This window comes from Lonchura striata, chromosome 1 (assembly GCF_046129695.1).
Source record: "Lonchura striata isolate bLonStr1 chromosome 1, bLonStr1.mat, whole genome shotgun sequence".
NCBI classification, from domain to species: Eukaryota; Metazoa; Chordata; class Aves; order Passeriformes; family Estrildidae; genus Lonchura; species Lonchura striata.
Window position 1 is genome coordinate 92,030,565 of NC_134603.1, and position 144,179 is coordinate 92,174,743.

The following is a 144,179-nucleotide window of genomic DNA, read 5'->3' on the forward strand; positions in this document are numbered from 1 at the left end:
CAAAGGGATATGATGTGACTAGATTTGGTGTGGACTGGTTAACTTGGTGTTGTAGGGTTAACTGTTTTCTTTTTGGATGCTGTGAATTCTCTTGTGAACAGTAGGCATTGCAGATCATAGCTTACCAATATAGGGTGCTCTTGAAAAAATATAGGTATTTTTATTCTTTTCATTATTTGTAGAACTTTGTGTTACATTCAGATTGCATTTTCAGCTTACTGAGTAAATGTATTACTGCAAAGGTTTTGATAATGGCATATTAAGAAACTCACTGATCATAAATGCTGTAGTCAAACATGATAATTTATGCACAGAATAATTATACATGACAAACAGAAACAAGGGCCAATTAGGATGATTACTGTTGTAGTGTCAAATCAAATGAAGTTTTTATCATTCTTGCTTTCTCTAAAATAAATCACAACATAAACCTGTTGGTCAGCATTTTAAAAAAATGAACTGAGCAACTGAATATTTTAATGATGCTGAAGGTTACTGACAAAGTCAGTGCTGGTTATCTGAGATTTAGAAGCCCATTGATTCCCTTTAGAAGGATCTCTATAAATATGGAATAAAATTGACATTGATTTCCTTTTTTTTGGGTGGGAACCCTTGTATTGTAAGATAAGAGATATATCCAAGTGGATTTGATTAAACTTGCAAGACCCAGTGAGTTGTGCAGTTCTTATGTGTATGTTTTTTGGCTTTCTTTCAAAATATATGAACTAGGAGCTCTGTGGCAGCATTGTTAAAGGCTGTTTACTTAAAAGAAGATGAAACATTGCTAGGTGAAACATGGTGATCTTGTTCTTATATATGAGGCATTCACAGGTAACATGGATTCTCCCAGAGTCAACACTTGTTACCTGAATTATTTTGTTTTGAAAGCTAAGGACCATTTATGGCTCCCTTGTCTGAACTTTTGGAGAGGTCCTGAAATACTTCCATGGTTCTTCAAAGACCCTTTTCACCTCACAATTTATTTTCAATTATCTTTCCTAATAAGAATAGGAAGGATAGGCCTTCCTATCCTTATTAGGAAGGATGGCCCAACTCTGAACTGGCTTGGAAAATTCCCCACCTTTTCTTCGTTGTCTGTCAGTTAACCCTTTTTACCCCAAATCATGGCTCAAGGTACCAGAGGCCCTGTTCTCTCCCAACCTCCTCCAAAACGTTATGCCAGTAGGAAGCCTAAAGCTTAGGGTCACCTGGAAGGGGGCTGGAAAGAGCTGTCTGAGTTATCCAGTGAGGCCTTGGTAATCACAGCTCATGACTAATCCAGAGAAAAATGTCTTCTCTGAGTGCCTGTATGTTTGGAGCTCTGAGATGCTGTGCCAAAGCCCTCTTGAAAGTTAAAAAGGCTGGTGAGGTGAACTCTGATGTAGGTGTCCTACATCCTTGCAATAGCAGGATATTTTCTAAGGTAGATTACCATGGTGGTTACAAAAATAACAAAGGGACAGGGACAAAAATAACTCCCCCAGTCATTGCTAAATGGATCTAAGGAAATTTCTTGCCTGATTCTAAAATTGAGGAACTAAGGTTAGTCCTGTGCGAGAAGAACATACCAGGCAGATTTTTAATTGCATTAGGATCACTAGTCAACCATGTCTCTACCCATGAAATCTCTTTTCTTTCTCCTTAAAAATCAAGCTAGGCATGAAATAGAGTAGGAGAATAAAAACTGCCTTTGCCCTCTCATCTGCTTATAGCTGACAACTGATAATTTTACTCTAGAGTGCTCCAGTTCCCTTAATAAAAAAAAAATAATAATAAAGTGTTCTGGAGCTTCAGGCAGATATTGTAGTGGTGAAGTAGACACATTAAGTGGTATTTTGCATGCATCAGAGTGTATTCAGCATCTTCCTTTCTGCCCTTTGGAGAAGACCCTTTCCTGAGTGGCACACATTCATTGTATTTTACTTAGCTGAGGACTTACTGGGAATTACTTTACTTCCTAGCCCTGCTGGGTGTGTTTTTGTGAAGTTAAAAATATGACAATAATAAGTCTGATGCAAATTATATCTCCATTACAGCTATTGTGCCAGAGTAGGTAGCACAAAGGGTTTCTAGCTGAGTGCTACCCCACTGAGCTGTGTTGTTGCAGCTTTCTTTGTCCGTGGCGCCTGGGATGCCGGTGTCCTCAGCTGACTCCAGCTGAAATAGGCAAAACAGCTCTTGGCAAATCCTCATGTCCCGCTGCAGGGCTCTGCCCACAGCCAGAAGGGGATGCTCAAAAATGACCTAGCCCACCCTGAGACAGACCTCTGTTGGCATCCCAGGAAATCAGGGTGTGTGACCCCTATCACACCCTGTGAAATTACTCCCGTTTTTTGTGTTTCATGAAAAAGGCAGTTTTCCTTTTGCTAAACTTGGTGATCTGATAAAAGAAAATAATAGTGCAAAATATATTTGTCCTCTTACAGCAAGAAGGGAATACTAAACTGTTATAGAATGTCTCTTTAGCTAGGAGTTCAATGATAATGACTGCAGAGAAGCAATTTTAGTGCTTCCCAATGATTACAGGTTTATAGTTTCATAATTATTTAATGCTTGCTAGATATATCTATTTAAGCACGCTTATTCTGATGCAAGATCTCTTGCTAAGCTAATTTGGAGTGACTCCCTGCCAAATCAATATCAATCTTCTGGCAAATATTAATAAATATTTGTTTGATACCTATTTACAAGTAGGAAAATAATTTTGCTGCCAAGGAATTGTAAATGTGTGAAAAAACACTCTGACAGCTTACTTCACTCACTGTCTGCAAGCCGGCGTCTGCATGCCAAAGTTGGAAGACTAAGATGAAGAACATAATTAAGGAAACATATGAAGGCTAGCACAGGGTTGGAGATTAATTAGCTGCGCGTCAATAATCTCATCAATATCCGATTAACAAATGACACATTGCCCAATGAAACATATTGATTCATTCACACTCCACACTGTTAATAAATTGAAGCTGCTTTGCTAAATGAGAAAGCTGACAAAATAATAGCTTCCTAATACTTCTCCAGTATTGTGATAAAAATGTAAAATTAGCCCAAAGTATACTTAATTTAGCAGCACTGTCACTACACTTATGAAGCTTGTTAGCACAGTAGTGGGGAAGTTGTTTTATCACTGAATTGTTAGAATGGATGCATTAGTATGTGGATGTATGCAAAAGTAAAGATGGAAATATATGTTTGTTTGGAATGGAATTCTTAGATAATGTGTTTTGGCAGAGGTGACATAAACCTTCTATATAAACTTGGGACTGGAGTTTTAATGGGCATTTTTTGTTAAATACATAGAATTAGTTTCTAAGCCTAGTGTTCAGAAACTGGCATTTTTTCTTTCACTCATTTAAGTAGAAGTGGTATCAGTGTTTTGCTTTGTGAAGACCTGATTAATTTTTTTTTTTTTATGAGGAAAGTTTTGAAATCTTGAAGAAAGCAGATGTAAAAGTTAAGGCACTCTCTTTTCCCTCCTATGCATTGGGACACTCAATGTGCTCCTACAAAAGAAGCTCTGTATAAAAATATGAAAAATGTCTGCAGATAAAATGTGCTACTTGTCTCATTAAACCATCAAAACTATTCAAAACTACAGAAAAAATCAGGAACAGAAAACACTGACAGTATGTTTTTGCTATGGGACCAATACTTCCTCACTGGTTTTATAAGGTATTTGAAAGAATACTCTAACAGGACTACTGCAGTAGCAGCTACTTGTTACACTTGAAAAAAGCATTTGTTAGAGGGATGGAAGAACCGCTACAGATACCAGGGCCTGGACATGGTTTAGTTCTGCACAGCAATAGGAAAAAAAATCCCTTCTCTTGGTTTTGTGGAAGGGGATATTGTCCATGAACTACTTGGTAAGATCAGTGGGGCTTTGTTTTTACTGGTGGATGCCCCTTCCCACTGGCAGTGGGAACCACTGGGTATGTGGAAGCAGTGTCTGGTTGGTGTCAAGGGCACCCAAAGCATCTAGGGGCAGCAAAAGGCAAAAAGCAAAAGATAGCTTTAGACTTTCAAGTTATCTGGACCACTTTCTAGGAAATTTGGAAAGTTTGAAGTCCAGGGCTCAACCATTTGCTTTACTTTTAAGAATTGCAGTGCTTGTGTTACGACTTTTTTGAGTCATTGTTATGCATTCAAAAAAACCTTAACTGTTAGACCTCACAAAAATTTTATTACTGTGATTAGTGATCAAAAAGGCTCATTTTAGTACTGTCTTGTTGTTGAGGATTGTTCCCCCACAGTGTGAAGTGTTATTTTCAACACAATTTTCAACAAACTGGCTGATGTTTGGTCTGTCCGTAGCTTATCTAACTGTCATTAACTTTTTAGGGCTCCATGATATGCTGAACAGCTTGGAACAACTAATGATTTTATTACCAATCTTAATATTTAGAGTTCCCTGTGGAGTCGTGTATGGTTCTTGATGAAACCATTATTTACAGGATTAAAATCTCAGAAAATTCTGTTCCTTTTACTGCACTGAGATTAACAATGAGATTAACAGATTATCCTTGCAGTCCAATTTGGGATAAAAAAAGGGCTTTATGTGAGATGTAACACTTAATTCATTTAAAGAAACCAGAATTATGTCTAAAATGTCAACAGCCAGAAATGCAGTGTACCAACACCTACTCTAGATCAATTACGGGTAGCCTGCTACTGCAATCTGTTATTATTTAATTTGATTCTGGGTTGTGTTAGGAACAGTCCTTGTAATGAGTAATTATTTGAACATAGAAGTACATGGGTCCTCCTGCCAAATCAGTGGCATTGGTCCTAGCGTTTATAATTGTAAGTCATGAAGGATTCCCTTGTAACCAGTCTTAGGTGAGAGTGTTAGGTGGTTCTATTAGGAGCTTTATCTGAAATGCATACATGAACCAGAGTTTACTAACAGGCAAAAAAAAAAAGAAAAAAGAATATCTTACTGGGTCTCTGGCTATGTTTACAGCCTGCAGCAGTCACTGGGTAAGAATTTCATATCATGAAAATTGTTTCATATTACGAGATTTTTGACACCAGTTGGTCTGATACCAGATAAACTTATATCATGTTTCTCATACACCCACTCTTTTAAAACTTAATCTAAAAATACCCTATTTTCATAGGTATGTTCCATTTTCCGAAGCACTCACATATTAAAAATTAGTGAGCTGAGGTTTGTCTTGACACCTTCAGGCTGAAGGAGCATTTGGAGAAGTCTCCGGTGTTGTGTAACTTCTTGGCATGTGATTTGTTAATCTATGTGACTCTCTTACCTCACTTAAGAGAAGGCAGTGGTGACCATCTGCAGCTTCCACTGAAGGCAATATAAAATTTCAGATCCTTCTGCTGTGATCTGTGGATGCTTTGCATGCTTTGCCCTCATATAAATCACATTAATATCTCTCTCCATCATGCAGATGAGGAGTACCCAGGAACAGTAACTTCTCTGAGGGACGCATATCCACCAGATATCAGGAATGGACTCTGGAGCAGTTCAGTCAATAGCGTAGCTCCTGACAATAGTGGCAATATTTCAAAAGCAGTTAATAAGGGCTAGGATACACATCTGCCTGCAGGGAATGATCCTCAGAAACCAGGAGGAGGAAAACCTAATTGGAAGTGTCACAAAAGGAGGGAAAAAATTAAAAATAAAAAATCCATTGCTATTAGACCTACAGGATGTTAAGACCTGAAGGAAAACTAAGTGAAGCTTGTGAACTTTAGCTGGTGATTGGAGCTTTCTGTCATTTACCTGATAGTCTCTCAATGAAGCTTTGTCTTGTTACCAAAATGGGGATCTAATGGATGTTTTCTTGTGCAATTCCTCTTTCTTTTTTTTTTTTTTAACCTGCTCTAGCTGCAGTGCATTTGAATATCTTTATAGTATTTCTTAAACACAACCATGGTTCTAGAAATAATATTAAATTTCATGATGTAGGTAGCCAACTTGGAGAAGCGTGCTCTCTCCCCTCGTTTGATCTGAACTTGTACAGACCATCCAACTCCTCCTACTCATTTCATCTTCACTTTGAAAATGACTAAAGTGAACATTCAAGAAAATCAAATAAGCCCCACAATCGGCACTGCTCCTTGGTTTCTCATCATGCAAAAGTGCTTACAGCATCTGACATCTCCAAAATTTTTCCTCAAATGTGCTTTTCTAATCTTAGGGACTGCCTGAGCATGAGTGTATTCAAAAGGTTTTTCTGGGCTTCTTTTCCAGGAAGAATTCTGTCCATTTTTAAGCCTGTGTAAACTTGTGCTATCCACAATATCTCGTGGCATGACTACTTGACACATGCAGGAAGTGTTCCTCTTTATTTCAGATCTACTACCTGATTATTTTGTTGGGTGACCAGTAGTTCTTCCATTGCAACAAATAGTGAGCAATGCTGATTTTTCCAAACCTCCTGCTGTTTTATAGATCTGTCAGATGCCCCCTCAGATGTGTTTTACAGTCAAAGAATTCCAGACTAATTGTTTCTTAGACAGAAACTATTCAATATCTTTGATCTTCTTGCTTTCCTTCTTCTATACTTTTTCTAGTTTTATTGTACCTGCATCTGTGTTCATGCTTGCTATTCTGGCTGTGCATCAAAGGTTGATTTGACATAGCAGAATGAGATAATGGCTGTTGTCTCTGTAGTAATTGGCAATAAGTTATCAGACTGCCCAACCACAGCCTCTGCTGTACAGTCTGTGGCGCAGTATTTCACCTGTGCCACATTCAGACTTCAGTTCTGTAAGTCATCTAGACAAAGAATTGTTAGCATTTCTGCTACATTTGTAACTGTAGTTTGGTGTTTCCTACCATCTTACTCTTTCACCTGAGTCTATTGTTTTTTCTTGGCATTGGAATATCCTGGTGTATTCTGTTTTGTGCTTTGAAACCTTAGCTCATTAGTTCAGACCGTAAGTTTGGCCGTAATTGGTAATGTGGACAAAAGACTAATAAAAAAAGAAGTCCTAAGCTGCTGTTTCCGCTTCATGCCTTGGTCTCACTGATCGCAGCTGTCCAGTGCTCATCCTCTCAGCCTGCCTTTCATCTTAAACACCTGTTAGTTCTCAAACCAGTGAGGAGGACTAGATGCCTTGTATGGCACGTTTCAACCTGAATTATAGATGGGAGGACGATGTGTGATGGTTGCTGTGCCCTAAGAGAGTTTTCTCTAGGGATAGGTTTTTTATTACATCTCTAAAACTCCCTGTGCTATATGACCAGGTATGGGGATACCCTTTTCCTTCCATCAGGGAGTAGCAAGAAGGTGGTGATGTGTTGTGTGGGGTTCAGAGATGAGGAAGAAAGGCTGAATATGCTGTGATGGTACCAGCAAATCCTGTGACTTGTTTGATGAGAGGGTGGAGTTCCTTTTCTTTTGACTTTTTGGCAGATAGAGACCTGGCTGAAGTAATCATAGAGTGATAGAATGGGTGGGATTTGAAGGGACCTTAAAGGTCATCTAGTTTCAGCCCCCTGCAATGGGCAGGGACATCTTCCACTAGACCAGGTTATTGAATGCCTCATATAACCTGGCCTTGAACACTTGTCTCTGTTCTCCATCCTCAATATAGGGCCTGCAAACTTTCCATATGCCCTTGTACTCTGCTTCTTTTATGTCACTTCGGAAAATTAATGTCTTTTCCAGAGTATTTTGCATAAAACTTCCTGATACAGGCACTAATACATGTGGTTTGTCTGGGCAAACCTGTTAGATACATACACAGTATCACTTGAATTGACCTAAAGCTCATAGGGTAAGCAGCAGAAATGCAGTGTTTCCTTCATGTAAACTCTGGATTTTGTGCTATACAGCCTTTCATTGGTTGGTGGTAACTCACTGAAATGGTAATTCTTAGAATTAGACACTCAAAACAAAAGGCTCATTTTAAAATAACCAAATCCAGCAATCACAAAGAATGTAGCTTTTGAAAAAACATCTTGTTTCCTTGAATCACATTTTCCTGCTAGTCCTCAGCCCTTTATTGATGACAGATAGAAAAGGCTGTTGCTTGTGTTAGTTGTAAACTTCCCTTTGTCAGAGCCCTTTCCACCATCTGTCATTGCATAACTGTATGTTCCCAGGTTTGTAGCTCTAATGTGTTTTTGCTGTTTTGTGTACAGTACGTTACAAGTTATAAAAGCTTGAGTAAATAATTCATGTAAAAACCTTTGTAAATATTGTCAAACTGCGGAATAAATGATTTACTAAGAGGTCTCTTGGCTCAGCCTAGCAGCTTTATTACTGTAACTTGTTTTGTAAACAGCCTCCTCCCCTCCCCCCCCCCCCCCCCCGTATTTTTTCCATCAAGTGTCTTTGTGTAAATTCAATTGCTAAGCACTACTTAGATGCATTTCAATCACCATAAATAATGCAATGTCAGTGCTTTAACCACCTGGAGACTCCATTCAGAAGTCAACCAAAGGTGCAGTTTGTGTGAGACCCTTAAGGGTATGTATTTTCAGTGCGTGTAGAACAGCATACTTCCCACTGTTTTCATAGCTGATTGCATTTGCTGGAGATGGCTCCATCTCAGCTGGAAGGTGGTTTCCTGATAGACCTCAGTTTTCCAGAGAGCTGGAACCTGTGCTTCATTTCATATCCTGTGAATAATCTGCAAATTGTGTTGTGCGAAATAGATCAGAACCTAGGGTTATGAGAGGTAGTCCTGAAAAAACATCAGAGTTTTTTCTAGCTTTTTAATAAAGTGTTGTCTGAATGGTCAGAGGGAATGAAATCAGAAACATTTGTTGTAAATGAATAATATGACTTTGCTTTGATGTATTCATGAGCCCCTTGTTAGCCTTCTGAAAACACAACTGAAAATGAAATGTTTCTTCAATAATACTGGAATGGGAAAATGTGTTACATCTGAGTCCTTATGGGCAGGCATAATTGTGTGGCTACATGTGCTTGTTCTGAATTTGTCCTGTGAAATACAACCACACTTGACAGATGTCAAATCCTTGGTGAACAACTGCAGGGATCATGATACTGGGAGCTGTGGACAATCCACGTCATCGTATTGACTCAGAATATGATCTTAGGCTTGAGCCACTACATGTCTGAATATCCATATTGGCTACGTGCTGTTTTTCCTGCTGACTCCTGGATGGAGTGTGCAGTCATGTTTTCCTGACAGGAAGAGACAGGCATTGCTGGAGAGAGCACACCACAGTGGACTGGTGTCACTGCAGGTAGGACAAACACAGGCTCTCATGGGTGCCCTGGCTCTGCAGACTCAAACTGAGGAGAGCACAGCTGTTGGATGAGATGGACACGGCCAACTTGCCTTCTGCTCAAGGGAGACATGAGCTGCAATTGTCCTGCCCAGGCACAAGGTTTGCAAGCATAAGGATGATGGGCAGCTGTGGGGGCAGTTTTAAAGTGATCCAAGGAACTGGTGGAGTCTCCAGGAAAGCAGAGCAAAGAGATTTTGATGGCTGCCTTGGTGAGCTTCTTCCCTTGTCATGCCAACTCATCTCATCATCACTCATGCCACTTCACTTGGCTCTCAAGTTCCATGAAAGCGGACTATTCACTAAAAAGCCTGGAGATCACTTGTTTGTGTCTCTTGGCCATTTTTCTGGGCAGTAGTGCAATCCAGCATAACCCCCCCCACAATAATTGTTCAAGCAGATAGATTCAACAACATGTCTTCAAACTTTCCTCTTATGGAAATGATGCTTTCAAAGTTAACTGCTTTGAAGTGACTTTGTGCCAGACTGGTCTGAACAGCTTTTGATGGTCACTTGCAAACCTTTCTGACTCTGAGAATGGTGGAAATAATTCATTAGCTTCATCTTATTATGTCTGATATCAAAGCTATCCAGAAATGGTGGAGGACTGGTTTGTGATTGTAGAGATGGAATTTTTAACCTGTTTTAGATAAGGAGTTGCTCAACTTCTAATGACTTATCTGGGTTCAGGCTCCAAGAAACAGAGCAACTAAGCTTTCAATGTCTTGAGAACTAAGGTTGGACTTCAGGAAAGAAATCTCTTGGAGAATGTGGCAATAGATTTTTGTATATTTCTGTATGTCTGATGTAATGTGGAAACAAGGCTTTTTAACCCTCATACAAAGAGAACTGTAGTGTCCCAGTGCTAAATGTAACCAGGTACATGAGAAAGAAGCAGCTGATTATGGCAACCTTCAATGATGCTAAGCTGATGGAAGAAGAAATAATGGTGTATCTTCTACAAGTTATTGCTGGTAGTTTTCATAAAAGTTAAGTAAATGAAGTCTGAGTCTCAATTAAACAACATCTTGTCTGTCTTGTGTGTGCAGGACAATACATTGTTTGCTGTGAATAGACCACCCGAGGGCTGGTCATGTGTTTTGGTAAAAATCATAGCTTTGTCAAACAGAGCAAAAGGCATAATTATAGCCTTTTTATATTAAAAAACCCACCCCATTGTAATTATTGTGCATTTCCAATTAGAAATGTGTTAAACTGTTGCTGTTAGAAACTTTAAAAGCATGAAAACAGCAAAAGACCAGAGACAAGACCAGGGACGAAAAAATCCTAAAAGTCACCCAGTCTGATATAGCCACAGAATACAAAAAATGCACTCAAAGGTGTAAATAGTTGTGGTGTGAAATACATGATGTTTAACCATGTGCATTATTGGTGTTATGAGATCTAAACTCTGAAGTCTAGATAGCATGGTGTTTTAATAACTGTGAAATATAAAATGGATGCAGATTGAGAAGGAGGGTCTTTTTGAAAGATCACTTTGTAGCCTCAATAAGCCCAAATATTAAATCCCTTGAGATTTCTTTTTACAGTGTACAATAGTGCACAGGTATCAATTTTTGTTTTCATACACAAAATTATTGTATCAAAGGTTTTGTTTGGGATGCTCTGTTTAAAACTTCTGTTTGCCTTTCATTGGTTAGTTACTTTAAAGCCTGGTCCTCTTCTGGTGGTGCTTTTCCTTTTAAACTTTTATGTGTGTTACAGGTTAGCCCTTGGAGACTGATCTCTTTTCTGCAATGCACTGTGATACTCTCAGTGGAACCTCCTCCTCTTACTGTGGAGTGGCTCTGCGTGCTCTCACCTGGACACTGCTGCACCCTGTGGTCACCTTCTACTGCTAAACATCTCTGACGACTAGAGAAGGAATTTTTTAAGTTATACTTTGGTTTCCTGGATCTTCCCAGTACTCCCTTGGCTGATGGACCTGCCCAAATGACCTTTGCTTCGCTCTGTTGCATCGCTGGGGATCTCTGTAAGTCCCTAATGGAAAGGGACTTACAGGCACCTGTGGAACTCTGCTGACATCAGGAAATACAAGCCTGATTGTTCCAGTGACCTAGGCACCCTGAGATTTGTTTAGGATGCTTTTTATATCTCCTTGCTGTGAAATAGAAATTAGTCCTGTATGAGCTGGGAGAAACAGATCTTTCTGTGCTTCTGCTTCATTTGTGGTTGTTTGAAGACAAATCTATTGGCTGCTGTGGCACAACTATAACTGGTATTCCCGTGGGGAGGAAAATACAGAGAAAACTCCATTACTTTGGATGAAAAGATAATTTTTGTGCCTACTAATTATGGAACTGAGTCATTGCATCATTTGGATGGAGTTCTCACTTCTTACAGGCTATATATGCAACTAAGTCTTGTAATACTGTCTTGTTTTGGACTTTCATTGTATATCTTCTCAAACTGCCTTGCTTTGTATTATTGTAGCATCAAAGCTCTCAGGCAGGGTCCAGCAACCAAGCATGAGAAGGGCAGCATGCAGAGCAACAAGTATGTTCTAATTCCAAGCATATACAATCCAAGTGCTAGAAAAAAGGTGATAAATAAGAACAAGAAAACACAGAGAAAAAAAAAATCCAAACAATGCATGTGGTACACCAGTAACCCACTCTGGGGACTAGATCTTTAGCATACATTATAGCAATGCAAGTTTTAGTCATATATTGTTGTATTTATTGATTTTAAAAATTATTATTGCTTTTCTGGATTGTTCCTAACATGCTTGGCCATTGCAGTCTTCATCTTTAGGATGATGGACTATCTCTTTTTTTGTCTGATCAGTGAAAAAGAACATGAAAGCTTAGGGAAATATGGGACTAATCACTGTCTGTATTTAATTTTCCAAAAATTTATCTGGATCAAATAGGACTCTTAATTTTTGACCTGATGACATTATCAGAGAAGAATTTTAAGTTAGCTGACTGCAGCAGAGTTTCTTGCATGGTTAAAATCCTCTGGGTAAGGCCTGTTTCCACAAACACTTTGATGTCTGTGCCTGCATTGGGGAGCAGGGTTGCAATGACATGGAGAAGTGACAGATACCTTCAGCTGTAAACTTACATAAAGTCAGTTGAATATAAAGATAATCTAGAGCATCTACAGTGAGTGCATCTATCAGCTGGTGCTGGAGGTGGACTGTGGCAGAAAGCCAAAGCTGTTTGCCTGGCACATATTCCCCCATCTGGGCAGTCAGAAGGGAAGAGCTCGTGGGGACTGAAAATCCTTTGCTTTGCCTGTAGGGTGCTACAGGACAGCATGTTAGAATGGGGTTGTGCTTTAACAACTAGGTTGTTGAACACCATAAAATACAACAAGGGCTGTATATAATAGCTGGTGTTCTGCAACCCCAGTGACTCACTGTGTCTCTCCTAAGGAGAGAAAGTCACTGGAGCCACCTTCTGTGGCTGCCTGAAAGGCACATCTTTGCAGGTTCCACCTGGTGCTTCTCACTTAGCACTTGATAAAAATCTTGCTCCTCTACCCACTAACCATGTGCCAAGAAACATCCTTCTGTCACTGCTGGTTCCTTGTGCCAAGATGGATGGACATTGCAGGAGGTTTTCATCGTGCTGCTTATCAGCTACTTCTACTTCATGACGCAAGTATCTTCACACTATCAAACGCTCTGGCAGAAATTACCTTTGATTAGTTCATTGTGTGGAGGTTATCCAGATATGCTCTTTGATAGCAGTGCTATCACATTTATTTCCCAAGTAGCAGAAATTATTATTGAAGAGAAAATTAAAAAACTATTTTAGACCCAGTTACCCACTCTCTTAGGCATAGGATGGTGGCTTAACACTGTTTTCTTTACCAGGTTGTTTGTCTGAGTGAGTTTTGGAGAAGAGCATCGTGTCCCATGGAGGAGCTGGAGAGGTTTCTATTGCTGACGGATTTGCTCTGGCACCTGATGTGTGTGCCAGCAGCCATCTCATCGGGGGGACATGGACGTCACTGTCACCATAGAGACAGCAAGGAGGATTTGGTTTCAAGAGGTGAAGAGAAGCTGGGAAGTAGGAAGGTAAGATGGGTCTGTGTCTCAACTCATGAAGGATTTTAAAGCGATGCTGTATTTAAAAGGATGCCACAGTAGAGGAGCACTCTACTGAATATTTATACACATGAGTGGAAATGTGCATCTAAGTATTGCTTCCTATGCATATATTTACATGTACTCTTTTGAGTAGACTTGGGTGCAAAAGAAGCCAGTGCAGGTTTTTGAGAGTCTTCTAGTGTTCAGTTTGTGCTCCTCTGATTAATTCTTCTTTTGCAGGTGATGTAAAAAAAACAACTTGAATTATGTTTAAGCTTTATTTTAAGAAGTCATAAAATATCCACTGCCTCAAGATTTTCTGTTTTGCATAGGAGTTGAGTGAGCTGTGGTGTGTTCTGAATTAATGTTGTTCACTTCTACCCCTTCTTGTGGTCTTCAGTTATGCTCTAGTAATGGTATGGATGTAAAGAAGTGGTGAGTGTTGACAGACAAGGTAGGGATCAACCATGAGTCATTGTTTAACCACATGGGACTTTTAAAGCCTGAGTCTATACTGGCCTGGGACAGCTTGCAGATCTCTCTCTGCCCACTCTTATATCAGCAGATAAAATCACCCCTCCTCAGGGCTTACCCCATCCCTTGAAGATACAACCTCAGTGGTGCATGGACTTGTTTAAAGCTTCAGTTTGCATGCTTATAACCCCAGCGGGGTGCTGACCCCAAAAGGATCTTTCTTATACCTTGGAAGCAAAAGGTAATTCACAGGTATGGCTCTGAGGGGAGTGGTGGCAAAGAGAAAGAAGTGCAGCCAGCAGGATGACAGATGAACTCTTGAGTAACGCCATAAAAGCATTACTACAAAAAGGGTGGTAGAAGGCTTATAGGGACTGATAAAAGACCTTGTGTGAAATGCCACGCAGTTCTGGATGCCACTGGAGAGGATGGGGCTGGGTGCCCATCTGATCTTAGGCCAGAGATGCTCAACAGAACCCTTGGGCTTCTCTTGTTGTTGCCCAGCCTGCCACGGCTCAAGCAGGAAATAGCCAGAGTACAGCAGGTTTTTTAACCATGACACACTTGTCTTGACAGCTGGAGGAAGTCTGGCGTGGGAGCCAAATCTCCTGGCTTTGTGTCAGCTCTGGGGTATCTTTCCTGTTTTGGGAATTCCCCGCTGGGGAGGTACTACTGCTGTTTGGAGCAGAGCTCAGATCTCAGCCCCTGGGGCTGTCCACTCTGGGAGACGTTTTTGGCAAGGATACATATTTTTTGCTATTTCTGAGTCTCTTTGACTTTATAAATAGCTATGTGACAAGTGAAATTTTGGTATTCACCCTATGGCTGAATTTTCTGCAGGGATGTTTGCATCTGTGCGTAATACCATTCATATTTATTATTCCTGCTGCTGTCGTCACTCACACATTTTCTGCAAACAGAACAAAGGGCTCCCTTTGCAGTCAGCTCATGGTCCAACTGCTGCAAAAAGACAGTGGAGGGCACAGAGAACGCCTGGGGGGCACAAGGAATCCTTGAGATAACATTGCTTGGGCTTCTCTTGTCAGACCTCAACAAACCATTATAATACGTGTAGGCTTCATGCTAATGAGAGGCAGTCAGGGTGTATGTGAAGAACTGAACTGTCTATTTACATGCAGCTGGGGTTTGCATTTTTGGGGGTACCATTGTTGGGACATGTAGAGAGCTGGCTGACTTCTGTAACAAACTGCATTTTTAACTGATTTTATCTGATGGCTGCTGCGGGATCTTGTCTATCCAGATTTTAGTCATTCACCCTGACTTCTGTTTTAGGAACCTTCTGACAAAATTGATCTTTGGTATCGAAATAAAAATCTGTGCTGGTGAACTTTTGGGTTTGACTCACTTTCTGGGATCAGCCTGTGTCTCAGCTATGGTTCACTCTCATCATTAATCATTTGATCATGCTTTTTTGAGAGAACAGAAACTGTGATTTGTGTTAGATTCAGAGTTCATCCAGTTCTCTTTCCAGTCTCCCATGGTGGTGGTGGTCTCCAGCTGTTTCAGCGAAAAGAAAAAGAAATCCTGCGTTAGGCAGGAAGGAGATAAGCTCTCTAAGCTGTAATAGAAACTTTGCTTTCTTCAACAGACAAACCATTCTCTGAGAACTTGAATACCAATTAAGATTTACTAGAAAGCCAGATGTTAAGAGGGGAGTTAGATACCAATATTATCGATTTGATCTGAAAGGTTTTACTGATGCAGAAGCCACTTCTGAGTAACAACAAAAGCAGGAGGAGAGAACATAAAGATGGGCTTGACCTCCAGCCTAGAGCCCTGAACTTGGCACATTTAATCAGCTACTCTTCAACTAGAGGGGCTAATTAGGCACTCCTCTGGTTGCTCACCCCCTGCAATCTGCTCTTGCCACAGCGTGTGTATGTTTTATCTGCTGGGGGAGAATTGGGAACAATATCTATTCTAACAAGTACCACCTTTTTTCCCCCTCTCTTGTTAGGGGTGGTGGTAATAGAGTTCCTCTGTTATACATAATACCTCTCCTATAATGCTTCTCACTTGACTGCATATAGGAAGTGGTCAAGACCTGCATCTGGAAATTATGCAGTAACAATATACTTTTTTCTTCTTGCCTATAGCAGGAATACTTATGTAGACCAGATTTTTGCTATGGTCTTGCGAGGTGGTACAAGAAGTAAAGCCACAGCAAATATCTTGCTTGTGGTGTTATTGTGTGATATTGTCATGTCTTCATAAGATTTTGAGGTTTTCTTTGGCTCAGGCTGTTAAGATTGGCTGTTGTTGTGTTTTTGCTTTGAGAATAAGGGAGTACATCTTTGTCATCATGCCACTGGGTTTGCTGGCATGTAGCTATTTTACCAATTTGTGTTGAAAAGGTAGGAAAAGGAAAATGTGAAACTGATGCTGGGCATGATTTCAGAATATAGAGATGTTTACTCACTGTCAGCATCTGTGGTGATCATGGCAATCATTGCCCAAAATTAGATATTGCTTTTTCTCTACACACTTCCATACACTGGATTAGATGCTTGGATTTTTCAATTGCCTCTGAGCTCAATGCTTCAAGTGTCACTTAAGATACTTACAAGCCTGTTTATTTTCACCTATGCTCATTCTGTAGAAGGTTGAAAGAAGCAAAATAACTGTTCTGAGTGCTCGGTGTTATTGTGGGGGTATACAATCCTTTTCCATGAATCAGTGGGCTGTGTGGAGGGTTTCCAAGTGTGTCTAAATCCTGCTGTGCTGTTGGCCTTTGTCTCAGGTTGGGTCCCAGCCAGCAAGGAATAATTTTCAGGCAATCCAGCCAGGATTTTCCATGTGATAAAGGGAATGATGAAGAACTCTAAGCTCTGAACAGATGACTCAGTGCCTCTGGTGCTGAGTTAGACCTATCACTGTTCCTATTGCAGAGGCACGCAGTCCACACCCAATTTCATCCTCTGCCCACACACAGATGTGTCATCTATCTGTGCATGATTGAAGTGCTCATATCAGACATGTTTACCTGGAAAAATTGTGGGAATTGTCCTAAAAGGTTATCATATGTTTCCAGTTCCTTTCCCCTCTTGTCATTCTGTCCTCTCTTTGGATCTGTTCCACCTTTGGGGGGGTCCACTTGTGCAAGTAGGTCTGTATGGGAGAAATGATCCTGTATTTGCAGGGCCATTTTTGAGTCATGTCAGTCTAAGAAAATGTAATGGGAAGGACTCAGTGAAATAAAACAATGTATGGAATAGAAACATATCACTTTCCTTATTTTGAGTATAAATGTCTCTTAATGCTAAGTATTCAATGAAAAGATTAGTTGGATTAATGGAATTGATAAGACATATGCTCTTTGTTTTCGTGAATAGCAGAAGTTTAAAATGTGGCTGTCTCTGGCTTCCATATTCAAGTCATGTGAAGTTCTATGAAATTTAGAGCAATGAAATTCATTCACCTTCACCACACTGTGTAAGAGAGGCTGTGATATCATTCAGCTGTTAGGAAAAAGTGACTTTCTAGGCTAAAGGAATGTGAATAGGTGTGTCTTATGGTTTTATATTAAAATTACAAATGTATAAGACATGCAGCCTTCCACAGCCTTGATCAGAATTTCAGTGTATGCTTGCGTGTATCTCTGAGATCAGGAATGCTAAGGTTCTCTGGGTTTTGTGAAAGATGGCATCAAGCCATCCTTCAGAGCACAGGACATCCTTAGGCAAAATACAACGAGGATTTGTCTCAAAGCAAAGGTGGAAGCTGAGGCCTGGTTCATGAGAAGGTGGTTTCCAAGCCACCCTCACTAGAAGGAAAAGAGAAGATAGGATCTTCCATTTGGGAAGAGTTTTTCCAGGTACTGCTGACAGAACAATTGCTTTCTAATATTAAACAACCTAGAACTGGAGGAAAGGAAGATTTCTTCTGTGGAGCTGGGAAAAAAATAGAATAGAAAGAGAGAGAGAATAAGTTTCCCTAATCTCCTTTACCTCTCAGAGACTACAGAATCAATGTCTTCTGAGGAAGGGATACATGAAGGCTTTGAAGAAGACCAAGGTTTAGAGCATTTATCATTCATTTTTTCTTGGTTCACTTTCCTTTTTCTGCCAGTCCCAAGGATTCCCAAGGTAAATTGAAACCAGAAGATTTCAGAGTCCTACTTCTGAACCCAGTCATGGCTGAGTCACATCCTGCCTTACCTGACATTGCACAAATGACCCAGAGAAAACGGCATGATGTGACTCCTCTGTGGTAACTTAAATGAGAAGGATGGTTGTTGGCATGCATTTCTCAACCTGTGGTACAGCAAAATACTTTTTTTGAGAACTGTCAGCAAAGGCCATTGCAGAACAAAGGAGGTACAGGCATTAATCTGAGATAATGATGGACAAGAGGTAGCAGGAGGATCTGAGAAGATGTGAGTCTCTTAACATGTGACAATTTTTACTGGAAAGCAAGGAGCACAGGTTTGACTAGTTCCCAAACAAGTATAAAATTTTTGGCTAGTATTTAAGAAACAACTTACAGTATTAATGGCAGCAATACAAAGGAAAGAGAAAGATCTTTATCAGTAATTTTCACTTTGGCTTTAGTTAACTTTTATATAGCAAAATGTTAAAATACAACTGTGTAAACATATATCACACTGTGTTGTTAGTCTCTGAGTTGAAATATTATCACATAGGAATGGAAACAAATAGGAGCAAAGCATTTAATTCCACCACATCTGCAAGTGACAAGAGGTGTTAGGGGTTGGTGTTGGGGCCATCTTTGTTGGTGATTGGACAGTGGGATTGAGGACAGCCTCAGCAAATTTACCAGTGACACCAAACTGTGTGGTGCAGGTGCACCATCGTGGTGGAGGGGATGCCATCCAGAGAGACCTTGACTTGAGAACTTGAGATGGCATTGTCCGAACCCCATGAAGCTCAAGGCTGAGTATGAGGTTCTGCACCTGTGGGACAATGAGTGGGGACAATCCCAAGCACAAATAGACTTGGGTTGAGAATGGACTGAGAGCAGTTCTGAGGAGAAGGACTTGGGGGCGTTGGTAAGAAACTCAGCATGACCTGACAATATGTTTTTGGAGTCCAGAAGACCAAGTGTCCTGGGCTGCATCAAAAGTAGCATGACGAGGTCAAGGGAGTTGATTCTGCCCCTGTACTCTGATCTCAAGACACCCAGCCTGGTTACTGTGTCCAGTTCTGGACCCCCCAATATAAGAAGGGACCTGTTGGAATGAGTCCAGACAAGGGCCATAACAATGATTAGAGGGCTGGAGAGCCTCTGCTATGGAGAACCTCTCCTATGAAGTCAGGCTGAGAGAGTTGTTCAGCTTGGAAAAAGAGAAAGCTCTAGGTAAGCCTTAGAGCAGCCTTCCAGTTTCTGAAGCAGGCCCATAAGAGAGCTGGAAGGTGTTTTTTTACAAAGGGTTGTAGTGATAGGACAAGAGGTAATGGCTTTAAACTGGAAGAGGGTGGGTTTAGGTTCGATATTAGAAAGAAATTCTTTACTGACATTGAGGTGAGGCACTAGAAAAGGTTGCCCAGAGAAGTTGTGGATGCCCCACCCCTGGAAATGTTCAAGGCCAGGTTGAGTGAGGCTTTAAGCAACCTGATCTACTGAAAGTTGTCCCTGCCCATGCTAGGGGGGGTTGGAACTGGGTGATTTTTAAGGTCCCTTCTGACCCAAAGCAGTCTATGATTCTTCGAAATGCAAACAAGAAGTTGAACTCAGCACAGTGTTATGGTTTTGAATGTGGGACTGTCACTACCAGCAGCCTCCAATGCTCAGGATTTGAAGCACGCTTGCTTTTTGAGTGTAAGAATTGCTGGGAGAACTCAATTTAAAAAAAATGAAAAGTTTTCCACATAAGTCAGAGACTTATCCTCTATGAGTATAGGATGATGTAGCTCTACTAAAAAATTGTGAGTAACAGTCTGTGGAGGCTGAAGTCCTGGCGCAAAATCCCTGTTAACATTCACTGTTTTTCCTCCTGTCACCTAAAACTGTTTCATGTAAGAACAGGCAAATTTACTGCTGATACAAAGCCCTATCTGATTTGGGCTTATGAAAATATGGCCTCCTTCTTCTATATCCATGATCATGCAATGTTTCACACCCACACATGGTTTCTCAATTTCCTTCACTGCCCCTTTCAAGTATCCTTATGTTATATGAAGCAGCTGCTTGTATTTAGTAACTTTCTGCACCTGTGGTGCTTTTGGTCTAGGACACTGAAGTAGAATTTCCTTACTTGGCCATGTTGAGATGCAAACTGTGCCCCTGGGCATGGTGCTGGAAAGTATTCAGTATATCCAGTAGCACGCTTTGCAGATCGTGTGAAAGAAGCTGCTCTCAAGGCATCTCGTCAGCATCAAGGATGAACATTCATGGTCCAACCTGAAGAAAATTCTTTGACACCCTGATATGAAACCAGCTTGTTCCTGTTGCCTGTGTGCCAAAGGAAGCTGTTTCCTAGTAGATGAATAGGGTATGAAGTGTAAATTTCCCATTGAGACCAATGTAATTGCCTTGCATGTTTCAGGAGAAGGGAGATTGTGTGTTCCTGGTCAGCTTGCATCCAGATGGCAGCTTACAGGTGGAGATTTTTTCTAAGGATGCCAGACAGGCTTGTTCTTCATTGTAGCTGAAGCAAGGGTTTTTACCTTGCTGCAACTCTTAAGGTTACTTTCCTTCTCACCCCAAAATTAATTTCTAAAAATGTAATTTCCGCATCACAGGAAACCAATGACCCCAGTAGCTGTGCTCAGGTGCAGCCATGGCTGAGTTTGTGGAAAAACTGGGATCCTGTGCCAAACCAGCTATGCTGGGTCAGAGCTTTCCTTTTCTTTCCTGCAACTTTCCTGCACTGTCAAAGTATGTTTTCCTCCAGGGAATGGCTTTGCTGCCATCATGTATTCTCAGTGGCTGTTTCGGAATCTAGTTTCTGATTCAGGCATGGCAGAATCTGGGGTTTGAAACAGGTCCCCCAGCCTGCATAGCTTTCCCAACTTATGTGTCTATGCTATCCATAGCAGTTAAGCTTGGAGACATGTCCAAGATTACACAGTGAACCTGAATCTAAGCCAAGAACTGAATCTTAAGTTTTTCAGTTCAAGTAGAATATCTTGGTTGCTGACACGTGCCTCCTTCCTGTGATTTTTCTGCTTGGGAGAGGGAGGGCAGAGAAAACAAAAAGTTAATGCTTTTAACATATTAAATATCTGCATATGCTTTGTTGTGGGATCTATGGGATAGTGAATCCAGATTCATCTTTTTGTTAAGGTGAACCCATCTTTGAACTTGTTATTAAAGACTGCAAAGTGGTTATAACACTTGTAAGAAGACAAAACAACTCTTTTGAAAAATATAATGTCTATTCTTTTTGCTAATGGGATGACCAGGAAGACTCCTGGTTCTGGTCTGTCCTGTTGCTTTTCAATATTATTGTTGTCATAAATGTTTGATGGAAAAAAGGATTCAATACAGTAAAGTGTCATTATTTGCTTCATAAAACCACTACCTTAAATAATTTATTTGCATGCAAAAGGAAATACTTTCCTTCCATGTAAAAGTGCAGACTTCAGAATCGCTTGCCAAATGCCATAGATAAGTCTACTTTATTGGCATGAAACAGCATTTTTAGGGCAGAATAAAGTGCTAAGAAGCTTATAGTGTGCTATTGAGTGCTAGTGCTAATATGATATTTATTGTTCTATCAGATAAATTGTCATAGTTTAGTACAAGGGAAAGAAAGAAGCCCTCAAGGTTAGAGACAAGCTTGAATGTCCAGTTTTCTTTATGTGCTGATTTTGGTTTGAGGGAAGTTAATTTTCTTCACAGTGGCTGTATGGGGCTGTTTTCAGTTTGTTCTGAACACAGAGTTGATAATATAAATATTTTTCTTATTGCTGAGCAGAGCTTGCACAGAGTCAAGGCCTTTTCTGCTTCTTGTACTGCCACACTCACTATTTGAGGAGACTGGAGATTAATGGGAAGCTTGGAGGAGACACAGCCAGGACAGGTGATCCCAAGTGACCAAAGGGGTATTCCAGACCATATGGCATCATGTTCAGCATGTAAAGCTGGGGAGAAGAAGGAGGAGGGGGGGGATGTTTGGAGTGATGGTGTTTGTCTTCCCAAGTAGCCATTACATGTGAGGGGCCGTTCTTTCCTGGAGGGGGCTGAACACCTGCCTGCCCATGGGAAGAAGTGAATTAATCCCTGGTTTTGCTTTGCTGGCGTGAGATACTTTTTCTTTCCCTATTAAGTTGTCTTTATATCAAACCATGTGTTTTCTACCTTTTATCCTTCCAGTTCTCTCCCTGATCCTACTGGTGGCAGAGCGAGTCAGCAACTGTGTGGGTCTTTACTGCTGGCTGGGATTAAACTACAACACCTTATTATTCCTATAAAGTGACACTGAGAATCTATCCATCTGATGCAATTAAGTGGCTGAAGGAATTGGATGTAGCCAGGCACTTAGAGGATGGGCTCCACATTAAATTCACCCTATAGTCCTGCACTCATGCTATTGCAGAGGATCTTTGGGATCTCACAAGGGTTCTGCTGGATTTTGCTTGAGGAGTGACTTGCCCACGCACATCTCACTGCAGCATAAACTCCTGTGATCACCTTTGTTTTGTTTTCTTTGGTCTTAATTTACTGTAACTCAATAACCAGTTGCAGGGATGCATGTGAGAGATCCAGCAGCTTCACTCATTCAACAAATGAAGCTGTTTTCTAGTCCAGCTGTCCACTGCTTTGAAAGCATCTACAAAATCTCTCAAAAGACAAGATTTTACATTCTTAATTAAGACATTAAAAAGGTGGTGGAAATAAGGGGAGAAATAGGAAACAAAAAAGAAAAGGGATTTTTTAGGCATTTTTTATGAATATTAAGGAAGAACTTGCTTTTTCACGGTAAAGATTACTTTCACCAAAGTGTAAAGTGTAAGCAGTATCTAAAGGCTTAAACTTAATCTATGGGAATATTGATAACTTCAAACTGAAACGTCATCCATTTATGATTCATAAGTCAAAAATGGAGAAGTAATCTGCCCATTTTCAGACAAAGAGCCACATACAGTTGCCATAGTTGCAATACAGTGTCCACTTGCAACATGAAAAATCTTAACTAGGAAGACCACATTAGTGAGCCAGGGCCTGAAAAGGGGCATTTTGAGCACTATATCCTACATTTTACTACTACTGCCTTTCTATGCTTTCTGTAGGGTACAGAGGAAGAATATGGGTTTGGTTCAGATGGAACAAAATGGAAGATCTGCTGAGGGTTTGTTCCAAGTCCTGGTGTGAGGAGGCAGGGTGGCACTGTGCAGAGTCACCTGCTTATTTGTAGATCTGGGCTTTGTTAGCCCTTTCAATGAACTCTTGAAGTCTGAGGGAGAGATTGATTTTACAAGAGTTTAACATGACCTTATGCAAATTCTCATTTAATTTTGATGTCAACAGTCTGGGAGATGAATTGATTTAAAGGGAAAGAAGTAAACCAGTGATGTTAGTTTTAATATTTTCAGCTCTCATGGGAAAAACCCACAAGAAAATATCTGGATTAAACATGCTGTATAAAAAATTCTTGTCAGTTGCTGTCCCACCTGTGAGTATTAGTACTTCACAAAAGTCACTTCTGCTGTTTCTACCAGCTTCTATGGATTTCTGGAGGTTTCTAGATGTCCCTACATTTTGGATGGGACTTGTGTAGTATATTGACAGCATGCTCTCAGGTTTTCCAGACCCAGTGGTAGTTTCTACATTGATTCCAGTGGGCTCCATGCTTTGTTTGTCAGCACCATGTAGGCTGCAGTGGGACAGTCTGCAGTGACAAAATCAGGCTGATTTCAGAAGATGCTATTCATTAATAGCTGGAAGTTATTACTGCTCCACTGAGCAATCTGTGGCCCCTGTTTTGGATAGGTAGTAAACCAGCCCAGCACAAGTCTCACTTAAAGAAAAAGCAGTAGCAAATGACAACTGGTAAGGATTTTTCATCTGTCAATTTTAATTTTTTGGATCCTGTTAAGTAGTCAATAAATGAATAGGAATGAATTAACATGACAAGAAACTGTATATAAGCTCATGTTATAGCAGCACCTTTTTTAACTCTGCATTATCTGCTGTTAAAATTTGCATGAGAAAACCCTCAGTTTCTTAGGGTATGAAAAAAACATGTTGAAATTTCCAGTGAAAAAGAGTTTACTATTTGGGCTATCTCATGTGTGACTGATCAGCAGTAAGTATCTGAAACTGTTTTCATCTTCACCAAATAAGGAATAGTTCTCTCAAATCAGTAAAATTATACCAATGTGAAATCACTGAAAATATATTAGAATGAGTTCCTTTAGTCCTTAACTTGGTATTTAAGGAAGGGAGGGAGAAGGAAGGATGAGGGGTCAGAAAAAAATGAAATGTAATCATGCCTTTTCAGTTCTGTAGAAATTTTCACACATCCTCTTACTGCAAATGCTCTCAGTTGGGAGTGAGCTTTTCTGCTGCATTCAATAAAGTAATTCATGCAAAGAGAAAGTGTGTGCATAAATGCTTTTCAGGATTGAGACCTATAAATTACAGACTTCTTCCTCATTTAATGTCTTCCACTCAATATGTAAGATGCTTTTAAATTCTACTAATTGTCCAAACCAAATCCTAACTAGGCAATCAATGAACCTATAGACTGTAGTGTCTTAAATGAGAAAATGACATGCTTTGTAGTATTGTTCTTCAAACCCTTTTCTGAAGTAGTGAAAAATGCAGTATTAAAGTTTGTTTTCAGATTGGGTGTGACCCAAGATAGCAAAAACCAAGAAATCCAAACCTCACTTATTCTCCTAACGTGGTAAGTAATGCTCAGAAATCAGCCTTTTCTGGCTCAACTTACCCACTTGTCAAGTGAAACTGTCTCTTCCAAGACAGGTTATTAAAATATTAGTATGCCAATAAAACAAAAAAATCTTCAGTGATCTTTAAGTCTTTTGATTATCCTGGGTGGAAAGGCAAATTCATTGCTTTTTTGACTTCAGACTGCATCAATCAAAAACTGGAGAAGTAGGTGTGGGGTGAGAAGGAAGTAGGGCTGCCCTGCTCTTCTCCAAGGCAGTGGACAGGTGAGAAGACACACACACAATGTGTGGGCATCCTCCCTGGATGCGTGCTGGATTGCTGCACATGTGTTTCTAAATCCTCAAATCATTGCTGGATGCTACCTCATGGAAGATTTTTTGGTTTTGTTTTTAAGTTCTTATTTTTGTTTGTTTATTTGTTTTGCCTTTTTATTTTGTTTTAATTAGCTATAGCTATTGCAACATGCTATAAGATTCTATTCTAGGTCTCACAATATCCATCTGTGTAGTTTTCACTTTGTTCTGCTGATGGAGGAAACAAATATTTTCAGAATCTTAGTTTATGGGGCTGGTAGTAAACTTTGATGTTATAGGGGTCTAGTTAAGGGTAATCTTTTTCCTTGATGGAGTTTGCTGTGCCCTGGCTGTAGTGCAGGACCAGTGAAAAAAAAAAAAAAAAAAAAAGTTTTGGGGACAGATATTTTTAACCTGGCTTAGATCTACAGTAAGTACAGCCCCATGAGACTTCAGGGAGCTGCTTTCCAAGCACAGGAGGGAATGGCTGGAGAGAAGAAGGGGGCAGACAGGAGGAATTTATTAAGCTGCTGCATCACCAAGGAGAACATGTCACGGGATTGCTGCTAACTCTATATGCTGCTACTCTACCAGAGGAAGTCATGCAGAGGGCACATCAGTTTTACAGCTTCTCCATTGGTTAGAAAACAGCTTTGGGCCTATTGGATGTGCCATGTATCCCAAAATGCAGGAATTCAGAAGCAGTCATATTTGACTATTCTTTGCTTGTTCAAGGTCCTGAGGTAACTGTTTTTCACATGTAATAAATGAAAAATCACTAGCATTTACTTCAAAAGGAGATTTGATCCAAGAATTCAAATCTTAGAGTCAGAATTTCAATTGCTGATTTCCTGGCTGGGACAAAGAAACTTCACACCTAGCTGTACTGGCTGAAGATACCAAGTTTAAGGCATGCCAGCCACAATTTTCCTGCTATTATTGATGAAAAACTAATGAAAACCATTACAGACTTTGATCTTTGTGTGTCTAGGTCTTATCAGCTAACTGAGTCTTAAAAACCAAGCTGCAACTCTGCTTATTAGTCAAAATACGTCTTTATACACTGCCATTTCTAATTAGTGGCATGCAAATTAGAAATGCATACCTAATTCCTAATTCCTTATCTAATTTATGCCATTGCCTCAGTTTCCCTTCAGTCATACTTGGTGGTTATGTCTCATTACCAAGTGCCTGACAGAGGAGTGCACTTGCTGGATGGAGTATATTGATATATGTGTATAGTCAGTGTCAGCTGGCATATAGGCTGATATAAGGGGGGCTAAAGGGAATGTATGAACAAGCAGCCTATGTTGTTTCATGTTGACACATATATGACACTAATCCGGAAACTCCTGCCAGAGGCAAGTGAAATATGCTTTGAACAACTAGAGGTATTCCTTCTGGGACTGCTCATACAGTATGATTTCTGTCTCTTTGACTGAAAGAAAACTCTCCTGATCTATTAGCAACAGTATTGATATGTGAAGTGATGTATGTAACAAGTGCAACTTTTACAAGAAGTATTTTCCAGTGAGTCCTTGCTTATACTCTTGCTTAATTCAGAAAGAAAACCCTTCAACATTACACTTTCATATATATATTTGAAATTTTGATCTTTGAACTAACAAACAGCAAAACTGAATTTTCCTTGTGCAGATTGTGCTATTTACAGAGAAATTTTCTTGGAAAACAATGATCCAATCACTGAAGGATGATTCCCCAAACTGCAGGGTGCATAAAAATAACTTCTCATTTGTTTGCTTCTCTTTGTAGTAGTAGTGGTAACCAGAAAATAAAAAGTAGACATTCATGAGAAAGTACTAAACTCTATGGCAAATACAAAATATAGTCAGAAAATGATCTGCTTGTTCCCTGAAAGTAACTTAGGGAGGAAATTCTGAAACACTTAAAAAAAAAATGTGCCTCTTGCCACAAATCTTGACTGATAATAAGTACTTTATACTTAGATTTTTTAATTTACCATTACATATGATATCTGCATGCTGTTTCTGCACAAGCAAAATCATTCACTGGTTTTGTCTCTAAAGGAAATATTATTTTTTTTAGTGTTTCATGTGCAGCTCAGTACTTTGAACTAATTCTTCTGCAATGTGAAGGTCACATAATAGAATTACAAGTCACAAAACTTTTCTGTAATGAAAAGAAAATAATCTTTTTTGTTCTTTTTGCTGGTTAAGAGCTGGGATGTGGGTGGGAAGGCAAAATTAAGGACCGTAGCAGTGCTGAGGTTCCTGACACCATGATATTGCATTCAGAGTGCTGTGCAAAAATTCACTGTTGCTGGTAGAATAACAAAGGTAACAATGAGTGCCTGTTTTACAAGTGGGAAATTGGAGGAAAAAGAATTTTTGGCTTGGCTACAACCATGAGGAGCATGATTTTACTGTGCATTGTCCCTTAATCCTGCTGTCTGCCTGCTGCGTTCTTAATCTGAGCATATTCCAAGTCTTGCAGTGGGTAAAAAAAAAGAAAAGAAAAAAGAAAAGAAAAATAATAATAAAAAAACTGGCAAAAAAGATTGGGAACTTTTCATCCCATTCCGGAATTCCGGAAAGCCTTTTGTCCAGGCTGTGGCTGGTTTTGTCCCTCCCTCAACAGCGAGGGAGGGAAGATCAGGTGAAGATCAAATTTCATTACTCTTAAACATGAGCCCAGGGACTTCACTGGGAAATGGTCATCCATAAGCCAGGCTCTGAAGCAGTGTGGTCCATGTTCATGTGTGGTGCTTTCCATTTGGTGGGAAATGGCAATATTGGAATGGTGGCACAAAACCTAAAATTTTGGTATTTCCAGCTTCCACAGGAGTTGCTGGTTTGGGCTGAGATAAAATTTTGTCACAGTAGCTTGTGTGGGGCTGTGTTTTGGGTTTATTATAGCAATGTTGATGACACAGGGATGTTTTACCTATTGGTGAACAGTGCTTACAGAGTGTCAACATCTTTTCTGTTTCTCACACCACCGCATCAGTGAGTGGGCTGGGGCTGTGCATGAGGTTGGGAGGGGAAGAAGTTGGGACAGCTGACTCCATTTGACAAAAGGGTTATTCCATAACATATGATGTCATGTCCAGCAATAAAATGGAGTGCGAGGGGAGTGGGTGAAAGGTGTTTGGGGACTGGCTGGACATCAGTCAATTGGTGGTGAGCAATTGTTTCCTTTTGCATCACTGTTTACTTGTGGTTCCCTCCCTACTTCCTTTTCTTTTTTTCCCCTCATTTAAAAAAATAAACTCTGGCAGCTCAGAAGGGCAACCATATCCTGGGTTGCATCAAAAGCAGCATGGCCAGCAGAGCATGGGAGGTGATTCTACCACTCTGTTCTGCTCTGGTGAGACCCCACCTGGAGTGCTGTATCCAGCTCAGGAGCCCTGAGCACAGGAGGAAGGACATGGACCTTTCAGGGCAAATCCAGAGCAGGATCACCAGGATGATCAGAGGGATGGAGCACCTTTCTTATGAGGGAAGGCTAAGGAACTGGGATTGTTCAGCTTAGAAAAGAGAAGGCTTCAGGGTATTTGAATCATGACCTTTCAGTACCTGAATGGAATCTACAAGAATGATGGAGGAAGACTTTTTACAAGAGCACATAGTGATAGGACAAAAGGGAATGGCTTCAAATTAAAATAGATAAAGTTTAGATTAGATATTAGGGAGCAATTCTTTACTGGAGGGTGATGAGTTGCCCAAATAAGATGTGGATATCTCATCCCTGGCAGCATTCAAGGCCAGGCTGGATGGGGCTTTGAGCAATTTGGTCTAGTGGAAGTTGTCCCTGCCCGCGGTGGGAGGATTGGAGCTGGATGGCTTTTAAGGTCCCTTCCAACACAAATCAGTCTATGGGTCTAAACTGTCTGCATCTAAATCCATGAGGTTTTGTACTTTTATCCTTCTGATTCTCACCCCTATTCCACTGAGAGTGAGTGAGCAGCTGAGTGGTGCTTAGCTGCCTACTGAGGTTTATCATTAGAAAAATCATGTATCTATCCATCTTTTCAGGCACACAGAAAAAGGCTAGGAACATCACAACCTATCAAGTGAATGAATTGAATGTGAGCCTGATTTTGAGTGTGTTAATAATCTTTATAAAGACATATTGCACTAAGCTCCTTTCTTTATAAATTAAAAAAAAAAAAAATTAAAAAGAAAAAATATACCATGTATCTGAAATTACTTTGGAAGACCTGCTCCAAAAATTTATGATTAAAGGAGGATAAGTGCAGTGCTTTTGGCTTCAAAGGTCAGTCCTGCTGAATTTAAGTGACTGATGGATTCTCTTCACTGGAGGTGCAATTTTCCCCTGAAGAAATATTTCTTAAAGACCAAGGCTGGCTACCTGGTATTTATGAGAGAGTCCAAAGGGAATTACAAGCGGGGTTGTTAGGGTTATCATTTACTCAGTGGTTTCTGCCGATATTGTAGCACAGGGATCCCACAGCACTGCTTCTTAGCATGTGATAGATGGTGCCCCAGGTGCAGGTGAGGGAGGAGCGAGGGCAGCCCCCACCAGGACAAACTGTTGCTTTGCTGCTCCTGCTGTGAACCCGCTGCTTCTCCTCCAACACCTCAGCTGCGCCTGGCATTGCTCTCCTCGCTCAGTGATAATGTGCCTGGGCATTGGGGTGCACCCTGGGGAGATGCTGGGTGCACAGCTACCCACAGGAGGATTCTTTCCTTCCAAGTGGCAGCACGGTGAAAACCATACGTTTTGTGGCTGCGTTTGTAAGGCCCTTGTTGTACACTGGTCCAAGTGATTTCTAGTGGTTGATACAGCATAAAATATCAACTGTTATGAGAAATACATACCTGAGCATGCTCCAGTGGAAAAGTGTGTTGTTTTGATCTCTCCCAGACCTGTAGCTGGTGATAGGAGCCTGTTAATTGGGTTGTGGTGCTAAAAGAGTGTTTTTGTGCATCTCTCTAATTCCTCCATTTTTGTATTAAAAAATACATTACTTTCACTACAGAAAATTATTAATGTATCTTGAAAATTTAATCTAGCATCCTTAGTTTTTCCTCTTGTGGAAAAAAAAGCATAATTGGGTGAAAAATTAGAAAACAAGATGGACTCTCCAGTTTAAGAACTTTTAAGTAATTGTTTTGTGTTGCCATTTTACTACAAATGGACTTAAAAATAACTAAAGTCCATCTCTAATTAAAGCAAAATACATCAGCTGGGTATGAAATAAAACACCTGGTGGGATCTGAGATACTTTTTATGTTGTGTTTTGATTGCTGAGAAGATAATGTACTCTGCTCTTGCTGTATTCTTTCAGGACTGCAAGTTAGTTTAATGCTAATGATTCAGCTGTTACCCACCTGAAGAAAATAGGCTGGTGAGGTTAACTAAGGCTACAGTCAGGCATCAGTTGATGCAGTGTTGAATATGTTGCATATTTGGTACTATAAAGAAAAAAGGAAAAGCAATGTCTAACACCTTCATAAAAAAAAAACCAAAAACAACCAAACAATTAAGGGTCCCCCACCAAAGCAAACAAACAAAAAATTTTCCTGGAAAACCCAAATAATAGGAAGTTCTCAAACTCAAAGAAAATTAGTGTTTAGACCCTAATGTTATTAATGTATCTTCTCAACTCATTGTTTATCTATCTTTGCCTTTGCTGTCCTTATTTCACCAATCATGTTTTTAAAGATGAAACTCCAAGTCTTCCCATTAATTAATTTAATTTGGATTCCTGGACTGTTGTGGTTTTGCAAGTCCTTATTGATGCATCTTTGGCTCTTCTACAATGCACAGATGTTGACCATGGATGAAAATATTGAATTCACAGTTTATGTCTTGATCAGTTCTCTTCTACTCTCAGCTTCTCTCCATTCTATTCTGAAGAGAAAAGGAGCCCTTTCAAGCTTTTGTTGCTTTTGATTCATACAGGTGGTTCTTTTTTGCTGTCCCCCTTTGAGTCGTAACAAGCCATATGCTTGAAACAATTTACCTGTTGCATTCAGAGGATATACAGTTCCAATGGCTGGAACAGAAATGTACATGCTACCTCGTCCTGAAAACCCACACCAGATTTTGGATTTGGAACTGGGGTGGTTTTCTGAGACATACAATGACCAGATACATGACTTAAGCCTATCTGCAGGATCTTACTGGGGCTTTATTTTTAATATTGCATAGTGCCCTGGAGCAGTGAGCTTTGCAACGACTGTGGGCTATGGTGCAGGGGCTGGCTCTAGGAGGAGCAGGAGCTGCTGGATTCACAGCCCCCAGCATCACTTGGATGGCCTTGGCACCCCAAGAAGGACATTGAAATCAAGGAGTGATGGCAAAGGTCATCAGGCTCTCAGCATCAGCAAAGCCTGGGCAGAAGCTCAGCCCTTCATTCATTAGTGAGAAACTGGAGTGACAATGCAGCCTTTTTCCATGGAACATTTGTGGCCCCATCCACTGTCCATTGTATTGATTTGAATGAAACCTACACACATACTCAGAATTAGGCACTTTGCCTGGTGCCCTCAGGAGAGAGAGTTTCCTCAAGTGGGGCCAAACATGTACTTTGTACAGGGCATCTTCTGACCCAGAAGGTCACCTAAGGCTTCTGAGGGACTCTGAGGGGATATTTTTAATTGTTCAAAGTCTTGTTCTGTTTTCAGGCTCAGCAAATGACCTGAAAGTGTGTTTGTATAAATGCACAAGGGAAAATCTGGCCAAAGAAGAAGCATGTTACTCTTTGTGGGTCAGGTCCTGCAACTGTGGAGTCAGACTGAGTTTTGCTATTGATTTCAGTGGGCACAGGGGCAACCTGTCTGGCCATTTTGAATGAATAAATTTTATTCCCACATAGAGACAAAAGTAGCTGGTATTAAATTGAGGTCTTTTTGCTGCTGTGATATATATAAATTGTGAAGTTATTGTATGTTTGTTTAATTATAACCTCAAAGTAGAAGAAAATTTTCATCCTTTCAATGGAAATCTCAGCATAGGAAAAGAGGCACAAGTGAGATCCATGTAAATGCCAGATTACAGAAGTGTCCCTGTGTTTGGCAGCTTTGGTACTGTAGTCTCCAGGTAGAGGTGTATTCTACAGCAAACTCTGTGTCATGTTTCTAGTTACTCTCTGGTGGTAGAAATTATCTACTTCTGGCCTGCTTCCACATAAAATTAGGTTTTTGTTGGCATTGCTTCATCTGATCTTAAATTATGGTTTTTTGTTTATGTTTGTTAGCAGGTTTTTTTTAAAATAATCGGATGCAAATTTGTTTTCAAAAACAAATGGAAGAGCAGCACTACATCACCCATTTGCTCTTTGACAAGATCAGAGAGGGGATGGCACCAGGACCACCTCTCCCCGCCCTCCCCCTCCCCCCCCCATCCCAGCAGGTTTATGGGCTGGTACTCTGCAAGTTTAGGTGTTAAACCTAGAGGTATTAAGAACTGCAGAAAATTCAGATATACTGTCTTTACTTTGTTGCAGGAGGAAGCATTTTTTGCTGCAGGTCTAAGAAAGAGCAGGCTGGCATGGAGAAAGAGGTACGTGAAGAAAAAGCTGTGGTTTCCAAAGAGAAAAGTTAAAGGGACTATTCTTAGCATTGCTATTTCATAATATTATTTGTAGTGTGATGGGAGGGAAGTCAGCAGACGCATAGGCTCCTTTATAGCATTGACAAGTCAAGGAGATGATTAACGAGAGTACCAGACAATGTAATGGTAGGAGAAGGCCCACAGAAGTTAAACAAAAGTGCCTTCAGAATTTAGAGAATTCCCATGATCCATAGTAGGACCTCATTGTGCTTGTCTACTGTTTCTATTTTTGATTAGATTTATAAACACAGCACCACATATTTTCATGTGGCTCATAGCCCCAGGGCAGAGTGAGATTGACTGCGCTGAAACTGTGAGGCTTGTGAATTTCGGGCAAGGGATGGAGTGAAATAAGTAGTGTAATTGTTTTTGTGGAGTGACCGTGGGACCTCTTCTGTTCTGAATTACACATGGTTCAACCCTTTGACCCAACCAACCTCGGCAATGCCTGGTAGATCTCCTAAAGCTGTGCTGAAAGGTCCTATCAGTGACATGTGACAGGAACATTATCTGTCATGTGAGATGTGTGCCAACAACCATATTAAACTACATTAATTACTAGTGAGACCATGTTTGTGACAATCTCAACTTCATTTAACCCATCATCATGTTAGTTATTGTTTAAGCAGGAAGTACAAATGGGGACAATTTGTGAAATCAAAATGCAGCACCAATGTTTTGTTTAATAAATTGTATGTTTTATTTCCCTTCTAGTTTTTTTTTTCTCTTCCTGGCATTTTTGTTCTTGTCATCAGCTCTCTAGTTTGAGTTTTTTGAGGGCTTTTCTATTTTAAGAGCAAGCAATAAAAAGACTACTTCTTAGTAACTGGGCTAATACACCAGTGAGATTGTTGTTTCTTTCAGTGCAATAGTAAATGAAAGTTGACTGAAAGCACCAATTTGTTTTCTAGCAAGAAGCAAGGGTGCTAAGTTAGTTTGTGTAGGGCTGAAAGATCACACGTGGGTAACTTGCTTGATGTGCACCCTCACTGATTTATTCTCCAGTTAATGAGGCTCTGTATGGCCACGCTTGCACACCTCTGAGCATATGCATGAATGGAGTGTACACTTCTTTTTAATTGTATAAAAGCAATTTTCTCATAGGTCTGACTGTCTAGGTAGCAAAGCTTTCTGTGGGTCCTCAAAAGGCAGTCTGGCATGTAGAAATTCTGAAGGATTCTTAGCACATGTTTGCTTTCTGAAGCATTTCTGTGTTTTATAGGGGAAGAAGCAAAAGCTCTCCCACGTGCTGCTGTGTGGGCAGCGTGCAGGTTCACTCATGCCTAGCTGTGCCTGGTGTTCTATTAGACTAGACATACAGGGTCACATTTTCCACCTACACACCGAGCTGCTCTTTTACGACAAAACTTTTCCTTTGGCCTCATTGTCTAGCTAGAATAAATAAAGACTGGGATGATTTATTTATTTAGTTTTATTTATTTTTGATTGCTGCACAGTCAGCTAAAAACATCTTTGACCCTTCTAAGTGTCATTTGCTTTAGCAATGAAGAGTTTGTTCTCTGCAAAATCTAACATGGAGTGCTTAAAGCAGACAGGTGCAAATGCCAAGCTGTTTCTCTTTGGCTGCCATCCCTTAAATAGACAAAGTAATAGGCTCAGAGAAAGGAAAAGGTTCCAGCTCCAGCTGCATAAAGGAAAGCCTTAACAGGGACTTAGCAGCTGGTTGCAAGAATTAAATGCTGTAAATACCAAGTAATGCATTTGTGTGCATGTGAATGAATTCACAGAGGAATAAGTGCTTAGTGAAGCTCCATCCCTTTTTATGCAAGAGGATCATTCTTTGAAAACTGCTCTTCTTTTCGTTGAAAGGCTAATGCTCTCACTGAAGTGAATGAGAACAGAAGCCAACATACCTGTTCCTGTTTACCATAGTTACACTCCTCAGAGCATTTCAGGCATTATTAGGTTCTTGGAGCCCTACCAGATTGACAATATTTCCAGCTATTTCTCTTTTGGCTGTATTCAAACAAGGCCCCAAAGGAAAAAAACAAAAACCAAAAAAACCCCCAACAACCAACAAAAAGACAACCAACCTACAAACAAAACCATGGATGAATCTGCTGAGCTAGTTTGCTGATGTTAGAAACAGTTGTTCATATTAGGAACACCTAATTTAATTTCATGAAAGAGACATAACATGCCAGTATGTGTATGAATCTAAGGTATGCATTTCCTAAAAGGGACTAAAACTCTGTCATTCCAAAGTTGCTCTTCTTTTTGACTTCCAGCTTGCATGGGGACTGCTGTCTGGAAGCAGTAACTTTAACTTTAACTCTAAGGCTGCTGATGAGGTCTGTCTGTGTGATCTTCGTAAGCAGATAAGGGTAGGGAGACAGCTCAGAGCAGAGCTTGTTTACAGCAGGACAGAAGAAAACAGCTAGACATAAATTAGGGCTGACGGTTTCATGAAGCACAATTGGTTGATCACAGATTCAATATGACTGCCCTGAACTGAGCGATGATCCGTACAGTATGCAAAATTCACTTTCTTGCTGGTCTGTGCCCACCAGCCTTCCAGCAGCTTTCCCAGAGCCCCTCAGCCACGGCTTTGAGTGGAACCAGAGCTGAACGCAGCATTGTTGTACCCAATTCCTTTTGACAACAATCACATTCTTTTAAAAACTTCATAGGTTTTAGTTGTCACTGGTTATAAATGAGGGTTTTTGCCGTCGCCATTGCTGCTGCTGCTGCTGTTGTTGTGGTGCTCGCCGCTCTCCCAGAGATGCGAGTGCTGCAGGTTCTGGTACTCTTGCTTTTCCTTTGTTTCCGCCGGTATCAGAAAGCAGGCGGTGTGTTTTAATGACGGCGGTGTGCAAAAAAGCTTTTAAAGGTTTAGGTCCCTTTTTGAGTGACATGGCAATTAGTCTGCACTGTGCTCAAACACTTCTAACTCTCCTTGTCTTTGCAGTAGTGCAGCACACTCAAGGCAAAAAGACATTAAAAAAATTAAAAGGCAGGACTTCTTGTTTTTCAGCAACAGTCATGGAGATTTGAGGTAGGACAAATTGCTACCAGCAGCAAGATCACCCTTTAAACTCAACTTTACAGGCAAGGGACATCCCCTTTTTGTGTGCTGGTTGTGGATGGACAGATCTGATGCATTTGGTTTGCGGATGCAAGTTGTAACCCTGTCACCGCATGTGTAAACCAGCACAGCCTTTGCATCACTTGAGGCTCTGGCTTCAGGTTGTGCAACTTTTTTTTTTTTTTTTTAATGCTTTTTTATGTTTATTTTGGGATAATGCTCTGTAATCAGAGTGGAGGCTTTCTGTAAGGATGTGTGTTCATGTGCATTTGTCTCGGTATGCTCACACAACTGGACTTTGCCTGCAAACAATCCAAATGGTCACTGAAAGCATTTATTTAATTTTCTGTTGGAAACCTAAGTTTTTCAGGTATGTACAAATTGATTAAAGAACATTTGCTTTAGACATAAATTTGCATAAATACATACATTAAGTAGTAGTGACTAATGATAAAATGAATGTAAAATGCAACTGGATAATTTCCTGCCTATTCTCTGATGAGAAGGCAAAGTACTGTAAGGGTAGGAGGATTGGGAAAGGAAACCTAAAATAAAAAGCAGAGGAAATAGTGTTATTTACACAACTTAAAATTGCTCATGTGTAAAAGAGAGAAGGATGAGGAAATTGGCTGGAAATAGGTATGAAAGGAAAATGTCTTCTAATTTCCTCTCAAGCACAAAGTGACAAGAACATGTGTTGATTACACAAAGGCCACCCCTGAAATACTCTGTTATTCAGCTATGTTGAGAAGTAACACTGGATGAATTAAACTCTGCTGCTGGAAATCACATACTGCTTTCATTCTAAAAAATATGAAAAACATATATTCAAGACCTGATCACATTAAGGGACAAGGGCATCATCTCTTTTCAGTACGTAAGGATCACAAGCCTGTTCCATTAATTACCTGAAAGTTCTTGTTGGCATTTGACTGAAGTACCAAATAATTTACTCATTTATTCACTGAAAAATACAAAATTTAGTGTTAACTGTATTAAATAATTAAAAAAAAAAAAAAAAACAACCAAAACCCAGAACCCCTGAAAGATCCAACACCTCAACAACCTCCCCAAAACAAGACAAAAAACTCCCCAAAATTCCAAACAATAAAAACCCTAAAACACACAAATACATTCCAGAATCCACTGCAGTACACATCTTTATTATATATAGGGAAAGAGGAATGCCTTTTTTTCTTCTTTGTGCTGTGAAAGGAGCTTGTGCATTTTCCAGACCATAACAGTTGAAAGCTGACTATGGACAATATAGTGAGCACTTAGTTTTGCTAGGGAAAGCTGACATGCAGAAGGAATACACAGAATCTAATGCAGATCATCTTAATTCCGTCAGTTACAGATGTGTACTGATTTATACCACTTGAAAATTTGCCCCAGAATTTTTGTCTAGATATTGCTTTTTTTTAGCTGCTAACAGGAAGTTGAAGGTTTTGTGTGGTGATTATACACAGCATAGTAAGAATAATTGTCACACAGCAGTGTTACAAATACTCTGGGATCTTTAAAAGTGGCTCAATTAAAATTTTATGACATGCAGGAATGTAGCAATTCTTTAATATTGCAAAGCACACATAATTTTGAAGATAGTAACTGAGCAATTGTGTATTTTTGAAAAATCAGAAGCAGTATGGTGAATTTCTGAACCTATTGAACTCCTATCAAAATTATCATTAACTTCAGTTGTACTGCATGTGGCTTGCAGGAATTTTTTCTCTTATTTATTTATTGTAGCTTTCAGAATGTGTCTGGACATTTTTACATATTTGCTTTTTAGTAGGGTATTAGTCTTAATTTACAGGATGTCCAATGTTTCTAGAAAACCATACAGACATATGCATATATACATGTATAAATATGAAGATATTAATATCTATAGTAACCTGTCAGTGGTATGGTTCAGTTATTTTTGACAGGTTTATTGATTGTGTCTGCTGCAAGTGCTGTTTTGTTACTGGAAATTGACACCCACAATCAAACGGGAAAGATGGATGCTTTAAAAACTGCAATTTTTCAATGATTCTTGTAATTAATCCTTTAATATTGACAGTTTCCAGGAGCTGTGTTGCCAGGAGTGGTCTTTATCACTGGACAATTAAGGAACTGGCTTGAAAAAATAATGCTGTTTTTGGAAGCTGCCATGTGATGTTCTAAAATAAATGGGTCTGAACTGTTGTCTTACTTTGGTTTTGCATTTGATTAATATTCCCAGGTATGGTTTTTTTTAGGTAATCTTTGCTTGTTTTGATTGTCAATGTCTGAAATAGGGTCTGTAGCCACATACCAGACCACGTGTGGCTCTTGCCCAATGTGACTTTAGGTATTACACAGAGACAGTGTTCAGCACTTGGACCTTCCTTAGTTCAGTGTGACCACATAATTTTTGAGCCTTGCTTGCCCATGGGAATGACTGTGAAACTTGTCAGAGTTAAGGTTCTGTGAGATCTCCTGCTGTATGGTTTCACCATAACCCTTGTTGGTATCTCTCTAATATTAAATGAACTTTTCGCTGTTGTAATGAGTCCTGCTTCCCCTCTCCCCTGGACTGTGAATTCTCTTTTGTGACGCTTCATTTAAAATTGTTTTGGTTCTCTTTTTATTCTGTTGAGTTGTATGAAAGGGTAGAGCTCATTCATTTTTAGGTCCTCTGTGATGAACAGATACACTGGTTATGTAAGCGGACTTAGAAAATAGGAGGACGGGGGAATATCAGGGAAGTCTGTCTATAAATATGCTATATAACCAAACTTTTCTAAATGAAGCACTGCTGTTCTGCAAGTGAAATAGTGCAGTTGCTGTTGAATGCATACTGGGAGACAAGTCTTATAATGTTCTTCATTTGTTAGAGGTTTCTTTGCATTAATTAAAATTGGGGGAAAACAAAGTATTTTAATGTGACCTTCATTTGGCATTTGTTTCAACTTTTCTTCTATTTTATTTAATTCTTCCACTTCTGTTGTTCAATTAGTGTTTGACCCCTTTAGCAGAGATTTAAATTAAATGACATTTCAATGCCATCTCATATTTAAAATACTGTGTTAGTTGTGGATCATAAAGGATGATCTTCGTTCTTTAGCTAATTTATTCATTTAACAATTTCCCTCCAGAAGTTCCAGCAGAAGGCTCTGAAGCAAACTAAGCAGAAGAAATCCAAGTCGGCTGAATTTCTGATGGGTGAGCCTTGCTTGATGAGTTATTGCTCATAATTTGTGTAAGGATTAATTAACTAATTACAGACAAATGGCTGTGGGCGAAATTTTGCTCTTGCTTGTCAGGGTGCAATTTGTAATTATTTTAATCATTTATTCTTTCTTTTTTTTTTTTTTTTTTTTTTAGAGTTAATTTTAACCTAATTCTGTTTTGGCGACATTTGAGGACGATACACTTGAGTCTTTCAGCAAAGGAATTACTAGAAGGAATTTTCTGCTTGTCATTGAAATACACTTTGCTATAATGTGCTCTTCTGACCTCCTTGTTTTCTATAGTAAAAGAAGAGAGAGCAGCAACAGAAGGCATTGAAAATCCAGCTTTTAACATCAGCAGCACAGATCTTTCAGCATATCAGACTTCAGAAGAGAAAGTTATTAGACATGACAAGCCAGATAGCACCCTTGCAGCTCACCAACAAAAACTCAGGCTGCAAGCCCATGCTGAACCAAGAGGTGAGACATCAAACCTGATTAGCCTCAAACGCAGCAACAGTGGTTGTGTTCCCCGTCCAACCTGCACGCTCCGTGGCCTGCGCTGGGCGTTGCCATCCTGGCATGTCCGAGCAGGCGCCCTGCAAACCCTGGGTAGGAAATCCAACACGCTCCCAAAACACATGGGCTGTCTAAATATTTAGAGACCTGGGCTTTGTCTCCACGCTCAAGTGACTCCCTGTGATGGGGTGCAGGTTTTGTGGGCTGTCTGCCAGCGGGAGGGAGTGTCGGGAGTTGGTGCTCATGGCAGCGCTTCCTCCTGATTTGGATTGAGCTGGGGTTTGGAGGCACTGCAGCCAGTCTGAGCACACAGATGCTGCTCCCTTGCTGGCTCCCTTGCATTGAATAGTTTTAAACAGCTTACAGATCCATGATTGATTGTTGTCCTTAGGTCTCCCATATGCCCTCAGTCAATCGACATCTTGCCTCTGCTTCATCTTTCATTGTTTTTTTTCAGCCAGTGTTGCTCAGATGCTTGGAGCCGAGTCCTGTTCACTTGGCTTGTTCAGGGGAGCAATCCTGGATTTTCAGCTCAGGTTATATGCAGCACCTAAAAGAACTGCTGCCTTGGGAAGCAATTTCTGTTTATTATTTTGTTTTATCCAAACTATAAGGAGCTTCACTTATGTCAGTTTTCCTTTTGCAGAGGTTTGATATATTTTAATCTATTATTTAATTACTCAATTTTGAATTATTATTAATCCTGGATGTTAGGGAAAATGGTTATCTTAGTAATTCAGTGAGGAAGCAGGTACCAAAGTAACTGGTGTGGCTTGGAAGAGTCCTGATCAGCCACCATCTCCCATCAAACTCAGAAGTGGAGGTGCTGCTTGCTAAGTACCCTTGCCCACTGTGAACCCCGGTATTTGAATGGGTAAGTGCAGACCGATGAGCAGACCTTCAGGCAGTAATTTTTTAAACATTGGACCTTGTTGTGTTAAGATTTTATCCTTGCGGGACTGGAGGGCTCACGGCTCCTAATGGCTTCTTGCAAAATTAGGTTTGGCTTTCCATTTAGCCTTCATGTGACTCTCTGCAGTGCCACATGGAGCAGGAATTCTTCGTCTTTCCTTTGCAGACTGTCAGAACAGTGATTAAGCAGACAAAGGGATTGATTGTTTTTTAATGAAATAGTCTATCTGGCAAAAAATGAAGTCGGGCTCACTGGAGACTATCCATGCTTTCAGTCGCCTCTTCAGAAATTCATGAATAGTTCCCTCAAGAAAACAACACTATGTTTTAAAAGCTTGAAATGCGTTTTTAAACATTTTGATTTTTCATCTTAAGTAGCATTTTGTTAAAAAAAAATCCTAGCTGAATGTAGTCTTTGTGAAAGGAATAGAAATTGTTCCATTTTGCCTGGAATGCAATGCCTTGAGACAATGCTAAGTGTTTCTGTAATGGGAGAGGAAAGCTTGCCGAGAGTTGGAAAATTTTGTTTCCCAACACTGTGTCTCCCTTCTCGACCTTCTGTTCATCCAGTTAGCCAAAAGATCAGTTATTCACATAGCTCTGCCTCTAAGTCAAGGAGCTATTAAAAAGTAATCATCCATTTATACCATCGTAAGAAAGTCTAGATTGGAAAATATCTCTAGAGATCATCTGGTCTAACCTTGCATTGAATTATTCTTAGTCTAACTTGTGTCAGCACTTGTTTGGCAATCACATGGACCAGTTAAAATTTATCAAAAGCTGCTAATAAGCCAACATCTTCAAACATGAAATCTGGGAAAAAAAATCCTCAAGTACCTCATGAGCTAAATTTCCTATTTCCAAGTGTAACAATTCTTTGTTAAAGAGGAAAAGAGAAAAGCCAGCTGCATAGGTAAACACATTATCACATTAGTGTAGTAATGTATAAATAGTAATATTTCACAGTCCTCAGTGAAGACTAGGTCTACAGGTACTTTATGTCTGCATGCATCAGTCTTTTGAGATCTGGGTCCTCCAGAACTCAAGGGATCAGTTCTTTGAGCCTACCTTCCTTTGATCCAAGTTCATAGATGCTTTGCATAGCTGGTGCCATTTAATTTTATAGCAAAACCAGGCATGGTGCTGAACACTATTGCCATCTTCTATCACAGGGGAAACATTTCCACAGCATTCTCTCCTGCCCCTCTGCTCTCAGGAACCACTATGCAGTTCACAAGAGATAGCACAGTATTCTCCCTTTTTTCCGCCTGGGATGCACGACTTGCACTCCATGCTGGAAGCTATTTCTCTAGGGGAGTGTGCCCATACACCAAGCACAACAGCATAGCCCATGCAAAAAAAACCCCAAAACTGTTTCAGGCTCTGCACCACCCCCTTTCCATTTTCTCCTCTTCTTCTCCAGAAGCTAATAAAATATTCTCCTTTTTTGGAGTTACCTCCCTTCACAGCTGCTGGCTGCTCTTCCAGCTCTCAGCCTCCAGGCTTAAGTTCAGTTGCTTACTCAATTGGGAATGGCATTTGTCAATTCTAATGCTTGGTGCTAAACTGTGCAACTTAAAATCAGTTATAACCTTGAGCAAAATTATTTAATTGCAGGATTTAGCAGATTACAGGTTGAGAACACTATATAAACATCAGGCTGGGTTTTCAGGCTAAGCAGTTGGAGGCAAGGCAGAGAGATGGCATTGCCTTTCTATTATCTTTCCACCTATCGCCCATGTTGTTAATGGCAGCAAATAATAGCCACAGGGGTTGCTATAATTTCCTCCACCTGGCAACAGTGTCACAGGCTGTTCCTCTGTCAGCAATTGCCAGAGGGAAGTGTTCTCTAGAAAAACCTCCACCTACTTTGAGATGTCTTCTTGCGCACCTCCATACTACATTTACTGGGAAGCAGTGTGAGTAGTCAGCTGCATGTTCAAGACAGCCTTAAAACTTGTTTCTGGAATTGGCAATTTGTCTGCACAGGGGGTCCTTTACAGAACACCCCTTACCTGGATATTAAATAGCAAGTGGAAAGGCCCAATTCACTCTAAATTGTCTGCACCTGCCCCCAAAGAACTTAATTCACATATATGTTTGTGCTTTTTTCATTTTTTTTCCTCCTATAATAGAATATATTTTAGAAAGAGGAGTTTGCAAATTCATTCTTATTTGCAGGAAGTTTATTAATATTTTTGGTATTTTTGTTCAGAGAGTTTTTCACTTTTCAAATGAGATTGGTGGGGGCTGTTCTTGTGACTCAAAGTGCAAGGCTCCTGAATCCTTTGCTTGTGGGGAAACTGGGGCAGAGTGTGAGACCTTCTCTGCTGTCAGCATGCAGACTTTTGACAGAAATAAAAGCTCTGATCCTAAGTCCGTTCCTGTTTTCATTAGGTCATTCTGTATCTTTCACTCTTCTATTTTCTATGATGGACAAAATCCCAGATTTTATCATCACTGGTAGCCTGTTGTTTAAGACTAGGGCAGTGAGTAACTTTTTCTGCTCTTTGCTCTTCATCATCAGTGAAGTCCTGGTACTATTGTTAAATGTTATAATCACCCAGGGGGACTACTTGGCTATTTACTCAGATTAATCTCCTGATTTTTCAGTCAACTGATTGGTTTCTATCCTATTTTCTCTTCTGGATTCTATGCTGACTTTTTGCTGATTGCTGCTGTCACCTTAATTTATTTCATATATTGCTTATGAAATTAAGTTAATCTAGCAGCAGCCTTGTAGTTGACAAACTGTATTTTTTTTATTTCTTAAAACACTCAGTTTCCTCATGGCTAAATCCAACCAACCCTTCTGCCTTTCTCCCCCGCATCAAACATTGAATTGCAGAGATTTTCATGATGGCCACCCCATTGGAAGGTCTAATAGATAAATTACCCTGGGAAAAATATTAGGGGTTACATCACCCAAATCTTCAAGAACCTGTGTCCACCAGCTCCTCAGTTGTCAGACACTTGATCTCAAGGTGAGTCAGTATCAGTTTTTCTCTTTTCTCTAGAGGGATTTACAACTAAAATACTTTGAAGAGTGTCCTGAAATTCAGGCTGGCTTGGTAAAATTCCTAAAATTCAGGCTGCCAAGCAAAGAGCTTCCAGCAAAATGTCATGACAGAAACACCAAACTTCCAGGAATAATTCTATCTTTGTCTGACAGCAGAAGACAAGGGCAATTGCTCAACTTCAGATGGATGATGTACTTAGGATTTTATTGTAGACCTGCAAAGCAGATGTTATTGTGTTTTAGCATTCAGTACATTTTTTCCTCAGCTGCTATCAGAAAAAGTCCAAGTGCCTTATACCAGTCTGCGCTTTTTAGTGCTCATCACAGCGATACACAGATTTGGTCTAGCTAATGCTGAGAAAGAGCCCTGTGGGATGGCACTGCTCACATCGCCACAAGACAGGTAAAATTTCCAGCCCAACCATACAGAGAGAATTTATGTCAGATCAAATTAGAATGGGATCTTTCTGCGGTGTCAGCCACACATGCAAACTGCAGAATCCAGGGATGGGGCTTTTTGGGCATACTCCTACTGCAGGGCCTACCTTGTAGCTGGTGGCTGCATGGGCACCTTTGGAGACTGTGATATTCTGTGGCTTTTGCAAGGAAGATAAAGGAAAGGCTAATTGTGTTCTCCTGTATGCTGTGCACTGGTAAACGGCTTGAGGCAGTCTGACCCTAAATATTGATGATTCAGGTTAACATTGTCTCCAGATGACAAGAAGTATTCATTTTTTTCCCTATTTATCCCCAATACACAAATATTTTTGCAAAACTAGATTATCTCCTAAAATAAAGAAGCTCTAATTAATTCTACCATTTTATCTGCAACAGGCACTGTTAACATCTCATATCATGCTCCAATAAATTTGCCCACAGAGATTAACAACATCTGAGGGGAGAAAGAAAAGGAAAAATGGAGGGAAAGAAAGCCTTTTTAATTGAAGACCAGGAAGTATTATTCTAATTAGCCCAGGTACAGAATGGCATTAGCATGGCTATACTGCTTCTGGAAGCAAATTAGTGTCTGCGTGGATCTCTGCTGCATCCTCTCCAAGCTGCAGAGCTAGGCTGGGTGTACCTAACACAGCGCTGCAGATGTCCTACAGGGAAAATCCCACTGTAAAGTAGAGCATCTCTGCTCCTTATCAAAAGCTAAAATAGAGAGAAGTCTTTGCTAAGAAACAGTTGCTGACAAAAGATGTTCAAATGTGTAAGGACAATGTAAGGCCTTCCTTTAAGAATGTAACCAGGCCAGAACCTTGATGTAGGAATACACAGGTGAAAAATCTTTGTGAAGGAGCCATGTGGGATACCAGATTGCTAAAAGTATCAGCAACTGCATTGAGTTCAGCCTGTTTATAGAGGGCTAGGGGCTGACACTTTTTGAATGAGTCTAATTTTATTCCAAAGAAGTGGCAGGAACCCATTGGAGAAACAGCAAACAGGCATCTGCTGTAAATTCAAGTTTGTGCTGCATATGAAAGAAATGGGAGCTTGCAACACTCCTGATTTGTGCTGGACAAAGTGATTTGCATAAAGGATGGGACCAGAAATATGAATCAAAACTGTACACTTTTTTTTTTCCTTAAACAATGGCAAAGTTTATATCTAATAATTCAAGTTCTATGTATGTGGTTCCATGCTTTCTGATTCCAACAGGGACTTTGAAATGGAAATGCCAAACTTGGTATGCAGGGCATGATGGATCACCATGTATGCATAGGAATAAAAGGGTTGTCATTGGAAGTAATTTTGCGTTGAATTACACAATGTGTAATCCAATTGAAATCAGCAGAACGGCACAAGGTGTAATGTAGTGTGCAAAACGTGATCCATTGCATGCAATTTTAACGGGGATACCGCACTACTCATCTAAGTAATGTGCTAAAATTGAATTTGTGAAAGGTAGGGGGAGAAGAATTGTGAAGAATGGATGCATTTTATAATTGGGAAAATACTTTTTCAGAATGTGACAGAATATATATATATTTAAGGCTAATTTATTGCACTTGGAAATTGTTTGCTTCATAATAATGCTGTCAGAGCCTCAAAATTTGACATGTTACCCCACTGGCATAGAGTGGGACCAGCCAAGCCTGTCAGCCTGGGAGAACTTGGTATCCATTTTCCCCATTGATGTGTGTCACATTATCTAATACCGCTCCTAAAAGAACTCCATCATCATCATCAGTAAATCTTTTTCTCATGCCCTCAACCAACAGCGTTTCCCAGGAAAAGTAGCAGGTCTCAAACTGGCATCCCTTGGCACAGTGCCCTCTGTTGCCTGCAGGAAAAGAAAAAGGGGAAAAAGAACTAATTCCCATGCTGTGCCTTTGCTCACACAGCAGAGAAGGGGGGTAAGTCTTGCAGGACTGGAGTTGGGAGTAAAAAATTGTGGGTGCTGTGAGGGAGATGCGGTGCTTTTCAGGGTCTGGGGCAGGCACAGCACGATCTGCACTGCTCAGGCTCAGGAACAGCCTCCTTGCCAGTGTTCTGTCAAAGCTGACGAGTGAGTTTATTCAAGACTTGCAATATGAACATAGACACAGTTATCTGATTTCCTCATTACCTACTGTGTCTGCTGAGGATAAGAAGAATGACATATGATACCTTTGAAATATTTTTTAAAAAATTAGGATGTTGCCTGATTTAACGAGCTGTATTTTCAGGATAAAATCTACTGTCCAGCCACTGGCCAAATGCTCTTCAGTATGAAGGTGCCATTAACATGTAATTTTTCATTGAATACTATTAATGAAATTTAGAAGCTCTGTGTAAAAATACCTACCACTCTTCCATATATTTGATACTCTGGAATAAAGTTGCACCACCAGGAATCTTATTTTAGATCTACAAAGAAAATATTTGTCTATACATATAATATAGAAAATAATGTTAGATGTGTATATCTCAAATAGACATGAGCTGAGGTAAATGTGATCAGTATAATAATAGTAATAATAATCAAGAATGCAAACTAAAAATATAGCTTCTGACTAACATTAATTTTTTTTCCTTGAAAAAATGAGAATGGAAAATAAACACTGTTTTATGGACTACATATTAATTCACTATGTTCTACAAGACTGTGGTTTTATTCTTAGCATCTTCATAACATTTGGATATGAGTAATTATAGCAATAGAAAATTTTGGAGTAAAATCCTCTATTTTTTCTTGTGAAATTTTCCTACATTATTTTCCAGTTTTAAGTCACTGCCTATATGAAGTGAGAACTTATAAATTTACTGGCAGTCCATTCAGTTTTTCACTGTGCAGGAACTCCTACTATTTAAGCAGTTTTCACTGATGATTTTTCTTTGGTTCTGCATTCGCTGAGATTCTTTTTAAGGTGAAAGTCTTCTTTTTTTTCTCTTGTTCTTTAATTCTTTATTCTTTTGAATGATTTTTTTTAGAGTTCTTAATAGATTTTTTCAAAGTACGAAGTAGAATAAAAGACTCAAATAAGCAACTTGTAGGTATCAAACTTTGTCAGTATAGGTACTGAATCATGAAAATGGGTGGGAGTGCTAGTCACAGAAACCATCAAGACCTGAGGCAGGGTGAGTGAAGTAGCTGGAAATGCTGGAAGTCACCCTTTCCCTTCCTTCTAATCTCAAGTCTTAGTTCTTCCTGGCCAAGTTGAGGAGGTTACTTTTTTTTCGGAGGATATTCCAGTCTGACACCAGGATACTGCTTTGGCTCTCATAAAGAAGTGGGGAAATATGTTATCACAGAGCCTTCAGTCTGGGCTGCCCAAAGGGTCTTGTCTGCTAAGTAAAATGAAAAGTATCCCCAGGGAAATAAGTTGAGTTCTGTTGAATGGAGAATGTGAGTATTTGCTATGATGTTCCTTAATAGGAATTGCAGCTGAAATCAATGCTTTAAGTCAGGTGTGGGGAAGGAGGACTACTCTTTTCCATTCCCAGCTGCATCACTATGTTTCAAAAGCACTTTGGGTCAAAATGCTGTCTCAGGCTGGAATTTAATCTTTGAAAAATGCTTCTGTCTTATTCTATCTGATGCAAAAGGCTTCTAAGGGTTGCCTTAGTAATGCCCAGTAATGTTCTCCCAAGTCATTGGTAGACATGTGTTGACCATGCTGCTGTCTGGAAAGGGACTTGTTACTTATCATGGCAAGTTTGTGCAGACCATAATCTGCATACTGTCTTCTAAAAAGGATGGCTTATGCCAAATTTTTTTTCTCCTATCCTGAAAATCAAGCTTCACACTGAAAAAAAGCATCAGTAATTTTTTATTCAAGCTTTTAGTAGTCAGTCATCTGGCTATTGATAATTCCTTAATTTTTACTTTGATCGGGAGTCATTTAACAAATCCAACAGAGTTTTGTCTATTCTTTCATTAAACTAAAAACCTAGATCAGTTATACAACATAAATGGAATAATGGCCTGTTATCGCAATTCCGTGCTATAACTTTCATGTGTAATTGATATGGACTACCTGATCTCTCCGTGGAGTAGAGGACAACATAGAAATTCAGCTTAGTCATGCCTTTCCTGTGTGGTATTCTCAGGACATACATGGCATAATTGACTACAGATGTCTTAGTTTAAAAGCCATCTTTTAAGTTTCATCCAGTCCTAGTAATTCGTGTACAGTCCCATGGGCTGTATCCAAGGATTATGCTAATTTTATTAGCAACTCCTCTTGCTTTAATTAAACTGTATAAATTCCCATCTGGTCACTGTTGTGCCAACACCCTTCTTTCCATTTTTATTTTAATGTATAGATAATTTGTGGGTTTGCATTTCAATTCTGATTTCCTGAATTATCCATAATGTTTTTCACATGAAATAACACGATTTTGAGGGGTGAACTGGACTTCAAATTGAACTAATGGGTTTGAGGGGATCTCTGGATCAAAGCAAAGACCCAAGTTTCTAAAGTTGGCCAGGTCTTTTTGGGAGCAGTTTGTCAAAGTAATTTGCCCTGTTGAAAGCACGCACCTATATGGTGCTGTTCAAAATACCTACAAGCAAGCTCTGTATTAACATTTACTGTGTTTATACCACAAAGCAGAGCAATGTGAATTCCTTAGTAGACTGTTAATTTACATGTTATACACTTTCAAATATTTCCAAAAGCAAATGTGAAATGATTAGTAATCTGTTCACATGCTCACAAAATGTTATTAGCAAAATGCCTTGGGCAGTGTGTTATGTTGACTAAAATTGATAATTTTGTATTTTAAAACTAAAGCAACTCCCACTGCCCCTAAATAATTTTAGGACCTGCCCAGAGCCCAGACCTCCTAGTCACACCACTTCTCAAGGTGTGTGTTGAGCTGAGGGGGTAAAAACCAAGGAACCCACAAATAGCAACATCCCCTACCCAGAGCAGTGACCTAAGGTTTGAGTGATTCAGCTCCTGTGAAAATCTCAATTAAAGTTTCCTGTGGAATCCTGCAATTTAAAATGGCTTGTTATCATTAATATCACTGTGAGGAAGTGATTCTGTTGTTTACCACTTGTTCTGCTTATGTAAGTTTTAAAGTGTGCATGTTGCTCTGAAGAAATCAAACCTGGTGGTTCTTTTTCCTTCTGCATAACTGTCTGTCACCAGCTGTGTGTGGTTCTGACAGAGCCAAAGCCCTGGACAAAATATCTCATGCTCCTCAAAGTGTTTAGGTTTTTCTGTTTTTTTTTTTTTTTTTTGAAGAGGACCAGAGAGCAAGCTATTTAATGGTATTTGTTAATATATCTTTTTTTGAATAATGGTTTCCATGCCTTGCAGATTCAAATATAACATGACACTTCCTCCTAAATGCCAATTATTCTGTCCAGAAGAGTTGCCCAAAGTCTGCTCCTCAAAGTTACACACCAGACCCACACGGGATATTAAAATTCAATAAAAGCTGTTGTGATAATACGATTGTGCTAAAAGTCTATGCCATAGCTGAATATTATTTGTATGGGTGCAGAATACGTTCCAGCAATTTACATTTACAGCTATGAAGTAATTGAATAAAGAAATGCATCATCATTTTCTTTTTTAGCACGTAGGTGAATTATTTTACCAACATGTGAAAGGGTGTTCATATAACATCATGGTGCTTTCTGCTAGAGAAAAACAATTACAGTGAATAAGGTAGAATGGCTCTGTTATTGCAGTACATAAGACTTTGATTACATACTGCCAAGATTCATACCAGCCTAGTAGTTGTTGACAGATAAAGTAACAAAAATGAAACTCATTTATTTTTTCTTTATTGAGACCTCAAGGTAAAGCAAATTTTCACTTCTTGTACTTACTACATTGAAGGAACAGAGACTGACAGTCAAAATGTGCCAGTCCAGAAATATAAATTAAACCTAGTTTCATATCAAAGTTTCATTTAGTCTCTGAAAAGGAGCTGCTTCTTGGATTATTTTTGATCCTAAAACAAATACACTGTAGACCACTGTAGTGTATCTTGGATGAATTAACCCCCTCATACATTTAGCTTTAATGTATTTTCCAGGATATGCATCTATGTCTATTCAAGCAATTAAAATATTTGTTATGGACTTAATTATTTTGCTTTTTTCCCTGTTTAATAACAATTTACAGTATTTGCAAACCCAGTGAACATGTGGATGGTTTTCACAGAGAGTAGCACTTTTGCTAAAGAAAATGCATATTTTGAGAAAAGGCCTTCCCTCTCTGCTTGTGTAAGGAAAATTCTTCTGGCTTTCCCCATCAGTTCTTCTAGGCAGCTAGATACTGTGCTATTTTATGATAATTTTAAGAGAATTTTTTTGGTAAATTTGTTTATTTTCTAAAGACCAGATAAAAGTAGCTTTTAAAATAGCCAAGTACTGAAATGAGTGGGTTTATCCCATCAAAATCTTGGATTAGTTACCTGGTCCAACTGAACTTAATTGCTGTTCAGATTAATGAGGCAGTTTCCTGGTATCTCCTCCGTAATTAAACACTTCTCTGGTTCAATAAGGTATTAAAGATGCACCAGACATTGAAACCTCAGTGGTGAAATTTAAAACTGTTGAAATTGGAGAGGTCAGCTGTGAAATACAAATTCCTTTGCAGTATGGAAAATTCACTTGTACGGTATGTTTAAAAAGAATAATTTGACTTATATTGGGGATGCTGTATTTGTAAAAATTTTTCTTATCTTTCTGCCATCTAAATGTGAGAATTTTTTTCATTAGTTCCTGAGAAAAAGTAACATAAAGTGCACTTGTTTCCCGAATTACCTTTTCTGACCTTTCACAAGATGATAATTGCAGTACCAGTAGGCTTAGAGGACTTGTTAAAAAAATTAAGCTTGTAAAGTAGCAAAAAATGCCCCTTTGCTTGCTGGTGTCGATTTCAAAATTAACATTTTAGTTCATGTGCTTCTAATAATCGTTGACCCTTACTTCATGTGCTTTCCACAGGAAATGAATACAGCAGAAATTACTTTGACCCGTTGATGGGTGAGGAAATAAACCCAAGGCAGTGTGGGATGGAGGTCAGTGAGGAAGGTGAGGCAGAATTAAGTATGTAATTTTGGTGTCAGAATATTCTTTTCCATTCATGAAAATGAGGTGTCAGAGATCACATATGCAGTTCTATTTAAATATTGAGGTTTACAATTTAAATTCTAAGCCTTAACTGCTCTGAACACGATAGGCAGTATACACAGACTTTGATGAAGGACAGTGAGTTAATGGGCAGGTAAGAATGAGGCTGTTCTGTATTAACTTTGCTCTTGTAGCAAAATGAAGCTCGCTCTGAGAGCGTTGTCTACACCATATGCTTTTTAATTAATGAAGTTAGTCCAGAACTGAGCGCTAAGCTCTAACTTTTTCACAATCCTGCTCCCAAAGTCTTCCTCGGAGAGCACTTTTATTACGGAGTTGAATGTGTGTTTGCCTAACAGAAGGAAACTCTAGAGTGAGTAAAAGTGCACGAGGAGGCTTTTTTGCTTTTCTTTTTTGCCAGTTTAGGCGAGATATTTAGTTTTGCTTCTCTGTGGGCGATAGCAACCAGTGGGAGGGTGTGTCTGCAGAGCTGGAAGAGCAGAAGGTTTGCATAGGTATGAGAAGAGATTAACCAGGAGGTATTGTCTAGCAGAGGAAATTCTCCTCTGCTGTCACAGCTCTTAGATAAAAAGGGTGGGAACGGGCCTGCCTGAATTTGCATGGACTTAAGTAAGAGCATCATCGTGGTAATGAAGTGCTTAGCTCTGCACCGAGTGCGTTGGCCCGGCTCCTGTTGTTAAGCACTAACAAGACGATAGCACGCAAGAGCCAGCTCTCCTGTGTTACCTTGCTAGCCCTTTGCTTTTCTAGAGCCTGTGCTTATTTGTACTGCAGAGACTCTCTAGGTGCACAGCTGAAGTCAGATCAAAAAAAAGTTATCTATTGTAATGTGTATAAAAGTCGTTCACTTCTGAAAGTCATGAGAAACTCTGAGTACATTTAGAGGTTTTAAACTTTGGAGACAAAAACTTGTGTGATTGAAAAAAGCAGGCTCTATTGCATATAACTAACTTGAATTTCTGTGGTCTGGTGAAAAAAAAAAATCAAGGTTGATCAAGGTTGGATTATATCTAATCCAAATAGTTTCCCCATTCATTGTGTAGGATAGCAGTGTAATACCTTGGAAGTCAATTTCTGGCTCAGGGTTTTTAAAGGAAAGATTTTTTTCCTGTTGGTCCTGCCTTGGTTCATCTTATGAAAAGGCTTTATGACTCATAATCTGCTTCATAACCAGAGAATGAAAAGCAGATTAGATTTATGTATCTGTGCATGTATGCCTGAAATCATGTACGGACAGAGCGGTGACATAAGGGATATACGGAAATACAGTTCTCACTGGGAGGAGATCTTCTGTTGACTGTGTTGAAGAGGTTGAGTGATAAACTTAGCCATAAATGGTGATTTTTTACTGTATGGTGGGGGTTTATTTATTTTAGAATTTGGAACAGACTCTTAGTCCATTAACTTGCAGGGTTTGGAGTAGAGAGATGGTTTTAGTCAATTGCATATCATGCTAAGCCTGAGGTCCATGTGTGAAGAGCTGTCTTTTGGTGGTCCTCCTTTTTCTTCCTGGCAAAAATATTGCTCAAAGGTTGGGATAACTCTTGCTTATTAAAAGTCAAATAGCAATAGTATCAGCCTCAGCTTGGCTCCGTGGACCCCTGTAGAGCAGTTCTAATGCTGTATTTACCAGTATCTCTGCCAAGAGCAAAACATTTACCTTGCAGATATTGGTAAGGTGCCTGGACATAGTCCTGGGTACCTTGGCTCTGCTTGAGCAGGGGGAACTGGGCTAGATGGACTCCAGAGGTGCCTTCCTGCCTTAAGCACTCTGATCTGTCAGTATTTACAGACCAGGCTCACTGTCTGGCTTCTTTTTCCTTGCAGAAGTTTTAAATTAGTGGAAGTACCTTTGTATGTAGTGGATGGATTTAAAAAAGATGGTCAGAAATAAAACTTGGTCCTACATGGTCATCCCCTGATTGGAAACCATACTGGTTTGCATCTTCTTTTCAGCTAGCAGCTTGTCATGAGCAAGAGTCAAAACCAGAAAAACATGAAGAAATCAGGGCACACTTTGAAGTTACACTCTTTTTATAATTTTAGGAAGCCAGGCTCAATGACCAAAGAGAGTATCTAGTGAAAAGAAAATCTTAGCCACTAACTATTCTTTAATGGGTTATTATGTGAAAATGAAGATATTGGCAATTATCTTTTCTATATTTGATAAATTAGATTTGTTCTGGAAATTTGTATGAGTTCATTATGCCCTGAGAACAAACAATGTCCCACTGTGGATTTGCTTGCCACCTTGCCAAGGGAACATTTCAATGTTGCAGGCTAAAAGAAATGTAAAAGATTCTATACTTTCAGAAGAGCTTTGCAGAAGCCACTACTCTCTTTAAAAGATGAGTGTAACCGAAAAACTTGCCTCTGAAATTTCATGGGAAAACAAATTTATTTTTTGAGATTCTATTGAGCACTTAAAGAGGACCACCCAAGCTTGCATGTAGCTGTACTTCAATCCACCTGCCTTGTATGCATTTCTTTGGTCTTCTATCTGCCTGTCTTCACTGACAGCTTAGAGAACTCAGGGTCTGGGAGATCTGGAGAGAAAATGGTCCCAGTTGCTCATTTCTCCCCTGAATGTAGAACCTTAAAGTAAATTTTTTTTTTTAGGTCTCATGGAAAAGGGTAAGTGTGCATGTCCTTTGCTGCTTTTTAAAATGTGCAGATATTACTGAAAATTTGAATGAGTAACCAGCCACAAATTCAAAATTCGTAGAGTGTTGTAATGACTACTCATATTAGATAATTTGTTAGTATTATGGACAGCAAGGTAAAATTTCTAATGAAGATCCAAAATCATGTTAGAATAAATTGGGAATTTTGATTTTCATTAAGAGTCAAATAGAATTCATCTGGCAATTTGAATATAAACAGTCATTTCAGCTACTCTATTAGCAGAATTTATAAGCCAGTTTCAGTTCAGATCAACATACAATATTGCTCACCATTTAAAATTATATGACTATATTTTTTTATTTGAATTGTCTTGCTTCAAACAAGTGGCTGTAATTTTATTCTGAGCTATGTAACTAGCACTGTAAAAACTATCTTCAAGTGTCAAAGGACTTCCTAACTTTTGTATTTTTATATCTTTGCTTTTCATTTAAAATAGTATTTCCTGAAATACTACTGGAAGAAACTATAGCTGTTTCACTGTTGTTTTTTTTTAAGATCCTGTGAAATTTGATGAGAAAATCCTTTACTCTAAACTGATGAAGCTTCTAGATGAAGAAAACAAGATGCTGGACTTCCAAGGTACGTAACAAAGTCAATTGCGTAAAGAAAAATAAAACTCTTTTGAGTCTGCATGTGGGAAGGAGAGAGGGTAATCCATCCCCTTGAACTCGGAAGTCAAAGAGATGATGATTTTAATGCAATTCTGTAAGGTCTTTTTCTCCAAATGTTTTTGTTTTGTGTCATGTTTATGTGGTTTTAACTGTAACTTAAGTGGCGTGCTTTCTCTAGATTGCTTCACTGTATGCTGAATTCCACACTTACGAAGGGAGGCTGGAAATGTTGCTTATGTGCTCAAATCTAGCAATGGAAATCCTTATTTAAGCTGATAAATGTGTAGGCAATTTTTCTGATGCACAGGTCATGTTACACTGTTTCAGGTTATCTATACAAGAATTTACACTAACAGATGAGTAAGAAAATGTTTTCCGTGGCTTTGTTAGAAAATACAAATTGATGTTCCATCTACAATAAAAACAATGAGAAGAGATTTCTTCACCTCAAGCAAATGACCTTACTTTGGTTTCACTTATTAAAACCTAGCTGATTCATGAGATCTTTACCGTCACAGCCTTTTTACAAGGCCCATGACTGCTGCTCTCCTCTGGTTCATTCCAGAACTGATGTTTGTACAAGTCCAGCTCAGAGCTGTCCTTGTATGTTTTGCCTAACCACCCCCTCCTTTTTCAGCAGATCTTTTGTGCAAAATTATTTTGTGTCATTTGTATCTGTATGAGGAGGCTTCCTCTTGTATTTCAGCAATACATGGACCTACTCTGTCAGACAGAGCAGGCGGTTGCCTACGGCACTGGAGCTCCAGGAGCTGCAACTTGTTTTATGGTTATTTAGTTTATAAGCAACTTTGTTCTAGAAGAGGGAAATGTTTTCATCTGCCTAGAGTTGCAAAATCTCTTGAAGTGGCACTGGTCATATCGGTAACATCTTTGAAACCCATTTTATCTCATTTTGAATGCAAGGGGGAAAAAGTGCAATCATCACAACTAAATTCATGCAGATAGTTTAATCAAAACCCTTTAACTTATTAGCAAGATCTCAATTGTTCTATGTTAATGTAAATTCTGTGTCATGCAAATGCATCAGCATGCGTGTCTCACACTCCATGTGCACATCAGAGTCCCCTGTGCAGGCGTGAAGGCAGCAAATGGGGTACACACTGCAGGCCACTGATGTTGTGTGTCTCAAGCTGTGCCTCAGTGCTTTTATTTCTTAAAAGTGCCATGATGGGTATCAGAGCTAGTCCTGTGGGTGAAGCTGCACACTGTTCTAGCTGAATTTATTACTTTTCTTTGCTTGGGTGAAGCAAATCCAGAAAATAGACATGTAGGTTTTGCAGTTTCCACCTCTGTGCATATATCAGGGTGTATTTATTTCTGCCTGTGTTTTTTACTCCCACTATTTGAACTAGTTGGTCACTTCCAGCCCTTCTTTTTTTAACAGGGAGCAAGTCTCACATGTAGGACTTCCCTACCAGTTTTATGGAAGTGGGCAGTTGAACAGAGCAGACAAGCATTATTAATGTCTCCACCGAGGGAAAAGCTAATATGGGAGCTTGACCCTTATTAGAAACAGAAAAACCATAGAAAACTAGGATTCATTTGGTTCCACTCTTATAGAACTGCTTCGTTATTTCATTTGGCCACTGAGCTGAAAAATCACGTAGTCATACAGTCCTAATTAATAGATGATCCCCAAAGGAAAGGAAAGAACATGGCTCAGAATTTATATAATTGTATATTTAAAGCATTTTTGGCTGAGTAACCTGTTGGTCACTCTTGTGGTATGTGTTATTTTCATATTATAAGGCAACTTAAAAAGCTTTGTTTTTAAAGATATAGACTACATATTTTTACCTTGCATTTTTGTCAATATACAGTTGTGATCCATTAACATTTTAAATTATGATACATGAATGCTATATAAAGTAATTTCTATTATATTGTTCTTTGACAAGAACCAAAAAATTGAATTTTAGGTGTCTGCATGAGGCTTCAGCACTGAACTCTTTTAGATACAATTTTTGCATGGTTTTCTAGACCAGGTAGCCAAAATTATTTTTCCATATGGAGTTTGTTGCAGCTTTATGCATCAAACTCATCCTGAGGTGTAGTCTGCTGCTGAATATATCCTTTGAATTATCATCTCAGTATATAAGTTGATGTTGTCTAATGGACAAATACAGAAGTAAACAAAGTCACAAGTGGTCATGCTAATACTGGAGAGATTGTTTTAAATACAATAGCAATTGTAAATACAGCCTGTGCTGAAGTGATTTTAGCTACAAGGAAAGCATGACTCGCAGGGTTAGGTACATCCAAAGCAAGGAAAACTTTTGATGCCCATGCTAACAACTTGAAGCAAGTTCTTAATTAGTTTATCAATCCATTAATGAATTTTCAGACATTTTATCCTCTGTGTATGGCAGAGCCACAGTATCCTACTGTGTAAAGTAGTAGAATTTTTAATACTGGCTACTTTTGTACAGGGGGTATTTTGTTCCTTTGCTTTTGGTCAACTATTACTTGAGGGCATGATCCTCCAGCCTGTGGAGGATCACAGGTTCAAACAAGGACCAACCTGATGCTGGACAAGTTTGAGAAGTTTCTTTGCAAAGACACTGTGGAAGGAGCAGATCAGCTGAATTAATCCTGTTCTCTCTTTGTTTCCAATGCAGGCAAATGAACAACTGTGCTTAAGTGAGCATATGTACCTTTTAATAAATTTTTTTTCAAAACTAAACTGTAATTTATCACTCTATTTTTCAGAGTTGCTTGCCTTGAAAAGGCTTTTGAAAATGCTCTCTTCTTCTTCTCTTTTTTGACAAAACGTATGATAATGAGTCCAGCGTCTTCCACCAAAATTGAGTTCACTTGATAGGATTCCTCACAAAAAATAAAAAAACACAAAAAAGAAGAAGTATATTTTGTCGAATTGCTTCATGTCTATAATTCTGAACCAAATGGTTTTATTCCCTTTTTGACAATTGCTGTACCCTTTGACAGGAATCTACTTCCCAGGATGTAAACTTTCCATGCTCCTGTGAAAGCAGTAAAGCAGCTGATTTATACCAGCTGAGCATATGGCCCGTTGTGTACAGCACAGTGTCAAGGGGAACAAGAGATGCTCAATCTTCTGCTTTTGGCAATGTTTCTTTTTCCCATGCTTCCTGGGTTTTCTCTCTCCTAGCCAAACCCTTAATGTTACAGTAAATTTAAATGTAAATATTGTTTTGTTTTTGCAGTTAATAGTTGTAGGTCAAATCACTTTTCATTAGGTTTGTAAAGTGCTACATGAAGAGCTGTGTACCCTAAGGTAATGGTTTGAGTTGTTTATATCTACTGTACATTTCCCCCAACATGATTTTGAATTGTATCCTGTTGTAATTAAATGGAAAACCCACCCTACTTCCTGTGTGTTGGTGGCATCGAGGTGATTTAAGTACTCGGGAGGCTTAACAATTAAAGTCATTAAACAATGAGCAGTGAGCAAAACTGGAAATGTTAATAGCCTGAGTTTTATCTTTCCTTTTCTGGTCTTCATTAGAGAATGAAAGACTTCAAAGGAGACTGAGGGGAAAAACCTCTGTTTTAACTGCTTTCATGTTGTAGGATGGACAAAGAGAAGCAAATAACTAGATATGGCAATTTCTTTAAGAGATAGGCACAGAGAACTATAAAAGCTTACACACAGAAATATGAAGCAAGACAGATAGATGTGGGCAATCTGATATCTGTTATTTTTTAGTGACCCTAATGTGCAAAATGTGCATGAGCAAAAATTGTTGTCATTATTTATGATCCAAACTAGTATTAGTACTGTATCAGATACCAATGAGAGGATTTAAAATTTTTTAATATAGCATGATCAATTAAACTGAAAAAAAACAAGGTTTCTCTTTAAGGCTGACTATATGATTGGGATTTATTTTTATTTATGTGGTGCATGTACCCTTTAGTTCTGCATATGTCACTACAGAGAAATGAGGGGAATGGTGTGGGTGAGAGCAGAACTGGACCCACTTAGTTAGGCAGGAGCTGCATGCATACACTATGGAAAGGAATCTAATCATTTGGGGTGAGTTGAAAAGAAGATGAAATACTTGATGTAGCTTCCTAAAACTCCCATTCAATTGCAGTTATTGCTCCTCTTCCTCAAGAAGTAATGCCAATATTGTTCCAAATCCCAATCCCTCTAAGATTAACAGGTGAGCAAAGTGCCAGTGGAAATGTAGATTATGCCTTTTAAAAAGTACCTAAAGAACAAGCTGCACATACTAAATTTATATCTGAATTCAGATGTTGCACTTGAGGATGCTTTTCCTGGTACTGGCACTTGGCACCTGTCAGTTGTGTTACTGATGCTGTTTCATATTTAAAGTGTTGGTGGGTCAAACATACTAACTGAGAAGGTAGTAACCAGTGCATGAACTCCCATTTGCTGAGAGATAGTCTGCCACTTTTGTTTCAAGCAGCCTGTGTCGTCAGTGAAGATTTTCCGGACCCTGTAATACCTGTCAGCTCCAGTAAGGCATGCGACCTTCGCAGGGAGCTTGAAGATGAAGAGATTCCTTCATATATCGAACAGTTTGAGAGAGATGTTCAGAATGACATAATTCTGCTTGGCAGCTTTTCACTGGAGCAGGTCAGAGTTAAGAACTATAAGACAATTTTATCACTTGCTTCACAACATGATGCTGGCTTGTTAACCTTGTACACCCCAATTCTGTTTCTCTGCCTGGTGATACTATATTGAAAGAGGAAAGGATAACCATTGTCACTGGCATGCTTTATGTGACTGGCACTTTGCTAAGCTAACAGCAGGACCTTTATCTTTGTCTCCATTTCAGTGTGAATAAAAATAGATTGCCTTCATGCTTTCTTTCCTAAATAGTGGAGGATCTCTGACTGCTATGCAGTAATATTGCAATTGAGTTTCAATCAAGAGACTAAGTCTAGGACATCTCTCTCTGCCACATTTAACAGAGGCTTATTCATCAGTGAGCAAGTTCGGATTGGAGCCCAGGGAGGATTTATGCAGCAATGTTCATTGTGTGGAGGATAAGATTATTTCCCTATTATAAATCTGTTATGTTTGTCAGGGTGGCAAAGCTCTCTAAGGTTTTCTTTTTGTCATTTATGGCATAAAGAGACAAGTTCTGGTTCATGTTGACAAAGGCACAAGTTTGCAGGGCTGATACTTTTGGGCACCTAATGACCATTTATCCCTTTGAAAAATCTCATACTAAGACTAGAGGACAGGAAGAGAGATTAATTGATGAATCTATCATTTTTAATTAGCAACATGAGAACAGCGCACTGGCTCTGATGGGCTTAAAATAGGTTATCCAGTGACTGATGGTGATCTAAGCTTTCTTTTATTTTCAGAGAAAGTCTTTAGATTTTTTTTTCCACTGCAGGACTAAACCTTATCATTGCCTTCTGCATGATGGTGAGGGACACAATTCTCTTCCTTACTGCTTTCCTCTAAATCCTGTAGCTATATTTAATTCCTTGTGACTTTTTATAGCTGTATGCATCATGCACAGAAGGTGGTATGGGTAATACTGTTCAGAGAATGTGAAATGGAAGGGAACTGTGAGGGAAAAGGACTTTGATGGTACTGAGAACCTCATCTGCCCCAAGGGATGGATGGAGAATGAACCTGGGAATCGGTGAAATCAAAGAGCTGCACCTTTCCAGAAGGTTATAATGTGTTGAGAATTTGCACTTTAACTATATTTGGGCTATTCAGATATCCCCAAAGATTCATGAGGCTCTGTGACACCTGAAGGAACATAATAGGTGTGTCAAAACTTTGTTTACCCTCCCTCTAAACATGGTCACATGGCTGATCATCTTAATTGGAATATTTTTGGAGGTGTTCAGTGTATTTTGTTTCCTAGACGGAAACAATCTATCTGGTCACCCCAAAACTACATTATGCTTTTAAACTGACAACTACATAAGTGAATTTACATTTAATACAATACAATAGTGCTTTTCTTTCTTATATTAGTCCAAAAGAAAGGAAATCCTCATTTAGTGTGATTGGTTGAGCTGGTCTACCATGATTTTTCAGAGAGGCACTCATTCTTTACTTGGCAACAAAGAGGTCTTGAGTGCCCATGTTTTCTGTCCATTTCTCTCACACATCTCTAACTTCAAGATTTCATGTCCTGCTAAGGAATTTAGTCCCAGTGACATGGTATTAGCTGTCACATATGCATTCTGCAATGCACAGAGTAAGAAGAGGATCCCTGTAAAATCTGTATTGTCTTCTGGATCACTGATCTATACATCCATCCCTTCCTTAAAAGACTACAGAAATGGTGTATTCAGTCTCTTTTGAGCAGAATATAGAAGAGCTGACATTGGAAGTAGATGCTGCGAATACATGTCATTGTATTGGGTTTTGGTAGTTGTGGGGGTGGCTACAGGAATGGCTTCTGTGAGAAGCTGGCAGAAGCTTCCCCCTATATCTAGCCATTCCCTCATGGCTTCAAGATGGACCAAACACTGGCCAAAGCTAGGCCAATTAGAAATGGTGGTAACACTGCTGTGATAATGTATTTAAATAGATGAAAAAAAAAAAAAAAAAAAAAAAAAGCAGGCAAGGTATTGCACAGTTGTAATTGTGGCCAGAGAAAAGCAGAGTGAGAATATGTGAGAGGAGCAGCCCTGCAGACACCAGGCAAGGTCAGTGGAGAAGGAGGGGGAGGAGGTGGTGGAACAGAGATTCTGCCTGTGGTGCAGACCATGGTGAAGCCGCTGTTCCCCTGCAGCCCATGGAGGACCCTGGGGATACAGAGATCCACCTGCAGCCCATGGAGGAGCTCACAGCAGAGCAGGTGGATCCTGAGAGGAGACTGGGATCCTGTGGGAGGCCCATGAGGCCCATGCTGGTTCATGGTCCTGGTGGGACCTGCAGACCCATGGAGAGGAATCTATGCTGGAGCAGGTTTCCTGGTAGGACTTGTGATCATGTGGGGGACTCACACTAGAGCAGCTTGTCTCTGAAGGACCTCATTGTGTGAAAGAATGACACTAGAGCAGTTTGTGGAGTACTGTTGCCATGGGATGGACCCATGCTGAGGAAGTTCATGGAGAGCTGAGCTTTAACTGGACCCCAAGCTGAAGCAGGGAAACGACTCCTCTCCCTGAGCAGTGGCAGGAGCAGCCTGTGATGGTCTGACAGTAACCCCCATTCCGTTTCCTGGGCTGGTGTGGGGGGCAGGTAGAGCTAGGAAGAAGAGAGGGCTAGAACAGAGGTGTTTGTAAGGCCTTATTTTCTTTGTCAGTATCCTGTCCTGATTTTGTTAGTAATAAATTCAATTAACATTTCCAATTCTAACCTGTTTTGCCAGATTATTTTTAGTGAGAAATCTCTCCCAGCCCTTATCTCGACCCATGAACCCTTCATTGCATTTTCCATCCCTTGTCCTTCTGCAGGGGGGAGTGACAGAAGGCTTTGGTGGGTACCTGGTATCCAGCCATAGTCAACCCACTACAGTCATATTGGTATACCAAGACTTCTAGCAATAATGTGAGCATGCTAATTCTTGTTTAATTGATCTTCTTTATTCTTTAATGGACATCTTTACTCTTTGATCCATGGATATACCCCTGCAGCATTTCAGCGTTGATGCTTTTCCACAACAACTACAGGTTAATTGTTAGACTGCTGCCATGGTCTTCAGAATCTGTTGCTGCTGACTTTGGGATGCTCCAGATTTTGTTGCTTGAATGTATGTTTATTGGTTTGTAAAAGTCTTTAATTTTGTGCACGGCATTTACTTCTTATTCAGTGGAAAAACTCTTCCCCTTCTCTCTGCAGGTTTAGTGAGTAGCAGATGTACTTTAGCCAGCATAATTTATGATTAGTTAATTTAATCTGCCATAATGACATAAAGTGAGCCTGAAACAAGCTTCTATCAATTTTGCTATTAGAGATAGCATAATATTTTCAAATGTCTACAAAACTGAGTAATTAACCCTTGGGCTGAGTAAAAGAGTCTAACAGACATCTCCCTCACATTCCTTTGTTTTGACAAAATGAAAAAAAAACCCACAGGAGCCCAAGGGTTAAAAATACCAGGTGAGATGTTACAGTATGCAAGACTGGTTTTGTAAGTGAGGTCCAGAAACACACTTGAGTTGCTGTTTTTTCTTTTTAGGCTGCCAAATTTCTCTCCAATGGGGCACCTGATTTCTCTGGAGGGTTGCTTGAAGTGTTGGCATGAAAAGGATAGCTATGGATCAACTATCTATCCCTTAGTTCATTGTTTTTCTCTGCTTTGTAGCATTACAAAAAATGGGTGGCTTTTGTTTAAACAGCAGCTCAGTGTGTTAGATGACCATGATTCAAAGCTTTTGAAAGGGCAAATGCATTTCTCAATATAATACTTTTTGGAAAAAGGGTTTATGTTAGATTTTAACTCTGGAACTTTAAGCTGTATTATTTCTTACTTCATGTCCTGTTTTGTAAATGCAAAAACTGAGAGCTGAGGTTGGCAGGAAATGCATAAGGGGAGATCTGATAGATTCTTGCAAAGAAGGCATTAAGCAGATGTCAATGTTCTGTTAACAAATACATTAAAGAATATTAAATTTGGAAAGCAGTGCTGTTTTGTGTGACCTGCCGTGTAGACACAAGGATTTCAAAGGCCCCAGTGACATTTGCTTTCAATAAGGAAAAATAAACTCTGTTGCAAGAAAATCAAAACTTGAGACTGTTGTGGTAGAAACTGAGGAGGTACAACCAAGGCTGGATATTCAGAGCACCACAGAAAACCATTTGTCATGAGATAATGCAGGGGCACATGCTTAGGGGTGGAACTTGATCTTACAGGGCAGAGAAATATGCAAGGAAATACCTGAAATAATGCTGACTTACCATGTTTGCTTAAAGATGGGGTGCTCTCAAAAGCTGACGGACTGCTGAAGATGGAGCAAACAGTGGTGCTTGGAGTGAGATTGCACTTGATGGGCTTTTGGCAACATAATCTTGCTATACACGAATTAAAATTCCATGGGAAAGTACTACCAACCTGAGAATTTTTGCTGTGTCTGAACTGAGACAATAAAAGTGGCTACTCAGTTTTATGTAGGTTCTCTCAGAAAAAAAAAAAAATATGATGTGACTGAAAGGATCAGTACTGCCCCACAAGCCAAGAATATCTTTCCTGTTTGCTCACCCTCCTCCTGCAACTTAGTTATCATTCTTTACCAGGGTAATTTGTTTACAGCTTCCATCTCTCTCTGCCAGTTTCAGCTGCTACATTTACCCCTCTGTTCAGGGCATAGCATCTCACAGGACTTGGTCATCTTCACTATATAATCAGTTTTGATCCATGACCTCAATGTGAATAACTCAAGAGCGTCTGGATGTAAAGTGCAAGTTTTGCTCTTTGGTACCAGCAGCTGAGTTATAGTAGTAAGAAATGAGCTATTTGTTGCAGGTGGATAGTAATAAAATGCTGTCTTTCATCAAAAGATTTACTTTTTGGTTAAACAGAGGTTAATGCCTCAGGGTATTAGATCTAATACTCTTACAGGGTCATTATCATCACTGCTCTGACTCTTTGCCAAGTCATAGAGATCAATTTATATGATGATGGAGAGCTCCGTTTTCCTTTCATTAGTAGTGGATAGAACATGGGTAAAATTTGGTACCATGTACAATGGTAAATTTATTCTCCAATCATGAATTTAACCAGTGGGATCAGACTTCAGTCTGATAAACATCAGTTAAAACACCAGCACACAGTTGCGTGCATGTTCTACCCCATTGTGTAATTCTGTCATAGAGTCATATCACAGAATGGTTTGGGTTGGAAGGGACCTGAAAGGTTGTTTATATCCTGATGGTACCTACAGACCTCCCCTCATCAAAGCTTTAGCCTACTAAGCATTGTATGGTCTGTTCTGAATATAACTCCTGTGGGAATATACTCACTTAAGAGCAATGCAGAGTTGAAGGTGACTTTTCGTCAGCAGAAACTTAAATTTTGACATTTACCAAGACTTTAAATGAGGGTGATGTGTAAATGAGTTGGGGTGGGGATTTTTTCCTTGTTTGTTTTCCTTTTTTTTTTTTTTTCTTCCTGAGAATTACGGGTCAAGAATACAAAAGCTAAAAATGTTTAATTTTAATTCTGTCTTAAAAGCGGGGGTGACTTCATTTTAGGCAAGCTACCTATATGCTACATACATTATTTGACTATCAAAGCATTTCTACAGTCAGTTAGTATAATAGTTTCCATTTCATTTGCATGATATAGTAGGAATTATGGCTATCTTCTTTAGCACATAATTTTCTTTTGAAATCCATCATTAGGCTGAGCTCATTGAATTCATTATAGGCAGACGTCTCTTGCACTTGTGAAAAAAAATACCACAGAAACCTATTTTTGGGGGCAAAAAACAAAAGGTGAACTTCCCAATGTTTGGGATATTTGGCTTCCATCCCTTGGACTTCTGATTTCCTGTTCAGTGAGAGTCTGTGGCCCTCAGATGTGTGTCAAGTACCCATCGTCTGGGCAGACCCACAGTCTGATGTAAAAGCCACATATGTAGTTAGGGGACTTCTCCACCCTGTAGGTCAACAATCTGAGATTTCTAAATATCTTTATTCTATTTTATTTTATTTTATTTTAAGGAGCAGGGTGGATTGAAGAGAGAGCATGGAAATAAACATAAATATAAGCAAAATCGTGGAAAAGATGTTCTATATGTTTGTTAACAGTCTGTCACAATACCCCCAGTATAGCTATAGCTGCTCTGCTAAATTATGACAGTTTTTTGATTGCTTAGTCCAGGAATTATACAATATTTATTTAAGTAAATATTTAAATGAAAGCAATTAAAATCTTCCATATTTCCTATGTTTTTCACTAAAAATAAATTAATTTAATTTTTACTCTGTTCTTTCACACTTTAAGATCAGAAGGGCAATTAAGGAACTGAAGTAATTCTTGATATTCTATTGAGCTGGAACAATGATTCCTACAGCTGCTATAAATGATGATACTGCATTTGCTGCTGCTTAAGGTAATCTGACTGGTCAGCTCTCTGGCTCATTATCCCACTATAAATTCCAGTAAGGAAGTCCATTTCTATGGTTCAATAAACAGAGGCAATTGGAAAGAGTCTTCAAAGAGAGTTAGTGATTGCCAAATCCTGGTGAAGTTTAAGAGACTTCATCAAGTACTGACCACCTGTTAAAAGAAGCAAATCAGATGAGGATTGTGAGGAAAGCATCAGCATTACTGATGAACAGAGGCACAAAACTGCAAAAAATAAGTACAATAAATCCAAATTTTTAGTTGCTCGTGTATTTTCCAAAATGATCTTTTCCCCCAGGGTTATTTTATTTCTAATTTTAATACATTTGGAGCCAAACTGTAGTCACAGGTGTAGCTAAGTCTACCTTGGTTAGCTTTTATGACAGCTTTTTTTTAAAGCTTTTTAAATTAATCCTTAGCAGCATTAATATATTACATGGATTTTGAGCTGTAGATAAAGGAATTATTCTATATGGTGGAAAATTTTGCTTCCATAGTCTTACAGTAGAGGTGAATTTGTTGAGTGGAACCTGTGCTGTATGCACATCTGACCTTTACTTTGTAGAACAGATTAATTCAAGTGGAGAAGAGCCAGACATCTGGAGCCTGTGCAGTCCAACCTCCTGATCTTGAGGTATATTGGGTTTTTCATGTGTAACCAGACTTTTTAAGGGCTTTGGAGTGCACATCAGTTTGTTAGTGGGAAATAGAACCAGTAGTCTGTAAGTTGAGAAATGTTAAAATACTGTGAAACAGAGTCCAGTTGCATTACATGCCTGCTTATTTATTTAGTATAAAGCTGAAAAATCACCACTGTTGTTCAGCCTGCTGGCAACCTGTTAGCACAGTTGGTTTCTCTCATTGCTGTGCCAGACCTTTAGAAAAGATGCAGCTTTCAGGACTAGGTGGTTATGATGAGAATATATAGTAAAGTCAATGTGTTCACTCAAAGAAACATCAGCACAATGTGACATTATTATAGTTACTTATATCAGCATTCAAATCAGAGAAAGAGCTCAGCTGAATATGTGAAACAATTTCCTTTCAGCAGAGACGGAGCAGGATGTGGACTTGCAGGAGGAAGTCTGTTCTTTACAGAGAAAAATCATTAGGCATGGCAACTTATCGTTGCCACTGTGGTATTTAAGACAATCATACAGTAAACCATACTTAAAGTGTTTTTTCCATCTCTGTAATTTTCATATACTAATTGTAAGTGAATATCTCTCTTAATTATAAAGTGTTCAAATATGTTTGCACACTAGAAACAGAAGATGATGTGAAAGGGAGTACAAATGGGAATTATTGGATAAAGTTAAAGTCTATACTTCTTGATTACAATTATAATGGAGGCAGATTTATGAGGCAGTGCTTTACTGACAGTCAGAAAAAATAACAGGGACTCAGAAAGATGAAATAGATTGTAACCTCTGGCCTGAACATGATTTTTTTGGGCAGCTGAAACAAGAAATTTTGTTGCCATGACTCAAGTTTTCCCTATCTGCAAAACAGACCTAAAATCAGATACCTGCTTTGTGGAAGAGTAAGAGGATTAAAGGTTTAAAGTTTCATGAGGGACTTTGAAAAGGCTTTACAAATAATAAAAACATTCTGTGCTGAAATTGACAAGCATTTTTAAATTGAAGAAGAATGGGGGAAAACCACACACACACACAAAAAAAAAAAAAAAAAATCCAGTGTTTCTGACTGGTATTTCCTTTCAGTTTCCCTTCAGTTGTGTTCCGATTTGCTGTCAGTATCCAAAAAGTAGAGGGAAGTTTTAAAATGCTGAAGTTTATTGTATGGCTTATGAACACTTTTCCATTGTTAATTTAAACTATTCATTTTAGAGCTATAGATTGGCATAGTTCACTTTGGTTTTCACTGGCATCGCTCATGCTGCATGGCTTTATGGTGGAGGGAATGTATTCCCTAATAAAATGTGGTTAGTGTCTTCCATCCTATCTTGGTAGCATATTCTGTTATATCTTACTGTTTAGGATAAAAGTGTCTGAATCTTAGTAACTGGTGGTTTCCAGGCTAATCTGGAGACATCTGAACTTGTGGAACTTTGATGGGCTTAGATGTTTCTGCCTAAAGTCTCTTAAACAGTGGCAAAAGACATTTCAGCATTACATATTTTCGGTGCTTGGCCATGATGGTGAGGTGTTCTCATAAATGGCCTTGCATTCTCTTACAACACTCTCTAGATTTTGATGAGGATACCGAAGGTTTATGACCTTGAAGCTTCATCTTCTCAACTGTGAAGTAGGAAGCATCTGAAGGAGCACCTGGTGGTTCTGAAGAAAGTACAGATTATCTCTCTGTGAACAGCAAGACAGAAATGAGAAGAATGAGTTCTCTGTTTTGAGACTGGAGAGGCAAAATCTTTGTGTTGTAGAAGTTGGGAAGTTGGGTAGCTCTGCAGCAGTCATTTCTCCAGAGTTTTGTCAATGCATATTAAGCAAAGTGATTCAAGTTCTTTTAATTTGTCAGTCTTATCATCTTGGATCAAGATCCTGAATGAGAACATCTCTGTGTTTTGAGGAAATTCAGGTCCTTGTTTATCCCACCTACTTTACAGCTGAATCTAGTTTCCATAGCTGTTCAAAATTAGTGTCTTTGATATATATTCCTTTAAAAGCATTCGCCTTGATAGCAGAATACTACTTTCCTCTGTTGACTGGTAGCTCAGTCCTCACTGCTATGTTAGAAATGATGCAGTGCTTTACAGATTTATCAAAATGCTCAGCCTATAATGTTGTCACTAAATGTATCTGTATCAGTGTAATAAGACTGTAGCACGACTAAAGCAAATCTCACTTTGTGTTCTGCAGTATCAGTTTTAAAACAGAGTTTGAGTTTTGTTACAAAACACTCAATTGTCTAAGTTTTTAGTTTGATTCTTGTGAACAGTAAATTAATTTTCTCTTTGAAAGGAAAGTCAGGGAGGATTTGCTTTGTTGCTTTTTCTCTTTCTCTTTGAAAAACATCTAAGTTTGTGGTGCATTTTTTGGCAGAGTGCACCATCAATAATACTACCATGTGTCCAGGGTTTGTCACAACTTAACTTTCTGGTTTGTGGCCATCTCCTTATCAAGGTCACACAAATTCCAGCAGGTAGTGCAATTTGCAGAACAGTTCTTATCCAGCCCCTTTAGATGTTGCTTCCAATGAAGAGCACTCATTTAAACTCTCTATGCCTCCCTTCCCTGTGATCTCTCTCTACAGTTAACATGGAGCAGATAAGCCTCTCAGAATTTCAGTTTGCCTGAAAAGAATGTTAACTTTTCTTGCAATATTTTTTTTGTTCATCTCAAATGTTTATTCAGCTTTTAACTTGTTTTGTGGTATACAGTGCATTAGGTATTGAAATCACTGGGAATTAATTTCCACACAGCAGCCAGACTGTGAAGGAGGAGAACTAGATGGCACCAGTGGGACTAGAGATCTGGGTTTTCTTTCTAGTCCTGCTGACATTTTGCTTGGTCAGCTCTCCCTTCTCCCATCCATAAAAATAGAGTGGGTAGGATTTCCGCCACTGAAATATATTTTAGGATGCAGAGATGGAAATTCTATGTAAAATATTTTAATTTGATTTCTGTTTGAACCTAGAAAAAGACAGCACTACATGCACTGTGGTGTACCAGCATGATATTTCAAGGGGTGGAATGAAGGGGAAGCACCAACTCTGCATGTAGGATCACTGTGGGCAGTGGGATGCTGCTGGAGACCCCACAGGCTGTGCCTCTGCTGCACCCTGACCTGGTGAGGAAGACATGCAGGAAGGTGGACCTCTACAGCACTCCTTGTATGGAGTAGGATTTTCACCAAGGCCAGTTGTCCACTGGCTGTTTTAAATTGCAATGCGGAGAGCTCCTCAGCAGAAGGCTGTAATAGACTAGGACTGACCGAAAAAGGGTGTGTGTGTAAACGTTTTCCCTAAATGCTCAATTTTTGCTGAACAATAGAAGCCAAATTGATTTTGCTTCAAAGCTTTGCTGAATTTTGTAGGCTTGCTTTCAAGAGGAAAGGATGTGTTTGAGTGGGGTTTTGTTTAATTTTGCTAATTTTTTGAAAAGTACTGTACAACCAGATCCTGCCATTTGTGAAGTAGTTTGACACTGAAAATATCCAGTCAGCACTGATTAGTAGTGCTGAGTCAGGTTCTTGTGCACCATTGTGTGTGTCTAGGCTGACCCCAGACTGAAAGACCTTTTCAAGCCCTGGTCTTGACAACATACTCTGAAATCAGTAGATAGGCCATTTGTGTAATTAGACCTTAAGATAGCTGATGAAGAAACCAGGAGAGATGTGTGAAGGAGCTCACAGCTACAGCAGAGCCTGGTGTCAGGATGGGGAGTAGGACAAAGTGGTGCTGTGATTGAGCCCTTCTGCCTTCAAACAACTCCCCACTTTTCCCAGTACCTCCCAGACCAGCAGTTTGCAGATTTTAGCCACTTATTTTCTGAAGGGGTCCTCAATGTCTATAGAGACTTGAAGCTAAACCACATTTCATGCCTTCTCCTTGGGAACGCCCATTGTCAACAATGGGTCGTTGTCACAGTCTAGACAATGCTGGTGTCATGATGAGAAGCAAGTGCCTTGCTGTGTGTGCCATGGTACATGCCATTGAGAAAAGGCACTTGGTTTATTCCAGTAAAGCTCTAGTTCAAGGGATATTGCAGAAATGTCTATTCCACATTAAAAAAAAAAAAAAAAAAAAAAGAATGTATGTGGGCTGCTCTGTTTTTGAAAACTTAGACATTTTTTTCCTCTATGAAATTGCTTCCTGGTGATGGAAATGTCTGGGATTTTTTTTTTTTTTTCTACTGCATCTACTTTCCTTTAGCTTGCACACCCCTGAGGTAATTAGTGTAGGTTAAAATTTACATAACTGACTTAGGGGTTTTGCAAATAGGAAAGATGGAAATTTATTCAAGGTGGTGAATAATTCATTTTAAAGCAAGTTTCCTGTTTTTTTAATCATGTAGAAGATGTATTACAGACTCATAGAGGTTTTCTGAATAGGACCTTGAGCACTGAATTTTTGATATTTTTTTTCTTAGTATAGGTAAAGAAATATTAACCATGACTCATTGCACTTTTCCTGTTCAATAAGATTTGAATAAACTTAACAAATTTATTAGGTAGATGATAGAGCTTTTTAAAAATTATCATGACACACTGTGACAAATATTTTACTAGGGTCCAGAAGAAATAGTTTTAAATCTTATTCCCATTGCCACTTTAGAAGCAGAGATGGAAAACAGTGCAGTTCATACAGAGAAGCCTGATTCATATTTTCTTTTGAATATTCATTGTTTAATTAAGAATAGGAAGATAAACAAGAGGATTGGACAGCTGTCTGGTAATAAAATAAATTTTTTTTAAAGAAAACTTTAGTACTGGCTCAGTGTAAATCTGGAGTGGTAATGTCTGAATGTTGTTACAATGTTATGGCTACTTGATATTTTACATTTAGTGAGTTTACTATTTCATCTTATTTCTTAATCTAAATACTCACTTCAGAAATAGCTTTCACAGACATCACCAAGAGCTATGTCCAGGAGAAAAAATGTGAACCAAACACTACTCCAACTTTCTGAACTTTAGCTTTAACTGCCTCTGCCCAAAACTTGAAACCTCTTGCCATGTTCTCTGCTGACTGCAGCCTGCTGGACTGTGGGAAGTGTCACAAGGTGGCTCTGACAGACCAGAGACTAACCAGACAGCTACCAGCTCTTCTGGAGCAGAACTCCAGAGCAGAGCCAGCTCCCAGCCCTTCCTGGGGAAGTGGTAGGTGGTACTTTAGCAGCCTGGTGAAAGAAAATCAGTGCCAGTAGGGATGGGAGAGAAATGGGTCCTGCGCTAGAGAGTCCTAGTAAATTTTAACCAAAAGCTGTCCAGGAGCAGGAGGGCATGGTTCTCACCAGTGGAGGGGCAGTGGTGAAGGAAGCATTGCCCATGACACAACTGCAATATGGAAAACTGGAAGGTCTCATTTTGAGCTAGTTTTGCCATGCCACCTTTGTAATTGTTTGTATGTGATGACCTGGAGGATTTATTGCATCCATCTGAGGATAACTGTTGGGACTGCCAACAAATCCCACTGTTCTTTAAGGCAACCTTTTTGTCTCTGCTTTAATTTTACAGGGTTAAAAAAGTTACATTAAAAGCTACATGCACAGGCTTTTGTTGGTTTTGTCTGTTTTTACACTCTGACAATTTTCATTTTGGAAATAAGTAGGATGCTTTGCCTTAGTCTTCAACAGACATTTCCATGCTTCCTTGAAAACAGCCAGAAATTTGTCAAAAAATTAAAAGATTTGGAAGAAATGAGAGACTTTAACAGCCAGATATGGAGCCCCAATGGGGAGTTTTTTTCCACTGACTGTTGCATTGTCTCCCTACCAAAATGACTTTTTGCCTTTGAGGCTTGATGAGAGTAGAAGTGGAACACAGTTTCCCAATGTTTGGATGACAGTCTAGGGTACACAGTAGGATGCTTTCAAATTCTGTATTGGTAGTGTTGTATTCACATTTTATGTTGGTCTCAAGGACACCCAGTAGAAGATCCAGACATGAGAAATGCCCTTGAATGTTCAGCAAGATCTCTGAACAGTGCAGATCATGGGGAAGAATTTTGTTTTCATGAGTGTACAGCCCTCAGCAGTTATTATGAGTTTTTGCACAGAGAACACAGCCTAATACATGCTGATGCTAGCTTCTAGATGGAAAGACTTTTCCAGCTTGCTGTGCAAGAGAAAAATAACTTCAAGCCCTCCAGCTTCATGCTGGAGAGCTGCAGAACTGCTGGGGGAGAGGACTGCTCATGTGAGTTAGCCTCCCACGCACCATAACCTTCAAAAATGCCAGTCCTTCTCACCAAAAGATTTAAAAACTTTTGTGGTGAGACAAGAAAGACATCAAGATTTGGAGCAGATTTAAAGCAAGGCTTTAAGATGTGAGTTCTCTGGTCAGCCTAACTGCATTGTGTGCTGTTTTGTTGTGTGTGTGTGTGCAAACACACTTGAATGTACCTATGCTTACATATGTCTGTCTGACTACGTCTTGTAATAATGACTGTAGGACACTTCTGTATAAAAATATACGTTGTACCAAAAAGCTTTTAAAACAAGATGAGAGCTCAGTTTCTCTTGGAAGTAGTGCAGTAAACATGGGAAAACACACAGACACACAGGAAAAAAAAGTAATGGAAAAAAAACATAATAAAGTAATGGTGGCTAAAGTTCCTTATTGCTTGTGAAAAGCTTCAACCAGAAGACATAAGGCAAACCTCTGGAAAATTGCACGTTTATAGCTTTTATTTCCATGGTATTTCTGTACACTTGGAAATAAATTCTGATTTTTCTTTTTCTTCTTGGCATGTGGGACTCAATGCATAAGGGAGCTTCTCACCACAAGAAGCAAAAGTGGAGAGCCAGGATTCATGAACTCTTTCAAAGGTACGTCAGATAAGGGCTATTTTGTAATTCTATCTAGTGTACTTTCCTTCTAAAGGTCTTTCAGTTCTTTACAGATATTAATGGAGGGAACTTCTCTCAGAAAAAGGACCTCAGGACTAGAGACATTAAGCCTGTGCATTTGAAAGAGGTCTCTGTTTTGGATTACCTCTGTTTTCAGATACCCAGCTTGGGTTGTAGTTTTTAAGGGCTACACACAGTGCACTTCAAAAGGTGACCAAATGGCTTCTCCCAGCATTCTTCATCCTTGCCTCTGAATTAGTCTTAGAGAGTGAAGGAGGTAGGAATTGGAGCAAAGTTTTTATGATCAATGACATTCAGATAAATACATGCATTGGATTACCTGTAAAGAAATGAACAGATGAAATAAATAACCCTCATGAACAGAGCAAAGGAAGCCATGTTCAGCTGTGACAGCTGATGAGCATGCTGCTGAGCACAAAAGAGGCCTAACTTCACCAAATAAATTATTGTCTTCAATCTAATACCCGGAGAAAGGACAAAAATGGTGCAACTAGGAAAGAGATCAAATGTGGTTATTTAAATGTTTGATGTTCAGTAATGAAAACTGTTTACCTTAATAATTGTGTATTAGCAGCTAATAAAGGCAATAGATACAGTAGTTTAAAAGTAATAAAATCAACAACAAAGTGTATTTAATTTTAAATTGAATTGCAAGCAAATGGGCGTCCTAATGAACCCCTGTGTCAATGCAACTCTAACCAAATTAAGTGAAATAATTTCTATCATGAGAAGCTAAGTAAATACAAAGTTCCAAACAACTTCTCTCCTTGAGAATGCTTTAACTTCTCAGATGTTTCAGATCTATGAATTAGTTAGAGCCATTCAAGAATTGTTTTTTGATATACTTCTGTTTAGGACAGCTGGACCCAAGTTGATGTGATTAAAGCTCAGGGATAAAACTTCAAAGGTGTTTGACCCTGTGCTTCACATATTCACTTCTTAGCATTTGAATCTTGTCCTTATTTCTCATCAGTTCTGGCTTGGGCAATATTTCCATGTGCTTCATTGCCACTAGCATCCACACAGACCTTCCAACTGATTCAGTTATTGCTTAGGAATTTATGTGATACAATTCTGCTGTAGACGAATCTGGAAAACCGTTTAACTATGAAGCAGTGGTAATTCTACTTATGTAAATATGTACATATTCCAAAGAAAAAAATAGGCAAGGTCTGAATAGAAACTGATTTGTAGCGATGTCCTATGATCTTGGGGGCAGGAGCATCTGTTTCAGAAGAGGAGAATTTGAGCCCATATGTTACATAAGTAGTATGAATGCATGAGTCTGGGATGTTTAGCATGACCCTAATTTTCTTAATGAAGAACCATGTTACCTGTTAATCTTTACAAATGTGGAGACATCTCATATAATCACCTATCCTGCAAAGGAGGAAAGTGGGAATGATGGCATTGGTCAGAAAATACTGAAGGAATGCTTCAGAAGTGCAGTCCAGAGAAATGTGGTTGGTTTTGAGTCTTGATTCTTCTTTTTTTTTTGACTGAACACCAAGTGATAGTATTTTTTTTCTTTTTTTGGTGGCTGAAGATTTAACAGGGTGTGTTGCTTGGGAGCCTAAGACAGCCTATTCTCTGATGCCTATGTTGTAGGCATCCCACATTGCCAGTGCACATGATGCAGTGTTTTTTCCTTGGCTCTATGTGGCTCCTATTAGGAAGCTGCAGAGAATTCCCTTGACCTCCAGCATGGCTCAGAACCAGCCCAGAGCCATGAACAGCCTGCTCAGCCTCCACCTTCTGAGAGCCACCATGTCTTTGTCTGTGCCTGCCCTGGCTCCACCTGCAAGTGTGGCTGGAATATCACCAGCACTGATGTGACTGACTGACTCTCCCTGGCCTCCTAAAGCACTTTGTGGAGGCAAGAGCTAATGTGTTTCGAAGCCAGTAGAGCATCTACAGATGTTTTTACTTTGGGTCAATAACATTTAGATGCTGATGACACTTAGGAACAGAGGAATTACTCATGGTTCTGTGTCTGTTGAAAGTTGGGTTGGGATTGCCAAAGCATGCAGCTTTATAGTGCTCATTGTAAATGACTTAGTTTTGCATTTGCTCCTGCTGTGTTCTAGGAACGAGGTTTTCTCCATAGGGTACTGTGCCTTTTGTGTATCCTGTGCACTAAGGGCAGCACTGGTTTATCCCGTGTTGGGCTATTCTTGCACAATTTACTGATATTCTGTGATGCCATAGTGACCTTTCTTCAGAAACAAAAACCTAACAAATTTGAGTTTATATAAATTACCCCCCAAATCACTTTAAAGATGAAAGAACTGAACATGTGAATAACAAGGAAGGTTCTGTGGTTTACATACACCTGAAAGTTTGTGTATGTGCATGTATATAATTTGTATATATAGCTCTTGTCCTGTATATATTCTGAAGATTTATAAATTATGTAAGATATAAAATTACAATACTTTTTTGGAAAAAAAAAGCCAACAAAAAACATAATTCATTTTTTAAAACAGAATTCATTTTTTAATGGTTTAGAGCAACCTAAGCCCCAAAGAATCAGTGTTTTCAAAAAACCTTTCCAAGTTTATTGAAGCTGTCAGTCAGTTCTCAAAGTGGTGACAGAAGCAATGGCTTCCTACTGAAATATTCTTGACCTGGATCCTAAGTCCCAATGCTGGACAGAGCCGATTACAGACAGGCAGTGAAAGCTGGGGTTCCTTATGTTGACCTGTGACACCAACTTACAAATACTGGTCTTGTTTGTTTTTTTTTTAATTATTATTATTTTTAATGTTGCTTTTTGAAGTCTAGCTATTTCTCTGCTTTAGCACACTCTTGTTTCTCCTGGGTGCATCTTATGGTATGTGCAAGGAAAACATCACACTGTTGTATTTCCAACAGCAAGTGCTTTCTGTCTATTCATTGTAGTTAATTTTTTTTCCATTCTTCTTCCCATTCTAACCTCTGCAGAGTGGGAAGTCAGCTACTGAAAAAAGAGCAGAGTGGAATTGAAGAAAAAGTGGCAGCCAGTGTTGGTAACCTTAGAGATGTGAATACTGGATTAAATGGAGCAGCAGGACCTTGTGGGAAGGTGAGATTCTATATGAGTGCTCTTTTCCCTGATACGAACTGCTAAATCACTGCATCAATTGCATTCCATTATTATATTTTGGTTTTGTTTTTCTATTTTCATAGTTTAAGAGGATAGAATTTAGCAGGTTTCAAAATATGCTTTCCAGCAAAAGTAACCATATGCTTTAAAAGAATGTCTAAAGCTATTAATGATGAATCATTTGGGCATGGCAAGAGTTCTTCAAAACAGTTTGTCAGCGCTGGCCAAGCAAAGTCTTTCAGCAGGAGATGAGACAGCTATGCCACCATGCAAATGAGACAGGCTTGAAATATGATGAATCTTCTATCTCCTTTTCCTACTCGACTGACACTCGCTTTGAGGAAGGTTGTAAATGCAAGAGAGATTGTGGTATAATTCCTCAGACTGGCGTTTCTGCCCCCCAGTCACTATTCGATTATCTTCCAAATTGCTGTGTTTCAGAGAGATAAAGATTTTTTATGGCTTGCTGACTTGAAACAACCAGAAGAGCCAGAAAAGAGATGGCTAACCGGCCATGCATAGTAATTCCATTGGTAAATGACAAAATCTTTGTTTGTATGACATTTCCAAAGTTACTACAGAAGATGAATCTAAAATACAAAATGTCACATTTGGCATGCAAAACTATCACAATATATTTCAGTATAAAATTCATAGAGGCGTTTAATTTAGAATGTGTTTAATAACGAAGGCTGCCTGCATCAGTAATCCTGCCTTGAGGTTTAAAAAGATTGTCTTATTTATTCATATAATGTTAATTTTTTTATATATGATTCAGAAACCAAAAATATTAAGGTTAAATCTTCATTGTTAATTAAGATTTTCTAATTAAGCTGAAAATAATTGTCATTCAGATTAGTTGTTAAGTATGGTTTGTGTGGAGAAACAAAAGAAGTTTAACAAATTCAGCTGTTTATTTAACTGCTTAATTTAATTCCAGAAGCTTTCTATCTATATGGAAATATGCTATCTCTTCCAAAATAAATCCAAGACAGGATTAAAGAAGAGATTATTAGCTACTGTAGGCTTAAACTGTGAGACCACTAAACCTAGTAGTCAAGGTAGCCATGTGATTCCTAAATGTGGCATGGGTTCTGATATCCAGCTGCATTAAAAGAAGACCTAGCACTAGTCTTTTCTCAAAATAATGCAAGAAATTGATTTATTGGGGAAAAGAGAAACAACTATGCTGATTTTAAGCACTATATAATTAGTTATGGCAGAAAGAGTTTTATCCATTCAAGTCGACACTGGAGCCAAACTGGGAGTCCCTGTTGTGTGCCTGACCCTGCAGATTGCATTTGGACAGCACCAAAATATCTTCTGATACAGTGGGACAGACCTTATGCCATTATTCAAGCAAAGCTGGGTAAAGATCATGCCATTGTACCTCTATACTGGGAAGCTCAGCATAGAAGGAAAGCACCAGAAAAGCATTTACTTACTAAATATTCTGAAACTCAGACAACATCTTGTCAACAGCAAGCGGCAGATGTTTTCTTTTTGTCTGGACTTGGAATAAAGGTGCCTGTAGGGAGTTTTTATTAAACTCTACACGTGTTGCACTTTGATTACTATTTTTAAGAGAATCTGATTATGATAATCAGAAGGTGAAAGGATAGTCTGAATGTTACACAGCACTAATAGCTTTGGCAAGGCTAATAATTAGTATAAAAACATGGCCTGCCCTGTCTTTCACTCTGTGCCTGCAGCTTGCTCATCACATCATATATTGTGCCGATCTTGAAAAGCATGCTGTATTTTTGAAGGTATTGTTTTCCAGTTAATTCTGCCTCATTATTGTAGGGTAGTGTCTTCTGGTGTCATACGTCACCAGCTCCACCTTCCCCCCAAGGATGCTGAACATTTTATTAGTAGTATTTGTATTGTTTTTTCTTTTATCTGCCATCTCTATGACTTTTGACCTCCCTAATTGCAGATCCTTGGTAAGCAGTAGGTAATTGCAGGCTGAACAAGAAGCGTGTTGTCTGCTTTTCAGTAGTTATTTTCTGGAAGAAATTTGTCCTTGCTAATTGTGTGGTTGAAGTGAGCCCAGCCCAGATCAGTAACTCTGAACCTTCTCCCTAGGTTGACTGCTCCAAGATGCCACAGCCACTAGAAATTCACATCAGATGCCTGAGGGGAGTCAAAGATAAGGTCCCTAAAGGCCTCTACACTCTCAAAGTTTCTGTTCTCAGTTGCTTAGGTGGTGCTGTGGTGGAGTGGTCTGAACTGGAGGAGCAGCCTCAGGCCAGGACAACACGGCCTGTTAGTCACGGTGGAAACTTCTACAACACTGAAATCTACTTTGGACAAAGTATCCAGACAGTAAGCAACACTTCATAAATATTCTGTCTATGCTTTGAAAGTTAAAACACATCCACCTTTCTCCTTTAGGCTTATATATTTAATGCATTCCATCATGTTAATAATTTATTTAATAATTTAAGGTGCAATTTAGGAAGGTACAATATTTTCCCCCCTAGGTTAACCCTCATCACTCACTTTAAAGGTGCCAAACATATCCTACATCATATAGTGTTGTCAGCTAATTTTAAATTTTACTTTTATTCTCTCTTATCTATGCAGCTTGTCAGCTATGTAATTTGATTTCTGTAAAGTAGCTTTAGAATAATAAATGAATGAGTGGGTGTATATAAACACATGAATGCCCAAATCCTTCTGTGAGTTTTTAGCTCCATTGACCCCCACTTGCCAAAAAAGCAGCATTTGGATTATTTTGGAAGAAGCCCAAACACTTGAGGCTCTGTTCTGTCTTTTGCAACTGAGGCACACATATTTTCCTGCCTAAGCATGCTGTGCATGGCAGGATTGTTGTGTGCCAGTTGCTCACTGTTGGAGCTAATGCCTGATGCTGGTTGGAACATTGGTCTCAGACAAACTTTCTGGCACTTGAAATCTTCTTTACAGTTTAAAAAACAATCTTCATCTCTCTCAGAGTGATTTTTTTTTTTTTTTTGTGCATGTTATGAGGCATTGGTATAATGAGGAGTCTTTTCTGTTTTCAGTAGTTTATTTTATGGTATGACCTGAATGGTAGATTTCCTCCTCCACATATTCTGTTGTGTACATACAGGAAAGACAGACAGCTCCTATCCCAAAGAGCTTTCAGATAAAGCAACTTTTATGTGTGGCACTGATGCCTTCAGTTACTTGCAGATAGGTAATTTCAGATGTTGGGTTTGTTATACATAAAGTGCTGCTAAGTCACATTTTCTGCTTTTTAATTCTTTTTCACCTGTAATGGATAATGAGCAGTGTCTGTAGATACAGCTATTGGTGCAAAAGGAAATGCATATATAGAGAGGGAAACTGCGAATGGGATTTTCACATGATGTTAAAACAAATCCACACATCTGTCAGAGAAATCACTGATTACTGTGATGCCCTCCTAAGCAGGATGCACACATATGGGTTGTTTGCCTTGAAGTATTGTCTTGAAAGAAGAAGACTTGGCACTAGGACTGAATGATTCTAGCATGTCCTGCTTCTTACTTTCAGCATCCCATTTCTTCTAGGTCTTTGCAGGTGTTGCACTTTCAGGTTTGCTTCAAAATGCTCTTGGAACTTCACAGGGTACATTTAATTAGCATCTTCACCAAACTTCATTTTTAGACTAGTGAACTGGGTGCAGGAATTGGGCAAGTTCCCTTAAAATACAGGAACAGGAGTTGGATTCAATGACCTATTGACTTCATTACTGAGTGATGTACAGCAAAAGCCACAGTTTTAGAGAACCCTCTCCAACAGCTCATTTTGGAGACACAGGGTTTGTTGTACCGTAGATGACTCTGCCTTTCTGATCTTCCACCTTGGTAGTGGTTCACAACCTTAAAGTATGTTTGAAAAGAAACCTTTAGTGTGTGTGCTGAGATATGAGGCAAATTTTGGGCTTCAAATGGTTAGCATCTACCACAAGACTTAGGGTAAGTAGTGAGGTCTGAGTGGTGAACTGGATGTGAGCATCTGGGTTTGAACAGAAACTTACATTCAGCACTGCTGCCCTGGGATATATTATGGTGTGAGAAATAGAAGTGCTCATAAATGAAGAATATGCTTTTGTTTCCACTGGCCAGAATAATAATAGGAGTTCAGTGTAAACATGGTGAAAATGAAGACATGCATGCTTGATATTGAAGGAAAGCCTAATTTTAACTAATATATTAGAGAAATTGTTCCAGAACACTACATCCTTCCAAAAATAATAACCCTGTCATGTCGGCAAAGTTGGTGTCAGCGTGGGTTACCTGCTGCGTACAGAAAGTGCTGGTCATGTAAGTTAGATCTGCCTCAGGGCTAGTCTGACTTGCACACCCGACCTTTCAAAAATGTTTTTTGTTCATTAATCAATGTTCTTTGCTCCAGCTTGCCAGCTTCCCTCTTTCCGCTCCTTCATTGTCCTCCTTTTTAGTTTGTCAACCTACCTCCCCCAGTAACCCCTGACTACATATTAGACAGAAGCTCCTAATAGCTCCAGTTGAATTTTATTTATCCTTCAGTAAGGCCAGACAGTCACACAAGTAATTTATTTTTCTTAAATTATGCTGAAAAAAACATGTATGAATGCTTTGGATTGTGGTAAAACACGATTGCTGTTTCAAATGACTTTTTACAATTTTACAAATAGCAACGGACTGCATGATCTGAAGGGGATTTGTTTTAGACTCAGCATTTCAAGGATATTTTTGTTATTTAGTTTATGCAAGTGGGCTGTGGGCTTTAATAGATTAAGTCTGTATGGTTTAGGCAAAGTGAGAGCTATTCTGAAGTTTTACCTACATTATAAAACAAACTCAATGTGAATTTGAGATTAAAAATTTGCAGTATAGGTTAATTGGTGGTGAAGAAGCTTTGTTCCTAAAATTCCAATATATTTTTGCACTGCCAGGTTTTTCTTAGGTCTGGAATGGAAGTTGAGTAAGGAGAGGATAGGAAAGGAGATGAGATGCTTACTGTGCATAGAGTAAGGCAGTTATGTAGCTAGGTTGTCCTTGGCAGCACATGTACAGATGTCACTGCATCATTTTTACACTAGAACAAGGATTTTACAAGTATTGTTTCCTGTTTGCTGTCTCATGGTGGATAAGATCATACTGTGGATAAGACCTAAGCAGCCACTCAATTTTTTTTTTGATCATGGTGTATTTAAAGCAATGTTTTACTTCACAAGATTATGTCCCAGTGTTAACAAGTCTAGAATACATTCTTCACCTTAATGATGGCTTGAATGAGTTGCAGTATGCAAAAGCTTAATTTCACTCAGAAAAAGAAAGTTCTTGGGTTTTTTTGGGTTTTTTTTTGGTTTTTTTTTCTTCCCTGTCTGGCTTTTCTTAAGTTCAGTAGACATTAAACTAATTATATGAAACATTTACAACAATAAGAACAAATCTTTATTTTTCAGAATCAAATTATTAATTGGCTCCAAAGGAATAAAAATTGGAGTGTGATAAAAATGCTTCTCTTCTTTTAAAAAACTATTTTCAGCTATAATTTCAATTATCAGGACCAAAATATTTTGTTGAAAATTGCCAACTTTGCTTACAGGGTAGGAACCTTTAAGGAATATGTTCCTATTTCAAGTATTTGCAATTTCTGAAACACTTATTTAGGAAAAAATGTTGCCTATTAAGAGGAGTTTTTATTCAGAATGGGAAGTTCAGATAGGAAATTTTCAGCTATTGTGAAGGGCACTATAAGCCAATGACGCCGCCTTCAAGTGACATTTAGAAAACATTCATTACACTGTCCAGTCACCTGGGAAGTCAGTCCAGCACTGCTGAACAGAATCAGGGACAATTGTGTCAGGGCTCAGCTCCCTAAACTGGTTTTTAACCCTGGTCTCACTGCATCCATTTGTCATCAATCCTTATTCTGTGAGAGCTTTCAAAACTGACACTTCAGCAAAAGAGGTGTGAGCTCCACAAGTGTGTAAGCACTGGTGCTACACTTTCCCCCAGCATACCTGGAACTTGGAACAGTACTGAGTCTGTTCATGTGCATGAAAAGATACCATTGCTGACAGAACTGTTCGCAGAACTGAGGATTTTTAAAGAGTATATCAACTGGTTAATATTTATGTATCAGCGTGGCGAGGTACTAGCAATATTATAGCAGTAGCTGGGTACCATTTTGTTTTACTTGAGGGAAATTCAATATGAATAAAACAGCAACTTTTCAAACATGACATTTAATCCACTCATGTAAATCATACCAGGAGATCTATTATTCATTATTAAAAGGGCACCATATTTTTATTATACTGAAAATGAAACACAAATGCTGTGAAAAATTTAGTGCCTTTTCTTGAAGTTTCAGGACACTTATCATGCAGTCATCTAGCAGGGGCTGACACTCATTTTAAAATATAGCTACAAAATTAATAAATTTGAACTCTTGCTTGGAACGAGAGGATGTTCTATTTCACTGAATGAGGGATTTATTATTTATTTAAGCCTTCCTAAATACTTCAGATGGCAAAGTCCTTTGATAATGTTCATATTTGGAGATAGATTTGTAACAAATAAAGTTCATATCTTTGTTGTTATTAGTCATTTCCAGCATTTTCTTCCCTGAAGTGCATTTTGAAAACTACATACATCAGAAACTGATTAACATGACCTTAGGTATTAATTCTTAAAATATGATGAAACAAACAGTTTCAAGGACATTATTTTCTGTATGTCAGCAGCTGTCTAAGGACTATGATGCTTTTAATAATTACAAAACAAGGTATTATTGGGAAAAGTAGACCACAAACTTCCCTTTTCCCCCTCCTCCCCTTCTGGTTTATTTTATTCTTGAGTAAAAGGCTGGCACAAGTGAAGAACATCTAGCTCTAGGACACTTTATAGGACATAACATAAGAGTTTGATACAATAAAAAAAAAAAAAAGATAGTGCTTGGCAGTGCCAGAGGACTTTCAAAATGAGAGGCACTTAAATTTTCTCTGGATGCAATTATTTGTAGTTGGGATGAAAATGTGCTACGTGAGCCTTTTGGTAAATTCAAGAACTAAGCTTATACAGACACTTGTATTTATTTGAAGACTGCAGTGCTGATGTTTTTTTCACAGAGAAGAAACTCATAATTTTTACTGCTTTTATTTTGTTTATTTGAGTTTGTTTGGGGGTCTGGTCTTTGCCATTTACTAGATATCTCTGTAACAACTCCAAATGCACATTTTCAGAGCAGTTCTTACAAAGCTACTACATATTAGAATCTGGTGTGTCTACTTTGTTTAGCACTGTGCACTTTATTTACGTATCTAAAAGGTTACTACTTATCCCGAGTTTTGTTTCTTCGGTGATTAATTGGAGTTATTTTTTGCATGTTGTCTGGTCATTGTGCTCCAGTGGAGATTTCTCTTGGAAACACCTGCTGAAATGCAGTGTGTGTGCTGGATCACCTTAAAGCAATGCATGCTGCCCAAAAATGTCAGAAATGTGATCTATCTTACAATGCATCATATCTGACTAGAGGAAAGTATGTAGCCTGCTTTGGTAAATCTAGCAGACATATGTTAAACATCAAAAGTGTCTGGGGACAGCATTTTATTTTGAACCACTCCATGGTTTATTCCCCACTTAATTGGAAATTATATCTGTAAGAGATTTTGACGTGAGCCATAGGATATAATAGTTGTAAAAAAGTCATACATTATCTAGGGCAAACCAGCAGGAAGGCAGAATGCAACCTCTGCCTGTATCCTTAGCTCCAAGTGAATCCCAAACAACAGAGAACAGCAAGAACAAAATTATTGCCAGCCCCAACAAAAAAATTCTGTAATTGGAAAAAAAAGAGCATCTCCATGACTCACCAGAGCTGACAGTCTGGAACTGTGAAAAGGGACTTAAACTGTGTTTTGGTCCAGATTTGCAAGTCATGGGAATGCTGGGATTCTTTTGTGGTTTTTTGTGGTGGTTTTTTTTTTTTTTTTGCCTTTACATACTTGGTTTTAAAGAATTTCACGTTTTAAATAATTATCTGTGAGCTCAGAATGAGCAGGGTAGTTGCAAAGCTGTATGACAGAAATAGGAAGAATACTTTATGCAACTAAAGAACAAAAAGCGATCCTGTTTAATCACACAATTTTTAAGCAGAAAACACAAGGAAAAACTATTTTGTACTCAGAGACTTGTCTTTCTCTCTTGTGGAAAGAGAGCAGAGCCTAACCAAGTCTGGGCTATCCATGAAATGCCAAAGGAACAAGAGCTCTGGATTGTCACTGCTTCCCTTGCGGAGTGAGTGTTGCTGCATCCCTGGCTGGACTGAAGCTTATGGCTGAACAGATGGCTACCTGAGGTGTGATGGGGAATCCAGAACAGCATCAGGGAAGAGACATGAGATGGAGCAGCTGCTGGACCACGAAAGAGAGGACAGCTGCCTGCTCCTCCTCTGGAGCCTGGGGCAGGCAGAGCGGCACTGCTGCGTGACTCAGCCCTGCATGCCGAACGAGCCACGTCTTCATGAGACTCCTTGGCTCCAAGTGGTTTCTGGGCAAAGTACGTGTCCTCTTGACACAAAAGAAATAAACTTTGCTGTATTGTGTCTGTAGTCCATGTTATCCTGGAAAGCTCATGCTCTAACCGTGCTGAAATCAGTCTCAGGGATAAATAAGTGAAATGGGAGTGTCAGGAGAATGAACTGGGGTTCCTGCTTCCCTCTCACAAAGACAGCTACTCCCTCGCAAGATGAGGTCAGAATCCACCCAGGCCAGTATATCACCAGAAGCGCTCAGGGAGGCAGGAGCTGGATGTACCATACATTACTACTCCCTGCTGGTCCAAGAGCAGAAAAGAATTAGCAGCAGATGTGCCAGGACAATTAGCAACAGATGCAGAGGCTAAAGCTCGCAGAATGCAAACATTATTCCTCTATATTAGGGAAGATAAAAGGCCAGATTCTGGTCCTCTGGTGTAAGGTACTTGTGCATGAGATGCTGCTGGAGCTAACTATGGGCTGAGTTATCACTCCTAGAGAAGAGGCAGGCAATGGGGAGATGTCGCTGCTCTGGTAGCATGGGGGAGGGCAGGTGTTTGCACTGGGGCACTTGTCGTGACTCTGGGGTGATTTGGCACCGTGTGTCAGGAGGAATCCTGCTCTCTGCCACCACTGAAAGCAATGAATAAATTGCCTGCTTACAAATACTGCTGTCCTGTGCTCCTGGCAGGTCATGAGCCTGAGCTTATGTGCTGTGGGACAACAGCTTCTGGTCCATAGTCTACTCTTGTCAGGGTTGCTAGGTGCCAGGAAAAATGGTGGTACTGCTTGGAGGCCTGAGGAGACCTGCAAGCTGCACAGAGAGGAGTAATTTTACCTGTGCCAGGCTTGAAAGGCCTATTCTCTTAGAGAACAGGGGGGAAAAAGTAATTGTGGGGAAATGAATGATATGTCACTGTATGGTCTTCATCTCTTTTGTGTGTTATTTTGTATTCAGATACTTGTTTGAAGACAGGCAGTGATGGAAAGCTGGGGAAATAAGTTTTAAGCTATTCCAGAACATTCTGGTGATAGATAGGGACTTTTGAAAAAAACCCTAATAAAATGATATTTTATTTTTACTTCAGTCCAGGTTTATATTTCCTCCCCTCTGGCCTTTTATAAATTTCAGAGTTACACAAACACTTCCTAAGAATGCCCTTCTCCCTGCCTGTATGCTGGCCTTGCATATAAACAGGGAGAGCTTGAAATCTGGTTGTGAAAGCTCCCCTTTAACTGGTCAATAACAGCCTCATCTCCAGAACTATTCATTTGACATAGTAAAGTTATTTTTATTTGTTAATGATGGGAGCTGTTTCCCATTTAAAAGATTTTCTACCTGTGTTTTACACCACTGACATTCATGAGCTGTTGTTTTCATAATCAGAAATGGGCTGTTTTATGGCATTTTTAAAGATTCTTCTCTATAACAAGTAAATATTGAATTGTCTTTGCATATTTAAATTCACCTTAATCTGTTTGAATTGTATTGGTCAAATTTTTATGTGTTATGAATTAAGTAGTGTGACTTTTGTCTATTTTTTTTTCTAAATTGAAAGCATTTGCAGAGGAAAGAAGAAAAAGTTTATTTCTTTTCTGACAAGGTTAAAGCCCAATAGTAAGTCAGACAAAAGCCCCCAAAAGCTCACACTAGATATGTTTATTGAAATATTCAAATAGAATTCATTCTCTCTATAGAGTGAAACTGTGGTGGCATATGGGAAAGTAAGATATATTACAATAAAACTGATATAAAACAGTTGAATTCAGAAACAGTGGCAGGAGATAATTTTAGTTCATTATGATTTAATTCAATTAAATGCAACACTGTTAACTGCAGACTAAGAAGTATTACTTGTGCCTGTGCAGGCACACGCAAGCATTATTTATTCTCTGCCGCATCTCTCTTTGCAGAAGAAATTACACCAGTGAAAGGGGGGTGCTCAATGCTTTCATAGCACTGTAAAACTCTCTATACCTCACAGACCTCAGTGGAAATTTGACCTGAGTAAGGAGAAACATTGAGGTAAGGTTTTGGAGAGTGGACCCCTCAAAACCCAGGAAGATGTCCTTAGGTAGTACATGCTCTTTGAATGTCAACAGGGTTGGTGCAGGCTTGTGGATTAATTTACCAGATAGTGCCTCAAATGAGGTTACCACCAGCAGGGAAAATATAGCTTCTAATTATATTTTTTTTCTTCAGAACCAAAAAAATCCATCAGAACAAACTGCTCAGTCTGAGCTGCCTGTCTACCCCAGGCACTGCTCTGAGTCTCCTGAAGGAGAGAAGTTACTGATCCCTGTCCTCTTCCTCCACTTACCTGAGCTGTTCCCTGCTCTGCACCTGAGCACAACAGCTCAAACCCACAGAGGCACGAAGGCATTCAAGGTCTGTGGGTTTCAATCTGAGCTATCTGCCTAAATGCCTTTGTGCATACATGCCTAAGGGCTGTGCTGGCCGTATCCCAAATCCCAACTCAGGCTCACAGCCGAGGAGGAGGCTAATGAAGGGCAGGTGGCACAGGGCTGAGCTCTCTCCTTTCTCCCAGGGCTTTCTGACTCTGTGGGTGAGCTGTGACAGAGTGTGTTTGTTGTGGCAGTGGGAAAAAGTTTAGCATGGACCTAAAGGCACCTGCATGAATGTTTGGCATGATGGCATAGAGTAACAAGTACAAGCTTGGCTGGGATTTTTGTATGGATTCAACAGAAAGAAATTCCTTATTTGTCAGGTATGTTTTATTTGACCGTGTTAAGCTGAGAGGTGTGACACTGTCCTACCTGGGTCAGGCACGCAGTGTTCATGCTTAAGGACTCCTTATAGTCCTTACAACCTCAGACTGTGTAGAGGTGGGTGTATTATAAAGTCCTTGCTTATGTTTTATGATTATGTGTTTCCATTGTGGCGTGGTTTAAACACCCAGCTCCTGTAGCTGCAAACAAAAGGATGCTTCCAGTCCCAAAGAGTGAGTCTGCAGTTTAGATCTAGCTTACATCAAATGATCAATAACTGTGAACCAGAAACAAAGAAATAAAATTTTAATAGTGACAATGATTACCCTTACACCAGCTGCTTGACCACTGTCTGTTTATATGTAAGCTATCAGAAGAGCATATACTGTTGAATTATTCTCAAGACAAGATCAGCCTGGGTAGCAAGAGAGAAACTGAAAAGGGGGCTGTGAAAGAGCAGTGATTTCATCTGCGAATGCTTTGGGATTGTTTGATATTGCAGGTAACTGTCTTTGATCACTGCCTTATAACCATCACCTTTAATTTGTAGCATACAGGTTACTATCTAGCACCCAGCTAGCCAAATGAAATGTATGGCTTGATTAAGGATCTCTTTTGTCAGTAATTTGTGCCTAATGTTTTTAGCTTTCCCACGGGCTGTTACAGAAAATGGTAAATCTGGTTTAAATGAAACCTGATACTGTTAATGGTTTAATAGCAGCTGCCACAGGGTTATGGCATTTTTCAACAGATGCTTCTGTTTCATTTTAAGCTTAAACTAAGTCTTAGAATACATTTACGTAATTAATATAAAGTACATATACGTAATAATGACAATATTTATAATTTTACAAGATTTCCTTAAATGACTTTGCTGTTATCTAATCACAATATAAAACTTGAAAAAGGAAGGCATATTAATAGAAATAATAATTTATATTCCACTCTTCAAAAAAAAGTTGTAGGATGCAGCACAGCTGTGAAAACTTGTCATCTCCTAACATGGCAGTTATTGGTGTAGGCAAATCCCTTGCTGCTTCAGAAAAAGAGACAAAAAGCTTTGCTGCACCTGAATTATGCTTGTTATCAGTCAGGAGTATAAAAGAAGTGATGCTTGTATTCTAATATACACATCAAGAAATAGCTGTGTCGAGGTGTGTACTTAACATGCAGAAATACTTGAAGAACTGAAGATTTGTGGATGATTATTGGCTGCACAATGTTGTCTGATTGAGGAAATCCCTGCTAATTTAAGAGGACTTCGGCATTTTAGTAGTAAGGGTGTATCCTACAGGATATTCAGAGTGAGAGGATGCTCCTGAATATTGTGGCCTTCTGCAAGTATGTGTCTTGCATAGTTCACAGTGAGCAGAGAAAGAGAAAAGGCTCCTCTTCCTCTGCCTTGGCTGGAAGGCAAAGTAATGTTGAGCAGGCAAGTGTACCAAGGCATTTTCTGCTGTGAACTGTGAGGACTGAAATGGGAACAGTAAAACATGAAAAACATGCAAATAACAGAAAATTGTCTCTATTAAAGAAGCATCCAAGATTGTTTATTTAAGAGATTAGGCAGTCACAGTTCTCTCAGGAGAATGTGTAGGAGCAGTGGTGAAGCAGATGTTTCACTGTGTGAGGGGTGTAGCTGATGTATTTGTTCCCCTTGTCCCCAAGTTGAAAACCCTTCATAGCTGTTACCCTGGGTATGATGGCAGTCATCTTCTGTGTTCTAGCTTTTTTGGGGGTTTTGCTTTATTTGTTCTTTTGAATGTATTAGAATTGTTCAACAGCATCTGGGTCAGTGCCCATTTTAATTAAGGAAAATGGTTAAAAATGTGGCATAGGACCAGATTTCTTTTTCTTTGGGTTTACCTTCTTTCTTCTGTACCCACCAAAACCTTACAGATGGATTTACATAAGTTCATTACTTCAGAATGTTTCTTCACCACTATATATATATATATATATATATATATATATATATGCCATGGGAACACAATTGCTCCAGGCTCCAAGGCATTGGTAACCCTCTTCCACACCTCCAAGCTGCTCAGAAGAATATCTATACCTATCTTATGAAAAGTGTAAACTGTGTTTGCCAGTTCTCTCTGAGGACTTGTTACCTCAAAATCCTTTTAAACCCTACACTGAGGTTCACATACTTTCCACTAACAGTTTTAATTTAAAGGAAGAAGGATATTAAGTACCAACATCATTCCCACATCTGGCTGGAGAAGAGTTTGTGACTCGGTGAAAAGCAAGTTTGCAAGTGTTTTTATTGGATGCTTGGATGCTTTGGTTTCCAAAGCTGCTGTGAAACTAATCCAGTGGTGAATCTCAGCAAGCCTTCACAGATTTCAGCCACCTCAGATTTCCAAGTTGGTTTGTTATTCTCTCTTAAAGATTTCTACTGGCAATGTTTTTCACCACTGGTAAATAAAGACAGAAAATGAATGCTTTCTGAAAGCAAAGGGGAAAAGAAATCATAAAATAACCACACAAGAAAAAGCACAGCATTTTTTGTTGGAGTGGAAAATCGTTCAAATATATGTTTTTTGGGAAGACTCGTTAATCGTTTTATCATGCAAAATTGGACCAAAGGTATGATGTTTGCAGAGCTTTATATGATAAAAGAAATTCAGTTTCCTTGTGATGTTTTTGTAATAAATAAATCTTTTTTTCTCCTTTCCTAGGTTCTACCATATAGAAAAGCTGTGAAACCAGGCATGGTACTCCTCTTTGAACTCTTCCTTCTTCGTGGCACCTATACCTGGATTGATCGGGAAGTGGGATGGGGAGCTTTTCCCTTATGTGATAACAATTTTAATGCTTTTGAAGGAAAATTTAAATGTCCCTTCCTCAGAGGACATTATGACTCCAAAATTGACCGATTCAAAAAAATTGAAAATTTTATTTCTCAGGACTTGGACCACTGGTTATGCAATCTCTACTTTCAGGTTTGTATTTAAAAAAAAAAAAATGTTTCATTTTCTCTAGATTTTTCTTTTTGATTCTGAAATTAGGTTGTGGCTCATCTCTCATTTACTGGGATGTCTGCTTTAATCAGTAAGCATGGGAAAGACATACATGGGAAAATTATATGGGAGAAAACTGTAGTAAACAGAATACAGAGGAGCAAGAACTCCCTAAAATTCTTATAACATCTTGAACTGCTAGGCTTCACAAACAATGTTCAACAAGCATGTTCTGGCTTTGTGGAATTCTGAATTACTTTTTTTTTTTCCTTAGATAATTAAACTACCGCAGGATTCAGATAAGCAAAATAAGTGTGGTATGCATGTTCATCTGCCACCCGAACTTCTTATGTTTTCAAGCGCTGCTGAAAAGAATGGTGTCTCAGAAAAGGCTGTACAGTCTGGATCACAAGGTGATGGATTCAAACTTTGATATTTACATTCAGGTTTTCGCTGGATCAACCCATAATTTCATTTCAATGTTGGCTAGTCATTATTGTTCTTGTTAAGCTAGATTTTCTTCATTCAGATGTGGGTCCAACATGTGTTATAGCAGGAATACTCTGACTCTTTTTATTAAGGTATTTTAACTTTGTTTTCAGGTGTGAGCAATTCAAACCAGCCTCATTGCTGAGGATGGAATGGCCACATTGGCCTATGCTTAAGGCTGAATAATGCTTGGAATGTCACAGCAATAACAGTTCAGCTGTTTATGGCTCCAAGCTTACAGGAAGAGAAAAGAAAAAGATGCTTGTTTTGTGTTCTTCTGGAAGAACTTTAGCATCTCCCTGGGCTGCAATGAGGACCTCAGATTTGGCAGGGAGATAGTTCTGGCATCAGAAGCATGCCTTATGCTACTCCTCTGAAATTCTGTTAAGATTCAATCAAGTGATAACCTGTAGAAAGGACAATTATCATTTGCTTGTGTACAGCAGACCTCCCCAGAAGCTTTCTCAAAACATCACTGAATGTTTCTTTCGGACTGGTCCTCCCTGGCCTCTGTGAACCTTCTGATGTAGCTACACTGAGGAGACATCTGAGCATATTGCAATGGACTCACAAATTGCTCCTCCTCTGGTAGAAATCCAGTAATGAGAAGAATGTCAGGACATTGCTGTCGTTCTTTTCTTTTATCAGCATGTGGGATGAGAGTGCCATGAAAAAAAAAAATTAATTTTTGCTGTGCAGATATTTCTATATTCCCTCTTCTTTAATGAACTGAAGTGTTCAGCCAATTCATAGATTGTAGTGTATGTGTGACTATTATGTGTAGATCTGAAACAGAGAATTATTCCTTCAGGACAGAGGTTCCTTAGGCATTTGAGAACAGCAGTAGTGATGCACTGTAGATGGCACAGGAAGAGAAAGAAGAGGCTATAGAAAGAAAAGAATGCAGAAGCAATAATCATTTAGCATGGTAAATGGGCAGCTCAGGTTGGAAGCATAACTTGAAAAGACTCCAGGAGAAGTATTTTTCAGACAGTTAGTGGTGATTTAAGAGATAAAGAAAATGATATTTGCCCTGAGATGTTTTTAGGCTAAGCAGCAACAGCACCGTGATCAAAAGGCTTTTATATAACCACCCTGATAAGAGAAGCATGGAGGTGTAAACATACACTATACTGAGGATTAAAGTCTTTTTTGTTGTCATATATCTTCTACACATCTGCTAAGTTGCTTTGAGATGCAGCAAATCTTGAATAGTGGATCCAAAATGTAGAATTGCAGGCAGTGAAGAATTATGGACAAACTCTTAAAGGATCAAACTTGTTTGGTCCTACCATCAGTCTTCACATTCATTTGGAACTGCACTAGAGGGTGCAGCTAAATAGGTCATGCTTTCTGGAAACACTTGGAAAAACTCGTGATGCTCCATTTGAAAAGTCAAGAAAGACATGCTTTTAAGAACTGAAAAACAGCATTAGTGTATGTCCTATTTTGCATGTAGACTCTAAAGTTTGCTGATAAGATGATCATGGAAGATCTATAATTTTCCTGCCAAACATATTTGCACAAACAAAACTTTTAGGAGTAATTTTTGATATTGCTTATATTTATTTATTTTTCTTGGGGCATTCTTTAAAAATATTATTAGCTGCCAATATCCCCCATGGGTTTGTTTTTTAATGTATCTGTGCAGTGCTACAGTATGCTGTTTCTGCTGGTGATATGTTGCTAAGAGATTTAATAATGGGTAAACAAACACAACATGTGGTAATCCTTTTCAAATTAAAAGTTTATTAAATGCTAGCTTGATGACTTTCTGGCTATTTACAATTAAAGGAACAAACCTTAGAGAACTGGAGATCACGTGGTGAAAATCACAACTTCAACATTTCCAGCAGAAAAATGTGTTTATGATCTGTGGCAAGCTGTTGCACATTGATATGTCCTATAAATACAGTATTATATCTGTTAAACCACCAAAAACAAGGGTGGGGAGGGGAAAGCTCTGTTAGAGTGACATTAAGGTTTAGACACAAACCAGAGAAAGCAAGAACAATCTAAATGAAGACGGGTGCTCTGTAACGCACTCTACTGCAGTAGTCTAAATAGTGAGTGATCTTATATATCAATACCATATGTGGTACTGCAACATATAAGAGAAATAAAGCAGGTTAGGAGATGGTGTTTTAGCCTTCACTTCAAGTTTGTCTTGGTTTTAGATGTTTAAAACAGAACATTCATATTATTTCCATTAACTCCAGGCTCTACATTATTCTTTTAAGCCACAGCTCCATGCAGGGCTAGGTAAAGCTCTTCCCTGCTGCACAGGTTCTCTGGTCTAGAGCACAGTGCAGGGAAATGCAGCATAATACTTCCCATTCTACCTCCTTTGCAGATCAAAGATGCATATTATCAGATCTGGCGTGTCTCTTAGTCCAAACCATATCTTCTCTCCATTCTTTTGAAGTGGTATTCTTTAAGAGATTCATGGCAGAAGTCAGCTTCTGCTTTTACCACCACCACCCTTTGCTTTTCTTAGGAAAATATTCTGCTGTTCATCTGTTGCCCCTTACAGGATCAGCAGTCCCTGTCAGAGAATAAATGGCAATTTCTGAGTAGAATTTGTTATCTACTGTTATGTGAAAGGTGGTAACAGCTCTAGAAGAAGGAGCTTAAGAAAATTTGTAGGAAGTAAGAAAATTTGATGCAACTACCAGGAATGCTGCCTTAGTAGGCTTGGATCTAAGTAACAAGGGCTTCTAAAATGCATGAGAACTTCAAAACTGTGAGTCTCCATATAGACATTAAATGTACAAATCCATCAAGAAAACGTGCTCACAGTGAAATCCAGCAAGACCCCTTTTGACTTTAGCATCCACAGGAAGAGGGGATTCACATGTGCAAAATGTCAGCATAACAGTATTTTTAGGAATTGGCAGCCCTTTCATCCTCAGAAAAGCTGATGGACAGCATTCATATGTTGGTTCTACAGATCAAACACTTTTAGGTCAGACACTGGTTCATTTGGAAAGTGTTGCTCCACATTTGTTGGAGACCTTCATCCAAGTGCTTTCTTTTGCAGCTGTGCTGTTGGAATGACTTGACACACAAACACCCTTTTGTGCCCATCTGAATTTGCCCATCAGATAAAACAGGCAAGAGGAAAGCTATGGATGATGTTATCTGCTGTAGTCTTTAGAACCAAAGGAAAACCTTTCTCATTCCAGTTGACTTATTCATACCACTTTAGGGTTGGCCATTTTGAAGTCCTGAAGCTATGGTCAGCACTGTACTAGCATATAATGATGTGCATTCAAGACCTAAAAAGGTCTCTTACAATACAGAAGGTGCAACAGTCGCTGAGGATTAGGATACTGAAGTAGTATTTTTCTATTTTTTAGTGCTAAGTTTTGTGTATTTTTAGTGAACCTAAACAGTTCACCAGTAAAATGCACTGATTCTGCATTTTTTTTAAGAAGTAGTTTTCCCAAGCTCTGGAGTGTGAAATCAATAAAGGAGTTTTACTTAGTCTGACTATGCTGGGGGACAGGTGTTATCAGACAAGATTTTGAGGGAGAGTGTTCAAAGGTAGCCAGGCTAGTTAGGTCCCAGCACCAGGGTGATCTTTATGTAATAGAACTGGTATGGTGGTGTGTTAGCATGAATGCGGTGTCTGGGCTATCAGGAATGTTTGTTGCTACTGCTTTGCTGGTTAGATTTGTCACACAGAAAGACTTCCTCTACCTCAGCTGTTTTGTGTTGGACTAAACACCTAGATGCAGATTTTCTGAGTCTAAAATCTTCTTTCCAGAAAGTCAGCTTGTTCCTTATACACCCCTGCTCTACTATGGGAGGAAAAAGAAAAAAAAAATGCAGCTGTTTGAGATTGGTTTTTTGGGACACTCTTTGTTTTTTTACAATGAACAAATATCTCATTTTCCCTTGTACTTTATTTTTTCTTTCCTCTTACAATGTTTGCTGTCTAACAGCAGTACATGTGGCTCCTGTGCCCTATGCATCAACCAGAAGAAAAGTTAGAACCACTGAAATGTCTTTAGTTCTCAGACTATGAGCTTATAACAGAAATAAATATTATAGAGAGAGACAATTTTCAGGTGTACAATTTTTCTGGTTACTGTACAATTGAGAGTATTTTTTGGTCTGTCTTCCTTCTGTCTGTCTGCCTGGCTGTTAATAATAAGATTGGTTTGTACCACTTGGCTTCAGCAGTCCTTGAAACTTGCCAGGGTTGTAAAGCTTTAAACAGTTGCACAGGTTTTTAATTGTAAATTAGTTTTGACAGGACTGCTAAGACAAAGGCCTGGCCCATCCCATCGTGATGCTAGCCGACAGCCCCTTACTGCTCCTGGAGCAAGGAAACATGTGGAAGGAATTGTTCTTTTACATTTCACAGCTTGTCATTTCCTCTGCAGGGCAACCTCTGACCTCCCCGAAAGATCCTGACACCCATAAGGGAAGTATTCCCACTGTTGTAAAGGAAGTGGAAAAGCAGTTTAATGCTGCGAAAGGAGGAGAAGCGTGTGTGTCAGAAGAAGCTGTGAGGAAAAGAGAAGAGCTTAAAATGCTTCCAGCAGGTTAGGACTTTTATTGCGTTACTTAATTTACTGAAAGTTTGCAAGTAGATCTGCCTGGCATGTGTGTAAATACCCTCATTTGCCTTCCCCCTCACCCTGTGATATCATCTCATCATTATTTCACTGGGCAAAGGAAGTGATGGAAGAGTTTAAATCAATTGTTAGGGATCAAAAGCTGCTTAGGCAAAAAAGTATAGAAGTGGCAGACTCCCCTGTCTAAAATATATTTGTAGGCCAAATGTGTTAGTAATTACAAGGTGTGTGTGCAGTGCACTGACAACATTAGATTATGGCTGGTGTTTCCGTGACATTTTTACATCCGTTCATTTTATTTGGTCATTTATATCCATGGATCACAACATGGTGCTGTTAGGTGCTTGGGAAGTACTTTTTCTTCCTGCAGCACATTAATAGCAATATCCTTTGTTAATTGTGCTGAGCTAAATTACATAAAAGTGACTGTCTGTATTTACATGAGGTAACATTTGCTTCTGGGGCATGGAATTTCTTCTGAAGGCAAAGCCTGGCAAGTTGCTACAGTGGTTTTTTATTCCCTTGATTTTGTTTATGTTTTTATTTTTTATTGGTTGTTTCTGGGATTTTTTTTTTGTTGGTTTGTTTTTTGTTCTGTTTTGAAGTCCCAGGTAAAAAGTATTTATCTGAGAACTGAGTAATATAGCCCCTAGGTTCTCTCCTAAACTCAAAGACCACCATGATGGCCAGAGGTGGACTTACCATGGGGCAGGGATTTGAAGGTACCAAGGATACCCAGATATCTACTCCCACTTCATAGCCCAGGCCAGTGCGTAGAGATGAGAGTGCAAGTGGGTATAAATTAATCACACCATTTGAAGGAGAGGGTGACTTTCATTCTGTACCAGGAAGCTGTAATAGATCATGCTTAGACACTGAACTGCAAAATATTAGATAAGACAGAGCTACCTGAGGTCTGACAGCTACCTCTTATCTGTGTAAACTTGTTTTCTTCAAGTCCATGGACTCTCTTAAATGATGCAGTAGAATTTTGGGATTAATGTTATTTTGAAGCCAATGCCAACTCCCCTTTCACAGCAACCCAAGAAATATAATTCAAAAACAATCTCTTTGGAGCCTTCTTTCTCTGTTGGCTGTCCAGGAAGTCTAGAACTATGCATCTGCTAGAATAGGTGCATGTGCTGAATATCTCATGTTTATTGGGCTCAAATAGAGGTTGGAGCTAGAATGGCAATGCCAGGACAAGATTAATGAATGCTGAATATTGATACTGATTATCATAGATGCTTGAGAAGTAGAATACAGAGCTGGTGTCATTTTTTATTATAAGGATGTTTGTGTCAAAAGGTTAAGCATATTACAGAAAAAAAAGTAAGAATAATTTTCAGTCTTTCAAGGGTTCTCATTACAAGTCCTGATAGGATCAACACCTACCATATCTCTTCTAGATTTTGGTTCTTCTAAGAATATAAATAGAGCCCTAGCTTAGAAAATTTGTTCAACTTCTGCATTAGTAGAATCTACTTTGAAATTTATTTTGTTAATTTGCCCAACATTAGTTGTGCAAAGCAGATTAAAATACTAAAAATATTAAAAAACATAAGTAACCTACATGAACAAGAGAGTTTTAAAATAATGTTTAGTGGTGTTTGACATTTGCTTTTGTCTACTTTTACTTTTTTTTTTACCTGCTTTCTTTTCCTTGCCAACATTTAGATGTTTCTACCTTTAGAGTGTGTCTCAAACCCCAGTTATTAGTTGTGCAGGTAGACAGGTATTCCTTCTCCCTCTTCCCATCACTAATGTTTATCTAGATCTAAAACTAGCATGTTGACTTTTTATTCAAAGTATTTATGTAGAGTTTGGCAGAGACCTAGGGGCAAACACAGCATTTTAGAACCTACATTTTCAGTTCAAGACAGACTCTTACAAATACCCTGAAATGATGCAGTTATAGAAGTGCCCTGATTTGGAAAGGTACTGAATTACCACAGCCTTTACCAATGCAAGTTTCAAAGGGCAGTATTTTGCATCATCATCAGAACTGACTAGGTATATTTAAGAGATAATACTGTATTTGACAGAGGACTTAAAAGAAAGAAGCATCTGAGTTCACCTGAACTACAAGCAGATCTCCAAAATATCCATGGACTTTGAATTAGGTGAAAAACGTTTTTTGCTTATCTGTATTCATGAGACAACAGAAGTTTTCCTCAATGAGCTCAGTTTCTGGTACTGCATCTATTGCATATTATTTTAATGAAAAACCTGTTTCAAAAGTCACATCACTAAAGCATATATTTTCTGTGATGGAACACTGTCAGCAATGTCACCACTAAACTCATTATCTGCACTCAGAATGATGGAGAGAAAAAAAGCTTCATTTTGAAATCCCCAGATACTTTCTGCAGGATGACATATAAACTAGGATTTATACTGTACTGGATATTTAATTTGAAGATTCAACAGTGCTTGCATTCTTTTCTCCACAAATATTCATTTCAGCAGATAACTTATCCCCAGCCTTTCTCTCATATGAAGCTTAATTTCTTTTTTCAAAGCCCCCAGTCATGCACGTACCACAAGTAAAACCCCTGGAAACGCATAAAATACTTCTCATGAATATTGTTAGTCAAACTATTGCAATCAACTGGCATTCTGCTCACTTTTGGGATTTGACAGAACCTCTGTGATTCCTTCAGCTCTCTATGACCTTTCTAGGGCATACCCAGGATAAAGTTTTAGCTCCTATTTTCACACCTTCTACCTCAGAAGGAAACTTTTGTTTGATGTCTGTGTTCTAAAACAAACTGAGTATTGACAATAAGATGTTCAATATTGTTCATATTTAAGATTTCAAATTCACCATCCTTGCTGCATTTGTGGAGAAATGTTTGGAAGTAATTGTGTCCTTTTGTGATATCAAAAAACATTTCTGTCAGAGCAAAGCTTCAGAATAAGCAAAGATGCTTTGTCAAAACAAAAATGGCATCAGGCTAACGAAGAGGCTTATTACAGTAGCAGCAGATAACACTCAAAACAGTGTTCAGAATTTATTAAGATGTTCCTTCAATATCAAAATACCAAACACTAAACCAGCTTCATTCTAATTTTATCATTGCCTTTGGAGAGGAGGGTTTACATTTGTTAAAATATGTTTATATAAGTGAGAAATTGTTTCATTGAGACGATTGTATTTATGCTCACAAGCATTTCAGAAACAATTTTATGAAAACCAGTGAATCTTCATTGCAATATTTCTCCTTATACTGCAATGATGTTCTTTCCCTACTGAGGTGCTGTTTGCTTCTACATAAAATTTGTATGCAGATGCAAAAATAATTACCTAAACAAAAAACAAACAAAAAACCAAAAAAAGGCTGTTCTTGTTGGTAATTCCTCATGGCTACCACTTTAAAGGAAGCCAAGTGATATTTTAAAATGAAGATTGCTTCTGCCTCATTTTTTAATACAGGTAGGGCCCCAGAGGCAGATCCTCATATGGCTGAAACTTCTTTCTATGATGGTCTTTTCCTTCTCTGAGCAGGACTGCATAGAGGATTGCACTGATTTTTCCAGTTAGGATCAAAGTGAGATCCTGCTTATGGTACTGAAATCCACACAATCCAAACCCTTCAATTTTCCAAATCTTGCCATACTATTTGATTTCCCATAGACTAGTGCATTACTAAGAAAGGAATCTAAATAGGATCTTCATCTTATTTTCTGTCCCTGCTGTGGTGATTTATTTGTCTTCTGCTCCACTCATGGATTGTACCACTCTAAAACCTTTTCCTACTGACTTAAAGAGAGTACAGTCAAAAAGGACTGCACTTTTCTTTGGCCCCATATAAATCAGAAGTAGTTCCCATCAAACTTGTGTAAGGTAACTTCCTAGCTGTGCGATTTCTTCTTGCTCATATTAAAAAAAAATAAAAATTAGACTCTGCATGGGCCCCATACATAAATAAATATTTTGCAGTATCAGCCCTATATGAATTTAGGGTGAAGCTGAGCAAGAGGATGTACTTTAGATGTACATATCAGGTATTAATGGGCCATCAGTTACCAGGATCAGACTAAAAAGCTGGTCTGACATGAAATCTTCAACACAGAGTTGGGTCCCCACTGTTCTGTGGTGTCCCTCCAAACCTTGGTTTCATTCTACAGGTTCACTCCTCTTGCACCACAGTACTTGTTAACAGAAGACATAACCAAAAATGGTAACTTCCAGACTGAAGGCAAAGGGTAGAAAATGAGTAAATTTTATTCTCCAAGGGTTAGGAAGCAGTAAGACACCCTCTGAAAGGTGATTTTGAAGGCCATGCTATTATGCTCTGCTATTGCCTTGAGAAGGCTGATGTGGAGAAAGGTAACAGAGTAGCAATAATATTTTTGTTAACAACCTCTTTCCAGGGTATTTTAAAACTTAGATCCCAGCAGAGCTCAGGGATTTCATACTGGTAACCCTTTCTTGTATTCCTTATCAGGAATGATCTGTGTTGTATCTAAACTATTTGGTTGGAAATTAATATGACCCAAAAATGCCTGTTCTCAGTATTGTCAAGAACTGCAAATAACCTTCATATCACCACGATTTTCCAAATCCAGACATTAGTTTTGTCATGCCTGTTCCACAATGGTGGGAAAAAATACCACCCTTTTTTCCCTATTTGTCTTATATGAACGTAGACATTTAAACTATTCTGCTGGACTTCTTATTGATAGCTGATCACAGATTTATAATTTTGGGTTAAGAATCTTATTGCCTTTTCCACGTTCTGGTGTAATCATAGCTTCCTGCTTTTATGCATACGTTTCTTGATTTCCAAATAAACCTATTAACAGCAAGTCTACATCTGCCACTGTGTCTTTGTCACAGCTATGATACCTGTCTTTGATCATTTTTTCTTGGTGCTGTTTTCTCCTCCTCAAATTGCTCATTTTTATCATGAATGATATTATGTTCCCCTGTCAGGAAACAAAATGTATTTTGAGTCAATTTACTAAAATAGTTATTGCTAAGTGTTATATCTGGACAAAGTTGACACCTTTGACATTTTCTAAAATGGCAAAAATAACTGTATTTAAGGTATGATTTATGGGTACTCTATGTCAAAGGAATTTCTATGCTATTACAGTTTCTGATGCAGCAGTCCCAACTCCTTCAAGGAACAAATTGCTGATAGTGTAGCTAATTAATGCTTTATTAGTATTCTGTGGTCAATTATAAAAAGTTATAAAAAAGTAAAATGCAATTTAATATTAAAGAACTGTGTGGTTCTCATTTCTCTCTCAGAAGTGCTTTGTTTTTTGCATGTGAAAGAAACAATTTCTACACAGCTCAGTTTTATAAGACACATTCCCTTCCCCCCAGCCACTAAGTAGGAGCAACTCCTATGATTAAAAAGTAGACTGGAGTCTTTAAATGTCTTTCTGATTGCTGGCCTCTATTAAAAACTTCTTAAAATAATAGATAGGTTTAATTCCTCAAGCCAAAGAAAAATCGTATCATCTTAAGTATTTTCCATATTTATTATAATGATGAGATTTGGCTACTGAGGAAAAAAAAGGAAGTAAAATCTCTTGTATTGCAAGTTTTAAATGTACCAGGCTAAGGTTTACTTAATTAGAACCTCCAGGCAATAAAGGAACCCTTTTTTAAATTCTGTGAATCTTAATATGCTAAATAATGCAAAGCTTCAACTCTTCAAGCATGAGACACACATCTGGCAGCTTAACATTTAAATTACAGAAAAAAAACCACTTCAGTAGTAATTTTCATGAAGAAAAGAATGGGAAATGTATTACAACTAAATTTAATTTCTTTTTAGATTTTTCATCCTGTCTAATTGCAGGCATTTCCCGTCTCCTCTTTTATTTATTTATTTTCATACAGATTTTTTCTGTACTTTTTATTGATCTTTAATTTGAGCAGCTTCTTACAGTTACAGCCATTGAAGAATTACATTGTGTTTTTACTTAGCAAAAATTGTTCAGAGAAATCTATGAGGAATTAAAGTAATGAGCTCACTGGTATAGAAAGAAAAGAGCATTCAGAGCCTTACAAATAAAATATAAAAAGAGCACGTCATGATTAAATAACAGACTTGAGTTCCTTCTCCCTCCCTTTTCTTAAATGTAGAATATTATTGTTTTCTTTATTCTTTTTATTGTCCCTTTTTTTTTTTTTTTTTTTTTTTTCCAAGATAATTACTGCTTTATTCATTTGACTCCAAAAACATTGTTAAAGTATTCATCATTTCAGCAAGGCTGTTTGGAAACCCATTTTTGTGTACTGTGGAAAAAAGAAAAGAAGAAGAGAAATTAAACAAAGAAAACCACAGGAACCATCTTTACAAAGGCATATTAATATTTTAATGTGTGTTAATGGGTCCATACAGGTATCCCATATACAAAATTCCTAGACACAGTTTGAACAGGTTATGCTGCATGTGTGCACACACGTGATCTACCCAGCAGCTGTATTTTAAGTTGTCTTGCTGATTTCAGTAGACCTCTTCTTTCACCCTAGATGATGTAAATACCTGTAAATTCCTTGACATATATACACCTGTACATGAGTGTGTATATATGTAGAAAGAAAGAAATATATCCATAGGTGTGTCCACAAACACAGACTTAAAACTGTGACATTGTATGTGCATATATTGTGTATCAACCTCTGTAACACCTAAGAGCAGATCCTTCCTGTACTGTGATTTTAAATACACTTGACTGTCTTTTACTGCATGGAACTCAAAATAACTTTAAAAGAAAAAAAATTGAAATAATTGCTAAGTGTGTTTTTGGCTTATTCTTCATGTACCATACATTAAAACGTATAATACAGACCTTTATTTTTGCCACAGCAGTGCTTACTATGATGTGGGAGTACATTTTTGTTTATTCCGTGGATCACTGCTTTTCAGGAGCTTGAGGGACCATGTGACTTGTGTTTTTGAAGAAAAGTTTATTCAAGTACTTCATGTCCCTGTGCCTCATTCCTGATCCACAACTATGCCCACATAAGAAAATTAACCTCATTTTGTCTTCTGAAGAACACTTCCCAGGGTGTTTAAAATACCCCCCTATACCACTCTTCTTGTGTCTATCATTTCTTTATTTCTAATTTTCCCCCTGTTTTTCATCTATGCAATTGTTATTTCCAACACCACAGCATCTGAAGTCCTCTCTGCCATTATCATACTAACACGTTCAGAATGTAACCACCTATTTATAACTCAGGTGGAGGGGGAAAAATGATCAGTCTGAAGTCAGTCAGCATCTTGTTGGGAGAGGGACCAAAATGCAACTGCATCCTGTCCAGAGGTTTACTTTGTGCACAAATACAAAAATAATTTATGTGGGTTTTTTTTTTGTTGGTGTTTTTTTTTTTTTTTTTTTTTTTTCCTTTTTGTCCTTACAGAGGATTACCAAGTTTGGCATGGCAATGCAGACAAGCAGTGTGGCTTGTTTCAGCTGAAGGAAGTCCAAGAAGGACATCACAAGGTACTGGTCTTGATATGAACATCACCATCTCCCTTAAAACTCACAGAGAAGACACTGCAGCTTGTGCCATTTGAGAATGATTTGTGGTCTTGCTTGCTCTGGTTATTGTGTTTCTTTAATCTATCCCTGTGAATTTTTTAATAGCCACAATAAGGCTTCACATGACCAGGTGTATTGCTGTCTCCTGTATAGTTAATCTCTCCAGCAATGAAACTTCAAAGGAAGAGTAGGAAAGACCACCAAGCAATCAAACAACAGAAGCTTGATCAAGCTGCAGGATGATATAATTTCATTAATGTGTAAACATGAGATAGGTTTCATATGCATCCATAAGCTTCAAGCTCTCGTGTACTTGTGCAGAAGACCATTAGAAAATTGTAGTATATGTATTTGTAGTATCCTGGCCAAGGACATCATTAATTTGTGAACATTTGTTGTTTCCTCAGTACAAGTTACCATGGAATTTTATCTGCAACATGATAACACTTTCAGAGATGCTACTGAAAATTTCAGATTTAATGTAGATCCTGAGAACCAAGACACAAAGAAAATTTTGTATTCCTGGAAATTGCACCTCTCTGCACTATATTATTAAATTAGGTATTTTCCAATGATAGTTGCAAGTTTTTCTCAGTAAGTGTTGTTCCACTTCTACCCTTAAATCACTATGGCTGCAGTAAACGAACTGAAAACATGAACATTCGAATTAATCATTCTAGTAATCTGTTTCACCCTGTTCTAGATACACTCTGGAATATTTTTAATCCTTTTAATTGCCCATAACAAAAAAATCTCCACGGTACTCAGAGTACCCAAAAACTTGTGTAGTGTAGCACAAACACTCAATGGCTGGGGATGGTAATTACAACTTTTAAATTTAGTAGAGTGATGATTTACATTTGTGAGCAAAACCAGATTGGCCAGCTGGATATTCCCTTGCTTTTAAATGTCTAAGTTTCCAAATGATTTATTTCTTCAGGAAGATAAGGATAACTTGAAGAAAACAGAATTTCATACAAATTTAGCTGCAGACTGAGGTGTGCATATGTGAGTGTTCTCAGCCTTAAATCTAGAGGAGAGATGATTTAAGGACCAATGGAGTGGGTGTAATGGGCAAAGCAACCCAACCCAACCCATGGGAGTGGCAGAGTGAAATTAATTTCCTACAATCCCATAATAGCACAATGCCTTTGAACAAAATGCCATAGTCTTATAGGAACCTCAGTTGTGGGTGGCTCTCAAAGCCACATTAAAGTGACCTGGTTTCAGTGAGGTGCATAAACCCACGGGCAATTCAGCACTGTCTAGTCCCTTTGGTCTCACTGAAATGACTCACAAGCTTACAGTTATTGACATGTTTGAATAGATTTCTGAACTGAGCCTCTTACGAGAATCCTTCTGCACAAAAGAAATGTGAGCATGTGAAATCTCCTTTCAGAGGTTGTGAGAGCCCCATATTTTTAATGAGATCAGTGAATCCTAATGTTCAGAAAGAGCCTTGTTTTAGCATGTTCAAGATTTAGGCATTTGGCCTGATTTGTATAATTTGGGCCTAATTGTATCTCTGGATAACATCTTCTAAAATAACTTTACCTAACAACTGTATATAGGGAATAATGACAAACTAATGCAAAGAACAGACTTAAAGAAGAAGACAAAAGTTCATGTAGCAGTTTATTCTCCTCAGCAGTCTCTTTTCTTTTTGTAAACAGATATTTTATTTTGTTTTATTTTATTTATATTTTATTTTATTTTATTTTATTTTATTTTATTTTATTTTATTTTATTTTATTTTATTATTTTATTTTATTTTATTTTATTTTATTTTATTTTATTTTACATTTTGTTTATAATTATTTCAATAGCAAAAGGAATGAGAAAGGTCTTGGAGTCTGACCGTAACTTTTTGGGAAATACAGATTTCTCTGCTTTGCCCTCCCTACCCTCACATTCATCTATGCTAAAGAATTGCAAATGGTCTCCCTCTAAGTGTTATTTTGAGTGAAGGGCATTAGTAGCAATTCAGCTTTTGATGTAATGCGTGTGCAAACCACTGCATGTATTAAGATATTGAATATAGATATAAGATATAGAAATGGTAGCAATAAAAGAGAATGCTCACGGTCAGTGACTTATGAGAGAAGTAAAACATATTCTGTGGTTATAATTCCAGCCTCATGCAGATGACTGAGTTTCTGCTTTTTGTACCTCAGATGAGCAAACACAGTCTCAGAGAAATTAACTCATAATGCTCTTTAACACCTTTGGGATTTATGTTTTAAATAATGTCTTCACATCTACTTTGCACAGGAATAGTTTAATGGAGAAAATGTCAGTGCAAACAACAAACCAAAATAAAAAAAAAATTGTAGCTTTCATAATTAGTAAAGTGTAAAATGACGTGACTGCAACAATGCATCCATCTGCTTGCCCTCTCTAAATTTGTTCACTAAATGTTAGCAAACCCTTTGCAGAGTTTGGTATTGTGCCTGGGAATGTATTAATAGATATTGTCATGGAAGTCACCTGCAGATGTATCTGGTAAATTATGACCTCATTGTGTCTCCTGGTGGAAGTGGTTTTTGGCTCTTTGTCCAGGGGCAAACATCCAGGGAATTGGTAGTCAATTCAGAGAGGCAATGCCAGTGCTGAACCAGACCCTGTGCATGCAAAGGTGTTATTCCAGGGATGAGCACAGATCAGAATCCTCTACATTGTAGCTCAAAGAGTAGTTTAAATGAGCATAAACTGGCACCAGCACTGAAAGATGCAGTACTATCCCTCCCCTTTGTGCTGGCAACTGGGGCAGGGTGGCCTGGATCAGATTGGGTCCAGCTGAGAGCTAACCCAGTTAATAAAAAAAAAGAAAAAGAAAGAAGCCAAACAGTATTAACTCAATTCCCAGATCAGTTCCCTCCATATGGCTTACTGAGGACATGTCCAGATTTTTGCACTGGCAGAGTGTGGTGTGCAACACTGGAAAACGCAATTTGAGTGGAGGAAGAGTGGCTGACTGCTGATGTCACCATGAGCTTGCACCTTCTTGAGAGGGTTTGTCACATAGGGAACAGCAGCATAAATCAGTTTACGGAAACGTATTCTGTGTGCAGCTCCAGGCCCCACGACTTTAGAAGGTGGAAAAGGTCCTTGGTTTTGTCCAGAGGAAGGGAAAATAGGGGGCTGAAAGGCATGTTCTGTTAGGTATGGTGGAGGATTTGTCTTGCTTGGAGAAAAGCAGGCTCAGGGGAACCTTGTTCTCTTCAGCTTCCTGGGGAGGGAAAGTGAAAAGGGAGGTGCTGAGATCTTGCTTTTATCCAGTGATAGGACATGTGTGAAGGTTTCAAAGATGTACCAGGGAAGGCTCAAACTGGACAGCAGGAAGCAATTCTTTGCTTAGAGGGTGGTCAAAAGCCTGGGACAGGCTTCCTAGAGAGGTGGTTGATGTCCCCAGCCTGTCAGTGTTTAAGAGGTATTTGGACAGTGTCCTTAACAGCTTTAACTTTTGGCCAGCCCTGAACTGGACCACAGATTCTTGTTGTAGGCCCCTTTCAATTGAAATAGGTTAGTCTATTCAAGGTGTTTTGAATACATACTCAAAGCAGCTTTGCCACTGCTGTTTCCCATGTTTGTTAGAAAGTGAAAACAGAGCTCGAATTCAAAGCAGATAAAGTTGCACCTCTTACTTTGCTAGCTGTAGCCAGCTAATTACCTTAGTATTCTAATTTGTTTCTCATTTTCATTTAAAGGTCAGCTGGAATAACCCACCTCACCAATGTTGTGGAGAAAAATCAGGCCCCAAGAACAATGCAAGCCAAGAAGAAGGGAAAACATCTGCAGAGAGCAATTTATTTTTGGAAGACTTGGAGAAATATACCTTTTCTGTGTGGTAAGTGATCTCAGCATCAAACAGTTTCACAAACCAAAAGTTTGCCTTGCTTGTATTACAGAGGCATCTACCTTTAGATGAAAGTTATTGGGCTAAAACCTCCCCACCCCCCCCAAAAAAAAACAAAACCCATGGGATTTTCTTGGACTTCTTAGTATTATTTATTATTGAAGTTGCATTAAAGAAATTGGAAGCAATTTTGTATGAGAATATAATTTTGACATTGCTGCATTGTTTTGAGGAGCTGTGTCAGGGGAATAAAGGCAGAAAGATTTCCAGCATAATCTTTTCAGCATTTTAGGAGCAATACAATGCCTTTTTTGGATATTACTTTAAATATTATTACTGTTCTCCATTATAAAATACACATATGGGGAATTACTTCAAATGAATAGATAAATTAAAGTGAAATTAAAAAGGCTACATCAAAATGAAATCTTTTCATTTACTTATAATTATATTTCCTGGAATTTCATCTTCTAGGTAATTGCAAAAGTTGGACAGTTATTTGTAATTAGTAAAAAACAATGAAGACCCAATCCTTTACTAAATGAAATGATCTGATAATCTTTCATATAGCTCCCTACTGTGCTTTGAATATTCAAAATCCATCTATAATGTACATTTCTGGAGCCCATGATCTTCTCCAAATCAGCCCCTAGAGTTTCAAATTAAGCATCCAGAAAACAAATATCAGAATAGGGTCTGTCTGTGAAAATTTATTTTAAATCACTTCCCTATTAAAACACAAGACAGAATTATCTCACTGGCAAGCCAAGCAGCCCTCACCATCTCTAGAGCTGTCTATGCCCTGCTCTCATTTGCCTTGGTGCCTTTAACATTGGCAGGAAGTCAGGTAAAGACCTTACAGACACAAAGTGCATTTTCACTCTGGTAATCTGAACTCAGCCCTAGAGGTGATTAACCCTGACTACTGCAGAAGGCATAAATCAGGCAGGAGAATAACACACGTTCATATAATTAGGCTTTCATAATTCTGCTGGATTAATTATGGTTATTTTGGACAATTAAGGACTCCCTCATCTTGGCCATAATATAAGAATAGATTTTAGAGTAGCAGTACTCATCCAAATACCCTTGCCAGCTCCCACTGTTTCATTTTACCTACCTCAATTTTCAAATTAAATTAACCAAATTATCATCAATTATCTATCTCAAGGTGCTTGCTTTATGCAGTGGTGAACTTCACTTTCTCTCTTCTGTGTCTTTCACAGTTACAGTGATAGAATTAATATTTAATTGTATATGTCCTATCCCTACAAGCGCTCAAGGCCAGGTTGGATGGAACCCTGGACCTCCTGATCTGGTGGAAGGTGTCTCTACCCATGGCAGAAGGTTTGGAACTAGATGGCTTTTAGGGCCCCTCTTAACCCAAACCATTCTGTGGTTCTTCTACCTTTAAAGTCAGCAGCATTGATCCTTTATTTTTTTCCTAGTTGTTCTGCTTAAAAGTGTTGGGAAAGGAGCTCAACTCCACCCTAATCAACGTGGCCTCAGGTTTTGAACTCCATGGCCTTTGAAATTGCACAAGGTGTCTGGAGAAGCAGAGGAGAGAGGTACTTGTCTCTGTTGGCATGCACCTCACCTTCTGATTTGGGAATAAGAGAAAACAACTATCCTTTCTTCCATTTCATTTTCTATTTCTTTTCTTTCTCCCTTCTTAGGGAGCCCAGCTGTCTCCTGAGCCCCTGCAGGGACACTGACTATGCCAGGATTCCCTAGGCAGGCAGTTATATCTGGGCATAGGAAGTTACAGTGCATGAACCAGGTCTTCCTGGTACAAAACAAAAGCAACAAGGCATGTGCCAGGGTGCTGCCTGTCCCAGCTGAGCCCAGTATTTTGTTATTTCAATATGTCGTTCTATCTACTGTATCCATATACAGTAAATAAAATGAATAATAGAATGAAATAAGGACCAGTACTTTTTATTTATGTATTTGTTATGTTCAAGTCCTATGATGTTAGAACCAAACAGCATTTAGAGGGAATCTCTTTGCTTTCTTCTTCACTTGAGGTCATCATATTTATCAGAAATAAAAAAAATAGGAAAATGAAATCACTCCACTCTTGGTCAAGTAATATAGGTATTACACATTGCATGCCATGTTAAGAATGTACAATAATATAGTATAGTAATGTATTAATAATCTATTTTTTAAATATATAGTTAATTCAGGTAATTTACTCAGGAATCTGACACCTTGTGAGTTGTTAATTCCATTTGTTACTGTACCAATTTGATGTTTCCATTGTTACTCATTTCTATCTGTCTACGTCTTTCCTTCTCTCCTACTTTCTCCATCAAAGGGTATCAACTCCTCTTTGTCTGTTTCCAGACCTTCCTCTCTACTACAATTGCTACCTTTTAAAAAATGCAATGCAAGATAATTAGCTACTAAAAAAAATTTTAATAGCACTGTAGATCTGGGGGCAGCTTAGATCTCCATAAACTTTAGAGTTTTAGATGCTCCAAGATGCAATCTGAGCAATTTCCTTGATCTTTTATTGCAGCTGGTAAATCATTTATTGGGCTAGGTTATTTTACAAAATCCTCTTTAAAAACAAAATCCCATAAAATGTATTTATCATAAAGTACTGTATGACCAACAGTCTTCAAAGCTGTACATACCCTGTATTAATTAAAAGCTAGTGTTGTACTGTGACAAGTTAAAAGTATCCACTGTCTCAGTCTCTCTCTTCCCCCCACCCCCCTGCCTCTCCCAATGATTTTTTTCTCTCTTCTTTTCCTTCTCTCATATACTCTTATCTTTTAAGACTTGCCAAAGGGGAGATTGGTGAGTACGAACAAGATATTCTTTTGTGATCACAAATATTTTTCTGATAATTGTGATTTTTTTTCTTCCATTGCTAGAGCATGCATGTCCTTTTCCATTCATATTAATTTGACAGTGGTGTCTCACATCCGTAGGCCATAGTCAAACCTCCTTACAGTGGGCATTATACACATATATAATAAAAAGATCATTTTGGCTGCAGAAGCCCACAGGCTTCAGCTTGGATCTCACAGCCTACACGAGTGCCTTTCTCACGTACAGTCTTGCTCAGAGCAGCAGCCTATTGCTTGGGTCCAGTGAGTTGAAAGTGAGGGGGATGAGTCCAAAAGATGAGGTGAGGGCACAGAGGTTAAGATAACAGGCAAATGTGGTTGCATATTGCAGGGCCATCCGTGCTGCTGAGGTGGTCAGCTGCAGTCACAGCCAGATGCTCACTAAGTGTTTTGCTGGCCCTCCTGGAAAGCTCACCCCAGGACCTTGCCTTGCACCACAGCATGGCTGAACCTCCTTTCTCTGAGTTTTGTGTTCTCTGAGTTAAAAGCCTGTGGAATATGCAGCAGAACATCAATATCATTTGTGACTATTTTCTGAATAATACAGGTGAGATCTGTAACCTTATGAGAAAAGGAGGAAAGCTCGGAGGAATTTTGACCTTTCAGCCCAAAACCTGCTCTCAGAAGTTTTCTAGCTCTCTTCTTCTGTTCCCTGAAATGAGCAAGATTTGAGGAAAAAAATGATCTTCATGACTGTCACTATAAAGCCAGATTTCCTGAACGTGTATAAAAAACACAGATGTGAGAAATAATTTCAATGCTTCAGTGATTTAACATTGCTTTTTATGTATAATTCTAGAGGAGATGTGAAAAAGACCCCAGATTTCAGAAACCTTCATTTGTCTTAATACAAAAAAAAAAAAAAAAAAAGATAATGACATATACACTTTCTGTAACTTTGGGAATCTTCAGGCTTGAGTTTAAATATAAAATACTAGCAGTTTCAATTGCCAACAACTTATCATCAAACACAGCTCTCAAGGGTTAAAACTACACACTAATATAAAAAGTAACGATCATCCTTTGTCTCCATGCAATTAGCTTTTTAACAATGTGCCTGTAGCTCCTACCCAGGCTAAATGCTGCTTTGAAATATTTTCTCCTAACTCCAAATGTGTTAAACTGACTCTGGCCAGCTTCTATAAAACCAATTAATGTAGGGCACTGCCTTTTGTGGAGGAGCACCCAGTGTCCCACACAGCAGTGCCACGTGCTGCCCATGGTGGCTCTGTTGCAGGCTGGTCAGTGCAGCACCAGTGCAGGACCAGACAACATCTTGAAGCAGGAGACAAGTTGGTAAATCCTACCTAGAGTCATATTCCTGCAATTCTGGAATCCAGGGTGTTGGCCCAGGCTTTGGTTCTCACTTGCACCCATCAGGAGCAGATGCAGCCCTTGTTCAAGAGAGGTAGCAAGGGGATGGTGAGGACAAAATAGGCTCTTGGCAGTGTGTCACAGTCTGGGTAGGGTGAACAAGATTGAAGACCCCTTTACAACCCTGCCACTTCACCTGTAGACTTTTTGATTTTTATTTCTTTTTTTTTCCAAATTGAGGAGGACACTGAGGGCCAGGAAGAGTTAACTGTAAAGAGCACAATACAGTAAACTTGTTTTTTATATAAAGACAATAAACTTTCCCTTTATAATACACATGTGATTTGACATTGAAATAAATGCAGATGCTTCTTTGTTTGGTGTATTCCCTGTTGTGCTTTCTAAAACACCTTCACATATGGTTTGCCTCATTCCTGTGAAACTGCTTGTTGTTTATGTCATACAAACAGAACAGATTGAATTTATACCAAGTTAGGAGGGTGATGAATCCTAGGTTAGAGGAAAATCCTTTCCTAATTGTTTTGAATTTGTTCAAAATTAGTGTTGCCTGTTAAAAATTGCCCTGGATTGTCCCTTGAGCTTTTCTAAAGATTCCATTAAAATCAGAAAAAAAAAAAAAAAAGAAAAAAGATAATTTTGTGGCTGCCTATAAATGCAACCTTTTATTCAAATATGTAACATTTACCTAAAATCAAAGGTCAAATTTTACCAGTTTTTTATAGATGTCCTAGTAGGATCTGTTTCATGTGCTATGTATAAAATACTGCCATTAAGAGCGGACATTCAATTTCCTTTGTAAAAAGCAGAATAACCCTTTATTGCTTGCTTTAAAAGTGCTAATCTTTTAAAAAAATTGTCAGTAACTTCTAATAGTCCACCTAAACCCTGTTTCAATGTTTCTAATTCCATTTTGAAATGTAATTAAAGGCAGGCCGGGCTTGAGCTCTTAGGAGAAATCAGAAGTCCCACTGTTTTCTTTGAATGCTTTCAAATCTTTCACACATTATTCTCAAAACGTCTTAAGCTTTAGTTGTGTGAGCACAACTCCCTGATTCTGAAGTCTTTGTGGGACTTTTTTTTGCAGGCAAGTCTCAGCAGGACAAAAGTCAGGTTTTTATTTTGGTTTGGATTTTTTAACATATTCAGGTATTAGATGGTGTTTACTTCAGTGCATGTTATCAAATCTTTGAGGATTGAATTTTTACAGAAGACCAGTACATATTTTTGTGGAGTTTTTGCTTTATTTTTAGTCTCATGGGAGATTTTTCTGCTACAGGAAAAGTTTACTTTATGGAAAATTATTCTATGAACAAATCATTAAATATGGCAATGGTATCTTTCCTGTGCACTATAATAATTCTGAAACTGTCAGTTTCCTTTTTTATTATATAATTTAATTCATATTTGGGCAAATTCCAATGAACTGCACATATTCAGAGCTTTTATTTCTTTTCTCTCTTGTGCAATGAAAGAATTATTTCCCTGTTCTAGTGTGCTGTGGTAAAATTTTAATAGTGAAAATTGAATGAGAAATAAACCATTTGGAAAAAAAATTGAATTCAAAAATAAATATAATTTCAAAATTAATCTAAACTTCTGGGAAAAAATAGGAAACAAACTTTTAAGGACTAAAAATACATGAAACATGTAGAGACGCATGAAAAGACATGAGTCTCTCTACAGAGAACAGTTTTCTCTGGGAGTCTTTTGCAGAGCTCTCTAATATGTATGCATACTCTTAATTTTGCCAGGATTGGATATTGTTATGGTGATGGGAAACATGTACTATTTCAGTTAACTATGGGCCTCAGTGCAATTATATTTGATGATAATTTTATTTATTTATTCAGGGTGATGGAAAGAGTTGGCAGCCAATGCTGTTTCTCCTGCAGGTTCCAGAGCTACAGAACTCCATCAGCTGAGACCTGGTCTCTAGCAGTAGAGAAGAGAAATTAGTGATACAAGGAATTAGGTGAGAGTGTCAGCTGAGAGTTGTTTGTGACTGATCAGTCACAATTACTAGGGAGATGTTTGTCTGGTTTGTTGGGTTTGTTGGTGTTAATTTTTTTTATTTTCTATTTGCTTTAATGGTCTTGAGCAGAAATGAATAGTGAGCTTAGTCATGGAGCAACCTCAATACAGGCCCAAAGATTTCCTAGAGATCTTGTTAAGGGAATTGTGTGGCTGACATCCGATTATGAATAATGGAGCTGAAACAGCAGGGAAAATGCTCCCCAGTGCTGGAGCAGTTCACAGTTTGACCTACCCCTTTCCAGGATAGTGTGTTTATAATTCCTCACCAAAATGCTATTTCTGTTCTCTTCCTCCATCTTAGAGAATTCCTATCTGATGAAAGTGAAAGAATATGGCTCAAATTTGGTAATAGTTGGGGGAAAACTGGGTATGACTACCATGCAGCTCTTTGACAATAAATTACTAATTTCTCTTCTTAAATACGGGAAATGTTGAGTCTCTGGTTACCAAGCAATGTGAACTCACAAAGTTCTTGGAGGATTTTCTGTGAGTGCAGTCAAAATATCTTCAAGACAGCACTGCCAGCTTTTCTCCCTCACAGGCATTTCACACAATTCAGCTTGGATTCCTGCTCAGCACAAAAGCACTTTCTGACTTAGCTGAATTGCCCTTTGGTTTGTTCAGACTCATAGGAGAGTAGAAGACCTGGGAAACTGGCTGTGAAATGCAGAGTTGAGAGAGATGTGGTTGTTGTTTGTCATTTAATAAACATTCTGTTTTCATGAGCTTGAAAAGATGACATTACTGATGACTACTGGAGAAAAGTGAAGCTATATGTGTGCCATACATGGTCATCTCTAATGAATAGAATGAATAAAAATAATAAGTGCATTACATAGCTAACTGTCACATCTTCAGGGCACTACAGTAAATAAGTGGGAGTTATGCATGTGCATTAGTAGCAAAATGGGTACCACACTTTGGATCCTATTGAGTACAGTGTGGAGAGAAAAATATGATAGATTGCTGCTTTTTATCTGTCACTGCTGTGGCACAGAAGCATAGACCATATGTATGTAAAATGACTTTGTTATTTCAGTAAATTCTCTAACTCTTTCTGTTGTAGCCTGTAGCAAAATGAATAAGTAGCTGAAGATCCTGGTGGGATAGTTCTGATTTTATCAGAATAAAATACCTCTGCAGAGGCATAATTATTATTAAATATACAGTGATGTGTGACAAAACAACCAGAGAAGTTAGCAGGGTCTCTGCTTTCACAAGTTTTCGGTACAAACTGAGATGCTTCACAAATGGTGGGAACAAGGAGCTGTGATGGTGAAGCTGAAAAGAGCAGGAAAGTTTGGGCAGATATGAGCCTTGTTAAGTGTGACTCTTTTCTCTTTCAGAGGTGATGATAAAACTGTGGATGACAGTCAAAATTCTCCTCCTCAATCACCTAGTGGAACCAATATTTCTTGCCTTCTATTTTGTCCTTCTTTAGGTAGAATACAGTCTCTCCTTCTCTGGTAAAGTCAGATTTGGGCAGGAGAGAACAGGGAGGACCTGCTATTTGCATGGCCTCGGATCTGAACACTCAAACCAAACTGCCAGGTTTGGGAGTCTGGTTGCAAAAATGCAGTCTGTCTGCCCTTTGATTTAAGAGGAAGTCCAGCCAGTGAGGAATTTACAGTTGTCATGCTTAATTCTTTTGATGGCGTGATTCACTGTCTTGAACTTACTTTTTAAACAACTCGGTAACCCTCCAGTGTACTTTGTCTTAGTAAGATTTTCAGCCTGGTGTCTAAATCTATCCCAATTTTTGGTTTAGGTATCTGCTGAAAGCTAATGACTGAAAACATGCCAGACTGTTTTGTGGAATTAACAGTGGTGAAACTCCTGGTTCAGCTATTCTTTCTTGCAGCTATACTGAATGCTATGTCTTTCTCACAATGTGAAGAGATACTCTTTCTGGATGTTAATTCTTCAGTCTAAGCCACTGCAGGGGAGAGAGGGATGGAAAAAAAAAAAAAAATCCCATTCCTTCATCAGTCCCATTACTCAGAAATAGAGGGCAAGCTATTTTACAGAGCTTTTAACTAACTACTAATGTAATTTGTTCTGCATTGTTTGCCCATTAATCCAAAAATTACTTTTCCCTTTGAAGCTTGCTTTATGTAGAGGAAACAATGCTACCTTTAACCATTGTGTACATCATTATATACAGGATAACTGTTTTTATTTGCCTTGCATTTTTGTTACATGTAGTATATATGTAGTACATGGGCCTTTGAGCATCTTTGGTTGCTTGGTAAGTATTTCAAAGTTGGAATAATTTCCATTTCAAAACATTGTATCATGACCCTCATCTTCTAAAAGACACTTGCATATATGTTCATACCACAATTTATCCTTAGATGTGCCAGGAGTTTTCAGGAACGAAAGGATTCTCTTGTCTCTTAGAATATGCCTTTCTTTCTCTGGCTTAAAGTATGTACATCAGATATAGAGTTTGACCTACAAAATATTAGAGGATGAAAGATATGTATTCAGTCTGGTTTATTACACATTTCACTATCCTGCACAGTGCATGTGGAGAAATACTTTCCTATCTGCACACACCTTATATACATAAACATATAAAAACTCTTTATAGTTTTCCTTGAGATAGTTACAAGAACCAGCATCTCCACGGTGGGAATGTCTTTCTTTTGCCTTAACTTGGAGAAAAAAACCCTGATATGATAAATGAAAGGTTTAAAACCCATAATGCCTATATTTTTTTCCTGAAGGTTAACACTGAATAAATACTAGATTTCCAGATTTAAGGTCCTGAAACAAAATAAATAACTGATCCTGGAAATCAAATGGTCTTCTAGTGGCTTTAGATGGAAATATATTTTCTCGGTATTTTTAATCAGGCCCTGAGACTGATATTATGATCATAGCAGGACTGTCCAAACAGTGGCCCAAGGAATGAATCCACTCAGCATCTCAGTACCTTCCAGCAATTCCTTTTGATTGTGTATCCCCAAAAGCTTAATGCCAGCTGTGTGGCAGTCACAGAGATGTGACTGCAGTGTGGAGTCATGGGAGATTAAAAAGCCTACTCTAGTTCATTTGTAAATTGGCTATTATTTTTAGTTAGTTCCCCAGGTGAATGCATCCATGCTATGCTAATCAGTCTGAATTAATTCTAGGAGCCAGTTTCCAAAGCAGTGTACAGCAGGCTGGTGTCCCAGTGGTAGGTTCTCTCCTGTGTATTAGCGTGGAAACGTGTTACATTAAAAGCTCTGTTTATTAGACAATCCTGTTTCTCTAAAGCACTGAGTCTGTTTAACCTACTGAGCTAGTTATTTACCTAAAGATTTCCAGACTTGCATTTTTCTAATAAAAATTAACACTGAGAGAAAAGATGGGTGGGTGGCAAATTCAATGAGATATGATTTAGATAATGTGAGAAATTCTGAAATCAAGTGACAGGAGAAGTAATATTTGAAATCTGGCCCACAGAAAACTGAGACCATGTGGAATCTTCCCATTTGCTTTCACTGGGCTTTGGATCAGCCCTGGAGATACTAACAATATTTCAAGGGTTTATGATCATTGCTAACTTTGGAAACAGTGCCAGGCTTCAAGAATAGGGACCGCATTCCACATGCAGCAGGAATAGCTTTTTCCCTACTTTGAGTAATGTTACAGGAACAATAAAAAATTCTTGCTGCTGGGAATGCCAAGCTCTGTGGGACTTGAACAGGACCTGACATTTGTACAGTTCATCACTACTGTAGATCAAGGAATGCTACTTTTAGAAAAGAATGCATATTCATTCTTTTTTGTTAACCTTTGCTTCAGTGCATTCATGACATGATTGTATGGGTATGTAGCTGTGTTTTAACAGTTTTTTAATTTCAGTTGTTGCTTGAAGCACTACTCTGGAAATTAGACACTTTTAGTAGTTCAATTATTGTTGATTTATTCATCCCTCTTGTAGATACAGTGAATGTAGTTACTATAGTAAGGTTATCTAGTTCTGAATGCCAAATGCCAAGTTTCAGAGCTTACATCTTGGCAACTGCAAGACTTATTGGCTTGGAATTTGTCATGCCAGCATTACTGCCTTGTAGCATTTATTTCACAGATTTTCATTAAATGGGGGAAGACAAGAGAGAATAGTGCTACTAGTGACATCATGCATCAAATTGTTTACTAACATTACAAGGAAATCAGCTCAAAATAACATGACTCCAGGCTTCATTCTGCCATTTTACTAGACTTCATTGGAAGAATAGCAATGATACACTGAGTGTAAAACATGTAAAAGTGCTAACTGGGAAAAATATGTTTTGGTTTTTTTTTTTTTTTTTAATATTATCCACTTGTAAAAAATCAGAAAGTGTAGAATAGTAAAATAAACTAAAAATACTGTACAATGCTTGGACAGTATTAACTTAGTTACAGTTTCTCTTTTGGGGGCAATAAGTCAGCAAATACTTGCTTAAGTTCCACCACCCTTAGCATCTGCTCTGAGTATGTTGCTAGACAGCAAATGCTGCAGTAACACAGAGGGGCAGATCCTCAGCTGAGGTAAGCTGTTGAAGTGCCATTTCCAGTGAAGTGATAACAATTTGCTTTGACTGAAGCATAAACTTTTGTGCTAACCTGATGTAATGGTTTCCATCACCCTGTAGACTGCATGTGAAATATAATGTGCCTAATGGCATGTAAATTAGCTAGCATCAGAGGCATCTGTCATATTTTAATCTTTCCCAGTCATTTGTAAAGTCCTCTTCCACTTAGTCTCCCTCCATTTTCAGTAGCATCTCTTCTGCTGATGTTACCCTACTACCACAGATATCAGCTCTCATCTCCCCTTGCCACTATTTCCAGCTTTAACCCGTGACTTTTACTTAGAGATAAGTCCTCAGTATATCTGTGAAGTTTTTCTTCTAATCCCATCCTCCTCAAAAAGGCAGGTACAAATCATTAACAGCTAGTTCTGCTTGGAGTGGTGATAACCTGAATCTGCTGAGACAAACATGCTGCTGCACAAAAACACAGCCCCATACACAGCTTTCAGCTTAGGTTTGTGTTTAATCCTCCACTGTGCAGTTTCAGTGCTATGGAACAAACTCTCTGAAGCATGATTTGACAATTTTATTAGTTTGACCAGTGCCTTAGATACTTACAGAATAACAAAACAAGGAATTTGGATTCACCATTCAGCTGAAGGTCAGTGTAATTGCATGGATCTGGGTCTAATAGTTCAGTCAAAATCTGCAGCAAGTGTCTGATTATGGCTGATATAGCCTAATGGACTGATCCATAATCAGCTGGTAAATAACATTATCTTCCATAGCTGTTATTTCTCTTTCACTGGCTGCCATCAACTAAAGATTCTGTCTTTGTTTAGGATTAAAATGAAAAAAATCACAGACCTTTTTCTTAATCCTTAACTCAAAGCTTTTCCCAAAATGACCAAATCAAAACTTTCAACTGGAAAAAGGACTGTAAACTTTACTTCCACTGTGATTTTTTTCCTAGAGGTTGAGGACAGTATTTTGCACTCTTAACGAAGATTTTACACTGAAGTTTTCTTTATCTTTTATTCACCAAAATTTGAAGATTTCATCTTTAGAAAAATGACCCCTTTTTTTTTAGGAAATTCAAAATCTAAATGATAAAAAATGGTGATATTCTTTTGATCCGTATTCACATTTCTCATTGTCTTTGAATGTCTGACCCACTGATTTAATAACTCTCTCACCTTTACCTGGCTAATTTGTGTGTGTGAAATATTTTTGGTTTAATTGCTGTCCCCTTTCCCTTAGTGGTTAGTGGTTCACAGTTTTTCTCAGGCAGCTGGAAAACACATGCTGTTGCAGGATACTTTCTAATCCATGTTTGCCACTAACTGAATTATACATGGGTGGCATAGCACATATTCAGTCTTTCATCCTTATCAGTTGCTTCATCATTACTTTCAATCTTCAGTGAAAAATGTGACTAACATGTTGTGTGGTATAAATAGACACTGCAGTTTGAGATCATTTATGCATGGTTTGAATTTTGATGAAATTTTATACTGCCCTCTGGGCTAAACACTTAACCTAAGTGATTGTCCCAATAATTCTGTTGAATCAAACCTTTTCAGATGGAAGTTTTACCTTTCATTATCTTCTAAACTGTTTACTATAAAGCTTTCCAGGAGTGTTAGGAAGCAAATAAAAAAGGACACAGTTGCTGTTTATCAGTGATTCTGTGAATCATTATCTTGTCATTGTAAATGAATGGAAATAGGAAAATAAAATACTTCAACTCAAAAGACTTCTTTTAGGTGATCCCAGGTCATCCACAATATTTTTTTCTTTTGCACCTACAAAATTAGAAGTTATATGAAATGTGAAAGCATAAGTATAGATTGATATAAGTATTTGTGTATAAATATATTAAGTAGTGGTTTTGGCACCACTCAGTGTGCCAATATATGTGATTCTTTATTTTAATTTCTTTAGTTTCTAATTAGAAATTTCTAGTTGCCACAGTTTAATGATCTTTGCATATTTATTTATTTGCTATTAAAATGACTCAGCAATATTTCTGTATTTTTTACAGATGTTGCTCCAGCTCAGTATTTGGGACAAATTTTATTTCAATGACAAACATTCTCTCCATGTAGCTTTATTGATTTGGATGTTTTAAAGTCTGAAATTAATTTTTATAAGCTGAAAGCAATCACTGAACACTGACACTTCAAACATTACAATAATGCAGAAAATCATCATTGTCTCAGTGAAGATGTTTCTATTTCCTGCAAGAACCAATTACAATAGAGTGCTCTTGTTTTATAAGCAGAAAAGGGTCTCCTTTGGTTTTAATCTGAGTATATTGAAGAGGTTTTCACTGTTTGTAAGCATCATGAGTTGCTGTTCAACCACTTCCTTCTTTCCCTTAGCCAGTCTTAGCAGTTCTAATTTGCTAATGAAATTTAGGCATTTCCCCACCCCCTAGAAAACAATATCCTTTTAAGAAAGCTGAAACACCCAGTCCAGAAGAATTAAGTGACTTAGTTCAGACAAGCTGTCACTTGGTTGCATGCCCAGTGTGACAGAGGCAGGTCCTGTGGCACCCTCTGTGGTCCCTATTTTCTAACCCCCTTGACCACGGAAGGACATCAGGGGGTCTCCTACCCTCCCCATCCTCCTGGATTTCTTTGGCAGAGCACTGAGTGCAGTTAGGATGGCTGGAGAGTGTAGGGGATGGCACTCAGCTCTGATCTCTGCCTGCTCCTTGGAATCCAGGGCTCCCGAGGCAGGCTCTGTGCATGTCCATGTCCAGGGTGGTCTGCCAGCCCTTGTGCTGCCCGCTGGTACATTGGACTCTACTACACCCAAATGAGGTGATCGGGCAAGAATGCCTCACACAGCACATGGGCTTGTGCAAATGAGCAGCTCGTTACTGATTCTGATGAGAGGGACTGCTGCGGGGGGGGGGGGGGGGGGGGAAAGTTCTATTTTTCCAGCACCAAAATCTGAACATTTTGGTGTTGAAAAAAATCCCCACAGAAAGGCAGTTTTCTGGCAAGCTCTACTAGTCAGAAGTCTCAGCTCCCCTTCACACAGAAGTCTCGATGGAAAATTTTATAGCTAGCCCTAGTGCAGAGTCTTTCAGAGGTGTTGAGCACCCACTGTGACCATTAATTTAAATAAGCCCATAATGTGGTTTACATTTAATAAAGTTGCAGCCTCCGCATGAACCAGGTTTACTGAGTGTTGCCTTCTTTCCTGCTGGGTCTGAGTCTGCTGGTCTGGGTAGTGTAAGAGTGTTGAGCTCAGAGCATGCCTTCACCCCATGTGTTAATTAGGAATATCCAGGAAAAGACTATTGACTATGTGTTTTCATCTCCAATAGGGATGAATTTTATTCAGGGATAAGAATGCACACAAGAGAAGTGGCAAATAAATAGGTTTGTACTTGGAAGAGCCCTTTTGTTGCTTGCCTTACTACTGACATATCAGAATTGATAATTCTGATAAAAGCAATATATTGCTTCAGTACTTACACAGTGCTAGAAAGATAGCATACTATTAATTCTAAAATCTTCAGAAGTAGTGGTAGAATAAAAAGCATGAAGTGCTTATGAAAAAAATAAGCAGAATGAAAACAGATCAGATACTTTGACAGTGTAAATTAGCTTTCAAGTCTGCTGGCTTCAGCAGGGCAGTAATATCAGCTGAGAAACTGAAGTTTAGCTGCACTATTTGCAAGAAGAAGTATGCACTGTTTACAGAAAGGAAGTGTGAAAAGCAATGTATGTCTGATTTGTTCATATTTACAGTGAGAGAGACCAAGTAGCTGTAGCTTACAGGAAGCATTCCTTACATTTGGCACTCTGAATTTAAATATTCTGGTGGTGGATGCTTTTGTAAGCAAGCTGGTCTCACAGGCTGACTGCTTATGCTTCCAATATTTTGTCATTCCACTTTGTTCCTAATGAATCTAACTAATTTATTGTTCAACTCTCTGTACTAAGCTCTTCTCTACAATTGAGTCTCAGCTTATTTGCAACTAAGGAGGAAAGAAAGATTTGTGGGAGAAATATTTCAAAAACCCACTGAAGGCAGCTGACCAGAGTTTTCAGTACTTCAATGTTAACTGATTAGACAATCCACAATCACCTTTTAGCTGTTCTATTTGTGTAGTAGAAACCTGGGTTTGCCTTTCAGTGGCAGACCGGGGTAATTTGCTCAGTGTAGAGCTCTCCTCTGTCTTTGCCAGGGATTTGCCAAGCATTTCCTTGTCCTCCCACACAGCTGGTGGTAGCCCTCTGTCCAAGCCAGAGCAGAGCACAGTCTGTCAGCATAGGGTCAGTCCCCAGATCCTTTGGATCACATACAATGGAAGATGTATTTTCAATTTGCACTTCTCACTATGAGTGTAATCTCTGTATGATCTGTCAGAACACTTGCCAGAACACTGCCAGAATGGGTGTCACACCAGTATTTTACAGTATTTTACCAGTATTTGTCTCAACCTACCCACTGAAATGAAGGAACCATATGACCCCATCAGAATCAAGAATGTGTGGTATTACTACTGTGGTTAAGAGGTTTTTTTGACAAAGCACTTTGCACTGGAAAACTGTGACATTCAAAAAAATGAAATTGTGGGAAAGGATAATTGAAACAAAATTTGGACACTCTTGAAATATTCCATCTTGATATTTTAAAAATAAGATCTGTTTGAAATGACTTTACCCCACCACATTTTAATGTATAAGATGGGTTAATTTCCTATTGAAAAGGTCAAAATAATTTTAAGCCAGTTTAAATTCTCAAAACAGGTCTTTTCACTAACCAAAATATTAATACATGAACTTTTTTGTTTTCACCATTTTCATCCCAATTTTAGATCAGTTGTCTTTTGAAAACCTTCACATGAAGGGGAAACTACTTCTCATACATCTCTATTCTGCAATTAAAAACTTCTAAGAGACCTTCATGTATTAGTTAAGGTGAGGTCTCATGCAGCATGAAGTAAGGTTTTCTTTGCCAGCATTGGCCATTACCTTGTGTAACTCCCACATCTCAGCAAAAAATGAATTAGATTTTGCATGAAAGAATAACAAATGGACAATAAGGATATTTCCCCAGCTTACTACTCCCTTGCCTTATTTTGGAAAATATTCTTGCTGTCTGTACCTCAGCATCCTTATTGTATTCTTGTTACAATGTATATAATGGAAAAATATAGATACAGACCTTCACACTCGTTCTGCATCATGTGGGTGGTTTCTACACACCTTTATTTGTGCTTTCAAACTCCCTCTCTGCCATTTCTGCCCATTCTCCTGTGTTTTCCCTTATTCTTGTTTCAGTTTCTGTCAAAACCAATAGTGTCCAGGAGAATAATAGCTATGGTATTCCCTGAATTTTTAGTGCTGATTGGTTGGATTATTCAAAAATTATCACATAATAGAAAGGCAGGCAGAGAAATGTTACTGAATTAGATATTTGTTTCTCACTCAGCTTCATAGAACCTGGCTTTTCCCAGATTCTTCCTTTTGGGCCTGGGTGAAAGCTGAAGACTTCCAACATTTGTTCGAGATGTCTGGATCTCTGAGAGCCCATGTGGCAATTCCAGATGCATCCATTTGGCTGTACAGTCTTGCTCTACAGCACATGAGAAGGGGCTCCTCTGTGCCTGAGACATGCTAAATCTATTGTGTGAGGACTAATAGCCTTCAAATGTGCAAGAAATCTGTTACTCTCAGACTTTCTGCACACTTGTAGCTCTGGGGGACAGTACTTCTGAAGTACTTCCTTAACTCTTGGATTGAGTGTGTTTACGCTCTGAAGCACGTGCAAATCTGTTTCTTAAAAAAAAAGGCAAAGGATATGAATACCCTAAGCAGAATGGCCAAGATTATTTATTATAGAATGAAAATATCTTAATGATTTTTAATAATTTTTTAAACAAAATCATAAAGATCTGATATGCACTTTTGCAGTGATTTTCATTCTGCACAATGAGCGGCATTTTCCAGTATGGCTTTGTGTTAGGAAATTTATAGCTGTGATCTGCTAAAGGGCTAATCTCTGAAGCGCATCACTTAATCTACGTATCAAAAACCAGCCCCAAACAAATCACAATGAAATCAGGATTTCTTCAGTTTCTGGAATTATGGTTTAGAGAATTTGTCAATATGAAGTTCTCAGACGCTGTTTAATTTTGGGAATCCTGTGGATTTTTGTCCCAGACTACAAACAGCGGATGCAATACATGACCCATATGCCTTCTCTTTGTTTCCTTTTATTCCTTACTTCATGTAGGACAGAAACACCAACTGATGAAATAGCAGCAACAATGTTCCATTACATAAACTTAGATGAGCTTAATATACACAGTATAACAGTCTTGATCAAAGGATTTGCTGTCAGGCAGAGACTTGGCTAACAGGCAGATGATTGGAAACAGCTTTTTTTCCAGCCTGGATTGGGTGATAATAATGTGAAAAGAATGGAAGCTCTAAAAGGAATGCTCTTTCACTGCCTATGTTAGAGCAAGCATGAAAGCCTGTTGTAGGGTGGTAGAGGCTGTCTCTTTCTGAGGCTAGGCCATTGCTGGGGAAGCAGAGGCAGAGAGGATCCTGGCTCGCTGAAAGGATATCCTAAGTCAAAGCAGTGCACAGGAGTGGCAAGGATATGTAGAAAGGCTGATACATTTAGGTTTTCTAAAGCCTGTAGGTTTTTAAACTACTGTATGCCCCAGAAAAGATGCATCATTGACATAGAGCCACCACAAAGCTGCAGTTCGGTAGTCTGAGAGGTTAGACCTGACCTGGAGAGAGGGTAAGGCAGCTGGGCTGCATGCATCTTATTTTTCTGGAGGCCTAACACCCTTGGCCAGAGAGTATGCTGAGAGAGGCCAAGGAAAGTAATGTTAATTTTCTCTCCTAGAAATGCGGCACAAGATCACTGAGACAAAGAAAGTACGCCAGGGGTAATTTGACAATTGACACATCAAGGCTTAGAGGCTATATTAAAAGAACTATTAGACATGTCAATTAATTTTCCTTTGCCTCATTAATGAGCATCTGAGCTATGCATCTTCTATTTGAAGCAGCAAGTAATCATTTTTCTGGGTTCCTTCATGCTACGACAAGTCACAGCCCTCTCGAGACACACATGAGACAGGGCATAATAGAGTATGATTATTGTTCCTAATTTCATGAGTGACTCTAAACTTTCAAATTGAAGGGAAATTTAATATTTATTTTGAATGTTAAATGATGCCTCTTAAAAAAAAAGAAACCTATGCAATTCAATGTTTTTCAAAGGACCAACTTGTTCCATACTTTTAATTTGATTCTTTAGTAGTAACTGAGTTTATCCATTAACTCCAGTCCCAGATTCCAATGAAAGCTGCAAAAGAAAAAAGGGGGGGGGAAAACCCCAACAACCCATGCCCCAAAACCAAAGCCAGAGCACACACTTTCTTTTGCTATGGGAACTATGAAGTTGCTGACAACCTTCATTAAATGCCACAGCCAACTTCTGACATGCTCAGCAGTGAGTCTCATGACCCACAAACAGAAAGCCAATCTAAATCGTGGAGTGGTTGTATTTGTCTTTTGTGTCTAGAAACCCACTGCTGGAATTTGCTGAGTGCTTCTAAAAATGCAGCAGAAGGTTCACTGTCAAAATGCATTGTCTTTGTAAATTTCACCTTCAAACCTTGAGCACAGCAAGCAAAAACTATTTAACAAGCACACAAAAAAACCCATGCAACCCAAGAACTAAACCATGAAAACCTTCTGTGTCTCTCTTTTTTGTGATGATTTGAAGTCTTTAAGCTGAAAGAATAACATCAAATATGACTTGAATCAATATGCCTTCAGGTTAAAACAGAAGCAAAATAAAAAAAATAGTAAAGTGTTTTAAACAAGTGTTAAGGCCACACAACTAAAATATCCCTATCATGATACTAGATTTAAAAATTAAAATTTTAATGTAAATATAAGTTCTGATGCATTGTGGATCATGTAAGTTTTAGGTTGATCCTTGAGGAAATAAAGGTTATTAATGCTACATACTAAGCATGAAAAAGAGACTATGAAATGCAGAGAGCAAGAGAACATTATTGACTGAAGAAGGTGTTTTGAGACTAGTCTGTATCCTGTAGCCACAGTGCTCTTTATAGTTCTAGCTTTAGTTTTAGCTTGTCTCATTAGTTTAGTTTTTTAGCTAGTTAGCTTTTTGCTGCTTTAGTTTTTTTCTAGTCTTATTTTAGCTGCATTTCATCAGCTACATTCTTTTGGTATCTTTGGAATTCTCACTCTGACTACCCCCTGACTTCTTGCTGCTTTTGCATCCAAAAAAAATTTGCTTCCAAATTTATGGGAATTGATAGGAAGGTGAGCAAGCTACTCTGCTGAACAAAATTAAGGCTGTAAAAATGCATGTGGTTATTATGCAATGCTTTGCAATTAAATAAAAAGCTTTAAATACGAAGGAAGGAGGAATAAGGATCCTGCATCAAACATCCTATCAAGAGCTGTAGGAGTGAGAAAGAGCATCAGACCCATAGCACTGGTGGTCTGTCACCCTGAGTTTTAACAAGGGTAGGTTTATCCATCTGAGAAAGATATGACAAATTTGTAGGTGCCTCTATTTGAATGACTTATGAATCACATGGAGTCAAAGGAGCACAGTCTACTACAAGCCAGTGTAGTCCTGTGTGAATTCAGATCAGTAGTGGGAAACCATATGGGTCAAATATAAGGGGATTTTGTCCTTTAGGGTTGTGATTGTGATTGTCTCTAGCGTAGGTAGAAAATTAATAAGCATTAAGTATGTTAGGAAACTGATTTCCTCCCAGTTCTTTCCCCAGTAACCCAGCCTTTCAGCAGAGGAAACTAAAGCCTAAATTCAGAATCACCTCTGTGGTGACTCCTGAAGGTTTATTTAAGTGTTTCTTGTGTTTGTTGCCTGGATGAACCTGGCTCTTCAAAAAACTGCACTATGTCTTTCAGGTATTTGGAGTTCTTGGATGAAAAATCTAAGGGTTCCAAGAAAAAGCAGAATCATATTTTTGTAAAAATTTAAAAATAATATTTTCCATGAGTTAAAAAAAACAGTAAATCTTTCAACAAAGAGTATTATTTACAAATATCCTTTCAGGCAAATATACACAGGGGGAGAAACAGCCCAAACCAAACAAACAGAGAAGTTACATGGTAAGTTCAATACCTGCCAACTGTTGTTTATCACAGATAGTAAAATAAAAAACCTTTTGTTCTGCCCAAATGCATTATTATTCTGTTTTGGAAGCTTTTGTCTAATGTCTCCTGAACATGGAGTTTATTTCTTAGCCAGTTATTTTAGCAGACAAGGTAGATGCAGTAAGGCTGTCTGTCAGTCTTCTCTAGTAACTTCTGGACCTGTTGGCCCAGAGGGGTAAAAGGAAAGTACCTCAGTTGCTGCCTCCACAGCGAGAAACATTCAGTCCCAGGCTACTAGAAAGTTGGCTCCCTTATTTTATGAATGATTCTCAGAATTGAGTGTCTTTTAGAAGATTTCTTTTTAGAAATTGTGCATAGGGGGCGATAAGTGTTGTGGTACTTCTTTGTATTTGAGCTGAAGGAACAAGATTAGTGACATCTCTAAAGTGTATGCCCCTTCTTTACTCTTGAGCTAATCTTCTGTTTTCAGGTGTCAGGTCCAAAATATTCCAGTGCCCATGAAATATTTATTTTCTTTTATAAATGCTCAGTTTGTATATGTTATATGCTATTTTTCAGTCTGATGAAATTGCAATTAACTAGGAGCCATAGAAAAACCTCTTTGAAACTGCAAAGATCCACAGGGATGTTGGTTAGGTATCAATTTTTGCAAGTTAGATTTTATTCTTAAAGGAATGTGCCTTTTCTACATCTTAATTTTCTGCTCTCTAGTTAGATAAAGCTTTTTCTGGTGGTGCTGATATCTTAGCCCAGCACACTAAGCTATTGCTCTTTCCTCTGTCCATAGATGCACAAATGTATCTGTTTTTTTTCTGGGATGTTTTTTTGTAGGCCTAGTGTTCTTTCAGTACCTCACCATACTTTGCTTACCTCTCTGCATCTTGTTATTATTCTTTGATATTGTTGTTTCTCATGGTGACACTGTTTTGTGTTTTGGCATAAGCTGGAGTCACTTAGTCACATCTGGGATAGGAGTTCTGAATATGTCTGAGAGGAAATTCGCCAAAGGAAAACATAGACCTAAAACACATTTTTATCTAAAGCACACATAAAAATCATAATGAGCTTATTATATTGCATTTTCATTATTGAAAAACAACATTTCTAACTGGAAAAGGATGGCATCTGCCTCATTTGAGCTTGATTTTTTTTTTTCTTTTTCTTTTAGAGATGTGTATTACTATGGTCCTGTGCAGTAATTAGCAGAAAGTTTTAGGTTTTCTTAGCATCAGGAAGAAAGCTTTGCTTCTCATAGCAAGTGTCCCCTTTGGGAAGGAAGTTTCAGATGAAGAACATTTCATTGGATCAATAGATGACACCAACAGAAAAGGAAGCTGGCATTTGTCTTGTCCTGTCTTACATGCAGCTATGGGCTATAGAGGAAAGTATATTATCTAGAGATTGCCTCTGATAAGGGGATATCCTTCAAACTCCCGGTGCAGCTAGCAATCATGCATTGATTTTTGAGAAACAAACTGTAGCAATTTTTAAGTCTCTGTTTTATCCTGTGGAACCAGAGGAATAAAGCTATGTCTTCACACTGAAGGCAAATTTGTGACATTTCTTTCCAAAGGCAGCCAGGCAGCCTATTATAACACTACCTGAACACCTTAAACACAACTATAGTATCCCTCGTGTCATGCAGTATAACAAGTGGGAAGGAGAGCACTGCACAAGGAATTATACAGTTTTCCTTCTTTCTTTCTTTCTTTCTTTCTTTCTTTCTTTCTTTCTTTCTTTCTTTCTTTCTTTCTTTCTTTCTTTCTTTCTTTCTTTCTTTCTTTCTTTCTTTCTTTTTCTTCTTTCCTCTTTCTCCCTCTTTCTCTTCTTCCTTCCTTCCTTCCTTCCTTCCTTCCTTCCTTCCTTCCTTCCTTCCTTCCTTCCTTCCTTCCTTCCTTCCTTCCTTCCTTCCTTCCTTCCTTCCTTCCTTCCTTCCTTCCTTCCTTCCTTCCTTCCTTCCTTCCTTCCTTCCTTCCTTCCTTCCTTCCTTCTTTTCTTTCTTTTCTTCTTTTGATTTCTCTATTTTTTTCTTAAAGGCAGAAGACCTGATTTCTGTAAACAACCCCCTAAAGGTACTCCCCCACCAATAGCAGCCCACTGTAAAATGGATAAGGTTCTCATTATGTATCCTCCATGTCTTGATCATAATTTCTTATCATGGTTGACATTCTGGTCCAGTTATATCAGGTACATTCTGTGTAAGTCCTTTAGAAGACCGGGATAAAACCCTGCTGAATGCAGGATCATTTTGCCTTGGGCAGAGAGTTAGTCAAAGTGCACATAGTTCAAGGTGGATTTCTAGTCAGATTCTGCAGTACTGGGACATTCTGAAAGAAGTATTTTTGAATTGAACATAGCTCAGAAGGAATTAAATTAGTTCTTTAATGCTTGGTTTTTCTCCAGAGCCATCAACACAAATTACTTTCTAAAATAGGCAGCAAATATAATAACACAGCATTAAACTGAAAAGAAAAATTTAATACTGTTATTACGTGATGCATTTTGTTTCACTAAATTGTATGGATAATTTCCACCATAATTTCAGTGGTGTTTACAAAGATCTTTTAAAAATATTTCAGCTTAGCATTTCCTATAACTGTGTTTTTCTTAATGTAATTGAATTTAAGATATGTGTACAGTATCTCAGTTTTCTGAGATAACTGTTTAATAGTGGTTTTTTCATGAGATAACTGGTAAATGGTGTTTTAAATATAATAGTGTCCTAAAGTATTCTGCACATGCATGTAAGTCCTTTCTTTTTTAAGGCTCTTAAAGATTTAATTAAGCTGGCCTAACACAAATTTACTTATTTGAGAAAATATGTTGTATTAAAGCAAAAACAAATTGTAATATGCAGTGTAGTAGCATCAGTCATCTGCTCAAACCTGAGATTGTTCTCTTTCATCAAACTGTGAAGAGTTCTTCCAAAATTGTAATGGCTATATTTAGAAAATGTATGCTTTGTAAATATTCTAAACATTTTTTGTGAGATTTCTTTTTTAATGTATTACAATTTGTTGTAGTTTCATGAATTGCCTTCTCTGGCTGTGTTTAAATCTACAGGGATTTATTTTTAACTGTATTCTAATTGGTGTTACATGGGTCATGACATACTTCATTCTCTTCATGGAGGCTATTCCTGTTTGTGGACACTTCTGTTTGTGGACACGTTGCTGCACAAAATAATAAAAATCAAAAAGCTTTACTTGATAGAGAGTAAAAAAAAATTCCAATGTCAAGATTTCTCTAAATACATTCTCCATTGTTCATACACACCACCCGCCATTTTTTTTTCTGCCTAGTTCTTCCTTGTAAATTTGCTATGAAAAAGAAAAGGTCATTTTTGTCAGGTCAATGCAGAAGATTCCAGAGATCTGACTGGAATAACACTAATTGTGTTTTAGAAGCATTTTTATACACAAGCTTACACCTATAAATGAACTTCTTTTTCTTTATCTTTACACCCACCTATTCCTACAGCTCATAAATATTATAAACCTGCACAAGAACTGAATGGTGCATTTGGTTTAACAACTGACATCCTAACTCCAGTACTTACACATACATACAATTGAATTGTGGCAAGGGAAGCAAGGCATGCAGGAATTCAATTTTTGTTTCATCCTGTTGCTGTGAACACCCGACAGAAGTGAAAGGGCTTTGACTTCTGGCTAGTCTGTGTTTGTGTAAGCTGAAGTTTCATTGCTGTGTGGCCAGACCTTCAGAGAGAAATGGAGGTGTGCTGTGTCCTCTGCTGGCTCTGCCCACAGCAGCCACCAGTCTGTCGATTCTCACTGAAGAAAGGTGGCTCTTTGTCTCCAGCTGTACAGACCCATGCTCCTAGTGTAATGCTGCTGATAATTAAGTACAGGATGGAAAAGATCAAAGCTGTGCCTTTCCCTCCTCCCCCCCCCCGCCCCCATTTTTTTTTAAATCCACTCCACAAAGCTGTTTTTTTGTTTCGGGGTTTCATCTCTCTCTGTTACAATGTTTTTTGGTAGTCTCACCTGTTTGCTTGGTGGAGTTTCAGCTGGTGCTGGATTGCCATTTTAATTTGGCAACTTCAGAGTCTTGTTTCCCAATGGCCTGCCAGCTAAATTGGTGTGTTACAGATGAATGCACGGCTCACAGATGGTGTTTGAGTGTTTAGTGGCTCTCAGAAGTAGATATGTATTTGGTCAGGAGGAAGATTGCATTTTTTTCTCCAGACAGAGCAAATGTCCTTGGGGAGGTTTTCTGTGTCAAGGTAGAAAACATTTCTACACATCAGGTACAGGGGACTCTCCTAGCTTAGGCACAAGTACTGCCTACAAATAGATATTTATTTATTTTCTTCTGGATAGGGTACAATGCTCCTATTAGCATAAACAAGAAGTCTTAAATCTTGACTCTTCTGAATGTCTATAGATGTTTTAAGTCCAGCATTTCACTTCCTGTAGTTTTTAATTTCTTGTTTAACTGAGATAAGCTTGAATGTGACCCTCTAAATATCTCTGGGTCCTAAATGCTGTTTTATTGCTCATGCACAGATTGAGCATTCAGCATTACTTACTGGGTGAAGAGCTTTACAGATAATGCTGGTTTTTTTGAGAGTTATACTTCCTCTGACATCTTGCATCCTCCCCTGTGTGGTTTGTGCCTTTTTCTCATTCATTCATTGTCATCTTATTTACTTAAAGCAGTCAGAGGGCAATAAGTAGGGGAGGAGTTACATGCCTTTTGCTTCTTGACTGGCCTAGTCATGTCATGAGGATGAATAACAGAGGCTGTCTACTGCCTTTTGTTCCTTTCTAGAATGAAATAAAAACCAGAGCTGCTTAAAAGTTCTGAAAGCTGCACTCGATTTCTTCACTTCATGTTTGTACCCATCCAGAGCTGGAAGCAGCCAGACTGGAATATTTTAACAAAGTCTGTTCTTGTAAGATTTCCAGACTGTTTTGCCAAGCCACTAAGCTCTTGAAAATGCAGTTAAGCATGAAATAGGCAAAGTTTTAGTTGCTTACCTAAACTGCAGCCATGATGATAATAATTTGGGTTTTTTGTCATTTTTGCTTTGTCACTGTCAGATGCTGCTCAAAGCTGAAATGCTCAAAGCTTTGCCAGCTCTCTACAAGGAGTCACACTGTCCTCCAGCACTATTGACACTCTGCTTAAATTTTGTGATTCTTTCTTTGTCCAGTGCTTTCTTGTCCAGCTGGGTAAGAAATCTCTTCTTGTGAATGCCTCAGTTAATTCCCTTAGGAAATTCTTAGTTAGCTAAAATCAGGAGATGGGCTCCTCAGCCTAACACTGTTGGGTAAAGGGACTGCTGAGGACATGAATCTGCTGCTCTTTGCCAATTTTCTGTTGTCATAAACTCTTTTATAGTGAAAGCTGGCTGTCCACCATCTTCAGGCTAGCACAGTTATATCCAGAGGAATATGAATCTGTCAGCACTTTCTTCCCTTCCTCTTTGAATATTTTTTGGCCCAGTGACCCAGAGTGTCCCCCGCCCAGTATAGAAGAGCATAGTGGTTCCTCCAAGGTTACAGCTGTGCCAGCACAACCCCATGAGTGTGTTGTGGGAAAAGTTCAGCTGCTGTGTTTGTTCTGGCTCTTGGCTATGCATGTAATGCAAACACACCTAAGATGTAGCTGATTCAGAGTTTACTGCTTGCTGGCTGTCTCCCATGAGCTGGCACAGCCTGGACCTTGGAAGAAGAGCAGCCACCATCAGCCTCCTCCTCCCCAGCTTGGTGGGGCAGCATCGGTGTTTACAGGTGCAGTCACGTACCCGTGTCATATTCTTTGCAAGAAATGAAAACAATTATTGCAGTTATTGGATTACTCTTTTTTCCTGTTTTACACAAATGTTTAATTCCTAAAAGCTCTGCTTTTGGATTTTGCTTCTGGCAGTTTCTTTTTCCCACCAGAGCTGCACCTGAAAAATAAATGTGCCATGATTTCCAGCATTTTTTCTATATCATGACTTTGGGTTTTTCAGTAAGCAGTAGGTCAAATCCTCCTATGGGCATTTGTATGTTGAGGAACTACCTAATGTCCCCTCAGGTCTTCTGTCACCTCTCTCACAGCAGATAGCCCCTAGGTAGCCCTTGTAATTGTTTGTGATACCTGCTTTCTTGGTTGCTTGCAAACTGAAGAATATGAAGCATAGGTATGTCCTGGAAAGAGCTAGGAAAAAACAATGCCTCCATCCTTGGCAAATGCTCTCCCTGGTTATATTCACTTTGCATACAAATAAACAAAAAAGTAATATTTTATTAGGAATCCAGTGGATAGAATAATGGACTGTAACTCAGCAGAGCTCGGTTCGCAGCTCTGCCGTTGGCTTATTGGGCAAAGTCATTTGTGTCATCACCATACGGCCTGGGATAAAGACAATTTCTTTGTAATGCAGTACGAGCTTTGAAAAGGAAGAATATTATGCAGAAGGAATAATAATAAAATCCTTCTAACAATAATAAAATTATGTGTTTTATATATATGTTTACTGTGCACAGTAGAACGAACCATATTCTCTTCTGCCTCATGCTTCATCAGTGGTGATTTGAACTGGTTTCTATTTGAAGGGTTACACGTATTAGTGTGCTAATTTTAGATGTGCCTTCAGATACAGGTGTGGTTTTGCCCCCAAAGTGATAACATTTCATTGTAGTAACACTGGGCAGCATTTCCTGCATCTTCATTTCTGGTGATAAGCCATAAAGGACTAAGTTTAAATACCTACCATTTAGGGTGGTGGTGGGGAGGGGTCTTTTTCATTTGTGAACTGGGTAAACGTGTTGCACTGACTCTTGGGCTGTAAGGACTGCGTATGATTCCCTGAAGGTAATTTGCATAAGCTAATTTGTATCTTCATTGGCTCTTTAAATCTTCTCTATCTGTATGGGTGACAAAGAAACATTTATTTTGCCTTATTTTATGCAATGTAAGTAATAGATACATTCAGGATAGATCCTGAATACCTCAGCTGCTGAGCACTAGTGTAACTCTGGAGTAAGCAGGGTTGCATCAGCTGAGGATCTACCCCGCCATCAGTTCTAAGTGCCAGCCTTGCAGTGCATTATACAAATGTTCACTGTAGTTTGTCAGCAACAAAGCTGTCACCCAACAGTACACACTGCCTTCTATCAGCCATTACTTTTGTGTCATCATCATCAAGTGCAGCTTAAGAGAATCTGTGCATCGTTTCTTTCCTTCTGAACAATTTCCATAGAAATAATTGACCTGCTTTTATGGTAATTCGGTCTCTGCTGTTTGTTACTGCAGCATTTCCCAAGGAAAAATGCAAAACTAATGCCCTAGAACAAAAACATTCAGCCAAATTACTTACCAGTAATCCAAGGAATCGTGGATAAATCCATTGCTCAAGTGGCTTCTCATTTGGAACTTTATATAGTTTTCACCCAAGGGTTAAGGTTTGGGTTTTCTGTGGGTGGAGGGGTTATTTTGTTTTTGAAAGGTAATACTCATGCTCTCTGCCCTACAGCAACTTTATATAAATCTCTTCTGAAGACTGTATCTGCCATCACTGTCACTCCACCCCCAAGCTGTTACTACTAACACCAACTAAAATATTTAAAGGGACTGTTTCCACTTGTTTGGTACATTTCATTTCATGTTTCTGCCTCTTCCTTTCTTCATTTTTCAAAAGAGTCAATAAGAGAGGTCATTTAAGCCTAGTGTTTTGAAGTGGCAACCAGTAAACAGCCTTGCAGCATGATTAATGAGTATGCAGGAACAGTTTCCTGAAACTCACAAGTAAGCTGGGGCCAACTGAATTTGTTTTAAAGTAAATGAAGATATTCCAGTTGTGGGCTGGGACTTTCACTGAGTCACTGTGTAGGCTACATTTTCCACCAGTTTCTACCACTGGCTGATGGTGCTCATGTCAAGGTATAACCTTGGGAAGTATAACCTAGCACAGAAGTGATATTCAGAATCAGGACTTCCAGCAAGATAAACAAATAAGTGCTTAATTTCCATTTAAGAGTAGGAAATTATGATCAAGGCATTTGATGAAAATAATGATGTCTTAAAAAATAATTGCTGTTGCAAAAATAAAAACAAATGTAATTTGATTCTACCCAATAGGCCTATTTTTCTTGATTTCTTTGACTTCTAACAAGCTTGGGTTTCTGAGGACTTTCTGGGCTGCTATTGCTTTTTTCAGAGGAAAGGTGCAGCTAAGGAAAGACATCATAGATACCTGCTAGTTCAAGTGTCATCATTCTGTGGAAGGCTTTTGGGTTTGATAAGTGAGTACATTCTGAATTTCTCTACTTTCATTTATATGAAAGTAGAGAAATTTATATGAAATCCATTGAGCAGATGGATTCCCATGGCTGACAGAGCCAGCATCTCAGCAGGGATGACACAGCTCATAGGGGAGGACATCATCTCTCTTTTGACCTCCTGAAAGTTGGAGTAGTCTGTGGAGCAATGGAGTGATGGAAGCACATTGAGTATTTTTGTTTCTGCCTAAACCTTAGGGAAATTCCGTGACCACACTTGTGTGTGGTGTGCTCACACTGTGTATGGAAGCAGCTTGCACACAGTGAGTGACAGAGCTGAAGTGAGCGTGTTCATGGAGCTCCTATGAAAGTACTGATTCCACTGGAAGGTCTTGCTGCAAGTGAGCAAGCTCTTTACTTGCCTTCCCAACCAAGTGTTTTGGTCACCGAGGTTTTTCACTATTTCTAGTGCTCCAGGACTGCCATGAATGAAAGAAGATTGAGTATTTTCAGTGCTCTGAGCTGTGTGCTCCCCTTCTCCGTTTGTGTATTGGGTTGGAGGAAGGATTTATGTTATTGAAACGTTTTACATGTGGTCCATTGAATATTTTGTTCTGGTGTTGTTTATTTAGGGGTAGCTTCAATTAGTAAATTGAGACTAAATCACCTAGTAGTAGATGCTTCTTACATAAAATAAAATGTTGAGCTAAATCCAAATTTTTTTTGAAATATACATGGTTACTTGTGCTCTTGGCACAGAGTTGAAGATTGGCAGTAATCCCTGTAGGATGTGGATTTCTGACATGGGTGAGGCTGGATGGAACGTCTATGTAATTCGGCTTGTTTGATGAAGGATGAGATGAGTATTATGAGCTAAGAGTATTATTTTTTCTTTTTTTCTCTTTTTTTTTTTTTCTACAAATAAACTATTTTTTCTAAATAGAATACAGTGTGGTTAATCCTGCCCTATTAACTTTTCTCAAAGACTGAGTGCTTTAAGAGTAAATTTGATGGAAGCTATTAAGGATGACAAAAACTTCTTTATATGAAAGGAAGTGTAGTGCAATCTAGCTGCAGAGTTCAGAACATTTAGAATTCCATGGTTATTGTAGTATAATCCACAGTCAATTATATTTCTTATTTTACATTTTTCTTTGTCTCTTTCTCACACAAGCCTAGACTATGAATTCATAATGTTAATGAAATGTGTTGTGATGTTCCTGTAGGCTGCTGTGGGAAAATAATTACATGAGGAAGGTCATTTATGATGTGGCCCTTCTCTAAAGTAGGACTTTGTGACTGATTAGAACACAAGCAAAATGGACTACATAACTTGAGAAAAACCTTCAAAACCTCTGACAGATCAACCTACAGTCACTGCAAGAAACAGCTTTCTCAGCCCAACAGATCTTTCTGTAAGAAGTTTTAGCTATTTGTACTTGAGGCCTTTAGTGACTCAAACCCTATTTTTTGGTGCTGTGCCCCTGACAACTTCTCATCCTCTCCTTCTCCAACCATATAACTAAAGTCTGAGCCTTCTCATAGGCAAAGGGGCTGGCTGACAGCCTGCCATCTCCTCCACACGCGTCCTCCTCAACACTGAGGATCAGGAGTAACATGATGCCAAGGCTGGTCTCAAAATCCAGCCTTATGGCTGGCAAGTTTGGGGGATTTGTTTTTCCTTTTTATTCAAACCTAGACTAAATGCAGAAACCTTTTGAATTTCTTGTCTATAGCTATTCACAGTTCTCTTTGTGAGTGCTGGAGAAAGAAATATACACAGCTTCTTAAGAAATATGTGTAGACAGGAAAGTTCTTTAAAAGAGCACAAAACACAGTGCAAGTATGTCTTCTGCTTCTTCATAAGTCACATGCTACGCTTTAAAAAGGCAACATGTATTCTTCCACAAAAGGACCTTTATATTTCTGAACTTTCAGAAGCCTTAATCAATATAAATAACAGTTTGAGCATGATGACATCATATTCTGTCCCAGAATTGTGCATCTCAGCTGCTTAGTTATTTAAATCAGTGGAAATAAGCATAGCAGTTAGAAGCTTTAAAAGGTCAAAGAAGCTACTGTCTTTTCAGCTTTGAATCAGCTGAGAGACTTCAGTTTCTGGGAAACATGATGCCAAGGCTGCATCTTGGCATCTCATTTCCTCCCTACACCTCCTTTGAAGCACTACAGTAATTAGCTTAAAGGGAAAATCACACCACACTCAGTAGCAGAATCCTTTACAGTGAAGGTTCTATTATTTCTATGTTCTCTTTTACTTGAAAGTAAAAAGGAGTTTTAGGCCACATTGTCTCCTGAAATATGTTGACTGAACTGCTTTTACCCAAATGCCAAAAAGCTGTTCACAGGTTTTCAGTAAATACTTTTCAGTACAAATATGACAAGTTCTTTTATCATTTTCTCAGAAGGAAAGCAAGTCATAAAGTGTCCCTCAGAGAACAATTTGTGAGAAAAATTAAAATAAAAATTAAACCAAAAGGCTTTTAAAAACTTTGTTTTAAATGTGATTTGTTGTCCTTTTAAAAGTAGTGGCATGATTTCTGGGAGAAAGCCACCTCTCACCTAGACCACCATGGATAAAACTTTTTTTTTTTTTTTTTTAATGTCAGATGCATTGTTTAATCAAAAGTTGTGACCAGAACCTGTGCCACATTATCTGTGCAGCAGGACTCTGCAACTGCTGCTTCTTATGTGCTTTTACGAATGACTCTTTGTTTTGTCTCCATATATTTCTAGCTGCCGCTCTGCTGCTGCTGAGGTGAAACTGTCCCGGCAGGTTGTGGAGCGTTTCCATTTCGTGGTGCACACGGCCTTTTCAGAGCTGGGAGTCACATGCTGGCGCTCCAGGGACTTCTGGCTGCTTGCACTGCTGGTAGTTTTGCTTTGGTTCCTGAGACTTTACCTGCATTATCTGAGCCAGTGGCTCTTCCTTTGGAGCATCTCAGTTCCTGTTGCAAAGTAAGTCCTGGTACCCTCTTTTCTCTGTAAGGATATTCCTCCAAATAGCTTGATTCAAAGCAGGTCCTTTGCACTATGAGGAGAATTTAAGGCTAAAACTCATACTGAGAGCTCAACATGCAAGCTCTGTTAGAAGGCCCTGCAGAAACTAAGAGTGCAGAACAAGAACTGCATCCAAAGTCCAGTGATCTGATATGCAAATGTGCGTATCAGGTGAAGATGTTAGTGATGTAAACTTTAAACCTAGAACATGACGTGTCCATTTGTGTAACTGGTATCATGCCTACCTCTCTCTCATGTGAGATACTCAGCAGGATATGTATCTTCCAGAAGATTAATTTAGCAATTTGGATAAAGTATTTCAAAATGCCTAAGGAGTGCACAAAACTGAAGAAACATTTAAATCATATTTCATGCTACCAAAGTGATCTATGAGTAAAATACTTACAAGAATTTAACTTTGATATATCAGTTTTACAGTTTTACGCAATGAGTTGACATATTTTAACTGTATAATACATTGACTTTAGCACAGGAATTAGACCTTTCTGGAGTGTTACAGAAAAATCATTGCTTGTCATTACCTGGCATGAAAAAATCCAAAGATGGAGTACAAGTCCACTAGGTGATAAATACCTGACTCTATTCATGTTTCTGTGTGGTAGAGAAGAGTTTTACAGAGCAAAAAGCTTCCATCATGCTTAGGAAAGGAAATATTTCTCTGATAGAAATTTCTTTTTTTCTTTTATTCACCTTAAAACATCACATAACCCTGAATCAGTCACTATGAGCCAGTGATATGTGACTCTCTGACCTATATCTGGTGTGGTAGTGGTATTGACTATTGGCTGAAATTTGAACAAGGTGTCTGAGCAGACTCTGGACAGTGTTGGGTATTGTTAAGGTGGTCTTCTAGATCTTAATGCAAAGCCAGCCATTTCTCACTTCTGGCCTTGTACAGCCCCTGTCAACTTAGCCAGCTGGCACTAAAACTTCTGGGAGGCCAAGCATCGAGAGTCTGTGAAAACAAAGGGAACTTAACAGAAGGAAGCAATGCATGAGAGAGTGGTGGTCATGTTCAAAGCCACTAGTCACAGCTGTCCCAGGCAGTCAGCTAGATAAAGGATAATGGTCTCAAGCCAAAATGCCCTGGATCAGCATCCCAGACAGTTACACAGTCTGTAAGTGTGTGCCTGAAGAATGAGACTGAGCTGAGCACTCTTTAGTCTGACCAAATGTAGTGGTAGCACTCACAAGTGGGGAACAGAATGAGAATCAAACCACTTCACTTTTAGTTAGAAGCAGAATTTAAACCATTTCAATAGGACTGAAATTTTTGCCTCAAATTTCATCATCAGTGTAGTTCACAATGCTGTGCTGTTGCTCTCTCTTACAGTGCTAGCAAACTTGCTTATGGTATGATCTTTGCAAATCCCACCATCTCATGGTGGTGAGATGGACATTTCCAATCACTTTAGGTGTGCTAACAGCTATGTCTTTCATAGTACATTTTCTGCTTTGTGCAGTGCCCAAAGGCACAGAGATGGGTGAGCTCCTGGGGCCTGTGCTCATGTTGGTGTTTCTAGGAGATCCCTAGAGCCTGGGTGTGTACCCAGTGAACTGAGAGTCAGAGAGGATCTGAGCATGCAGAGACAGGAGGAGGAGGATTTTTTCTTTTTTTTTCTGAGTAGCTTCATAGAGTTTTTGGTCAGAGTGCTGTGACCCAGATAGGGATGCAACTTTACAATGACACATGCAACATGACTCTACCTTCTTTCAATGACTTCAGGAGTGCAGACAAACACTCTCCTTTTGCTTGTTTACAGATTCCAGCTCTTCCCTCACACTGTGGAACTGTGCTACCAGAACTCCTTGCTGCACACCAGTGAAGAGTTGGCCATGGTTGTGGTGGGACCCCTAACCTTGAATGCAGGGCTGCTTCTCATGGTCCTGATCAGATGGGGCTGTCAGCAGCTCTTTGGCTCATTCCCTTCCTTTTTGTCAAAGTTCATCATAGCTATGGGACTATGGACAGTGCTAGACCCCTTGGCAGTGTTTGTAGTGGATTCATTCCTGGGGGTGAGTCACTTAAAATAACTTGGACATGAGAATGACGTAGAAGTTTGTTTTATTCAGTGAATCACTGAAAGATATGAAAATCCACCCTTGGCAATGGAACATGAAAGTTAAAAAGAAATTAAATAATAATGTTATACATTACCTTTTTATTAACAAAATTCCCATCTAATGGAGTCACTGTGTTTCTGCATAAAATTAAGAGCACTGTACAAACCATATTTGGAGATAAGAAAGTAAATCCACTGCTGGAGTGATTGCATCTGCTTTGAAAAGAATTACTGCAATTTTGGATGTTAATGGGGATGGTTTAATGAGCAATCCTGATTATTAACGCTTCAGATTTTTCTAAGCATCGAAACAGACAAAATGAAAAAATTGAGGTTATCATGCACTTCTCTGACATGCAAGGTAGTTAATATAATTCACTGGCACACCTAGAAAGACTTGTGAGATTGAAAGACAGACATCTTTGAGGAGAGAGTTTCATCATATGTAAAAACAGAAGAGAAAAGTTCCCAGCTCTATCTGTGCCTGTGTATGGGCTGTGTAGCCCAACTGTTCTTGGGTGGCTGCAGACTTGTATAACATGTAAAACAATGCCCTGTATCTCAGAGCAAAAATTGCAAATTTGGGTCTCGCTGTGTATGTGGCAGAGGCTCCTTTCAATGGTTTCAGGATGCTGAGGTCTTTTCTGGGGTTGTGCTATTGCTCCTCTTCTGCCCTTGCTGGTCTTTCAAAGTCATCTGTATTTCTCTTGCTCACTCCAGATGAAGCACTAATTTACAGGTCTTGTTGTAGATCAGGTTTTCTCAGGTCTCTTGGTTCTTTGTCATCTAACCTGTGCTCTGCAGGTGATTTTTCACTCTTTACACAATGTTTTCAATTGCAGTGGTTTTGAAAATTAAAATTCATCTCTTCAAGAAATTTAATTGGAGCTCACTTGAGAGGGAATTGCAATACTTCAAGCATGTGGCAACACTCTCTAGTTTTCACTTGGTCAGCCTGCATTTATTTATTTATTTAAAAAATTTCATTATATAAAATATGCTCAGTATTGAATTTTAATTGTAATTATTTGGATTAAGATTTTTTTTTTCCTAAAAGAAAAAGATGTATTTCCTCAATAACCAGTGTAGGAATACTGAAATGTTTAAATGGATTTTTTATCCCCTCTAATACTGGTGTATTAATAAAATCTGGAAGAGAGGATGAGGTCTGCCTTATCTTTCCCACACTTGCATTGAGAAAATCGTTGCCATTGACTTCAGTGGAATTGTGCTCAGTTCTACACAGACTGGATTACTTATCAATTTCAAATAGCACTTGGTCAGGGGGAAATGTGAGATACAAGTAAAATAACTTCATTTTTCATTAAAGTGTTAAAAATGCACACACTTCTCTCTACTTCATATTGAAAATTTGGCAGTCTTACCTACCAAGATTATCTTTGGTAGAAACTCATTTGTTCAAATATTACACAATATACTGTATGTATCCTTTCCAAAATGAAACTATATCTCTTACATGTGTTTTCATTATTGCATTTGTAATTTTTTTCCTTGGCATTCTTTCAGCAGCTATTTCAGATTTGCTTGCCAATCTATTTTAGATTTTAAAGCCTTTTTAAAATGCTGTGTTGTGGTAATATGAGTTATTTTAGTGCTAAAATGTATTTTAGTATTCAAAATGGCCTTAATACTTATGAAAGATGACAGATAGCCCTGGAGACAAAGTTTTCTGTATTTACTAACTAATGGTTTTTATTGTTAAGGAAAGGCTAGAAAGCAGTTGCATATTTTGGGGGGGTTTTCAAATCATAGTCCAAAATGCTGTGTCAAATGTGTTTTTTCAAATTGAATTTACTGTCAGCTTGTAGAAGGATGTTTCAGGGATAAGAAACATTCCCATGCAGTTCAAGTTCCTGTTCTGTCAGAGTTTTCCTGGGACCTCACACACTTTGTCTGGGACCTCACTCACTTTGTTTGTCTGTGGCTTCCAAAATGCAGAAAACAATAACACCTCCTTGGCCACATGGATGCGTGTCATTATGAAAAACACGAGTGACTGCAAAAGGCTCACATGACCACCACAAATGGTGGCATTTTAGGTACCTGAGAGAGATGCTGACAAAAGTTATTTAAGCTATTTAAAATGAAGACACCTTTCTTGGATCATGTCTTTGGGGACCACAGAAGGTATGCAGATTGAGAGAGTTTACCTTTGTTAGCAAAAAGTATAGACAAGTGAAGTTCTCTCACACCACATTTGCTTTGCCAGAGAGAATTCCTTGGATGAGAATTTTATTCCTATTTGCCATTCAGACTTTTGCCTCTCTGGAGGAATGTCAGGATGTGACTGCTGTGCAGAGGACTTTCCTCGGTAGACAGTTGCTTCAGTAAGAAAGCAGCGGCAGCAGCTAATTTATTTTTTTTTATTACTTTTTTTTTCCAAGAAGTGAAGATGGGATAAGGATATAGAAGAGAAGAGAAGCATTTAATTCTTTTTGTAATAAATATGTGACATGTCTTTATATATCATTACTGGTCTCCTGGGACCTTATTACCATGACAGAAACTTAGCAGCATTGCAAATGGTGAAGAAAGAACAAAAATGTACTCAAGAATCATGGCTCTTCAATAGCTGGACTTGTAGTTGTCCTTCCTTTTCTAGGTCCATTCCTTTACTATGCACATAATTGCCAAGGTAGCCAGAAATGTGCAGGAAGTTTTGACAGTTCCTAAGGGTTAATCTAGGCAAGTTGCTCAGAAAGGTGCAGATTTCTTGAAGCCTAAAGGTCACAAATCCCATCTGAATGATGGACATTGGATGCTTTGGTGGTGCAGTTTCACATCCTTGCAAAATGTGTCAACATGATCTAATATAGGTATGGCTGTCACCGTGTGACTTTAAAGAGGCAAAAGTAGAGAGAAGAATTTATTTTAGTTCTAAGCAGTAGAAGACCCATGATATGTAGTTGAATTCTTCTAAATTGATCCAGCAGAGGGCAATAATATGTCAATACAGTAGCTAGTTCTTAAGAACTAGATATGAGGGAAAAAAGAAAAAAAAGAAAAAAAAATAGATTTTTGGAAAATAAATAATTCAATATTATGCCTCCTTGGTCATTGCATAAAGGAAAATTTCAGTCTTCTGCCCCTGACACTTGTCCTGAAATACACTAAGAGATTTCACATCAAGCATTTTCACTGTAACATGTGTTTTGTTCAATAAGTCACCTCTACATGGTAGATTTTATTTGTACTAAAATAAGCCAGAAAATAGTTTATTTCACATCCTGTGCTTAATTTCAAATTCTGTCTAGCAGACTCTTAAGTTTGAGATTGTGTACCCCACAAATTACATTTAAATTCTTATTATACAGCGATTCATGTTCTTTTGTCTCTATAGTCTAATCAGGTATGACATTTTCTTATGTTGATTTTTTTTCTCCATGACAGAGATTTGGGAACAGTGTAGAGAAACCCATTGCTGATGCTGCAAAACTCTCCTGGGTGTTTCTAAGAGCAGGGGAGTCAGGAGTTCCTGGTGCCTTAATCACAGTGATGCTTTATACCATCCTGTTCATGATCTCATCAACAGTGTTGTACCTGTATCTTTTAAGGTATGTCTCTTAATCTTACTATTCCCTTACAAACTTAGGTTCATGCCTCTTCTCCTGTTAGATAAAAGAAGGTGACATCAGAAAAGACGTATCAGTGTCACACACCCAGAGACCAAAACTGCAGATAATCGAGGAGGGGTTTGCTCCTGCTTAACTTTTAATGCACTGGGATTGATGGGTACAGCAAGTCAGAGATGGAGTCATTTATTTCCTTAACAGGAACACAATTGATATAATGATTTTTCATAGATTCTAGAAGCCTCTGCTTCTTTGGCTTCAGGCAATTGTACCTATAAAAGGGCTTAAGCTGTAAATTGTTTGTACCTTTCATTTGGGTACTTTGGAAGATGCTGTCTTTAGCCTTAGAAGAAGGGGCTTGTGAGAAATAGGAAAAATTTCAGAAAGCTACATATGATATGAAGTGCAAAATCTCTGAATCTGCAGTGGCTTCCAGAGCCTTACAGCCTTTTGATGATACAGGATTTTTGACTTGTGACTGAGTCATTATGACAAGATTTAATCCAAATAATGTTTCCGTGACATTAGCTTATTTTCTAAACTCACTTCCTCATGACATTTGACCAACTACCTTTCTTGCCAGTTTTCTGTTAGACACCAGGAGCTGTGCAGGACAGGCGTGGAACACTGAAAGTTATTTAAATAGATTGTCAGATATATTGAATGAGTGTATTTTTTATAAGTGGGTTGTTTATAATGCAGTAGGAGTGTTGTGCCGGCCCTCAATTCACCCAGTGATGAACATTGGCAAGCACCAATAAAAAGCCACATGCAAGGCCACGTCTAAGATGCAGGCAGGTGTAAGAACAGAAAATCTCAGCATACGCCCTCCACCTTACTGTATCATCCTTCAGTCCCCCTTCCACAAATTCTGTTGCAGCAGGAAGAAAAAGATAAATGGCAATCTAAATTTCTGCAAAGTATTTCAGAGCTCCTACGTTCCTGGGAGCTGTACACAACTCCAATGTACTGGCAGTCTAGTTAATTAGTTTTTGAGACGTTAATGCCTTCTTAATCATTGACTTAATAGTTTTGAATAGCTTCGTAAGTTTTAGCTGCTGTCGTTTATTACTCAGGAA

At 38.7% G+C, this 144,179-nt stretch overlaps 1 protein-coding gene across 1 annotated transcript; it reads left to right on the forward strand.

Annotated features, from left to right (window-relative positions):
* The first annotated feature begins 13,220 nt into the window (after positions 1-13,220).
* Positions 13,221-106,368, forward strand: LOC110472633 (uncharacterized). Its single transcript, XM_021534487.2, has 15 exons — positions 13,221-13,280; positions 32,355-32,410; positions 38,630-38,696; positions 39,008-39,184; positions 50,554-50,640; positions 53,881-53,964; positions 58,433-58,602; positions 72,434-72,492; positions 75,478-75,598; positions 77,708-77,947; positions 89,536-89,799; positions 90,092-90,230; positions 94,698-94,859; positions 102,283-102,365; positions 106,112-106,368. Exons 2-15 carry the CDS (start codon positions 32,399-32,401, stop codon positions 106,253-106,255), a joined length of 1,809 nt encoding a protein of 602 aa, XP_021390162.1. The 5' UTR covers positions 13,221-13,280; positions 32,355-32,398; the 3' UTR covers positions 106,256-106,368.
* The last annotated feature ends 37,811 nt before the right edge of the window (positions 106,369-144,179 follow it).

Excerpts from the sequence above, each read along its gene's own strand:
- LOC110472633 (XM_021534487.2), top strand. Across the intron at positions 58,603-72,433 it reads GCAGCTTTTCACTGGAGCAG|GGAGCTTCTCACCACAAGAA; the intron begins GTCAGAGTTAAG and ends TCAATGCATAAG. Across the intron at positions 90,231-94,697 it reads TGTACAGTCTGGATCACAAG|GGCAACCTCTGACCTCCCCG; the intron begins GTGATGGATTCA and ends TTTCCTCTGCAG.